The sequence below is a fragment of the Gopherus evgoodei genome, chromosome 1 (assembly GCF_007399415.2).
Source record: "Gopherus evgoodei ecotype Sinaloan lineage chromosome 1, rGopEvg1_v1.p, whole genome shotgun sequence".
In the NCBI taxonomy this organism is placed as follows: domain Eukaryota; kingdom Metazoa; phylum Chordata; order Testudines; family Testudinidae; genus Gopherus; species Gopherus evgoodei.
Window position 1 is genome coordinate 281,037,827 of NC_044322.1, and position 137,530 is coordinate 281,175,356.

The 137,530-nt window shown below is 43.6% G+C and overlaps 3 protein-coding genes and 1 non-coding gene across 4 annotated transcripts; 2 read left to right on the forward strand and 2 right to left on the reverse strand.

Moving 5' to 3' along the window:
- Nucleotides 1–29,093: 29,093 nt before the first annotated feature.
- Nucleotides 29,094–29,165, reverse strand: TRNAD-GUC. The gene has a single exon. It is a non-coding gene; the product is annotated as a tRNA-Asp (tRNA).
- Nucleotides 29,166–29,399: 234 nt separating this feature from the next.
- Nucleotides 29,400–67,356, forward strand: LTA4H (leukotriene A4 hydrolase). Its single transcript, XM_030548511.1, has 19 exons — nucleotides 29,400–29,592; nucleotides 35,046–35,176; nucleotides 41,822–41,942; nucleotides 43,544–43,612; nucleotides 46,471–46,575; nucleotides 48,964–49,016; nucleotides 49,913–49,985; nucleotides 50,312–50,452; nucleotides 50,678–50,701; nucleotides 52,794–52,864; nucleotides 52,978–53,089; nucleotides 54,983–55,127; nucleotides 55,216–55,319; nucleotides 55,737–55,807; nucleotides 57,004–57,058; nucleotides 57,994–58,089; nucleotides 58,879–58,961; nucleotides 66,171–66,275; nucleotides 66,686–67,356. The coding sequence occupies exons 1-19, from the start codon at nucleotides 29,440–29,442 to the stop codon at nucleotides 66,816–66,818; spliced, it is 1,845 nt and encodes a 614-aa protein (XP_030404371.1). The 5' UTR covers nucleotides 29,400–29,439; the 3' UTR covers nucleotides 66,819–67,356.
- A 5,012-nt stretch (nucleotides 67,357–72,368) lies between these two features.
- Nucleotides 72,369–104,766, forward strand: HAL (histidine ammonia-lyase). The gene is made up of 20 exons (XM_030548512.1): nucleotides 72,369–72,744; nucleotides 73,145–73,205; nucleotides 73,377–73,404; nucleotides 73,951–74,025; nucleotides 74,126–74,198; nucleotides 74,294–74,360; nucleotides 74,538–74,575; nucleotides 74,661–74,786; nucleotides 89,397–89,536; nucleotides 91,225–91,272; nucleotides 94,308–94,455; nucleotides 94,544–94,639; nucleotides 94,755–94,813; nucleotides 95,495–95,575; nucleotides 96,420–96,485; nucleotides 96,570–96,735; nucleotides 101,044–101,178; nucleotides 102,421–102,529; nucleotides 102,632–102,701; nucleotides 103,971–104,766. The coding sequence occupies exons 1-20, from the start codon at nucleotides 72,498–72,500 to the stop codon at nucleotides 104,118–104,120; spliced, it is 1,983 nt and encodes a 660-aa protein (XP_030404372.1). The 5' UTR covers nucleotides 72,369–72,497; the 3' UTR covers nucleotides 104,121–104,766.
- A 6,834-nt stretch (nucleotides 104,767–111,600) lies between these two features.
- AMDHD1 (amidohydrolase domain containing 1) lies at nucleotides 111,601–132,422 on the reverse strand. The gene is made up of 9 exons (XM_030553909.1): nucleotides 132,286–132,422; nucleotides 124,672–124,778; nucleotides 122,814–122,878; nucleotides 120,133–120,410; nucleotides 115,587–115,812; nucleotides 114,482–114,606; nucleotides 112,728–112,821; nucleotides 112,146–112,306; nucleotides 111,601–111,715 (listed from the first exon to the last, which is right to left on the reverse strand). Exons 1-9 carry the CDS (start codon nucleotides 132,420–132,422, stop codon nucleotides 111,610–111,612), a joined length of 1,299 nt encoding a protein of 432 aa, XP_030409769.1. The 3' UTR covers nucleotides 111,601–111,609.
- Between the last annotated feature and the right edge of the window lie 5,108 nt (nucleotides 132,423–137,530).

The window sequence follows — 137,530 nt, forward strand, 5'->3', positions numbered from 1 at the left end:
CTGCTCCCAACCCAGGGCCCCCACACTCTCCCCATCCCCTCTGACACTCCCTCTTACCTGTCTTTCTTAGCTGCTTCTAGAAGTTTTGTAGCTTCAGTGGGAGCAGCTGAATTTTTGTGTTCGTTGATTTTTTTCAAAGTGATGTGAGCTGTGTTTTTCTGTTTTTCCCAAAAGATGAAATCTGATATTCAGCCCATTGAGAAGCGATATTCACGCATCAAGCTGAGAAAAGCTTTAAACTGGAAATGTGCCTACATGTTCTACACCCCAGCTTTCCACTGGACACAACCAACCAATCATTTTTCCTTTGGAATTCATCAAATTGAGCCCTCGACTACACAGTTGGGTATTGCTTTTCATCAGTAGGGTTATCCCACGAATTATGCTGTAGATTTCGCCTGTCTGTGGCTTTGTGCGGTGTTGGTGACTCATTTGTCATTTTTTTTAGAGGCCATACCTTCTCCATATCCATCCTCTGCTTTATGCTTGAACATTTTTATTAACGTTTGTTGCACTGACATTGTGATCAACTCATACTAACCCAACAACTACTTAATAAAAACCTAACTAGGTAGCTAAATTTGGTTTCTCAATTTGACTGTCGTCACTTTCACTATCTGCACAATTTTTTTATTTTTGTGCCGTGCAACAGCAGCATATGACTGAAGTTTAGTTTCGTAGGTTTAGAGTGATATTTGTTGCAGAGCTACCTAGTGGAAATGCAGTGGCTTTATCTTTCTGGAGGCAGGCTGAGAGTTCAAGTCCTGGAATTTTGAATTCAGTTCTTGGATCAGGTTTGTAGCAGTGATGGAATAAACGGCTGGCTTAACTCAAGTCTTTGGTTGCTTCCAAATCATTAGAAAATACTCAGTCCCTTGGTTAGAATGCTCCCATTAGGGTATGTTCTTAGTCCAGAGGCAGGAGCAGGAAAGAGGCAAAATGGAGATGTTTCCAGGCCAGGGCCTTTTAGCTTCTGCCAAGTGAAGGGAAATCTGTTGTCACTGTGAAAGATGGTGTTTGGAGTCACATGGGAAAGTTACAAGTCCATCACCTCCACTCATCTTCTGGTTAGAATGTTTATAGGAAAAATCCATTAAGTGTAGACAGGCATTTTCCAGGGTCCATTCCGAGCTAAGTGTTCCTTAATAGGCCATTCAACTTGACCCTTCATGTGCTGGCTAAATACCTTGTGGGCATTACCACAGGAGCAAACATGAAGTAAGCACAGCTAATATTCCTAGCTTCCGATACCAAGATGAATATGCATAGAAATAGCATAATCATAAGTACCAACTACTTCAACTACATGACTATTCCCAAAAGAGATTCTGAAAAATCATACTACATACCTGAGACCCTATGTGCCAGCACCATGTACCACTGGAGTTTTGTTATCTGTTATGTAACAACAGAGATGGAGCCAGTGACATGACTCTGTTTAACCTAAAAGGGCAAGGTTAATTTTTAATTGTTCAGGTGTGTAGTGGGGCGTGACTCACTGCCACGGCACCTCCTGCTGGTTTTTCAGGGAATTAGCTTTTCCAGCCTCCAGAGCACCCTCTACAGGCTGATGCCCTGCTTGCTGCTGGCCCCCATGTCCCTCCCAAACCCCAGTACCCCTTACTCTGGGGTTCTACCCCCAGGTAGTACCCCCACACACTGGGTCTCCCCTCCATGAGGCACCCCCAACCCTCTATCCCCATCTTGCCTCATGCTAGGTCTACATTGAGGGGGGTGTTGACCTAAGATATGCACCTTCAGCTATGCATAGCTTAGGTCAGTTTACCTGGCCGTGAGTTCCCTGGGGCAGACTGCAGTGTAAAAGCCACTCATCATTGGCAAGGGGGAGTGGGGGAGGGTTGAACCTGCTGCCTTTGCCTAAACCCTGGAGTGCACCTCTGCAGCCCCAGTGCCTTCTTTAGGCCCTAGTCAAGGCCTGGAGCCTGGGAAGTTGCCAGGCTGGAGCTCCCCAGCCCCTCTTGCCTTTCCCCAACTCTGCTCTGTGTCCTGCACCCTTAGTTCCCAGGCAGCTAGGTCCTTCTCCCTCTTAAGCTGGAGAGTGACTTTGACCCAGCTCCTCCCTGAGCCCTGATAACAGGGCCAGGTGCGGTCTGATTGGGGCATAGCCCAGCTGTGGCTGCTTCCCCAATCAGCCTATTCTTATTGGCTCTCAGCCCCAGCCCTTCGAAAGGGCTGGGTTTTAAACCCTTTCATGACAGGAGCAGGTGACCACCCCCTACCCAGGTGTAACTTGCACCTTTAGTCAGTGAGGCCATATGGCTGGCACACATTCAGAGTTAATGGGCTTCAGTGTTTCTTTGCAGTTACTAGGTTTATGAACATTATAAAATATGTGCTGAGGTGGTTAAAACATAACACAGGTTTTTTAGATTTGCAAACCTGTGAACCTCTGCTTCTTTGAGATTTTATATTTTACTTATTGCTGGTTATAATGTGGAAGGGTATCCTCTCCATGCTCTGCTCATGACATTATGTACGTGTCTTGTAGCACTCTTCTGAATACCAGTTGGAAGGATTTTTTTTTTCAGTAAGTTTGGACGGATTATTTTCTCTTAGAAGGCCTGTAATTTTTCAGGTACACACGATTACACAGAAAACATTGGGGCTGTTAAACTTTCTTCAAATTCTATAGAAAGTTAAGTTCAACTATATTTTCTAGTACAGTGATGAAATGGGTGTTTGTATAACAAACGTGAACATGCTTAACTACTCACTTTCCCCCCAAATATTTAGTATTTCAGTCTGTTTATATGGGAGTTGGGTGAGGAGCCATTTCAACATATATATTTAAAAGACAACTTTTAAGTAGAGCTGTATCTTAAATTGCATTATGGTATTGTACCCAAACTTTGCATTTCATTGAACTTCCTTTATAGGAGTAGACTCCTGAAACACTTACCACAAAACTGGTCCATAGTCATGCAAATAGTCCCATTGTCTTCAACGGGATCAATCAAATGATTAAGGGGATTAGATTCCAAGTTTGTAAATTGTTCTGGATGAAATTGACAATGCCTGAGTTGTCAGATCAGAAGGAAGCTTCATTCTAATAAAGATGGGCAGACAACGTGATAAGTCTTAGCTCAGTTGCAAAGATGAGGAACATATTTTTCAAGCAAAGTTCTTAGCAGGTTCCAATTCTGAGGCAGTTTGGTTTAAGGCTGTTAATGTCCAGCATTATAATCTTCACTTATATTCTCTCACCAACAAAGCTGGAAAAACGAGGCATTTTGTATTCTTTGTTTTATTGCTCAGTTCCAGTAAACAAAATGGATGTTAGACTAGTTGGGCTCCAGAAATATTTTTACACTGGGGACAACAACACTGATTTCTGTCAGGCTGCTCAACTGGGCTGACATCAGAATCCAAACATCCTCTGGTCAGTGCAAGCAGAGGCATTCCTCCAATGATTTGGACTTGATGTGATGCAGTATGAATGTCATGGATAATTCAGACCAATGGGGAGAAACTGAATCAAAAATATTGTTTTAAAATACCTTCCATCCCACCCTCTCCTGCCACTTCTCCCCTCTTGAGGACTCCAGTCCTAACCAAAGTAAAACAGCACAATACATATAACAAACTTAAGCAAAGCCTTTGTTTAAGTTTGTTAGCATATGTACTGTGTTGTTAAAGCCATATAAAGAATGAATGCCCTCCCTAGCCACGTTCTGCTCCTTTAAGGAGCAGAGCGCAGCTCCACCGCCAACGGGGGGCGGGGGGCCTTAGCCTCACATCTTTCCAGTACCCCATATTGGCTAGACATATCTTGCCGGTACTGCGTACTGGGGGGTATGGCCCTACTTTCACTCCTGATCCTACCCCCACTTGGATGCCTATGGACTTGGTTTCTCTAGCCATTATGGCAGTATTTAACATAATTATCTGCTGTTGGCTTATGTTGTCACTTACCATCATGTAGCTAGCAAATGTTCCCCAGGGGAAATGGCAAGTGGCCAGAAAAAGCTGCTGATGAAGAAAAGACTGTTCCAATGGTCCATTTAGTCTGAGGGGGTGGGAGTGGGGGAATGATCTAAGAGGCACAATGCAAAACTCAAGCCATGTGGGAGAAGTGGCTAAAGTGGCTTTAAGCCATTTTGGCACCTTCCTGATTCTGGGCTGCTGTTGGAGCTGGTGTGGCCTCTGGAGTAATCGAGGAAGCCTGTCCCAGCAGCACTCCTGGCATGCCTACTGTGCCAGTGCTCGCAGTCCAGGGCTCACAAGGAAGTGTAAGGTACTTTGTGCAAACCCTGCACTAGGGGAATACTCCCCTGGTCAGCTGTGGGACTCTAAGGGCAGCTACACAGAGAGTTTGGTGGAGAAGAATATCCCTCCCTGGAATCTATTTTCAATTTACTTCATGTAGGCCAAAATTCTGTTCTTAAGACTCAGAATTTGGATTAAAAATCATGATTTCTGAGGACTTAACACATGATTTTTTAAATGTTTGGGGCTGCCAATAGTATTTAAATATGTGCTCAACTTTAAATGTTCCACTGCCTTCAGCAGAACTAAAGTTGAAACATATTTAAGCATGTGTTTAAGTGTATAAGTCAAAGCTTTGGAGGCAAAACGCTTGTAGGAATCTCTCCAGTCAAATCCCTCAGAAGTTTTGATCCTGCACCATGCAGAGTGTGAATAAACACAAAGTAAAATGGGATGAGGAGGACAGAAAATGCAGGTGAGGCCAATCTGGCATTAACAGCAGTACACACTAATGTCGCCACATTACTCTCCTGAATGGTCAATTTCCTTTGCATGATAAGTAAACTTGGAAGGATGTTTGTTCCATCATACGAACACAGACAGACAAAAGCATATTTCTATCAATAAAAAAGTACAGATAGGCAAAGTAAGAAAAATGCTGCTTGAGAACTTAAATCAAACTAAGGACATTTATTCCTTATATTTTGATATGTGATCTTGACTATTTGTTTTTTAATTATCACAAAGGTTTAACTTTTTGAATTCAACATCTACTATCATTAAATAATTAAACATTTAAAAAGTGAAGCTATACTTTTGTAACTGCATGAGGGAGTAAGATAAAGACCAGCCCTTCTCACCCTTGTTATCTGAAGAAACGCATCCCATTTTATTATTTTTTATTTAACCGCCCCCCCCCCCAGCATTGGTCATTGATGTGTGAGATGAAAAACACAGTAACATAAAAAGACCTGTCTTTACAGTCTAGTAGATGTTTTGTAGAGCTTCAGTGAAACAAAAATGTTTAAGATGCACTACCCTATCCTTTCAAAAATAGCGTTAGCTTATTTTGAAAGTAATGACTACAGAAATTCTTAACCTAACACAAACTGTTCTTCTTATGCACTGTAAAGAAAGCTTTACATGCCAGCGTATACTATAAAAATCCTCAGCTGAGGGGGCTTCCAAAAATTTTTACTTAACACAGTGGAAAATGTTCACTATAGATAACCCATATGTAAATGTGGTTTCAATTAAAAAACATAAAGCTTAAAAAGACAAAAGCCATATATCAACATGAATGATTGTGTAAACTACTAAGGAGAGAAATGAGCATGTGGCATATTTCAATCAGCATGTTTTCCCCATCTCTTTTGCTTTTTAAATACTGCTAACTTTTCCAGTGAAAGAATTTTCAACCGCGATTAAACTGAAATAAAATGAATATTGAATTAAAGTGGAAAAAAGCTATATTGTCAAATTTTAAATATGAAAGCATGCTTAGACATCTGAAAGAAATTCCAAGAGGCAGGAAAAGATAAACTCACTTAAGTTCCATAATAAATATCTAAGTTGGGTCACAGTGATGATAATTAAGATTTTTTTAGTAATTTTTTTTTGTCAAAATGATTTGTATCGTAAGAAAAAAATGCTGTAAAAATAGTTTGCAAGAATGTAAATTGTGAAGAAATAGTTCCTGGAGAAAAAGCAATATTATACAAAATCCTCACGTAAACCAGGGTGTTAGGTAATAAAGCAAGTCCTCACTCACCTCTCCAACACCCGAGGTTGTGCGGAGTTGGAATATGGGCCCACAATTCTGTCAGAGACCAGACACAAATGCGTTGATCAACGGGCACACACTACCCCAAAAGCTTTAGAATAAGTGTGGCCCCTTTATTAGGGGTGGGCATCAATATTTATACACAGAAGTAAACAAAGTGATTAACAAAAGATAATGGTCATGCATAATCAATCAAGATTTTACAGGAAGAGCAAGTTTAAGAAGTAAATGCATAGAGATAAAAGGCTAATGGCTACTTGAGGAAGGGGGTGTCATGAGTAGTTTGCAGGTCAGTGCTTTGTTCAAAAAAGGTTCAGAAAGGATTATGCAGAGACGGCCAGTCTGGGTGTTTTTTGGCTCCAAAGTTCACCAAAAGTTTAGACCCAACATTCCTCCATTTGTAGCTTTGAGATAACTATTAATCAAAAAGCTACACCCTATTTCAAGATCTCAAGGGCCGCTTGGCAATTTCAGCCTGGGCCAATTCGAAGAGAGTAAGGCTTTTAGCTGAAGTGGGAAAAGAATAAACTGACTTACATGAGTTTATGAGGGAGGGGACACACTGAATACAGCAACACAGTATTATAAGGACTACCATGGCCCCAACAACACCCACCAAGAGGTTTTTAACCCACCCAAATCCGGGCAGCCAATTCCATAAGGCTCCCCACCAATCATAAGGTGGCTGGCCAGAGGAGTAGTTTTTAGCCATTTCCCTTAGGTGTTTGGTACGTTGAAAAGTGTCAGAGTAGGTGTCATTTACAAAAACACAGCATTCTTCATTTATGAGGGCGCAAGTTCCTCCCTGGGCTGCTAACATCATATCTAAAGCCATTCTGTTTTGCAAAGCCAACTGGCGCAGCTGGGACATTTCCCCGGCCTGGTTCTCAAATAGGGTTGCAGTTTCATTGGTCAAAGATTCTAATAGTCCCTGTAGACGGATGATAGCACCCTTCAAGCTAGTGTGACCAGCCCACCGCTGCCAGGACAAACCATCACGGAGATTAATATCTCTGTCAGTTTCACGGATGTTACGAACGTGGGGAAAATGAGGGGGGGTGAGGGAGATCCGAGAAGGCGGTGCTAGCCATGCCAAATAACATGACCCTGCCCAATCAGGGGAGAGGAAATAATAAGCCTTGGGCCCGCACACCCAGTATGTTCCATATAATGCGTTTTGGGTATTCCATTTCTCAAAGTAGGAGGTAACCCACCGCCCGTTGTACCACTGTTCCCCTGGTAACGCAGAGGGGTCGTTGTGTGAACTGCAGAGGCACAATTTGGTAGTGTTGTCCTCAAAGGGCAGTGTAGTACTGCTTGAGCAGTTGTAGAAGGCAATTGTGTATCCTTTAACAATTAGTTGGACACCCTCGAGCTCTGAGCAGGGCTTTTTAAAAACTGACTCTGAAAACCTGCCCCTCCATGAAAAAGTTGAAAAGGTTGGATCGGGGTGAGGGATCCACATATGGGATAAGTGGGATGCGCAAGGCTTGAAGCCAAGATTTTTACTAAAGGCGGTGCCATTAAAATATATGTTGCATTTACTTGTTCCCACAAAAGTTGACCCTTTTTCTTTAACAAAACACAGTGATCCTGTTTGATTGGTTACCCTGAGATATTTGTTAATTGGCACTTCTGTTTTGTCCCATGTAAGATTGGGTTGGACTGGATCTTTTATTCTAGTCGGTGGCATCCAAGTCATATTAGCAGTGGTTAGGGGAATGGGTGTGAAGGGGAGTCCCTGTGCTGCATTTACTGGAAATTGAGTACATACCCAGCAATCACTTCTATTTCCTAAAATACGAGTTTTAACCTCATGGGAATATCTAATAAAAGCATTATCTTCATAAGCAGAAAATAAACTGAAAAAGCATAAAAAACATACAGTTGTCAGAATAAAGGGTCCTCTCATTTTTTCCGAGTTAATTTAAGTCTAATGTCTGAGAGAGGTAAGCTGGTCCACTGGTCGAAGGCAGTGTCCTCAGTGGTGACAAGAGCTGCTGGTCCGTCACTGTGGTCCACTACGGCTGGCTTGACGTGGGAGTGGTGGATCCAAGATTTGCGTCCTTCCAGGAACACTGCAGTCTGGTTTGTCAAAAGAACCTGGTGGGGTCCAGTAAACCTTGGCTGGAGGGTGTCGTCACGAACGAACTTTTTGGCCCAGACGAAGTCCCCTGGTTGGAACGGGTGGATTTGTTCCTCCAGCGGCACGGTCTGGGAAAACTGCGAGGCTTTCCAAAGGGTACGGAGGCGAGCCTGTAGGGAGAGAAACTGACACGCAGTCATATGATCCCCTCCCAATAGTGAAACATCAGCACGTGGTAGCGCCCCGCCTTTGAAAGGGGGGTGTCCATAGAGCAGTTCAAAGGGGGATAATCCCAATGCGCGGGTTGGGCGAGTACGAAGGTGAAACAGGACCAAGGGAAGTACCTGAGGCCACTTTAATCCTGTTTCCTGACAGTATTTAGCCAATGTAAACTTAAGTTCCCTATTCATACGCTCAACTTTCCCGCTAGACTGGGGGTGGTAGGGTGTATGAAAGGAGTGTGAAATGCCCAGTCCTTGTTCTAAATGGCCAAGGACATGACCAGTAAAGTGAGGTCCGCGATCTGAGTCGAGCACAAGAGGGATGCCAAAACGGGGTACAATATCTCTAAGGAGAATCTTCGCCACTGTGGCAGCAGTACAATTAGCAGTAGGAAAAGCTTCGACCCAGGAAGTCAGAGGGCAAACCAAAACAAGGAGGTGCTTTTTTCCAAAAGCCTTTGGCATATCTGCAAAATCAATTTGAAGATGTTGAAATGGAGCAGCAGGCGGAGGTCTTCCACCCTTAATTTTGTTAAGAGGTGGAGCAGGTCCATTACGCTGACATGTGCTGCATGCTTTCACTATTGATAGGCAATAGGGTTGAATGCCTGGAGCATACCAAAAGCGAGCGATAGTGTCCACGAGGGCGTGCGTGCCGTAGTGACCCCCTTTATCATGGTGCCAGCGAACTGCCACAGGGTATGTGGAGCGAGGGAGGCAGGCTCGGCCATCTGGCATAAGCCAGGTCCCTTTGACCAGAGTGGCCCCGAGGCTTTCCCATGATTTTAGTTCAGCAGCGGGTACTGGTACGGGGTGCGGTGGAGTAAAGGAGGAGGTTGCAATAGCCAATGTGGGCATGGCTAAAGGTAAGGTGGCAGCCTTCTTGGCGGAGGCGTCAGCCAGGGCATTCCCACGGGTAACGGGGCTGCTATCTTTAGTATGGGCCCGGCAGTGAACTACAGCCAGGACGGAGGGTTTTTGGAGGGCGTCCAAAAGCTTGTGGATGAGGGGGAGGTGCTGAATGGGTTTACCGGCAGCTGTCTGGAAACCTCGAAACTTCCAGAGGTGGATATGACAATGCACAACTCCAAAAGCATATTTGCTATCAGTAAAAATGGTAACGGTCTTACCAGCGGCCAACTGGCAAGCTCGGGCCAGGGCATAGAGTTCAGCGGCTTGGGCTCCCCAGTTGCCTGGCAGTGAGGCGGCCTCTTGAATGTCCCATTCAGAGGTGACAGCATAACCAGTGAAACGCTTGCCATCAACATAGAAGGAGCTTCCGTCCGAGAAGAGGATGCAATCGGGGTTGTCCAGTGGCACGTCAAACAGGTTGTCTCTTATCTGTAAGATGCTGGAAACTACTTCCACACAGTCGTGCTGGTCCTGGGGGACTGGCAGGTCAGGAAGCAAGGTAGCTGGATTAAGGGGTCCACACCTTTCAAAAATTAGGTTAGTGTCTTCTAAGAGTTCGGCCTCTAGCTGTTGCTGACGATGGGCCGAAAAGACTTGGGTTGTGCCCCTACGCAGAAGGGCTGACAAGGCATGAGAGGTCCAAACCGTGGTAAAATGACCCAGGGTTAGGCTCTTTGCCTTTGTGATCAGCAGGGCAGCTGCTGCCAGAGTCCGGGTGCAGGATGGGGTTCCCTGAGCGACAGGGTCGATTTGCTGAGAGTAAAAAGCAAGCGGGAAATGGTGGGGCCCGCTCAGCTGGGTAAGGACACCACTAGCAATTCCGCCCCTCTCGTGGACAAAAAGGTGAAAGGGTTTGCTGTAATTGGGGGGGCGGAGAGACATGGAGGAGGCCACACTGTCCTTGAGTAACTGAAAGGCTTGAATAGTGTCCGGGGACCACTGCAAAGGGTCAGGAGCAAGGTTAGCAGTGAGTCGGTGGAGCGGTTTGCTTAACTCCCCGCAGGACGGCAACCAGGGGCGACAGAAGCCAATTAATCCTAAGAAACCTCGAAGTTGTTTCTTGGTGTTCGGTAGAGGGCAGTTTTGAATAGTCTTTATGCGGGCTGGGTCCATCTGTCTTCCTTCTGGGGTTAACAGGAAGCCCAGATATCGGACCTTCTGTGAGACCCACTGAATCTTTTTAGGGTCTACCTTGTGGCCTCTGGTGTGTAGGTATAATAAAAGTGCCTTACCATCGATGCGGAGGGCAGCTTCTTCGCGATTACCTAATAGGATGTCATCTACGTATAGGACCAATGTGGATCCCTGCGGACTGGTGAAACCTTCCAAGTCGTGGCGGAGGCACTGGCTGAAAATCGTGGGGCTGTCTCTGTAGCCTTGAGGAAGTCGTTGCCAGACATAACTTTGTCCCTCCCAGGTGAAACCAAAGAGATACTGAGAGTCTGGGTGCACAGGAATGCTGAAAAAAGCTGATTTTAAGTCAATAACAGTGAACCATTCAGCATCCCAGGGGATTTGGCTGATGATAGTAGCTGGGTCAGGAACTACTGCATGAAGAGGGACCACATACTGATTAACAACTCGTAGATCCTGTACAAAGCGCCAACGAACAGGGTCTCCGTCCTTTTTAGGAGGCTTTTTGACAGGCAGTATAGGGGTGTTACAGGGAGTGCGCTGAGGGCGGACTAGCTTTTGTGCAATGAATCCCTCAATAATGGGGCGGATGCCCTCCCGGGCTTCCAGCGACAGGGGGTATTGAGGGACTGACGGGGGGGTTAAGGAAGGCTTTACCTGAATCCTTACAGGCTCTGCCGAAAGGAGCAGGCCAACATCAGTGTCAGAAATTCCCCAGAGGGTTGAAGGCAAGTCAGTGAGGTCAGGGGAGAGAGAGGGGGGTGTTTCCCAATTACCCTGAGTAGGGGCCGAATCTCCTAACACTGTCATCAATAATCCTACCCCTTCAGGAGTGCAGGTTAAAGTAGCCTCAAGCTTACAGAGTAAATCCCGGCCCATCAAAGGGATCGGACAAGCTGGGGAAAAAAGAAAACGGTGAGAAAAACATTTATCAGCATAAATAACATTCAAAGGCAAAGTGAGTCCCAGAGACTGTGGGTTGCCCTCCACCCCAGTCGCAGTTTTAACCTCAGAGGATAGCCAGGGAGAGGGGGCATGATTTAAAAGAGAGAAAGTAGCCCCAGTATCAATGAGGAAAGAGACAGGCAGTCCCTGGACTGAAAGGGTTAAACGAGGCTCTTCGCTGGGAGGAGAGAAAGTGAGAAAGGAGCCGGCTAAAGACATTAAGGAAATAAGACCATCACATTGTTTGCCTTCGCCCCCGGGGTACCGTCATTGAGGAGGCTGAGTTTGCTGCGGCTGCTGCTGTTTTCCATAGTTGATCCAGGCCTGGGGGATGGGCTGAGCTGGTGGTGCAGGGGTGTATTCCTCACTTGTGTAAGCATCTGCGGATGCAGCCAGACCTTCTGGGCGTCCCCAGGGGCATTCACGTTTAAAGTGACCAGGCTGTCCGCACTGAAAACAATTTCCTGATGGCTGGGGTCGCCAGGACCCTCTTCCCCGGGCACCCTGGAATCCCCTGCCACGGCCACGGCCTTTGCCTCGAACACCACCGTGAAAAGCTAAAGCCATCAGCTTATATTCTTCCTTTTTCTCTTTCTTTTTACTACTTTCCCTTTCTTTCTCCCAGGCAAAATCAGCTACTTCCAACACTGAAGTGACTGACTCACCTCCCCAACCAGGGCGAAACTTTAAGAAGTAATCCCTTACAGGGGGCACCGACTGATTCACAAAAAATGAAATAAGAGTAGGGTGGTCTGCTTCTCTCTCAGGATCCATCTGAGTGAACATTCGGGCCCCCTCCAATAGCCTCGACCAGAACTTTCTGGGCGGCTCATCAGATTCCTGCCGAATCTGCATGAACTTAGCCTGATTAGGTGAGCGGCGAGCCATTTCCTTGAGTCTCTCTAACAATCGCTCTCTATCTGTTCGCAGCTGAGTCAGCTTTAGCTGAGTCCAGTCTAGGGGATTCCAGCCAGCGGCCAGATCCCGCCTATCCATCCAAGTAACATTAGCTGCATTGCTATCTCCCCATGTCCTTTCTGCCATCCACAATCTACTACGTTCTTCTCCAGTCAAAACTCTACTTAACAACTGATCCACATCCGTATAAGTAGGATTATAACTTAAAAACAATCTTTCTAGAAGTTCTATGATCTTTCGGGGATTTTCCCCAAAAGACCCTGACAACTGTCCCCACTCTTTCAAATCCCATTCTAGCCATCCTTTATATTCCACAATACTAGCATGTTGCAATTGTCCATCATTGCTCATATAAGGTTGATCGTGCACCTGTAAAGGCATCTCTATAACCATACTTTTATTATTCGCAAGAGATTTGACAGAGACATCCTCTAGGCTATCCTCAGGGGGGGGGCATGCACCCTGCTGTACCTGCTTGGACCTAAGCCTAGTAACTACTCCTCCCGAGGTTGGCCCCTCCAATTCCTCCTCATCCTTCTGCACAAATTCCAATCTGGGATCCTGCAGATTCCCCTCTGCTACAAGGAGAGAGTTCCCCTGCGGAGGAGGAATAGGGGCAGGTGCAGAGGGGACCAGCTGACGAGTCAAAACACGCCGTGGTCTACACCCTTCATCGAAATAACCTGGAGGGGGTTCACTCTCGGGAGAGTACCTGACTGCCATAATTTTTAAAGATTTCCACAGCTCTGCTGCTGTGTCCCAACAAAACCAGTAACATAACTGTCCCGGATGGTCTTTTTCGATCTGGCTCTTTACTCCTCTTAAGGCAGCCTGCTCGAAAGAGCCATACGAAGGCCACCTCATCTCCGAGTCGGCCAATACCGCGGTATACCCAGTCCAATTCCTTACACATAGTGTGTACAACTTCTTCCTAGACATTCCTGTCTGTACTGGGAGTTTCCCTTCATTCCATAACTTATTTACAATCCCCAACGGACTCTCAAGAGGCACGCTAGTCCCTTGACCCATGGTGTCTGACAGGAGCCCTCCAACTGGCGTTTACCCTGCTGTCCAATACACGACCCCTCAATATTGAATTGGCTAGGAGAAATCTCCTGTGGCGCCTTGCCAATTCATATATGAGTGGTCTGACCACTGGACAGAGGTACCGCACCAGAAGGAATCCCGGACGAGCCCCCAAATTGTTAGGTAATAAAGCAAGTCCTCACTCACCTCTCCAACACCCGAGGTTGTGCGGAGTTGGAATATGGGCCCACAATTCTGTCAGAGACCAGACACAAATGCGTTGATCAACGGGCACACACTACCCCAAAAGCTTTAGAATAAGTGTGGCCCCTTTATTAGGGGTGGGCATCAATATTTATACACAGAAGTAAACAAAGTGATTAACAAAAGATAATGGTCATGCATAATCAATCAAGATTTTACAGGAAGAGCAAGTTTAAGAAGTAAATGCATAGAGATAAAAGGCTAATGGCTACTTGAGGAAGGGGGTGTCATGAGTAGTTTGCAGGTCAGTGCTTTGTTCAAAAAAGGTTCAGAAAGGATTATGCAGAGACGGCCAGTCTGGGTGTTTTTTGGCTCCAAAGTTCACCAAAAGTTTAGACCCAACAAGGGTTTTACAATTAAAGATAAAAGTAAAAAGACATGTCATAGCTTTCTAAATGTTTAAAGGGTAGCACTAGTTTGCTTTTTAGAGTTTTGCCTAAGTGAACTGACCAGAACACAAGAAAAGCTAATCAAACAAAAACTGCTCTAAAGACTAATCATTTGTAAAGAAAGCTTTAAAAATTAGGGTACAGTATAATATACACCTCACAGAACTGGAAGGGATCCCAGAAGGTCATCGAGTCCAGCCCCCTGCCTTCACTAGCAGGACCAAGTACTGATTTTTGCCCCAGATCCCTAAGTGGCCCCCTCAAGGATTCAACTCACAACACTGGGTTTAGCAGTCCAATGCTCAAACCACTGAACCAGTTTTTACAATAAAAAAAAATTAAAAGACAAAAGCCATAGCTTTGTGATCACACAAAATTCAGAGCTAAGGCTATACAGCCTATGACTCTGTTATCTGAAGTAACCGCCCCACCATACCTACCCACTCTCTGCTTCTCCTTTTTATAATTTAAAACTGTCATCTGTTCATGTTCTTTTGCTAAACGTAGAGTTTATAATCATATCAAAGTTTTAAAAGAAACTTTACAAAGGCTTAACATGTAAAACAGGATGGGGAGGATGAGTGTGCTGTCCAGGATTTTAGGGGAATATTGATAACTGTCTGAAGTGTAGGTAGCCATTCTTTGTCTGTTATCATGCTTTAGCATGGGCAAGTGGTTGTCATACAGAAGCACTTCCTCACTTTGTAAGGCTTTATTTCCTCCATTCAATGGACTATCAGAAATAAATAAGACTGGGAGAAACACTGGGGGATTACTTTTTGTGCGGCTCCTAGGGCAACACTGTCATAAACAGATAGCTAAGGGTTAATGTCTCTTTCACCTGAAACACCTGACCAGAGAACCAATCAGGAAACCGGATTTTTTCAACTTTGGGTGGAGGGAATTGTGTGTCTGAGTCTTTTGTCTGTCTGCCTGCTGTCTCTGAGCTTTGGAGAAGTAGTTCTATTTTCTAATCTTCTGTTTCTAAGTGTAAGGACAAAGAGATCAGATAGTAAGTTATATGGTTTCTTTTCTTTGGTATTTGCATAAATATAAGTGCTGGAGTGCTTTAATTTGTATTCTTTTTGAATAAGGCTGTTTATTCAATATTCTTTTAAGAAATTGCCCTGTATTGTGTCATCTGTATACAGAGAGACTATTTGTATTTTTTCTTTCTTTTTATATAAAGCTTTCTTTTAAGACCTGTTGGAGTTTTTCTTTACTTCAGGAAAATTGAGTCTGTACTCACCAGGGAATTGGTGGGAGGAAGAAATCAAGGGAGATCTGTGTGTTGGATTGCTAGCCTGACTTGGCATTCCCTCTGGGGGAATAGGAAAGTCCTTTTTGTTCCAGGACCGGGAACGGAGAGGGGGAGTCACTCTGTTTGGATTCACAGAGCTTGTGTCTGTGTATCTCTCCAGGAGCACCTGGAGGGGGGAAGGGAAAAAGGATTATTTCCCTTTGTTGTGAGACTCAAGGGATTTGGGTCTTGGGGTCCCCAGGGAAGGTTTTTCAGCGGGACCAGAGTGCCCCAAAACACTCTAATTTTTTGGGTGGTGGCAGCAGGTACCAGGTCCAAGCTGGTAACTAAGCTTGGAGGTTTTCATGCTAACCCCCATTTTTTGGACGCTAAGGTCCAAATCTGGGACTAAGGTTATGATATGGTGTAGCAGTGGTGGGATCTAGACAGAATCCAGAAGCCAGTGGGAATATTATATTTTTCTTTTCTCTGCTAAGGGCTTTTTAGCAGAGAGAAACAGTTTGGTTTTAAAAGGGAACCAGAGAGAATTTTTTTTTTCTGCTCTCTCTGGCAGTGTGTGCCTTGCATGTTAAGCAAGAAGTCGTTAAGGGCTATCACCAGTCTTTTGTCATGCAATAGCCCTCCCATTAGGAGGCAAGTACCAGCACTTATATGCATGCAAATAAAGTGGTTTTTCTGGTTTCCCTTCATTGAACATTAGCTAGAGAGAGAAAGGGAAAAAGCACTGTTGCTAGGCAGACTCCAGGAGGGAACAGAGCCTGCAGTTCAAAAGAGAAACACCGGAGGGCACCCCAACACAAGAAAACAGGAACCATGTCTACCAGGACAAAAATGGAGGCCGAAGACCAATTCAAAGAAGCTGAACACACGCGAGAGATGGAAAAACACAAACAGGAACTAGAAATAAAACAAAAAGAGATGGAGATAAAAGAAAAGGAAGAAAACCTCAAACTGGCAGCCTTCCAAAGAGAACAGGCAGCCCAAGAGGCAGCACACAAAAGAAAACTAGAAGAAGAAGAGGTGGCCCACCGCCGAGAAATGGAAAAACAACAAAAAGAGAATGAAGAGAAGGAAAAACAGAGAAAACATGAACTGGAGTTGGCAAAAGCTGGACTGCATGTGCCAGCCACCCCTAACAACCCGGCGCCAATTATTGCTCCACAGCACAGGAAATTTCCCACCTACAAGGCAGGTGATGACACCGAGGCCTTCTTGGAAAATTTTGAAAGAGCCTGTCTTGGGTACAGCATCCCCGAAGACCAGTACATGGTAGAATTAAGGCCACACCTCAGTGGACCTTTAGCAGAGGTGGCAGCTGAAATGCCTAAGCTGCAAATGAATGACTATAAACTTTTTCAAACCAAGGCCAGATACAGGATGGGGATAACCCCAGATCATGCCCGTCGGCGTTTCAGAACCCAAAAGTGGAAACCAGAGGTGTCATTTCCCAAACACGCCTACTACATTGCAAAAAACTATGAGGCCTGGTTAACAGGAAACAACATTCAAACCTTGGAAGAACTGAACCTCCTCATACAAATGGAGCAGTTCTTGGATGGTGTTCCTGAAGACATCACACGGTACATACAAGATAGAAATCCCAAAGATATCGCTGAGGCGGGGGAAATTGGAGCCAAATGGATGGAACTGGCAGAAAGCAAGAAAGCTACTGTCAAGGGGAACGATTACCCCAGGGGGCACACAGACCATAAACCCTACAACCGAGGACAGCCAAAGACCCCACATACCACTCAAGTAAAGCCACCGATACCCTACTCTTCAACCTCACCAGTCTCCAGTAACTCACCTCGGCCCAGTGACCCATCAGATGGAAGATGCTTTAAGTGTAATGAACTGGGACATATCAAGGCCAACTGTCCAAAGAACACCATGCGAGTGCAATTCATTACACCACCATCACACCAAAGATCCCCAGGCCCGGATGCCTCTCAAATACCCGTGGAGCGAAGGGAAAATTTGAGAGTGGGCGGAAAGAAGGTTACTGCGTGGAGAGACACGGGGGCACAAGTGTCAGCTATCCACCAATCCTTCGTTGACCCCAGATTCATCAACCCAAAGGCCAAAGTTACAATTTACCCCTTCATGTCACAAGCTGTAGACTTGCCTACAGCTCAACTGCCTGTCCAGTACAAAGGCTGGTCAGGAATGTGGACTTTTGCAGTCTATGACAATTATCCTATCCCCATGCTACTGGGGGAAGACTTGGCCAACCAGGTGAGGCGGGCCAAGAGAGTGGGAATGGTTACCCGTAGCCAAACCAGGCAAGCTTCCAGACCCATTCCTGTTCCTGAGCCGTCCACAGAGGCCCCGTCTGTGTTACCAGAGACCCAGACAGAGGTAGTGGACCCGGATTCCATGCCTACCACTGAAACAGCCACAGCATCTCCAGTCCCAGGCCCGGAACTGGAATAGCAACCAGCACCAGCAAGTGCAACCACATCTTCAACCTCAACGCCAGAGGGCGCCAGCGAGCCAGAACTGGCAGAAGCAAAACACAGCCATACCCAAAAGGCTCAGCCAGAGCCTGAAATACCCTCAGGTGCACCAGCGGAGAGCGGTTCACCAGCAACGGAAACAACCCCATCACCTACATCGCTTCCAGAGGGACCAAGCCCAAGTCCACAGTCTGAGGAAGAACTGGTGACCCCAGCCTCAAGGGAACAGTTCCAGGCTGAGCAGGAAGCAGATGACAGCCTTCAGAAAGCGTGGGCGGCGGCACGGAGCACCCCACCGCCTCTCAGCTCTTCTAATCGATCCCGGTTTGTTATAGACCAAGGACTTTTATACAAGGAAATTCTTTCTGGTGGACACCGGGAAGAATGGCAGCCGCAAAAACAGTTGGTGGTTCCAACTAAGTACCGGGGGAAGCTCTTAAGCTTAGCCCATGATCATCCCAGTGGCCATGCTGGGGTGAACAGAACCAAGGACCGGTTGGGGAAGTCCTTCCACTGGGAGGGGATGGGCAAGGATGTTGCCAAGTATGTCCGGTCTTGTGAGGTATGCCAAGAGTGGGTAAGCCTCAAGACCAGGTCAAGGCCCCTCTCCAGCCACTCCCCATAATTGAGGTCCCATTTCAGCGAGTAGCTGTGGATATTCTGGGCCCTTTCTCAAAAAAGACGCCCAGAGGAAAGCAGTACGTACTGACTTTAGTGGACTTTGCTACCCGATGGCCAGAAGCAGTAGCTCTAGGCAACACCAGGGCTAACACTGTGTGCCTGGCCCTAACAGACATCTTTGCCAGGGTAGGTTGGCCCTCTGACATCCTTACAGATTCAGGGTCTAATTTCCTGGCAGGGACCATGGAAAAACTGTGGGAAACTCATGGGGTGAACCACTTGGTTGCCACCCCGTACCACCATCAAACCAATGGCCTGGTGGAAAGGTTCAATGGAACTTTGGGGGCCATGATACGAAAATTCATCAACGAATTCTCCAATAATTGGGACCTAGTGTTGCAGCAGTTGCTGTTTGCCTACAGGGCTGTACCACATCCCAGTTTAGGGTTTTCACCATTTGAACTTGTGTATGGTCACGAGGTTAAGGGGCCATTACAGTTGGTGAAGCAGCAATGGGAAGAGTTTACGCCTTCTCCAGGAACTAACATTCTGGACTTTGTAAGCAACCTACAAAGCACCCTCCAACACTCTTTAGCCCTTGCTAAAGAGAACCTAAAGGATGCTCAAGAAGAGCAAAAGGCCTGGTATGACAGACATGCCAGAGAACGTTCCTTCAAGGTAGGAGACCAGGTTATGGTCTTGAAGGCGCAACAGGCCCATAAGATGGAAGCATCATGGGAAGGGCCATTCACGGTCCAAGAGCGCCTGGGAGCTGTAAACTACCTCATAGCATTTCCCAATTCCTCACTAAAGACCTAAAGTGTACCATGTTAATTCTCTCAAGCCTTTCTATTCCAGAGATTTACAGGTTTGTCAGTTTACAGTCCAGGAGAGAGGCTGAGTGGCCTGACGGTTGTACATACGACGGGAAAAAGACGGTGGCGTGGAAGAGGTGAACCTCTCAACCACCCTGGAACGTCTGCCGCGGCAACAAATCAAGGAGCTGTGCATAGCTTCGCCGCCATTGTTACTCAGCCACCCCAGGACGGACCTGAACGGGCATAACACTCCATTGATACAGGTAATGCTCACCCAATCAGAACCCCACCCTACGGGTGTCTCCTCATGCCCAAGCTGGTATAGAACGGGAGATCCAGAACATGCTACAGATGGGTATAATCCGCTCATCTACCAGTGCATGGCATCTCCAGTGTTCTGGTACCCAAACCAGATGGGGAAATACGCTTTTGCGTGGACTACCGTAAGCTAAATGCGGTAACTCGTCCGGACAACTATCCAATGCCACGCACTGATGAGCTATTGGAGAAGTTGGGACGTGCCCAGTTCATCTCTACGATAGACTTAACCAAGGGGTACTGGCAAGTACCGCTAGATGAACCTGCCAAGGAGAGGTCAGCATTCGTCACCCATGCGGGGGTGTATAAATTCAATGTCCTTCCTTTCGGCCTTCGAAATGCACCCGCCACCTTCCAGAGGCTGGTAGATGGTCTACTAGCTGGACTGGGAGAATTTGCAGTTGCCTACCTCGATGATGTGGCCAATTTTCCGATTCCTGGCCCGAACACCTACTCCACCTGGAAAAGGTCTTTGAGCGCATCAGGCCGGCAGGACTAACTGTTAAGGCCAAAAAGTGTCAAATAGGCCAAAACAGAGTGACTTACCTGGGGCACCAGGTGGGTCGAGGAACCATAAACCCCCTACAGGCCAAGGTGGATGCTATCCAAAAGTGGCCTGTCCCACGGTCCAAAAAGCAAGTCCAATCCTTCTTAGGCTTGGCGGATACTACAGGCGATTTGTACCACACTACAGCCAAATCACTGCCCCATTGACCGACCTGACCAAAAAGACCCAGCCAAATGCAGTTAAGTGGACTGATGAGTGTCAAAAGGCCTTTACCCAACTTAAGGCAACACTCATGTCTGACCCTGTACTCAGGGCCCCGGATTTTGACAAGCCATTCCTAGTAACCACAGATGCATCTGAGCGTGGTATAGGAGCAGTGCTCATGCAGGAAGCAACAGATCACAACTTCAATCCTGTCGTGTTCCTCAGCAAGAAACTGTCTGAGAGGGAAAGTCACTGGTCAGTCAGTGAAAAGGAATGCTATGCCATTGTGTACGCCCTGGAAAAGCTACGCCCATATGTTTGGGGACGGCGGGTTCCAACTACAAACTGACCATGCTGCACTAAAGTGGCTTCATACTGCCAAGGGGAACAACAAGAAACTTCTTCGTTGGAGTTTAGCTCTCCAAGATTTTGATTTTGAAATTCAACACATCACAGGAGCTTCTAACAAAGTTGCTGATGCACTCTCCCGTGAGAGTTTCCCAGAATCCAGTAGTTAAAAGTGTTCTTAAAATGTAAAAGTCTGTTAGTTATATACTTAGTGGTATATGTAAAGGTGCATGTGTTGTATTACCCTGGTTATTTTCAAGTTCTAGAAGGAAATTGCCGCCAGTGAGCTTCCCCACTGTCTGCAATTTGGGGGGCGTGTCATAAAGAGATAGCTAAGGGTTAATGTCTCTTTCACCTGAAACACCTGACCAGAGAAACCAATCAGGAAACCGGATTTTTCAACTTTGGGTGGATGGGAATTGTGTGTCTGAGTCTTTTGTCTGTCTGCCTGCTGTCTCTGAGCTTTGGAGAAGTAGTTCTATTTTCTAATCTTCTGTTTCTAAGTGTAAGGACAAAGAGATCAGATAGTAAGTTATATGGTTTCTTTTCTTTGGTATTTGCATAAATATAAGTGCTGGAGTGCTTTAATTTGTATTCTTTTTGAATAAGGCTGTTTATTCAATATTCTTTTAAGAAATTGCCCTGTATTGTGTCATCTGTATACAGAGAGACTATTTGTATTTTTTCTTTCTTTTTATATAAAGCTTTCTTTTAAGACCTGTTGGAGTTTTTCTTTACTTCAGGAAATTGAGTCTGTACTCACCAGGGAATTGGTGGGAGGAAGAAATCAAGGGAGATCTGTGTGTTGGATTGCTAGCCTGACTTGCATTCCCTCTGGGGAATAGGAAAGTCCTTTTTGTTCCAGGACCGGGGAACAGAGAGGGGGAGTCACTCTGTTGGATTCACAGAGCTGTGTCTGTGTATCTCTCCAGGAGCACCTGGAGGGGGGAAGGGAAAAAGGATTATTTCCCTTTGTTGTGAGACTCAAGGGATTTGGGTCTTGGGGTCCCCAGGGAAGGTTTTTCAGCGGGACCAGAGTGCCCCAAAACACTCTAATTTTTTGGGTGGTGGCAGCAGGTACCAGGTCCAAGCTGGTAACTAAGCTTGGAGGTTTTCATGCTAACCCCCATTTTTTGGACGCTAAGGTCCAAATCTGGGACTAAGGTTATGATAAACACACATCCCACCTTCCCTCATAAACTAAGTGGTGTAGGACAGGCTTAAAGCTTTATTTCCAGACATAAGAATGTTTCCTTGGTAAACTACTGCAGTTGCCAGATCACAAATTGGTAGACTGCCACTGGAAAAAAAAAAAAAGTACATATGGTTGTGAAATCTGTTATTTTCCCATAGGGTGCTCAATAGCATCCAGTTCTCAAACACGACATATCAGAAATCCAACACTTGTTAAGTCTATGCAACCAGTTGGCTCAAAGTGGGGAAGTGTTTCTGTATGGCAAACACTTGCCCATGCTAAAGCATGACAACTAACACAGAATGGCTACCAACAAAACTGTTTCATTAAAAAAGATTTCAGTCAGATATCAATATTCTCCTTACATCTGAGGCTGACTCTCCTGCATTTACTTACAACAGAGATAGAAATCAGAAAAAAATGCTTTAAATAGTGATAGCCATCAAAATTACTTTTAAATTAATAAAAATCAAATTCTGCCAAATCTAATAAGGATCACACTTAAGTCAGTGTTTCCTCATACACGCCTTCTGTGCCCTCACTCTTGCATAAGAGCATGTGTGTAAGAGGCATCAGACTAGGGGATAGGTCAGTGGTTTGAGCATTGGCCCCCCTAACCCAGGGTTGTGAGCCCAATCCTTGAAGGGGATATTTAGGAATCTGGGGCAACAATCTGTCTGGGGATTGGCCCTGCTTGAGCAGGGGGTTTGTAAACGTTTTTTCCCCACTTTGAACTTTAGTGTCCAAAACTGGGGACCTGCCTGATCACTTTTAAGCTTAATTACTAGCTTAAATTGATACACTGCCACCAGCCAAAATATAGTGTTTGGCACCACTTCCTGTTCCCCCAAAACCTTCCCTTGGGTCTTAAAACAAGGAGAAATAACCATTCCCCCTTCCCCCCCGCCCAAGACTTTCCCCTCCCTGGGTTGCCTTGGGAAGCTATACAGATCCAAACTCCTTGGATCTTAAAACAAAGAGGAATAACCATTCCCTTCCTTTTCCCCCACCCAATCCCTGGTGAGGTTAGACTCAATCCCTTGGATTCCAAAACAAGGAAAAATCAATCAGGTTCTTAAAAAGCTTTTAGTTAAAGAAAGAAAAAGTAAACATTATCTCTGTAAAATCAGGATGGTAAATGCTTACAGGGTATTCAGATTCATATAGACTAGAGGGACTCCCCCACCCCCAGCCTGAGATTCAAAGTTACAGCAAACAGAGGTAAAAATCCTTCCAGCAAAATACACATTTACAAGTTAAGAAAACAAACATAAGACTAATCCGCCTTTCCTGGCTAGTACTTATTATTTTGAAACATGAGAGACTGATTCAGAAAGATTGGAGAAAACCTGGGTGAACGTCTGGTCCCTCTTAGCCTCAAGAGCGAACAACGAACAAAAAAAAAACCAAAACAGCACAGACAAAGACTTCCCTCCACCAAGATTTGAAAGTATCTTGTCCCCACATTGGTCCTCTAGTCAGGTGTCAGCCAGGTTCACTGAGCTTCTTAACCCTTTACAGGTAAAAGAGACATTAACCCTTAACCATCTGTTTATGACAGGGTTGGACTAGATGGCCTTCCAACCCTGATACTCTATGATTCTACTGTTTAGTGCAGAGGACTATGTCCAGTGTTTAACCTCTCCTGGAACCCTGTGTAGTTTCCACTTTCATTTACACTCTAGTATGTGGAAAGCCCAGTTAGTGCTGTGCCAGCTCTGTACCACCTCTAAGATGAACCAAGTAGCTCTCAAATAGGGGTGAATTCAGCTTAAAAAAACTTAGCCCTAGGGTACCACTGATTTGGACTACTGCCTTGCGCTTAGCTAAAACATAAGCTAAACATAACTAATGAGAAGCAGCCTCCTCAGATGTGAAGCCTCTATGGAGATGGATGTATTTCTACATATCCACTATTGTACAGGTCTTGTAGGACCAAAAGGCCTCCACATACTATTCCTTCGACAGCATGAAGTACTTATACAGCTCCTAGGATGTAGTGCACATACTAGGAAATGTGATGGGTACAATGGTGATTAAAGGGCTTAATTCCGCGAAGTGATGAGCAATTTGATCTCAGTCCAGCACAGCACTTACGCACCTGCTTAATTTTAAGCACCTAAGTAGTCCCACTCACTTTAGTGGGGCTTTTCATATGTTTATAGCTAAGCATGTGCTCGAGTGCTCACTACCTTGCAGGATCCAGTCCCATACTGAGAACCAAGAGACCTACATGTTCAGAGATCTCCCAAGTACCCCTCTTTGCAGGAGAGAGGCACTGAAGAACCTTTCAGTGAATAGCCTTCTAGAAATGTGTTCTTAAAACATATTTTAGCTGGATTTAAGACTATGAAGCCAATAAATCCTGTGTAGACAAAGAACATTTTTTTAACCACAGTTCATTTCTTCCAAATGAAGTTTCAACCAGCTGGGGTTAATTTTAAGATGCCTGTCAATCTCTTTACTTTTCTACAAGCTTCAGGCTGAAGAAATTAGCTCACTGGGTAGGTTTCTGCCATACACTGTCCACAGATGTAAACAGTGGGCTGAGAAAAGAGGAACTAGATATGTGCTCATCTGAAAGATTCAGGATCGTGGTTTAAACTGAAAAAATTGAGGCAAGCATAATGCTGAGTAGGCTAATTGTTGTCTGTCTGCACAGCACTTGCTTAATGAGGCTCTAGCCCTTATCAGCAGGCACTATTGTAATAATAATCAAATGTGTTAACAAAAAAAAAGCTGATGGGAAAGCTGAATAATGTAATGGAGTGGAGGTGGAATTATATGGCTGAAACTAGAGGCTTTAAAAGTAGTAAGTTATATACAGTGTACCCATAGGTTATGGGTCTGCTTTTTTTCAGAAGTGGCTAGTGATTTGGGGAACTTAAATTTGTAGGTGACCAGCTTGAGACAACTTAAAATGCTGAGCACCTGCTCTCTGAAAGTAGGCCTCCATAAGTTGTCTGAAGTTAGGGCACCTAAAAACAGAGGCATGTAAAATCACTGGTCACTCTTGAAAATTCAGGTCGTGTGTACCACTAGGAAACTATGGAGCCAAAAGTTTGATTACATATGGAAAAAAAAATAAAGGATCAGCTATAAGAAGGGACTGGAAAAAGCTTCAAAATAGAACTTAAGAAATAAAACTCACCCTAAAATTAAGGTAGAGAATGAAAGGTGACACTTTTAATAAGCTGTTACATTTGTAAATATCCTAAATACTGAAACAATAGATTTGTCTCCAGAACAAATGCAGAGGGTAATTCTGAAAGACAAGCTGTGCTGGAGCAGCTCAGAGAAAAAGGATATTATGATCAAATATTCTAGAGTTGCCCAAGAACAAATACATTATTGATATATTAATAAAAATCATATATTTCAACCCTATCTAGAAAAATCAATTACTAGACAGTTCACAGAGGCTAAACTGTCTTTGGCTGCAAAAGATTGTATTTAAACATGCTAAGTAGTGTATATGCCAGGGCCATCAGGGAAAGAGCAGACATCAGATCTACTCTAATCATGAGCTATTACAGAGACACAGCAGTATGGTTTGAAGAGGTAATTGCCCCTATAAAACACTAATATAAGCTGTTGCTGGAATGTTTAATGCTCGCTTTCACATGTGTGGTTGTTTCATTACAATGTGGGACAGATCTCTGGCTGATAAAAAGTGGTATAGTTCCAGAGATTGCAGTGGAGTTACAACTTACACCAGCTCAAGATCTAGTCCTAGTGTATAAATGTGTTGGAAAAAAATTTAAATGCTTGGGATCAGATTCTTCTCTCAGATAAGTATGTGACACTTCTTAAAGTTAACGGAACATTTGAAATGTATTTCATACCAAATTTAAAATGCAGAAGAACTGTGTGGCTTTTTTCTGCTGACAGCTATCTTCAGTGCAGTGGTATTGTGAAAGCATTAGCTGCCAAAGGAAGGAAGCAGTGGTCAGATGTTAATTATGATAGGTTGACATTTTTTCAAATGGAGATGAAATTCTTCAGTGCTTTCTTCCTTCTCACCTTAGGGAAAACCAGAATCTAGACTGCAGTGGGTAAGGATTAATCAGTCTATGGCAGCGACCAACCTTCATTTTTCTCAAAATACATGTTGGGAAGGCAGACAGAGTTCCTACCTGCATCTTAGCTACTGACCTTGATGTCCACCAAGCATATAAGAAATCATCATGACTCCATGTAGCAAAATCAAGAGACAGTGGATTAGATAGCTTGTTTCCTAGCTGCCAGTTCATCATTCTTATGCAGCAGTTTTCTGGGGGTGTTAAGAAAGCTAGTGAATGCCTTGCTAGTGTCATTCTGACAAATACCAGTGTTAAAGAACCTGAGGCAAAATATAAGGCCTATCATTATCTTTGGTCTTACTACAATAATCTTTACAACTAGTTTGTTACCCATACATTCACTTGGTTATTCAATACTATCAAACAAAAATTAGCTGTATGGACAATAATCAATCTCAGAATGGCTGCCTATAGTTATCAGCCCCAGAAACTTGGGGACAAGAAGCCATTCAAAAGAGCTACAAACTTAAGTTGAGAGAAAAATGACCCAAGTTGCCAGAAAGTGAAGGTACAAGTGGAGTATAAGGAATGCAGAGAGCTCATAGTTATCCTCACCTTAAATTTTTCATGTGAACACATTTCAGGAAAAATGGTTTCAGGAGAACCAAAATGGAATTTGTCAGATTCCTATCTGCCTGCCTGGAAGACTCTTGTTAAGTTTCATTTTCTGCCTCTCTGTCCCATTTCAGGATGAAAGCTTTTTCAAAAATGCAAACTTTCTCAGGAGGGGACTTCCATTTTTTCAGCCAGCTCCAGTCACATTGTTTATTCACCCAAACTGCACGAGCAGTGAAACTCATAAGTGTTCCTACTACTGTAGACACAATAAGAGGCTTGCTGCAGGGACTACCTTTCCTATGTGCCTTGGATGGAATTTACTCCTGGGCAGAGGGCCAGCACAAGATATAGGCACCTCTTAAGCAGGGGCGGCTTCAGGCACCAGCACGCCAAGTGCGTTCTTGGGGCGGCAAGCCACAGGGGCACTCTGCCGGTTGCCGTGAGGGTGCAAGTAGGCTACCTTTGGTAGCATGCCTGCAGAGGGTCCGCTGGTCCCGCGGCTTCGGTGGACCTCCCGCAGGCGTGCCGCCAAATCCGCAGGACTGGGGACCTCCCGCAAGCAAGCCGCTGAAGGCAGCCTGCCTACCATGCTTGGGGTGGCAAAATGCCTAGAGCCGCCCCTGCACATAAGTTCCATTTTGAGAACTGAAGCATCGTGTGTATATCTTGTACTAGGGCTCTGGAATAAATTTAATCCTTAAGGCATTTTGCAGCTAGGGAATGGAGATACATACCACAATAAAGATTGCATGTCCTAACTTGAATGCTGAACTGTGCAACCATGGTAGCATCTTAATGTCACTTTTGGTATAGAATAATTTGTTTAGAACTCCTAAGGTGGGCTAACTTACTCTGTGGGGAGAGCCAAATTACATTTTCAGTGATGATCTGTAGGCTGAGTCTATAAAATTAAGGCAATATATTAGCCTACTTCACAGATCTCCTTCTAGAAAGGTTACTTACAACTTATGGGGAAATCTTTTTAATATTCTCATGCTCAAAATAGTTGAACCAGTTTTGCTCAAATTTATACAAATAATTCATCTTCAGATAGAAGCAAATCATGGAAAATTTCAGCTCAAAGAGTTTCAGAAAACAAGTGAATGAAAATTGGGCTTGTCACTTATGAACTCCCCCCAAATCCACCCAACTCTTGGTCTCATGTATGTCTTTGATCACAAGAAATGACTGGGAAACTGTCTTCTCATCCCTCTAATATGTGAGAGTTTAATCTCCCTATCTGAATGGGACCAAAAAAAAAATCAATCTTGAAAATATTCATGAACTAAACAAAACAAAATTTTGTTTGGGATCAATGGAAACATTTTGTTTCAATTTTTATTTCAACTTTTTTCAGTCTATTTAGCTGAATTTCTAAACAAACAATCATTTTGATCCAGAGAACTGAAATCTTTTATTTTGAAAATACCAAAACATTTCAACAATTTAAACTTTTTTCTCAACACTTTTTTATTTGGGAAATTTGTCTAGCTGACCCAGTTTTATGAACAGTTTTGATGTGTGACTTAACAATGAATTTTTCAATGAAAAATTACTTGTTTAAAAAATCTGGACCAACTCTACTGGTCACCTACCTTTCAAAGATGTCATATATACTACAGACTTGTCCCTGGAGAAGTCTGTTGCAAGGGTGCTGAATGCAAATTTAGCATGGCACATCAAGACTCACTCCAAGTCTATACTGAGCCTAACTTGCACCTCCTTCTTAGATACATCCTCCCAAGGGCCTAATTCAGGTTCAGTTTTATATTATGAATAGAAAGTGGCCTGTTAATCATAAATAGGTAGTGTGGACAACCTGGCCTAGAAGACAGTTAGAATCCTGGTTAGTTGTCGCACAAGTTCCTTTGGAATTCAGTCAGTATGCTTGTATTACTATGACTTTGGGGAACAGTCTTTATAATTTAAGTTCTATCTTAAATAATTAAGGTTGAGTTCCAGGTTAAGGCTCCTTTTCTCAGTCACTCATACTTGCCTCAAAGATTCCTTTTGGGCTGAAATTTTCCAAGCTTGGTTTCAGGCAAAAGGTGAATGTTTTTGGAAAGTTTAACTAACACTTATTCAGCTGTCTGTTATTCAGATATGAAAATACTTTCCCCTCTATATTCCTCCAGTTCAGCAGGTAAATTCCTGCAGCTGCAAAATGAGCTACCTGTGCACATCTCCCCACTCTCTCTTTTCAAGTACGCAGCTAAGTTTTAACCTTTTCTTCTGTGCACACTTAACCCTGCATTTTCAAACCTTTGTTATATGTATATTTTTAAAAAATCTGTATTCAGACATTTCCTGCTAGTGATCTATCACGTTACAGGTTTCCAAGTTCAGCCTGTCTGAGGTATCCCCCCCTGGGGGAAAGAGGCAGGAACTCTTTGAAGCAGAAAAAACTGAACTCTAAAATCCCTCTTTGAACAGACAGCACAGAACGCGGAATTTCAGCCTAAAGGGGCACGTGAAACTGCGTGTGAAGCAGGGGCTTGGGCTTGAAACTGAACAGGTACAGCGCCAAGCACCCGGTCCGCGCCCAACCAGTAATTAGAGGCCAGGTTAGCGGGCTGAGCGCTGTGCTTGGCATGAACGATCATCAGCCGCGGCTAAGTGCCTGCATCCGATCCCGCTGGTTTCGCCTCACGCTGCCTCTGGTTTCATGGGCGAGGGCGCTGCCAGAGCGCGGCAACAGCATCCCGCCAGCAGTGGGGCAGCTTTGCAGGACATGGCCCCTGCACTGGGGATCGGGGCCTTACCAGCTAATGGGCCACGGGCTTTCAGAACAAGGGGTGGGGAAAAAAAATGATTGTTATCTCCCCGTCGGGGAATCGAACCCCGGTCTCCCGCGTGACAGGCGGGGATACTTACCACTATACTAACGAGGAGGTACACACTATTCGTATCCTGTCCAACCCCTAAGTCCTTCGCTACTCTCCCCTGTCGGGCAGAGTCTCAATTTTCTCCACAGGGCTTGGACGAGGCTTCCTGCAATGCATCATGGGCATCGTCGCCCTCCTTGCCCTTCCCCAGCCCCTTGTCCACCAGTGCGGAACTACCCTTCCCAGGGCCCCCCGCGCGGCCCCCTCCCCAGCCACTGCCCCGCCCCGTCCTCTATCAGCCGGCGCTGCCTCGGCGCCAAGGCGAGTTCGAGCCTGAGCCATGGCGGAGTCGGACCCGAGCTCCTTCGCCTCCGCCGCCGACCACCTCACGCAGCACCTCTACCTGCGCTGCCGCGTGGACTTCGGCAGCCACGCGCTGCGGGGCACCGCGGCCCTCACCGTGCGGGCCGAGCGGGACGGACTGCGTTGCTTGGTAACGGCCCGGCCCGGGGTCCTGCTGCGGGGCCGCCCGGGAATTGGGGGGGGAGAATCTCTCGCATGGGAGAGGGCAGGGTCTGGGGGGCTGCGGCACGTCGACCCTCACGGCCACTGACTCAGGGGCATCCTGCAGCGGGAGGCTGGGACGGCCGGGTCCGGACTCACCCCCCTCTCCCCATGGCCTTGGGAGCCGGAGGTGTCAGCAACACCCCCCCCCCGCCCCTTCCCCCATTGACACCCCGGGGGTGGGAGTCCAGCCCCCGCCCCGCTGGGCTTTGAGCGGGGGCTTGTGAGTCAAGGCAGCGCTCCCCGACCTGTGTAGCCAGCTCCCCCTCCCCCCCCACGGCGGGGCCCGCTGCAGGCGGCGCTTCGCCCCCCGTGCCCCGGTCTCCTGTCAGCGCTGGGCTGCCCCGAAGTGCCGGGCGGGGCGGGGCCGCGTTCCCTGCCTGGTGCGCTCGCTCCTGCCTTGTCAGCGCCGCGCCTGGCGCCGCAGGGACCGCTGGACTCTGGACGCTTGGGGCTGATGAGGCTCTCTCGGCCTGAGAGATCCCCACTAGGTGGGCAGGATTCTGGGTGCGGAGGTGAGACTGAGTGAATGTGCCGTGAGAACCATTGCTAGCAGGGTGGCTAAACATCAGTGATTTAAAAAGACATTAAGGTTTTTTTTTAATTTAAATTGGATTTTTTAAAACATTTTTTAGGAAAGCCTTTTATCTAAAAAGATAGTTTTAATTAAGATACATTATAGCACCAAGCAATCTCATCATGGAATAGGGATTATAAATTCTGATTCTATAGGATGAGAGACTATATTCATGTAATGCTTAAGAAAAGTTTTGTAAATGAGTGCCAATAAGTCTTGTAAATGAGTTCTGTAAAAGAGACCCAGTTTGGGAATGGTACCATAGAGTAATGGTGTGTATATATATATATATTTTTTTTTTGCTCAAACATGAGAAGTCAAGAATAGTCCAGAAGGAAGACAGGCAGTCCTTAAAGTATGAAATAAAAAAAGTTTACCAACCTGAAGATCCTGCATATTCAGAAATGTTCCTTTTATGATTTTCAACACAGCTTCCACCTGAGAAGGAACACTTCTTGTGATGTTTCATTGTGGCAACCAGGCTTTGCATTTCTTTGTTGCACTGTTTGCATTTTGCACGAATGCCTGTTGTACCCACTGTTGTCACAGATGTTGTTGTTAGAAGCACTACCGGTGTGGTGCTCTGCTCTGCTCTCTCCTTGTTGGTATCACTCGGCTGCATGCGTGTGTTCCCTCTGTGTGCTGCCCCAGCTCTGCGCAGATAGCTGACACAGCAGACCCGAAGAGAACCCCCAATGACCACAAAGACTAGTAAAGTACGAAGGCACGTCGGCCAAGTTTATTGCGCTCGGACACAATTGCAGTTCCCTCTAGACTGTTACTCTACAGAGCATACTACGAGAAAGTGCATCTTGGCAATGGACTTGGCTCAGTTAGTGGCGGGACTTTCCACTGTCCCCTAGGCCAGACAAAGACATCGCCCCAGGGATACATTTTTATACACAGGTACAAACAAGTTACACATCACTCCTGATGTATTGAGGTCCAGCCCCTCTACGCAGCAAGGTACAACCCCTCTACATAGTAAGGTGCCGCCTCTCACCTTGTACATGTTGGCTTGATCAAAACAACTCTATCCATCATATTACCCTTTTGCCCCTGTCATTGGGATGGGTCAGTCTGTTCCTTGTTATCTGTGTGGAATGTGCAAGTATGTGAATGTTCTGATCTCTACTGTTCAGTACCTTTTAGGTACGTATCTTCTTGCAGCATCAGCCCTTTCCTTGCCAGCTTCTGCGAGCAGGGCCTGCCTCTGGCTCACAGCTTCACATTGCTTTATGTTAGCAAAGTCTTGACCATTACTTTAGTTCAGGCCTCAGGCCTCATACTGGGCCTTTATCAGGGCCTTCACTTACTACACGCACAGGTAGAGGAACTTCATTAAATATTCCCAAACTGGGTCTCTATGGCCTGCTGCCATTATAGGTTTTCCCTTCTAGTGAGTGAATGGTATGATACATCTCAAATCAATGAAGGCTACGCTCAGAAAGACCTCAAGACTCCTGGAATATACTGCTGGAACAGTTTCACTTTGTTTCCACTACCTGTCCCTCCCTTCTCACATTTTTCCTCCAGATTTCTTCTCCTTGTTGACATCTATTCTGCCCCCAACAATCTTCTATTCATTGAACTTTTTGAAACTTTGCACTTCTAGAGAGTTAAGGGATTGACCCTGTGTACACAAATTTGCAAAGGGACAATAGGGTTGAAGTCTGTTATTTCTCACCTCAATATATTAGTTTAAAAACATTTTTGCTGCTAACCGGCATGATCTCTGGAGACACAAATCCACAGTTTGAGAAGTGCAAAACTAAGCATCTCTGATTGTATCTTCTAGACTGAGTCACATTGGATAGATAGAAAGATTAACCTAAATCTGTACAGAAGCCCCTGGAACGCCATAAGATTGGGTCCCTAATCCATGAACTATTGGAACTCATTTACAAAACTTTACATGAATATATTGTCTCATAGTATAGGTTTAGAAGTTATAATCCCTATTCCATGATGAGATATTTGAGCTATCGTATATCTTAATTAAAACCATCTTTAGATAGGAAAAAGCCTTTTATTAAAAAGCCTGATTTTAAATAATTGATTTTTAAAAACCATTGATTTTTATCCACCCTGATTAAATCAAGGCTTCCTGATTAGTGATTTAAATCAAATCCACCCTGATTGTTGGTGCACATTTTATGCAGTATAAGCCATACACTCATAGGTTAGCATCCCTTAACTAGCATATGATAGCAACCATTATTTCAGGCATTGTCTTTGAGTGCCTTAAAAACAAGATAAAGGAAAATGTAGGTCCTAGCATGGGAGGTGAGCTGATGACCTCAATATATGGCTGAGGTGTTTAATGCCTATTTTCTTTGTCTTCCCTAAAGAGGTTAGTGACCAGATACTCAACATGATATTAACAAGGCAGGAGGGAAAGAAATGCAAGCCAAAATAAAGAACAAGTTATAGACTATTTGGATAAGCTAGATTTAGAGCTGTCCCTAGGGTATGGAGAATCAGGGTTCCCCGAACAAACCTCCACTCCACCCACCCACCCGCACACAGTGTGCCCCCTGCCAGTCAATGTCTCCCTGTTCCTCTCAATGCTTAACATTTTGCTGTGTCTGGAGGCTTTGGGGAGGAGGAGGAGCAGCGATGCAGTGGGCTCAGGGGAGGGGCAGAACTGGGCAGGGAAGAACCAGGATGGGGGCCTTGGGGCAAGGGGTGGAGTAGGGGTAGGGCCTGAGCAGAGCCAGAGGAATCAGCCCCCTGGCAGATAGAAACTCAGCACCTGTGCCCCAAGCCCTGTACCCTCCTAAGGCCAGCCCTGGTTAGATGTACTGAAGTCAAAAGGGCATGATGAAACTAATCCTATGTTACTTACAGACTAGCTGAAGCCATTTAAGAACCATTAGCAATGATATTTGAGAACTTCTAGAGGGCTGGTGAAGTTCCAGCAACCTGAAGAAGAGCAAATATAGAACCTGGATTTAAAAAGGTGAACAGAGGACCCAGGGAATTATAGGTCAGTCACCTAACTTTGATACCTGGAAAGATACTGGAACAAGCTATTAAATCATGAATTTGTAAGTACCTAGAGGATACTAGGGATATTAGAAATAGCCAGCGTAGATTTGTCAAAAATTTATGACAAATCAACCTAACTTTCTTTCTTGATAGGGTTACTGGCCTAGTGGGGGAAGCAATAGATGAGCTATGTCTTGATTTTAGTAAGGCTTTTGACACAGACCCACATGATATTCTCATAAGAAAGCTAGCAAAATGTGGCCTAGTTAAAACTACTATAAAGGTGGGTGCACAACTGGTTGAAAGACCATAGTTAGAGAGTAGTTAACAGTGGATTACTGTCAAAGTGGGAGGGTGTATCCAGTGGGGTTCCATAGGAGTCAGTCCTGAGTCTCATGCTAGTCAATATTTTCATTACTGATTTGGATAGAGGAGTGGATAGTATGCTTATAAAATTTGCCAATGACACCAAGGTGGGAAGGGTTTCAAGCACTTTGAATGCCAGGATTAAAATTCAAAATTATCTTAAACAATTAGAGAACTGATCAGATATCAGCCAGATGAAATTCAGTAGAGATAAGGGCAAAGTATTGCTCTTAAGGAGAAAAAAAATCAAATGCACAACTGTAAAATGGGAAATAACTGGCTGGGTGGTAGTACTGCTGGAAAGGATCTGGGAGGTTATAGTGGATCACACGTTAAACAGGCATCAATGTGATGCAGTGGAGGAAAAGCCTAATATTCAGAGGTGTATTAAGAGGAGGGTTGTATGTAAGATATGAGACTTAAGTCTGCTCTGCACTGATGGGTCCTCTGCTGGTTGTGTCTACACTGCAGTGTCTAGTGTGACAAAGTTCCCCCTCTACCTTGGTGAGTCCTGTGCTTATTGGCAGATTTGCTCACCTCACACATTCACACTGTGGGTCAGGAAACAGCCCAGAGACCTTGCCCTCTGGTAGAAACCACAGTCCAGGTCAATTCTTCCTGTGTCTGATCAGGAGTTAGGAGGTTTGGGGGGAACCCAGGCCTACCATCTACTCTGAGTTCTAGCCTAGGGCCCTGTGGACTACAGCTGTCCAGAGTGCCTCCTTCTAGAGCTGCACAACAGCTACAACTCCCTGGGCTACTTCCCCATGGCCTCCTCCTAACACCTTTTTTATCCTCACCACAGGATTTTTCTCCTGGTGCCTGATAATGCTTGTACACCTCAATCTTCCAGTGTTATGCCTTCTCACTCTCAGTTCCTCTTGCACCTGGCTCCTCACATGCATGCCACAAACTGCAGTGAGGTCCTTTTTAAACTCAGGTGCCCTGATTAGCTAGCCTGTCCTAATTGATTCTAGCAATTTCTTAATTGGCTCCAGGTGTCTTAATTATCCTGCCTGTCATAATTGGTTCTAGCAGGTTCCTGCTTACTCTAGTGCAGCCCCTGCCCTGGTCACTCAGGGAACAGAAAACTACTCATCTAGTGACCAGTATATTTGCCCTCTGCCAGACTCCTGTACCCCACTGGTCTGGGTCTATCACACTAGCCAAACACACAGTCTCTCAGTCACAGATGGAGTGAAATTAAATTAATGAATTGAAAAAAACCAGGAACAGTGTTAAATGTAGACCTGAGAAGCAATGCTGTTGACCTCAACAATTCCTTTTGTACTCTAGATGTAACATAGTTACTAGATGTTTGACCTAATTCACTAAGCAAAGATATTTTCCAGGGCAGCTCTGAGTTCTTGAAAGATACATTTCATATATATGTTTAAAGTGTTACTTAGGTATTTTGCAGTCAGAAGGTAACATTTGTTTGTTTACAGGTTTTGGATACAAAGGACCTTCAAATACATAAAGTGGTTATTAATGGACAGGAGGCAAAATTTGCTCTTGGACAAAGACATAGTTTCAAAGGGACACCATTGGAAATCACTCTTCCTTTTGAACTGAGAAGGTATGTGTACCTGTTTGCATCCTCCTCTCTTTGTACAGACCTGCTAGGGATAGTCTACAAAAGTGGCATGCTGAAGTATTTACTTAAAAAGTGTCAAATATTTCACAAATATTCTAGCACTTCTCGTAAGTGATCACATTTGTACTCCTGCTGGTTTGTGCAAGTTTGCTTTTGCTCAGAATTGTGCTGATGGGTTTCTTTTATAGTTAACTCTAACCCTGAGGGCTAGGAGAAAGAGGAGGCTCCCGCCCACCCACAGCTGCCTAGCTCATTAAGCTGAGCCCTGCTTGGCACATGCCGCCCAGACGGGGTGGGCTCTGCTGGGAGGGGAAGGGGCTGCTGCGCAGGGGGCGGAGAGAGTGATCCCCTAGACTCCGCTGCTGGCCCCCAACCACCGCCTCTTCCCCGGGGGCTCCCGGGACCAGCCCAGGTAGCAACCGGGCAATCAGAACTGCCTCGCTTCCCTGCCCGTCTGGGTCAGGCTCGTCCCACGCAGAGCTAGTTCCCGCCTGTGCCGCTTGCTGCTGCATCTGTCCTGGCTCGGGGCTGCAGCCCCATGGGCTCGTTAGTTTGTATTTTTAATTGAACGAGGGATTTGTTTGATCCTTTTCCCACTCGGGAGGTGTGTCTGGGAAGCTTGGGGCAGGTACAGCTGATGCTTAGCAGTGATTCAAATTTTTACCAGATACTCTTCGTGCTGCCCTGTGCTGAGACATCAGAGCACCCTACTGCGCTGAACATTCTCCTCTGATTGAGTTTTTAGTTGGAATTGTTCATGTGCCCCACAAAGAGTGAGATGATAACCCTGGTCATGAATGGCAGCTCAGCGTGCTGGCAGTACCGTGCATCGCACCCCTGGCTGGGTTAGTTCCTGGGAACAAGATTTATCTTCGTGGCTTCTTAAGCTTGTTACTTCGGGGCGTTACACAAATCATTGCATATAGCCATGTGTGGGAAGAAAGACTAATTCATACTTAACCATATGCCTTATACCACTCCCTTGCAGCAGAAGGTGTTCGCAAAAATGTCCATAGTGGCGGTGGTTTTTGTTTTTTTCAATTTATTTAAATGTGAAGTGCATTGCAAATGGGGAATGGGCTGGAATCTCTGTGACATACTTAAATTTCAAAAGTACAGCTCTTCTCCTTTGTACCTTAGTGATTCCAATCAATTTAAACCAGTACCACAAATAAATTAAAATCTCAGTAAATGCGTGAGTGGCAGTGCAGAGACCACATAATTCATTAGGTGAGTTATGTCATTAAGATTCTGCCCTTGACTGACTCAGACTGGTTTTAACTGATACTTTCTATTTCATGGTTCTTGGTCAATGTTTCACATTTCACCATTAAACATTGCTTTTTTAAAAAATGAGCACAATCTTTTTCCAAAATTGTTTTAAAATTCATCAAGTGAGAATAGTCTATTAGAGTTAGGGACAATCTAACTTTGTTCCTTATAGTGAACTTGTGGAAAAAATTCAGGAGGAAATTTGAGAAAGGAAACAGACTTCTTAACAAAGCTACTGTCTCCTCCCGCTGTTGTCTCTACATGCATATGACATGGTAGAAATCATTTTCATTACTGAAGGATTTAAAAATTATATATGAGAAGCATAAACATGGGTTTCCGTTCTTGGGGGAAAAAAAAATCTTGCTTCCCACCCTTACCCCTGCTGTCAATGTGAATTGATCAAATTCTTTGGCCAGGTTGAAAAAATGCAGAGTATTGATATGTCACATTGAGTAGACACTGTCACGTCACTGCAGCTGTCTGACTATGCAGGCTGGCATATAGAAGCTGCTCCATGCTAATAACGTCTCCATAGCATAAAACTTATGGTGCCACTGCTCGTGTTTTATCATATTTGACAGCTGCTCCCATTCCTCTCTGGGTTCTTCTGGTAGCAGGAGAAAAATGGCTATATACAGTATGAAGGTGGCTCCTGGAGAGCCAGTTTGCAACAGTAGGAGGGCCCAGATGGGAATAGTACCTCAAGGAGACACAGTTTCAGCAACATTTTTTCCTCACATTGTGTTGAACTTAATTCTGGGGTTAGAGTTCCACCCGGGATGAGTTTGCTTTAGTCTCTACATAAACTTATAGTACCCCATTGGCTTCACAAACAGCCTAACTGCACCAGGGCAACATTGGGAGTGAATATCCATTTTCCTAGCATTTTTAAAGGAGCTACTTTCTATAAAGAGGAATCCTATTAAGCTGCAAAATCATTACAGTATATGACGGTAACCTCCAAGAACTTCCTTCCTTCCATTTTGACTTCACTAAGTAGGGAGTTATACACCAAATTGCATGCAAAATTCTAATCAGACCTGTTGACTTGCATGCAGCCTGCAGATGAGTTAGGTATGTGGGGAACACACAGACTGACCTAAAGCTCCCAGTCAGGAGTTGATTTTCAAGGCTCCACTACAAGAATAACCAATTAACTCTTCTCCAGCATAGTACTGAAGTGGGCATGAGTGAGGGCTGACTGGTTGAAGCTCAATCAAAATAAGACATTACATTGGTAGGTAGGTGAATCAACTGGAAGCAATGGCAGTGATTACATCATCCCCCTTGATTAAAGGTATGCATTTGCTATTCGATAATTAAGTTTCCAATTTTGCAGTCTGTGATCTGCACTGGTTAATTACTGGCTTCAAGGTGAAGTTTAAGGTGTCTCTGCCTACCGGGAAGACCCTTGTTTCCTCCTGCAATACTACTACAGCTATGATCAGCTGCCCGCTGCAGTGCTTTTATTTTATTCACTCGGTGGCGCTCCAGGTCTTCGGTGGCACTTTGGAGGTGGGACCTTCACTCGCTCCCTGGGTCTTCGACAGCATTTTGGCAACAGGTCCTTCAGTGCCACCGAATACACCCGGAGCGAGTGAAGGACCCGCTGCCGAAGTGCTGCTGAAGACCCAGAGCGCCGCCGGGGGAGTTAAAGCGCCGCAGCGGGTGGTGCCTTTTTTTTTTTTTTTTTTTTTTGATTGCTCCCCCTGTTCCCTCCACCTGGCTATGCCACTGCTCTAGCCAGGGAGTCAGAGCAGTCTACGTGCCTTGCCAATGTGGACGGGGAGCTCTCTGGGAGGCTTTATTGCAGTATAAAGTGCCAGTGTAGCCAAGCCCTAAGTGTTTTCACTAGTTAAGGCCTGAATTCTAGCCCTGAGTTCTGTGCATTTCTGCTGCAAGCTTCCTAAGCAAGGGGATTGCTCAAGATCTTCTGCCAACATCACTAATGCCTAAAGTAGTGTATAGAGTTGCAATCTTTGTATTCTTTGCTCTTTATAGGGCCTCTTGCTGTATTCCTGGCAAACCTCAAATTACCATTGTAGTCAGTTGGGAATATGAGTGTACAAAGAATGCAAGTTCAGCTCACCAGTTACAGCTCTGCAAATGTAAAACCCTAAGAGTCTGAACTCAGGTTTTGGCAGCTCAGCTGAGAATGAATTAATTTTCAGCAAGCTTCTTTAAAAAGTCAAAAAGCCACTGCTAAACAACTACTGCAATGTCTTTAACAATTGAGACCCTGCCATATTTGCTGTGTGAGGCACCCAAGCTGAAAGCTGTTTATTGTATATTGGATTTGCCTTGTTTGAATTAGACTGGTGACTGAAGTTGTCTGTTTTACATCCTCAAAACTGGCCACTATTTCTGGAAACACAAGTTTGGGTCATGGTAATCACTAAGGTTATTGATTAATCAAAGTTAACTCACGCGATTAACTCAAAAAATTAATCACAATTTAAAAAAATTAATCGCGATTAATTGCACTGTTAAGCAATAGAATACCAGTTTAAATTTATTAAATATTTTTGGATGTTTTTTGTCTTCTTCAAATATATTGAGTTCAGTTACAACACAGAATATGAAGTGTACAGTGCTCACTTTATATTAATTTTGGTTACAAATATTTGCTTTGTAAAAATGATAAAAGAAATATATTTCAGTTCACTTCACGCAAGTACTGTAATGCAATTTCTTTATCATGAAAGTGCAACTTACAAGTGTAGGGTTTTTTTGTTACATAACTGCACTCAAACAAAACAATGTAAAACCTTAGAGTCTACAAGTCCACTCAGTCCTACTTCTTGTTCAGCCAATCGCTAAGAGAAACAAGTTTTTTTTTTTACATTTACGAGAGATAATGCTGCCCACTTCTTATTTACAGTGTCTCCTGAAAGTGAGAACAGGCATTTGCATGGCTCTGTTTTAGGTGGTGTCACAAGATATTTATGTGCCAGATGCGCTAAAGATTCATATGCCTCTTCATGCTTTGGCTATAGTTCCAGGGAGCATGCTTCCATACTGATGGCGCTCGTTTAAAAAGAAAAGTGTGTTAATTAAATTACTGTCTGAACTCCTTAGGGGAGAATTGTCTATCTGCTGCTCTGTGTTACCCTTATTCTGCCATATATTTCATGTTATAGCAGTCTCGAATAATGACCCAGCACATGTTGTTCGTTTTAAGAACGCTTTCACTGCAAATTTGACAAAATGCAAAGAAGATACCAATGTGAAATTTCTCAAGGTAGCTACAGCACTCGACCCAAAATTTTAGAATCTGGAGTGTCTTCCAAAATCTGAGAGGGATGAGGCGTGGAGCATACTTTCAGAAGTCTTAAAAGAGCAACACTGATGTGGAAATTACAGAACCCAAACCACCAAAAAAGAAAATCAACCTTCTGTTGGTGGCATCTGACTCAGATGATGAAAATGAACATGTGTCGATCTGCACTGCTTTGGATCATTACTGAGCCGAAGCCGTCATCACCATGGATGCATATGCTCTGGAATAGTGGTTGAAGCATGAAGGGAAATATGAATCTTTAGCACATCTGGCATGTAAATATCTTGCAATGCTGGCTACAACAGTGCCATGCAAGCACCTGTTCTCACTTTCAAGTAACATTGTAAACAAGAAGCAGGCAGCATTATTTTCTGCAAATGTAAACAAATTTGTTTGTCTGAGTGACTGACTGAACAAGGACTTGTAGGCTCTAAAGTCCTTTAGTACTCATAGTAGGTGAATTAAATACTATTTCTTTTGCTATTTTTGTTTTCTTTTTTTTTACAGTGCACATATTTGTAATAACAATTATAAAGTGAACACTGTACACTTTGTATTCTGTGTTGTAATTTAAATCAAAATATTGGAAAATGTAGAAAACATCCAAAATATTTAAATGGTATTCTATTATTGTTTAACAGTGCGATTAATCATGTAATTTTTTTAAATGGCGCAGTTAATTTTTTTGACAGCCTTAGTAATCACCTCTCACTCCCTGAGCCAGTGGGTACTGAGCAGATTGTGGAAGTAATGGTCTCATTTCTATTTGTATTGATAAAACGGGAGAGAAAGGAGAGTTGCACAGCGGTGACTCCTCTGGCTAAACATAAACATTACCAGTGAGCTTTGAAGAAAGTCTCCTCTGGCTCTTACTACTTGGAAAGCTGGTAGCTGTGACTTCGGGCTAGGCTTTTTTATAAGAGAAACAAGCGACTGTTCCACCCCTGCTATGCACTTTACAGCACCTACAGAGAGAAATTGGTTTTGGATGCAATCCAGTGTGCATGTGTGGAAGATGAAGTGTAACAAAACAGTGATATGGAGGAATGAGCTATAACTATAAGCACAAGCACTTAGTTGTAAGCATATGTACAATGTAATGATTCAAATGAATTTTTAGGTTACTAAATAATAGTCATCTATGTGTTTTAGTAATACTGAAAACTGCTTGGCTGATCTATCTAAAATGTTTGATTAGTTACTTCAACTTCTCCTAGTTTGACTACCATTAATTTTAACTTATGTTTAGGATTGATTCCAAAGAGAGATTCACATTTGTGAATCTAGGAACTTTCATAAAAGGAGGTAAAGATCAAATACTTCAATATAACCACTAACAGCAGTGATTTTTTTAAACTGTCATGTAGAAATTATCCTTTGTATCTTAGATCTCTTGTTAATGGATGAGGCAAATGCTGATTTACTGCTCTTTGCCTTATGAACTGTTGAATCATGAGTTCTGATTAAAATTGGGGTGTGTCATATAGTCTTTTTAATGGCAATAAATAGGATTGTTCATGTGCCAGTCTTGTTTCCTCAACCATTCTTTTGCTTATATTCAGTAAGTAGGATGTCCAATCTAATTCCAGTGGGGCATACAATATTTTTTATTCCAAAGTACACAAAGCCCACGTTTTTAAGACGAGTACTACCTGAATGTGTGTCTATACATAAAAGGTTTAATTAACTTCTGCCTGGCTCACTATTGTGTTTCCATACTGAAATGTTAAGTAGCTTTTGATGGTATGCCATTGAACAGTTGTGGGGCTTCTTCAAGGAAAACCCAATTTCTAGCTCCTTTTTGGTTGGGGAGAGGAGAAATTTCTCATTAGAGGATGAAAGAGAACTTCTCCTGGGAGGGTATTAACATTTGAAACATAATGGGTAGTTGTTTGGTACATTTGTACTCTAGTCACAGGCAAAAAGTGGCTTGCGTACACAACTTGTTGATATCTTCACTTCAGCTGAGAAACTCTCAGTATTATTGTATCTCCTGAAAGTCTTTGCCTTACAATTCACCTCTCTGACACGCAGGGCATGTCCGAAAATGCTTACCTGTTTAATTTGTGCAGGGGACAAGATGTGATTGTGGAAACTTCTTTTGAAACCTCTCCAAAATCTTCAGCTCTCCAGTGGCTTACTCCAGAACAGACTTCAGGGAAGAAACATCCATTTCTCTTCAGCCAATGTCAGGTTAGGAGGACTTTCTGAAATTAGATGTTATCTATATACCTTAATAATCCTTCATACTTTAAAAAAGAGCAACAGAGGGGAAAGCAGAAATTGTAGGTTTATTTAGTATAGGCTCTAACTAATTGTATAGCTCTGTCATGTTTGTTCCTAGATGACATTTGTTATCTAAAGGGTAGTAAGTGAAAGTACAGCAGTCCACAATTTTTACCCTTGGCCTTTGGCAATAATTAAAACACTATAAAAATGAAGGCATTATTAGTGCTGGAGCTATAAAACTTAATAATGGCAAACTTACTTTAATATCTCCAAACTGCTTTCATAATTCAGTTCTTGCAATCGGTACATCATGACAGTTAACTTTTTTCTATAGCGTTATGTCTTCTAGGAAGTTTTTAGCTATGAAAACTAGCTTAGACCATCAAAAAGTAGGAAGTATGGATTCCTATTACAGTTAAACAAGCTACCCCCTAAAGAATGTAAACAGTGGAAGAAGTGTGCTTTAAAATATTAGGGTGGGGAGGAGTCAAACCCTCTTGTACAGGGAGCTATAGTCCAGAGGAACAGTTTTAACTGAAAACTAGAATGGTAGAACACACACAATATACAGCAGGATGATAATATCAAGATATACATCTGAGAACCATCCTGCAGAACTTGGCAGAATTTGGCCATTGGATAATAAAACTAAAATAGCACAAAACAGTTCACCCCAAAACAGTTTACAACATTTGTATTGTTTTGGCTTTTAACCATGTTTTAATTTTTTAAAACATCTCAAACTAGCTCTGAGGTGGCACTGAGCATTCTCTCTCTGTCTCTCTCTTGCGTGCTTGGGTGAATAGTTCTTATTCACGTGGTCAGGGTCTAACTGATTGTCATATGTGTTGTTGGGAAGAAGTTTTCCCTTGCATCAGATTGGCAATGACCTTGGAATTTTTTCACCTTCCTCTGCAGCATGTGGGTGTGGTCACTTATCAGGATTATCTTTATAGATCTCACTTAATCATTTCCCTTGTCATTGCGGGGGCATTGGTGCACCTCAATTACTTATATACTCTGCCTGTCGCATGAAATCATCTAGTCTCCTGTGTGCTGTAATACTTTGGTTTAATTTCGGTTGTTGGGTTCACTGTGCGGGTTGTGGTAGTGTTACAGGTCAGATTAGATGATCTGATGGTCCCTTCTGGCCTTAAATTATAAGACTGAGAAATTATGCTTCCTTTCTTTCTCACTGAGAGTTTTTCTGTAATGCTGAAGATGCATTGATAGCACATGTGTAGTTCAAACCATACTAATTTCCCAGTATATCCTCCCATATCACTTGATGCTTCTGCAGCTGCAGTGAAAGTTGCCTTATACCTAGAAACACTTGCTAGACAGATTTCCTTTTCTGTATGGGAAAAGAGCAGAACTGGCCTGTTAGGAAGAAACTATGCTGTCAGGACTTTGACAGCAGGCTGACATGCAACGTTACAATTTTGCTAGTAATACTACATTGCCCTTCTGTTTGCCTCCTACTCTTTGTCACTGTACGCCATGTGTTTGTGTAATGTATTGCAAAAGCTGCATATAAGAAATATTCATAATTTGTCTTTTTCCAGGCTATCCACTGCAGAGCCATCCTTCCTTGCCAGGACACACCTTCTGTGAAACTAACCTATTATGCAGAGGTAAATGAACACAAATCATGCATATCTGAATGAAGAGCACAACTAGAATGGGGAAGCCTCTTGTAGCTGGCAGACTTTTCTGTTAACAAGACTGCTTGCAAGGAATTTATTGGAGCATTCAGATTTCACTGCCGGATAGCAACTTGCTAATGTAAATTTTCACTCTACCCTGCAATTAAAAAAGCCAGTCAATTAAAAGCTTTACCTGATGGGCAGCCTCTAGTAAGGGATGTGGAAATAGTGTGAGAATTCAACCTGTAGGTATATTGGCAGGCAGAGATTTCTTTGAGGGATTTCATATACAAACTGCAGAATATGGTCCATTATGAAACCACCGAATGGGGTTTTACCTTACTATAACTCAGAACTGCCTGTCTCCCTGGTTGCATTTCTCTAACTTGTAAGGGAAAGGGATGTCCCTCCTGAGGCACAAGCAGCACTGTGCTGAATCCCCCTCATATGAAAAGTAAACCATGCTGTTCAGATCAGTGGGGTTCCTAATTAATGTGCAGAGTAATCTGTTGAGGCTGAAGCGGGAGGACGGGTTTTCAAAGACCACAGATCAGCAGTCATTTTGCCTGAAGTTGGGTTGGGAAGGAGGAAGAGGATGATGCTACAGCCACAGAAATTTCATTTTATGTGAGATGTTGAAAATGAGCTCTTTGCTCTCAGACCATCTGGGGAACTCTGAATATGGAGATCAAGCTACATATTTTGTTTATACACAGAAACCTGCCATAAGCCTGCCTACTCCCTAGGACAAAGGTTTTCAAACTTTCTTTCTGGCAACCCAGTTGAAGAAAATTGTTGATGTCTGCCACTCAGCAGAGCTGGGGATAAGGGGTTTGGAGTGTGGGAGGGGCTCAGGGCTGGGGCAGAGGGTTGGGGTGAGGGCTGCAGGGTGTGGGAGGGGTGCAGGGTGTGGGAGAGGTTCTGGGCTGGGGCAGGGGGTTGGGGAACAGGAGGGGGTCAGGGCTCTGGGATGAGGCCGGGGATGATGATGAGTTTGGGGTACAGGAGGGGGCTCTCGGTGGAGGGGGCTCAGGGCTGGGGCAGGGGATTGGGGCACGGGCTTATCTCCCAGTCAGCAGTGTAGCCTGGGTGCAGAGGCAGGCTTCCTGCCTCTCCTCGGACCGTGCTGCACCATTGAAGCGGCCAGCAGCAGGTCTGGCTCCTGCGCAGAGGTGCGCAAGCGGCTTTGCTTGGCTCTCGCCTGGAGGCACTGCTCCCCCCCAGCTCCAATTGGCTGGGAACCAGCCAATGGGAGTGCAGAGCTGGTGCTGGGGGTGGGGGCAGCGCGTGGAGCCCCATGGCTCCCCTGCCTCGGAGCTGGACCTGCGGGTGGCTGCTTCTGGGGCACAGCGCGGTGTCAAAACAGGTAAGGACTAGCCTGCTTTAGCCAGGCAGCACCGCCAACTGGACTTTTAACAGCCTAGTCAGTGGTGCTGACCAGAGTCGCCATGACCCAGTGGCTACCATTCCATGACCCAGTTCTGGGTTGTGACACATGATTTGAAAACCACTGCCATAGGAGACTGAGAAATTAATAGAGCTGGCCTACTGATAAAGATGGAGCAGAATTGTACTCTAGGAGAGACATTGGGGGAGATTCTGAAATTTTACTGAATAAAGGTGGTCATGCAGGCTTCCTGATGATCTTTTTCTAAGCAGTAGTTTAACCTGCTTAGTCTGGCACTTGTACACAAAGCATTCCATTTTGAATCTGAGTTTACTCTCTAGATAAACTTCTCTGTGGTTTTCCATAAGAGTCTCTTGATTTTGGTAGACAGCTGAACGACATGGGAAGTATTTAATCAGTATAAACTTCCTCAATGACTTGTCAGACTCTCAAAAAGAAATAAAGAGGAAGTAAGGGCTTTTTGAAATAAACACAATTATGAAGTCTTCATAGCCTAACAAATCCTGTGCAATAAGGAAGATTTGTTCAGGTTTGGTCTATGGTACAGAGTGATTGTTGAGTAATAATTCTAAATTAAAAAGATGGGAGTGTTTCAAAATATGGGAATGTTTAAAACTATAGAGTCAACTTAAAGTCACATTGTGAAAAATCTGTTTACAAGTAATGCCTAAGATTATCGTACCTGAAATGTTGAAATAATATTTTCATCTGTTGATTTCAACTTGTTTATTTGTGCGTTTATTTGTGCGTTTGACAGCACTCTGTGTACAGTTTTGCAATCTTTCCCTATATATTCAGTCACTTCCTTCTGTTCCTGCTATTTTTTTTTTTTTTAATTTTCACATAGGAACAGGAGGGAGACTATTGAAATCAGGAAAATCTGATTTTAATGCCACAAAAATTGGCATGGAGAAGATATTTGAAACTACTCTTAACTTGTTTTACGGAGGGATTAAATTTTTAGTTAACTATCTCCTGAATAATTCATTAATCCTTTCTAAAAAAAAAAAAAAAAGCCAACATTAGAACAAATGATCTTGGTGTGCTGGTAGTGTTGTCCCTGCCCCTCCTTTCTGAGGTAGTAAAAGCTAGGAGTGCATTGAGACTGTGAGTTGGGAATCTAAAAAGGGATAAGAAACACACATCATCTAAAGCAATCCTTCTGGCTGATGAAGCATTGCCTGTTTTAGAGGGAGGGCATACTGTCTATTTCTACTTGACCTGAGATTCTAGTTGTGGCAGATATGAGGTGGGGGAGAGGTTAAATGTAAAATATTAGCATAACCTAAATATAGTGGGGTCTACTTGCTGTAGTAGCTCCCAGCACGTGGTATAATGTTTGAGGGCGGCTAATGCTTTCCAAAGATGACTGATATGATCTCAGTTGTGCTGACTTAGACTCCCTCAAAATTGGATATTTCCTCTCTCATTATTTTAGGTATCTGTTCCTAAAGAACTGGTGGCTCTCATGAGTGCCAGTCGTGATGGAGAGATGCCTGACCCAGAAGACTGCAATAGAAAGATATATCGTTTCAGTCAAAAGGTAATACCCATGGTCTTTTAAACAAAAACTAGGAAACTATGAAGCCAGGCACAGATTTATATTAATTTAAAGTATTGTGGGCATGAAACCTACTCAAGCACAGACCTGTGTACGTACTGTAATTTGTAATATTTAGGTTCATGGAAGCTTTACTGCACATGTGAACAAGATGAGATTTGTTTTATTTTTTAAAAAAGCAACAAATTCCATAAAACAAATCGTAGTCTGGTGTATCTTTGTCATTGGCCCTAACCAGTAGGCTTGCCAAACTTATCAGAATTTTTTCCATAGCACTCACTTGTCCTTGGCCATGAGGGTAAGAGGTGCAATGAGGAACAGCCTTTCTAAAAAAAGGTTCATATTCTGTTATCCACTGAGATCTGAAACTTTAAACCATTGGTGACTTACCAACCTGTAGTTTGAAGACCTGTTAGAACACAAATAAATGGATTTGAGCATCTGTTCTTGAATCTTTTGCAGTGAACATGTAAAATACATCCCCCAAAATCATGTGGTGATGTGATCCTTTCAATGCGATCACAAATTGATTTTATTTAATAACAATTATAATTAGTTTGATAATAAATGAAGGACATTATCACACCATGGGAGTTTTTCCACAAGAAGAGGAACAAGAATTACAGCAGTTCATTTTGATCTCAAATACGGAAATTTAAATTTGTTTCTGTGTTTATCTTCTATATCAGTGGTCCCCAACCTTTTTTGTCTGGCGGGCGCCAAACAATGAGCCATGGGGGACCATGGTGGCGGACGAGCATCCGCCGAAATTCCACTGACAAGCGGCAACATCAATAGGCATCCCCACCAAAATGCTGCCGACAAGTAGCGTCATCCAGAGCCGTTGCCGCCAAAATACTGCTGAAAATTGGCAGCATTTCGGCTGTGACACCTCTGGATGATGCAGCTTGTCAGCAGCATTTTGACGGATGCTCATCCGCTGGCCAGTACATGGGCGCACTTAGACGCTCCGGTGGGCACCATGGCGCCCGCGGGCACCACGTTGGGAACCCCTGTTATATATTCTTAAATCCCTTTCCTGCCTATGTATTGTTTTATAAAGCCAGTGGGTAGACTAATCTCTCTAGTGTTGCTCAATGTACAAGATACCGTACACGGAACAAAATACATCTCTGAGGCTCCCTGGTGTTTCTAGTATATAACTTTAAACTGCTATGTTGCCATGAAACAGTGGCACTTAAAAATGAATTGTTAGAGCAGTGAAGTATCCTAGCATGTGACTAACATGAATTAATGCAAATTTGCAACCAGACTTTGCACGAAATTATAGATTTTGTATTTGTCAATATTGAATAGTGTATATTCAGTTTCAGAGACAGTGCTCTTAGGTACGAATGTGGAAGAGACAGGGGATTTAGGCTTGAAAAACTGAGTGAAGGTGTTTGCATCTTTTTGGAGTGGTTAGTTTGGGAAGGAGGAGTGTCTGGGGAAGACCTACAGGAAGAGAGAGGAGGCTGGAAGGATTGTTTCATGTTGGAAACTGGAAGGAGACTGTTGACCCTTCCTATGAGGATAAGAGCCCCATGGTATGGTTGGGGATTTGTGCCGGCATCTTTTGCAGTCCTTTTTTTTGGTACTCTGTTTCAGCAACTATCCCATCTTCTCAGCTACTGCAGTGTAGTTTTCAAAGTGACAACACTGCCATACCCTGGACTGTGAAAGCCTGAGCTTTTATACTCCTGGGGGAATTCTGTGCCAAAAAAAAATAAAAATCCTGCACATAATATTTTAAAATTCTGTATATTTTGTCAAATTGACGTAATATAATCATTCCAGTTTCAGTTTTGGTTATTTCAAAGTACTTGCCAGCAAATTTATCTGTAACAATACAGATAACAAAATAGATTCGGGAAATGCTGACCCCTAGCCTCTCCCATTCAGTCAGGCACATCTATCCCTGTCCCCATGTGTCCCTTCACCCTCCGTCCACCATGCATACCTGAACCCTCCCTCAGCCACCCCACACCCCATCCCTATGTGTCCTTGCACCCCCACGTGGCAGCGGCAAAGAGTTCTGTGGCATCTTATGGACTAACAAACGTATTGGAGCATGAACTTTCTTGGGTGAATACCCACTTCGTCGGATGCATGTAGTGGAAATTTCCATTATAGACTAACAAATGTATTGGAGCAAATGAGGACTGCTTCTTACTACCACTGTCTGATAAATCTGTTCCCCCATGTCAGGCAGAAGAAAAACAAGGTCGAGGGCTAATGCAGGGCAGAAGGTTGTGAAGAAAATGAATGTACAGTACAACTATGCTTATATAACTTTGAGTAACTTGATGAGTGATAGTTCTGATATTACAACTAGGATTTTAAATAGATGATTTTAATGTCTTCCATTAGGTTCCAATACCTTGCTACTTGATTGCGTTTGTGGTTGGGGCTTTGGAAAGCAGGTAAGTGTGTATGGTACACATTGGCTAAATTTTACCAATTACGGAAAGTTTGAGAGTCTTTACATGACTTGGACTCCTGATCCTAATTTGAAAAAACCTCTTGGTCAGTGGAAGGATGTTAGGATGCTCCTGCATATAGCATTCAAGAATGTACTCCCCCAGCCCAGAACACTGCTGAGCATATTAGCTATTCTTTAAGTCTTCATTTATTATTCTCACCTCTAGGAGCATCTAGCCACAGCACAAGCGAGAAGGCTACTGAGCCCATTTTCTCACTGTAAGAGAAAGAAATGGAACAGAATCCAGCCACTGAGTCTTTGTTCCTCTCTTCTCAGCCTTTTAGTCCTAAGAATAACTAGAAACTGTTCACTCACTAGATGAGCCTTTGTCCCCTTCGTAAATCATAATATACTAGCTTCAACCCGATCACTCATTTGCACAACGGTATGTTTTAATCTGGCCCAGAATATTGGTGGTGGTGGTGCTGTATTAACACCATACAATAATTTAAAAAGCATGAACTTCAGTTTATCCCCCATCTAGATAGTCAATGCAAAAAAACATAATTTCCTGTGATTTGATTTTATTTGATTTATCTTTTTTTAACTGCACTTGCATCTCTTTCCTACTTGTCCTTCTGTGGAGGACTAGAACATTAAGTCTATAAGCAAAGAAGTGTGTCTAAAATTAAATTAAATTAGTCATTCTTTCTCTCTCCAATCCCCATTCCAACACATACAATAGCAGTGAAATGAGGGTGGCGGGGGTTTCTCCAGAGCCTCTCCTCAGTAATATGGGCTACTGTGAGTATACCAAACCCATCCTCCACTATGCGTTGGCTTCCCATATAACATCAATTCAAGTTCAATGTCTAACTGAAATCTGTACTTCTACAGACAGATTGGCCCCAGGACGCTGGTGTGGGCTGAGAAGGAGCTGGTGGATAAATCTGCATATGAATTTGCAGAGGTTAGTTACAAAGAGTTTGCTCACTATTCACTCACTTTACATAGTATTAAGAATAAACAGCCAACACTACAATTGTTCTTATTTTAATTTTTTCCCCTCTCTTGACTTCCACCAAAGAAAGTGTTTTATTCTTCTAAAGGACCATCAAATAACTGCTGATCTTGCTACGCAAGTGACAAGGCACAATCTTGCCATTGGTCTGCATGTGGAACTTCTCAAACTGTCTGAGAAACTTGTGTGTGGAGCATTAGGATCATACTTACAGCCTGTATTTACTAATTGTAATTACAAATCTCATTAAAAATCAATGTGAACTTTTGTTTCAGACTGAAGCCATGTTGAAAACAGCAGAAGATCTGGCGGGGCCTTATGTGTGGGGACAGTATGACTTGCTAGTCTTGCCTCCCTCTTTTCCTTATGGTGGTATGGAGAACCCCTGCCTTACTTTTGTGACTCCTACTTTATTGGTAAGTGTGAAATTTATGCACTTTAGTCTTCTGCTTTCCATCAGAACCTATTCCAAAATCTATCCAGATGTGCATAGAACTCTGGTTTTATGTTCCTTAAAGAACAATAAAATGATCCTTAGACTACCAAAGCCATAGAACTTCCATGAAATAGATGTTCGTAGTGCATGAATTTTGAGCTTAACTTGTACCAATGAGGTAATTTGATTTGTTTGTCTATTCTAGGCAGGTGACAGATCGCTGTCAAATGTAAGTATAAACTTTATTCAGGTCTTCAAACCAAATACTGTGTAATTTTAAGTTACATCTTAAAACATTCCTGGCAGAGAAGATATGAAATATATTTCTAAATCTTAAGTCTTCATTTAGACATCCTATATATTTTCTGTTAATTAGTTACAAAATGGAAAAATACGTAGCAGGTCAGTTTAATACCAAGCTGTATTGCAAAAATTTCAGGTGCAGGGAAATCTTGTCCCTATCATTTTTGCAGAACAATATCATCTTTATAGGAGGAATCTCCTGCTTCCCATTTAACTATATTGACAAATGAAATGACCCTGTAAAACAATGTTTCTCAAATGCGGCCACCAGCGGCTTTTCTTGTGCCGATAGCGTCCTGAGGGCTATATGTGTGTGTCCAAACTAGTAGCTCCTCCCCTTTTCTGTTGCTCCTGGATGCACTGCCTTGTTGGTTGCTGGGGCTGCCAGCAGAGATTGGGCCCTGCTCCCTTCTGGAGACACCTGCTGGAGGAACAGGTAGCTGATGAGTTTCCTACTTTCCTAGGGCTGGTGGGGCTCAGGCTTTGGCTTTCAGACCTAGAGTGGTGGGAGTGGCAGGCTCTGGCCATGGAGTTTCAGGCTCTATCCCGAACCCCCCTCCCACTGTCTCCCCCAGCCTCCCATCCAGGGCTTAATTTGTCCCCAAGGCTTGGCAGAGCTGAGCAAGTCTGCTGTGAAACGTGATACTTGTATGTTTGTTAATATCACATTTCACAACAGATTTAATAGCTAGGAATAAATAAATTACAATGATGTGGATGTGCATATGTACATATTTATTTGTTTTTCCTAAAACTAATTTAAGTATTTTCAGAAAAAGTGTGAGAGCTGCCACCAGCAAGAGTTGGTGGCTGCACTGTGAGGCCACCAAAAAATATGTCTTGAGAATCCCTGAATAAAATCTACAGCTCAGCCATTTAAAGCCTTTGAAAGTTCACAGCCACAATAACACTACGTCTTCTGAGAAATCTACATTACTACTATACTGAACTCCCAGCCACTGTTCTCAGTTGGTCTTCCTTCTGGGCCACGCTAACATGTATGCCTCTATTGATACACTTTAGTCAGATATGAGGCAGAAAAGTTGAAAGCTTCTGTCTCTGACCCAATTTAAGAATTGTGGGCTACAAATAATTAATCACAAGAATGTTAAAGGGGAGCAGTTTTAGTTCTAAATAAATCCCACATCCCACAATAGCCAACCTAGTGGTAAAGCTATGTTAAAAAGTGTAGCTATATTGATTCTGGAGGAAAAGGTGGGATTCTTCAGGGTCCTATGCTAACGGTATTTATTGGTGACCTGTTTCTCTGGTATCTAGCCACTAAAACTGGTTGCAATAAGTTGTTCATAATTTTTTAATTGGAAATTGTACTTCAGTGCGTGTCCTAGTTATATTTTAATGTTTGTCTGGAGAGAGGAGTTTGGTTGGCATTTCATCTAATTATTAAATCTTTCCAGTAGAGGAATATAGTCCCTTAAATGAACATAATATTGTAATGCCTTCCAACAGCAGTTCTAAAATTTTCGAAGTGGACCACATTTTTAGTATATCGTGTGCTTCCCCATTCTATTCATGATCTCATGAATCATATCTCCTCCCATTTGTAATGAAATAACATCCCTGCACTAAAGCATTTGCTTACCTGGAAAAGTATTATCAGGAAAGCACTAAACACCTTAAATAATCTTTCTTTTAATGTGATTTAGCAGTTGAAAACAAGAAGAGCTGGCACTGTGTGACCAACCAGATCAGCGAGGCCAACCAGGGAAGGCTCTTTTGTCCACAGATCACAATTTGCAAACTACTTTTTCACAGGATGTGTGGTGTGGGATATTGTAACACCAGAGTGAATATGATATCCAGAGGCTAATTTACAATAAATGGCAATCCGCTTTGAATATATAATAGTTAACACATTGTGATTCCTGCTGCTGCCCCTCTTACCTTCCGCTCCCTCTCCACCCCTTGGGATTTGACAGTATATTCTTTGGGGTAATCTAATTAAATCTACTTCTGACATGGGATGGGTTTTTTGTTTGTTTGTTTGTTTGTTTTAGGTTATTGCCCATGAAATCTCTCATAGCTGGACAGGAAACTTGGTGACAAACAAAACCTGGGAGCATTTTTGGTAGGTGTAATACTGAGTGCATTACAAAAAATTGGCTCTTATCTACCATATAGAAGTTCTGAGGAAATGGTTTTGCCATCTCACATGAATTAATATTCTTGATAATTCTCTAGGCTAAATGAGGGACACACAGTTTACTTGGAACGTAGAATTGGTGGACGGCTGTTTGGTGAACAGTTCAGGCACTTCCAAGCTTTGGGAGGTTGGAGAGAATTGCAAAATACGGTAAACTAGTTTTGGCAGAAGTTTATTGTATGTTTATGTTTAAACATGACTCATAAAAATTAAGTTGTCGTAATGTTTCCCTGAAATATGCAGCAGAAAACGATAATAGTAATGCTCCTGAAAATCTTTGCATTGGTAGTTGAGTACCAGTGTTCTCTCAGGTTTGTTTATGAACCGACAAGTTATATTGTTCAATATAAACATGACTCTGCTAGATTACAGATGATGGTAACATTTTCAAAAAGACCTTAAGTCTCAGGGATCTTTTAAAGATTGCAAGATCTTCTGAAAGGCTGAATTTCATCCTGAACTACTCCTGAATATTGCAACAGCTAGTGAATAACAGTGAACCCTTAATGTACAGGACATACTGCAAGAGTGTATGCTTTTTAAAACCCTTTAAAACAATTAGCGTACCACTGAGCAGCTAAAAGTTGCCTTTTTATGATAGCCATAGCCAAGACCACCCTTCTCAAACTTCAGATGTTCCAAAGTGTGATATAAGCAACTGGAATATCTGAGAACTGAAATATACAACAACGCCTAGGTGTTCCACACTGTACCAAACTGAGTGTTGAAGATCAAGAATCCTGATACTTGGTTTCTGTCTCTAGGAGGAGAATTTAAATGGTCATGGTAGTTGCATTTTCAAAGACTTTTTAAGAAATTAAGCCAGAGACAAATTGTCTATTTTTCACCTTCCTCCAGAGTCTCCCAAAAGAAATCTCTCACCCCTTTAGGATTAATAGTTTTGTTGTTCATCCTGTCAGTGGTAACTTCTGTTTTTTTGAAGCACTAAATAAACTGTATGATTTCAGTATGGGGAAAGAGGCTGTTGCCATGTGAACAAACAAAACATGGGAGCACGATCAAAAGGCCAGCATAGCTATGTCAGTTAAGAATGTTACTATCCTACCCCCAACTAACACAGCTATGCAGACAGTTTAGCATATGATGTTCAGGGAGGTGGGTTAGCTGTACTGGCAAAAGGACTCTTTTTTTAACTGGTATAAGCTGAGTTTTCACTAGTGGACTTTGCCAGTATAGCTATACTGACAAAGCCTTTGTAGTATAGACCAGCCCTAAGATGAAAAGGTGGGCTGGTAGTCTGTACTAATTCGGGAACTTCAGCAAGTGGGATGAGCTAAAGCAGGGGTGGGCAAACTACATCCTGCAGGCTTTGGATCTGGGCCCTCGGGGCTTTGGATCCAGCCCGCGGTATTCCCCCCTGTGGCGCCGCAGGCCCTGCGCCACTTTCAGCAGCGGCTGGCCCAACGTCCCTGCGGCCCCCAGGCCCTTGCCTCCAGCCACCACCCCCTGCAGTTCCTATTGGCCAGGAACGGGCAACCACGGCCAATGGGAGCTTCGGGGGAGGTACTTGGAGGTGCAGCAAGGGCAGCGCATGCGGAGTCCTTGCCACTCACCTCCCCCAAGGGCTGCAGTGCTTCCTGGAGCGGCGCAGGGTCGGGGACAGGGCAGGCATGCAGGGAGCCTGTACCCTGCCTTCCAACTCCCTTTCCTAAGCCCCCTGCCTGCACCGTGCACCCCTCCTGCACCCCAACTCCCTACCCTGAGCCCTCTTTTACACCCTGCACCCCAACCCCCTGCCCTGAGCTCCCTTCTGTACTTTGCACCCCTCCTTTGCCCCAATCCTTTGCCCTGAACCCCTTCCTGTACACTGCATCCCAACCCCCTGCCCTGGCCCTGCATACAATTTCCCCACCCAGATGTGGCCCTCAGCCCAAAAAGTTTGCCCACCCCTGAGCTAGAGTCTTGTGCACCAAAGCATGGTAATCTTGGTCTTGGATGGAAGATAACTGCATAAGATGGCTGCAAATCAGTGTGAATTATGGAGCCTTTCTGCGTGACTATTTGTGTATAATATTGTTACAGATAAATACACTTGGAGACACAAGCCCTTTCACTAACCTGATTCCTAAGCTGAATGAAGTAGACCCTGATGTTGCATATTCTACTGTTCCGTATGAGAAAGGCTTTGCTTTGCTTTTCCACCTCGAACAGCTTCTTGGAGGACCAGGTGAGCATTAATAGTTCTATTTTAAATAGGATTTTTATTTTGCTTTCAAACTTTGGCTTTGTTAATTGATATACTTTTTTTAACTTAGATGTCTTCATTGGCTTCTTGAAGGCTTATATTCAGCAGTTTGCCTATAAGAGTGCTGTGACTGAAGATTGGAAGAAGTTCTTGTATTCCTACTTCAAGGATAAGGTTGGATGGTGCTTCAGGCTAATTGAGATCCTACAATTGTGTGAAACTTTCAGAATGTATTCTACTTGTGGCATAGCTCAGGAAGCTGAAGATACTCCATATGGTCAGAGTAAAATAGGCTGATAAATAAAGTATTACTGAGTTTTTAAAAGAAAGGTCTTATATGCCTCTTCACCCTCATTCCTTTATAGAGAATACGTAAAGATGTAGCATAAAATCTTACAAACATGGGTTTGAGTTACAGTGCATGTGTTCAAAATACAGTTATTCAAAAGCAAACTACACAGGAATCAGCACTTTAGATAAAGCTGTTCTTACAAACCAAAACAAAAGATTTGAACTAACTTTCAAATTTCAAACTCTTTAGAGAGAAAACACATAGATGGTAAACTGAATAAAGATCTGTGTTGTTTGTAGGTGGATGTTCTCAACAAAGTTGACTGGAATGCATGGATGCACACCCCCGGCATGCCACCAGTAAAACCAACGTAATTGTGCTTTCTTCTCTTGTCTTTCTTGCCTAAAATTTGTGTGTTATTCCCAAACATCAATTAACTATTTGAAAAACTTGTACTAGAGCTGGTCAGAAAACTTCTACAAAACTTTATTTTCTGAAAATGTTTGGAAGTCAGGAGGTATAGGAGGAGGCATATGAATTCTGATAATTTTCCAAACTGAGAAATGTTGGAGGAAGACATGCCTTTTTTGTTTGGAAAATTGCCACAGAAAATGGAAAAAATTCAAAGTGTAATTTCCCCAGTGGAAATCTCTGCAAGAAACAACCCTTCCTCTCCTACCCCCGCCCCCACACCCCACTATCAACCAGCTGGAGAGTGTATGACTTCTGAATGTGTTTTCATTCTGAGGTTGACTACAAGATATTACTCCATCTGCAGTTAGTACTGTATGGGGCTATCAATGAGCAATAGCAATATTCACAACACAAGTCACATACCATGACAAGTGGAGTTACTGTGAAAAAGGAGAGCATGGAAATGCATTTCTGTGTCGACTCTCATTGTAGCAGATTTTCCACATATTGCATTGCACACCTATGTTATAAATAGGCTTTGCAGAATTTTAATTTTATTTTTTATAACTTCAACAGATAATATTGATGGTTTTGTTTTTAGATTTTTATTGATTTTTAAATTTTCACAGTTGTGGAAAGTTGAGTTTTAAGCATTTTTTTCCAATTTTTTTGGTTTATATTTTCACAGTTGTGGGAAATTATGGGAGGAATCAGACAATTATTTAGTGACACTTAGAGATTCTCAAAGTTAAAGCCTTATAAACTGTTATATGGAAATTATCAACATCACATGTCAAAATAAAATATTCCTAAATCTACAAATCATACCATACTACTCATTTGCTAGTCCATTTGTAACAAGCCTCATTCAAAAATCTGAATCACCAGTTTTAACTCTAATAAGTTCTCAAATGCCATTTTGCTTACTTGGCCTATCTGTAAGTTTCAGTTGTTATTGATGGAAATTTCCATTGGTTTGTTCGTGTATGGTGAAATCTGTTTACCAACACTTACCGATTAAAAATCTAATCCTTCCAAGCCCAATTATAGATTATTTTGCCACTTTACACAGCCTGTGCTACAGTGCCCATCAAATGCACTTGAGTTATTCACATTTCAAAAATGTAATCTTTTGTTTTTCATCTTTATTAGATACGATATGACACTATCAAATGCTTGTGTTGACTTGAGCCAAAGATGGATCAAAGTGAGTTGTTAAAGAATTCTGCAGACATCCTACAGATTTTTTTTTAACTATGACAAACAAGTTGTTTGTTCTATATAATAAGGGAAGGGCTCACATCATCCTCACTGGCCAAAAACAGTAGTGTCTGGTGAGGGAAATGCTGCCATGAATTTTTGCATTATTTCATAGGCTAAACTTTCCAAAAGAGTCTGTAGAGGTGTTGCAACTTCTTGAAATATGAGACTGCATTGTACATGTAAACTAAGTACTTACACAGCTAACTATCTAGTGCATGTAGATAATGTGCAAATGGGGACTCCCATTGTGCATTTTTACCCTATGCTTTAGGACTGCAATTTCAGAATTTGTTTTGATAAGGCACAGATGTGGAAGTAAGTCTCCTTTACAGATTATATGTTCATACTAAAACTGCCCCTCCTTTATAAAGCAGGCAGTATGTACTCCTTGGTAAAATTAAGCAACGCCAATTACAACAAATCATTGATCATTCGTAGTAACTTCATTTTAGTTTTGCCAGGGACTGTAGCATCCTTATTTTTGCCAACTTTGTGTGTTTGGCCCTACTGCGCACTTGCTTCAACCTAATTCTCCTCATGCCAAAGATTCTTTTTATGAAAAAGTACACTTTGCAATTGTTGTACTCAACTTTTAAATTTTTTTAATAAGAACCTCTTAAACTTATTTTTCACTTTATTTCATCATCTTTAATAGGAAATTGCGTAAACAAATAAAACCACTCAACAACCCCCATAGCTTTCCCATTTTTGGATTCTTTTTTGTATTCTGTAACCTCATAACTTAAACCCTAAAAGCAGCATTTTTACATGAAGTAGCTTGAAATTAAATGTAGGTGTCCATAAACAAAAGCAGACAGATGATGTCTTTGCTGAAAAAGCCAATTATAAAGTGTTTGTTGTGTTTATTTGCTTGTTTAGGCCAAAGAAGGTGATTTGTGCTCATTCAGCTCAGCAGATCTAAAGGATTTGTCATCCCATCAGTTGATTGAGTTCCTGGCACTGTTGCTGCTGGAGGTATGTGCAGGCTAGGAGTCGTTTGACCTAAGAATGCAAGCAAAGGCACAAATCTATTTTATAAAACCAGGGAGCTCATATGTTGCCCAACACTTCTGAAGATCCTTATTCATCCTACTTGAATCATTTTGCTTTCTTTGGGAAAGCCAGTAAGAGGTCTCCAAAACCCATTCTTCCTTGATTATTCACTTGATGAGTAACATCAGGAGACTTTCAGTCAAGGAGGCATAAACAAAATTTGAGAAGTGATTGTGTTTGTTTGAATTCTATGTATTGTGTGATACAGCTTTGAATAAAATTGTAACCAGTTTGGAGTGTTTCAGTGATACTGAGTCTGTACTGAAGTTTCACAGACTTAGGCTGTGTCTATCCTACAGACCTTGGTCTCCTGTGTAGCCGCTCTGTATTTTAAACCACCCCCCACCGAGCAGTAAGAGTGTTTCTCACCAACAAAGCACTGTCCAGACCAGCACTTTTGTCAGTGAAACTTAGGTTGGTCAGGGGAGTGGTTATTTTTCACCCCACCTGACTGACAAAAGTTTAGCCAACAAAAGTGCTAGTGTAGACAGAGCCTTAATAATTACCATATTATCCCTTGCCCCTCCCTTAGTTAGGTGGAGTGGAGCAAAGGGAAAGAATATGCAAGCACTTACCAGTAGCCATTGTTTTTTTGGTTAAACATTTTCTCCCTTGTAGTGAAAGTCTTCTTTCTAGGTCTTGCCTCCTCTCAGAAAACATTAGTTGAAATATACCTCTTACTCATTCTTCTAATTTTGCAACTCTTTTTAGGCACCACTTCCAGTGTCACATGTAAAGCGAATGCAGGAAGTTTATAACTTCAATGCTGTAAACAATTCTGAAATAAGATTCAGGTTAGTAATAGTATGGAAATTGCTTCATGAAAAGTGTTTGATAAGGGAAAATCCTACCTTATACACAATCTGAGAAGTTCTGTTTTACAAAAACGTAATAGGACACACATAAATAGTAATGACTTCTAGTAAATGTAATTTTTACATGTGCAGTGTTCCTACGTACTAATTAATGATGAAATGGGAAAATGTATTCCAGTCTGAGCATCCACAATTAACGATAACACCTAGATCATCTAGTCTATTCCCCTGTCAGTGTTCCCTGTAGTAAAAGTCCTAATGCTTTGTCCACTTAACTTTAGATGTGCCTTTCCTCACAGGGTTCATGCTCTCTTTAAAGTAAAGAATTATTAAAACTTATATGGAAATTTAAGAAAAATATCAGAGGAAAATATTCCTTTCCTCCCATTAATTCTAGTTTACGCCTATCACCGTAAATTCATTTCTATGTTGTATTTATACACCTTTAAAAGATGTCTGTACCCCAAATTATGTTGTTGGAACTCTAAAAGCATATTTATTATAACTTATAAAAACTTGCAAAATTGCCTAGTTGGCCATTGTAATAAACTTGCCACAAAGTGCTATAATGGTTCTTCTTTGAGTGATTGCTCATATCCATTCCAGTCAGGTGTGCGCGCGCCACGTGCGCGTTCGTCGGAAGACTTTTTACCCTAGCAACACTCGGCGGGTCGGCTGGGCGCCCCCTGGAGTGGCGCCGCTATGGCACCGGATATATACCCCAGCCGACCCGGCCACCCTTCAGTTCCTTCTTACCGCCCGTGTTGGTCTTTGGAACAGTGGAGTGTGGCTTAGCTGACCTCCACCTTCCCTAGCTACTCGTAGTTTCTCGTTGTTATCGTATACATAGTTATTATTCTTGTAGATAAACAGATTTAGTTGTAAGTTCTTACATTAATTATATAGTTAGTTTAGTACTACTTAGCGGGGTTCGGGGAGTAGTCCCTTCCCCACACCCAGTGCCGGAGCTCATGCCTGGCTCACCGGGTTTCAAACCGTGCTCGGCCTGTCACAGGCCGATGACAACAGGAGACCCACACGACTCCTGTTTGAAGTGCCTCTGGGAATTGCACTTAACAGCTAAGTGCCCTATTTGCAAGGCTTTCAAGCCGCAAACTAAAAAGCGGGACATCAGACTGAAGCAGCTCCTCATGGAGGCGGCCTTGACACCGCCACTTTCGGCACCAAGCTCTGGTCAGTCAGTGAGCAGAGGCACCCCTAGGGCACCGGATCGCACCGGTACGCCTAAAGACTCTCGGCACCGGCCGCCACCGGCATCGAAGTCAACTCCACATCGCTCCCTCTCCCCGAGGTTGAAGAAGGCCAAGACTCCTGCTGCTTTGGCACCGCCCAAGCCGCAGCCAGAGGGTGTGCCCAGATCAGATTGCCCGGCGCCGATACCTGCCGTGGCACCGACTAAATCGGCACCGTTGATTCCGGTCCCACAAGGATCGTCTAGTCCGGCACATGCCGCGGTAGAGCTCACCATACCATCCACGCCAGAGGCGTTTTCGGCGGGGAGAGACTTAATCACCTTAACGGACTCGGCACTGCCTCTACCCCCCGCACTGCTGGTGCGGGTAATCCAATCTCGGGGCAAGCCGACTCTGACTAGACCACCGTCTGTCAGCACAGCGGACCGGCACCGCTCAAGATCATGGTCCCGCAGACGCTCCAGGTCGAGATGACGCTCTCGCTCTCGACGCCGCTCGCAGTCCCGGTACGGTTCTCCTACATGGCACCGGTCAGACTCGCGGCACCGGTCGGACTCCCGCTCTCCACCTCACTATCTGTGGCACCACTCCAATTCTCGGCGCCGATCCAGGCACCGTACCTCTTGGAGCCGTTCACACTGCAGGGACTCGAGATCTCGGTCGCCCTCCCGGCACCGGTCCCGATCTCGATCCTGGTACCGCTACGAATACTGGCACCAGTCCCCGTTAAAGAAGGGAGCAAGGTCCGTCGGAACCTCAGCTCAAGGTTTCTCTGCTCCTCCATAGCCATCCAGGCAGACGTCGGTGTCCTCTCACGCGGACAGTTATTACGACCAGGAGCGAGATACGGAGGTGCCTACTGGGATTTTCCAGGAGGTCCGGTCTCAGGACCTGGGACCTCACCAATGGTCCTTTTGGACACTCTGGTCGTACCATCAGGCCCAAGGTGCTCCATTGCCCAGACCCGCTCCACTTCCTCAGAGCATCGAGCTCCAGAGGCCACCATTAGCCGTCCCCCTCCAGCTGGGACAGAGGAGCAGATAACCCATCCACCAGGTTCCCCGGTACCACTGGAGCAGGAACCAACCCATGAGCAAGAGGCCATTCAGGACCCCCTCATCCCCGGCGTATCATCCTCTTCCTCCCCAGACGAGGCGGGGCAGGGACCTCATCATCAGGGCCCTCGCCGATAGACTTCAGAGCCCATCAGGACCTCCTTAGGAGGGTAGCGCTCAACATCAGTCTTCCCGTAGAGGAAGTCCCGGAAGTCAAGGACCCAGTTGTCAGCAGCCTGTCGGCAGATACCCCCACTAGGGTGGCTTTGCCTTTCATCAAGACCATCCAGGCCACTGCTGACACCTTATGACAGTCCCCAGCCTCCATTCCCCCTACGGCAAAGGGAGTTGAGAGGAAATACATGGTACCCTCTCGGGGGTACGAATACCTGTATGTCCATTCTCCTCTCTCCTCATTAGTTGTCCAATCGGTCAACGAGAGGGAATGCCACAGCCAACAGGCGCCAGCCACCAGATCAAAGGAGGCTAGGCGGATGGACCTACTGGGCCGCAAGGTATATTCGGCAGGTGCCCTTCAGCTCTGGGTGTCCAACCAGCAGGCTCTCCTGAGCCGTTATAACTACAACACCTGGGCGGAGGTGGGTAGATTCACAGAACTTCTACCCCCGGACTCTCACGAGGAATTTGCCGCATTCCTTGAAGAAGGGAAGAAGGTGGCTAGAACCTCCCTCCAGGCTTCTCTCGATGCGGCCGACTCGGCAGCCAGAACTCTGGCCTCCGGTATCACCATGAGGCATATCTCAGGGCTACAGGTCTCCAACCTGCCACCCAAGCTCCAATACACCATCCAGGACTTACCCTTTGATGGCAAGGGTCTGTTCTCTGAAAAGACTGACCCCAGGTTGCAGAGTTTAAAGGACAACAGGGTCATCATGCACTCGTTGGGCATGCATACGCCTGTGACCCTACGCAGACCCTTCTGGCCCCAACCCCACTGGCCATACTTTGTGCCCCGGCACAGACAAGACTTCAACAGAAGGCATGGGCGGGGTGCTGTAGACGCCAGTCCAGACCCCAAGGGGGTCAAAACCATGGCCCCCTGAAAGCACCTCCGGGGCCTAAGTCTACCTTTGAAGGTACGCACGAGGACGGCATACCAGTTTCAGGACAGGATCCTTCTCCAACCACCTCTCCTACTTCCTCCCGGCATGGTACCAATTGACCTCAGACATCTGGGTCCTACGGATGGTGAAACAAGGATACCACCTCCAATTTGTTTCAACCCCGCCTTCCCACCCCCCAATCCAGTCCCTCTTCAGGGACCCCTCTCACGAGCAAGTCCTTTTACAAGAGGTGCAGTGTCTCCTCACCACAGGAGCAATAGAGGAGGTACCACCAGACGAGAAGGGAAAAGGGTTTTACTCCCACTACTTTCTGATCCCCAAGTCCAAGGGAGGCCTCAGGCCCATCCTAGACCTGCGAGGCCTCAACAAGTTTATGGTCAAGTTGAAGTTCCGCATGGTCTCCCTGGGGACTACTATCCCGTCATTGGATCCTGGAGACTGGTATGCCGCCCTCGATATGAAGGACACGTACTTCCATATCGCCATCTTCCCTCCACACAGAAGGTATTTTTGCCTTGTAGCCAATCACCGGCACTTCCAATTCACGGTCCTCCCCTTTGGCCTCTCTACGGCCCCAACGGTGTTTACAAAGTGTATGGCCGTTGTCGCCGCCCACCTCCGCCGGCAGCAGATACATGTATTCCCGTATCTGGACGACTGGCTCATCAAGGGAACCTCCCAGACTCAGGTCAGACAGCACGTGGACATAATCACGGACCTATTCTCCCAGTTGGAGCTGCTCCTCAATGCAGAAAAGTCCACACTGGTTCCCACACAAAGGCTGGACTTCATAGGGGCAGCCCTGGACTCCACTCGAGCCAGGGCCTACCTACCTCAGCCACGTTTCCAGACGATCACGGCGATCATTCGAGGTCTGCAGAACTCCCTGACCACCTCGGCTCACACGTGTCTCGGCCTATGAGGCCACGTATGTGACCAAATATGTCAGGCTGTGCCTCCGTCCCCTTCAAACGTGGCTCAACTCGGTCTACCACCCAGGCAGGGACCCAATAGACATTCTGGTGACCGTTCCCCGAACACCTTACGCTCCCTCGACTGGTGGCTGACTCTCTCCTTGCTGTGTGCAGGGCTACCGTTCCATCCACCACAGCCCTCACTGTCCCTAACGACAGATGCGTCATCTCTCGGTTGGGGGGCTCACCCCAGTCACCTTCGTACCCATGGCCTTTGGGCATCACAGGAGCTGACGCTCCACATAAACGACCAGGAGCTGAGAGCCGTCCGCCTCGTGTGCCAGGCGTTCCAGCAACATCTTCACGGCCGTTGTGTCTCAGTGTTTACAGACAACACAACGGTGATGTATTATATCAACAAACAGGGAGGGACTCGCTCTTCTCCCCTCTGTCAAGAGGCCATTCGACTCTGGGACTTCTGCATAGCCCACTCGATAGACCTGGTAGCGTCCTTTCTCCCAGGGGTTTGGAACACTCTGGCGGATCAGCTGAGCAGATCCTTCCTCTGTCACGAATGGTCGATAAGACCAGACGTTATTCATTCGATCTTCCGGAGGAGAGGTTTTCCCCTCATAGACCTGTTCGCCTCTTGCACAAACAGGAAATGCCAAGCATTCTTCTCCTTCCAGGGTCTTTCACCGGGATCAATCACGGACACATTCCTCATGTCGTGGGGGCACCACCTGCTCTATGCCTTCCCACCGTTCCCTCTGGTTCACAAGGTCCTAACAAAACTCGCAGGGACAGAGCGCATCTAATCCTGATCGCGCCAGCGTGGCCCAGACAGCACCGGTACACCACACTGCTCAACCTGTCTGTGGCCAGCCCAGTTACTCTACCACTCCTTCCAGACCTCATAACGCAGGACCTCGGCAGTCTTCGCCACCCAGACCTGCAGACCCTTCACCTCACGGCATGGCTCCTGCATGGCTGAACGGATCGGAGTTACACTGTTCCGCTCCGGTACAGCATGTTCTTCTAAGTAGCAGAAAGCCTTCCACTCGGTCAACGTACCTGGCCAAGTGGAAACATTTCTCCTGCTGGTGTACAGCGCAGAATGTTACTCCTTCTGAGGTCTCGATCTCCGCTGTTTTGGACTACCTCTGGTCTCTTAAACAACAGGGCCTGGCGATATCTTCTCTGAGGGTGCACTTGGCTATCTCCACATTCCATTCCGGAGAAAGTGGCCACTCTGTGTTTTCCCACCCCTTAGTTACTGGATTTCTTGAGGGCCTGGAGCGCCTCTACCCCCGCTACGCCACCCGGCCCCCACCTGGGACCTCAACTTAGTCCTAAGCAGACTTATGCATCCACCTTTTGAGCCATTGGCGACCTGCTCACTCCTGTACCTGTCATGGAAGACAGTCTTCCTGGTGGCCATTACATCAGCCAGAAGGGTCTCCGAACTTCGAGTGCTTACAGTTGACCCACTGTATACTGTCTTCCACAAGGACAAGGTACAGTTGCGACCTCATCCGGCGTTCCTCCCTAAGGTAGTGTCGGCTTTCCATACCAACCAGGACATCTTTCTCCCAGTCTTCTTTCCGAAGTCTCACTCTTCTCGATGGGAGCAGCAGTTGCACTCCTTAGATGTCCATAGGGCGCTCGCTTTTTATATCGAGCGGACAAAGCCCTTCCGGAAATCCCCCCAGCTGTTCATGGCAGTCGCTGAACGGATGAAAGGTCTACCAATCTCCTCCCAGAGGATCTCCTCTTGGGTAACAGCATGCATACGCACGTGCTATGACCTGGCTCATGTCCCTTCGGGCCATCTCACGGCGCATTCTACCAGAGTTCAGGCTTCATCAGCCACCTTCCTGGCCCACGTGCCTATCCAGGAGATATGTCGCCCAGCGATCTGGTCATCGGTCCCCACCTTTGCTTCGCACTGTGCTTTGGTCCAACAGTCTAGAGATGATGCAGCCTTTGGCTCCGCGGTTCTGCACGCTGCCACATCTCACTCCGACTCCTCCGCCTAGGTAAGGCTTGGGAATCACCTGACTGGAATGGATATGAGCAATCACTCGAAGAAGAAAAGACGGTTCCTCACCTTTGTAACTGTTGTTCTTCGAGATGTGTTGCTCATATCCATTCCAAACCCACCCTCCTTCCCCACTGTCGGAGTAGCCGGCAAGAAGGAACTGAAGGGTGGCCGGGTCGGCTACGGTATATATCCGGTGCCATAGCGGCGCCACTCCAGGGGGCGCCCAGCCGACCTGCCGAGTGTTGCTAGGGTAAAAAGTCTTCCGACGAACACGCACGCAGCGCGCACACCTGACTGGAATGAATATGAGCAACACATCTCGAAGAACAACAGTTACAAAGGTGAGTAACCGTCTTTTAGTGAGTTTGTCTTGTCTCAGTGTACAGTAATCCTTTGCTATTTACCACTGACAAAACCTATATTGTTTAAGTTGCTATTGTAGTTCTCAGTTCACATAATGATATGGAGTTCTATTTCTTTTGCTTTATTTTTACATTTATAACAAAATAGATGAGCTTGTGCAAATAGACACTTACTACTATGTAATGACTTCCCCTAAACATACAGCACCCTAATCAACGGGGCCCTTTGGGCATTATCATAGTACTCATCTATACATAGTTATAAGAGAAATAATTGCAAAAGTCAGTGTGGGGAAACCCAGAGACCCAGTTCAGCTTCATTATGAACTTGAAGTACTTAGTATCTGAATGTCATGTTGCATGTGTGGTAGCATGACCTCTTCATTCTTAGGATGGAGGTAGGGAACACCATATTGGATATTAGTAGTGGAAGATCACAAATTTTGAAAACTGCTACAAACAAAAATTGGCAGCCAACTTGGACGTGAAATTCATCTTTAACTACATTTTTCAGATGGTTACGCCTCTGCATCCAAGCCAAGTGGGAAGAAGCCATTCCTCTGGCTCTAAAAATGGCTACAGAACAAGGCAGGATGAAGTTTACTCGTCCCTTGTTTAGGTAAGTCTCACCTGCAGACCTTACAAATGAACTTTTTTAAAAAAAAAAAAAATGTGGACACTCCTGTATAACACAGGCTGTAGGACTCCTTTGAATTAATTCCTCTTTGAACTAGAGCAGACTTCTTAGAAAAATAATCAAATCTGCATCCTTCTGAAGGAAGTGACTAACTATAGAACTTCCAGAGCACTTTGAACATGAATATTTCTGTATTTGCAGGATAAATTGAAGTTCTTATTGTATCAGTTTTTTAACATAAAAACCTAGCAAACATAGATTGCAGAGTGGAAAGCCATTATATAAAGGATAATCTTAATATAAAATCTTCAGTGTAAGAATAAAACTTTCAGGTGAAAATCCATATTTAGACTAGTTTCTTATTTCTATTTATATTGTGAAATTTTTTGCAGGGATCTCTACAACTTTGAGAAATCTCGTGATCAAGCTGTCAGCTCATTCATGCAGCACAGAGTGTGCATGCACCCAGTGGCTGCAATGCTGGTGGCCAAAGACTTGAAAGTGGGTCAAGGACAGACTGTTTAATTTCTTTTAAAAATTATGGCAAACTACTAAAACAGAACTGTAACTCTGCACAATGTGCTAACATGCATGCTTGATTATCTACCTGACTTTGTTTTCTGCTAGTGTGGCAATAATTTGGCTTAAATGGATCTTCAAGATGAAGTTTAAAAACTTCAGTCTTGTACATCAAATGAAATTTTGGAAAACTGATAAATCTTTGGGAGATGAATGAATGGCTCTAGTACAAACAAATTATAAAGTACTTAAAGGAAAAGATGACTTTTCTGAGATGCATTTGTGTTTGTCAGTCGTGTGGGCTTTTTTACAAATTTTGGATGAATTTTTTTTTTTTCATACAAGCTTTCATGCAGCAACACACAGTTGAAGTCCTGAGTCTTTAAATATTTGGGAAAAAAAACCTTTTTAATAAAACAGCCAACTTGTCAGGTCTTGTACAATCAACAAGTCTAGAAAGTAACAATAAAAATGTCATAATAGCTTTTCCTTGCTGACTTCAAATATTCTGATTTCTAGAATAAATCATGTTGTATAAACCTATGATTTTACTTGTGTGGCCTACATTACTTTAGTAGCCGAACAATTTTGTTTCTCATTCCACTCCTGATTTTTGGATGGTTTTGTTAACATGAGTTAAAGTATGACATGAGTTACAGTACATACATTACAACAGTTACATACAGTAACAGCTGGAGCTGCTTCTCAAAATTCAGTTTTTTGACAAAAAAGTCACAATATTTCAAGCTGAAATTTCAGAACTCAATTTTTCGGCATTGTGGCCAGCTTCATAGCTGGTTTAAAAAATTTTTTTTGAAACACGTCAAAATGCTGAAAACAATTTAAATTAAAAAAAAAATTGTCCTGTGTTCTGTTGGTTCACTGTATTTTATGTAAACAGTCCTGATATGGGTCCTTAATCAGTTAGGGATTTAAGCACATGAGTATCCCCATTGACTTTACCTGGCTGGCTCAGGGGGTGTTTGATAGCAGCCTTCAACTACGTGAAGAAGGGTTCCAAAGAGGATGGAGCTCAGCTGTTTTCAGTGGTGGCAGATGACAGAACAAGGAGTAATGGTTTCAAGTTGCAGTAGATGAAGTCTAGGGGCATTCTGCTTGATAACGGCTTCCAACTAGTCATCGAACCATTGATCACTACCTGATGAACCCAAAAATCTAGCCAGCTTTCTATCCACCTTATAGTCCATTCGTCCAGCCCATACTACTTCTTTAACTTGCTAGCAAGAATACTGTGGGAGACTGTATCAAAAGCTTTGCTAAAGTCAAGGTATATCACGTCCACTGCTTTCTCCATGTCCGCAGAGCCAGTTATCTCATCATAGAAGGCAATCAGATTGGCCAGGCATGACTTGCCCTTGGTGAATACATGTTTACTGTTCCTCATCATCTGTTCAAGTCCTAGTCAGAAACTTTTGAATTAACTTGATAGAAGGCACTCAAACTGAAAGCGCTTCCTTTGGAGGGAGCTGCACTAAATCATTATAGTTTTCTGTGGATAAAGCCTTAATGAGCCACTCTTTTCCATCTTACTACTCAGCGTAGAGTATTAATATCTGGTTGAGACCATGCCATTTGGAAAAGGATTCTTCCTTTTCCATTGTATACTCTAACCTATTAGGGGAAATGTCACCCTCACCCCCATCTCTCACCCACACACATGCACACGCACAAAATATGAGTATTCTATGATGAAGGGGAGGAATTTGCTACTATTTTTTGAGCCCTATGTCTGCCTTGGTTTCCCTATGCACTTGGTACTGCTGTGCACTGAGTGTTTGAAACATGTAGCTGTCTGGTTGAATACTAGACACATTCACATATATGTGTATGTCCTGTTCCATTTGTTAATGGATGATCAGGAAGAGACAATGGAAGCCCCAAGAACTGGGAAGCAGAGAGACACTGAACATGTGAACACCACATGGATGCAGCTGGGAAACAGTCAGGTGTGAACAGACTGCTCTTAGGGCTGTTGCTGTGAACGGAGGACAGATGGGGAGAGAGTGTCAAAATGGATTTCAGCGAATCGGCATGGCAAAGGTATTGCTTCCACCAATGTGGAGTCTTTCTTTAGGGTAACACTGGAAAGGTAAGTTTAAGACTTGTAGATGCTATATTCCAGGTGACTAATAAATGCTATCTTGGTTTGAGAAGTCTGCCTTACCTCACTGCAGATACCTGCTGTTTGCATTGCTGTCTAAAATGTAAAAGCCTCTCTCTCTCTGGAATGATCTCAGTTGTTTAGGGAATCACCACTGGCTTTGGGAAGTTTGCCCAAACTGTTGTTCCAACTAGTAAACTCAAGTATGTTGTATCTGCATGCTTCTTTAACTTAGAAAATGGGTATAGAAAGTAGATCCATATGATTTCTACAATGTACATTTTTAGTCCATTTTTCTTCCTAAACTGCGAGGGATATATTCTCAGATTTGTGAAAAACGTTTTCTATTTTTTAACACAATTTTGAAATTGTTTGGCTTGTAACTGACTTTCCTTGTAGGAAACGTCAAGAGAATTTAATTTAGTCACATTCCACAGATAATGGGAAATTGACTTCAAATTTTTCTCTTCCACAAATTCCTACAAGTCTGTACTAATTAAATGTGATTTGTAATAGTTTCCTAATGGCTTGAGAATATCTGCCTTTCCTCGTGGTAGCACTGATACAATAGGTAATGTGTAGAGTAAATGTGTTGGTATATCTTACACAAGGCAGGTGAGGTAATTTTTGTTGGAGCAGCTTGTGTTGGTGAAAGAAGCATTTGAGCTACATAGTTCTTTGGGTCTGGAATAGTAATCACTGTCATGGTTACATACAAAGTGAAACGTTTAGCATAAGTGGTAAATGTTACCCAGAATTGGGTCAGCTATTAAGCTTAGGGAAGACTAATGACCCACCAGAGTTTGGCAGAAAGCAGCAAGTTTATTATACTGATAGCTAAGCTCAAAAGTGCAGGGAGGGGGTTCACATTCACACTCGCATACTCATGCTCCCAGGACAGGCATGAAACTGGAGATGTCGGGATCCTTCAAAGTAAGTGTCCCACAGCACAGCGATGGGCAGCGCGATGAAGATAAGTCTTCCCGAGGCACGATGGAATGCAATGCAGTAAGCCACTGGCCAAGTGGTCCCTGCAAAGTATAAGCTTGTGAGTGCACTCCTGAGCACATGGCCCCTTTCCCTTTTAAGGACCTGCTCCTCATGGCCTGCAACTAGAGATGACTTGGCCACATCTGGTTGATCACACTCCACTTCCGCTAGTGTCCATGCATTGGGTGTTTGAGTGCTGCCTAAGTAGAGTCCCAGACTCCTTGTCTATCTAGGAGCTCTTCTGATCTTCCAGCTGTTTAAGCATTCCGGGGGGCGGAGCCACTTCACAGGTATTCAAAGGTGGGGGTGGGGAGTGTAACAGACCTTTTGAGCATACAGGTTATACATAGCATACAGATCACTGCTACTCCTACAACAGTAAACGTTGCAAGAGACCATTTAAGATGAAGAGGGTATGTCTTCCTCCTTAAAGGTGATGCTATCCAAGATGAAATAGACATTATACCTAGTATATGTTTTACTTGGTGCTCTTCAAGCTGGCATTTTTCTACACCATATTTTAATCCCTTCCTGCTTCCTGAGTCTACAAAGAAAGCTCAGTGCTAGCGACCAATGTCCTGATAAAATTGGGACTGTGCAGATATGTAACACTTTGTCCCGCATCCAATCAATGTACGACCGGGACACCATTTGTCCCAATATTTGGGTAAGGAGGCGATTGGGAGGGAGGCGCTGACCCCATGGGTGCTTTGGCGCTGGGGCACTGACAGGGAAAAATTGCAGTCAAGCTCCCTCTTTCTTGGCCCCTCCCCTCAGCATGCCACATCCCCACTCCTCTCCCCCTCCAGCACTTCCCACCACCTAACAGCTGTTTGGTGATGCTTAGCGCTTTCCAGGAGGGAGGGGAAGGAATGGGGCCAAGGCGCGCTCAGGGGAGGAAGTGAAGAGGCAGGGCAGTGGCGGGAACTTAGGGGAAGAGGCAGGGGGTGGGCAAGCACCCAGCTGGCAGAGGGGAAGTCGGCCCCGTAGGGGTGAGTGGTGCGGGGGGTGAAGAGGCGAACAGCAGGTGCGCGAGGAGGCAAGAAGTGGGTGGGGGACTGAGGAGGGACGCAGCAAGCCAGCAGCAGGCTGGGGGATGAGGAAGGGCACGGTGGGGGAGGCCAAGTGGGGAGGGGGTGGGATCTGGGGCAGAGTGGGGGCGGAGCCTAAGAGAAGCAGAGGTGGACTGTGGGCAGGGCTGATGGCACCCCAGTGTGTCCCAATATTTTAGTGTGGTGATCTGGTCACCCTACTCAGTACAGCAGTGTTCTCAGTGGTTTATGGGTATTCCTAGCATGCCCTCCTGTCCATAGTCACCCTGGTTACAGGGGATCCCTTCAGTGATTAATATGGACACCACGAAGGGAGTAAAGTCTCTCTCCCAGCTGATAGGATGGTGATATCTACCTTCCCCTAAACAATTTGTGCTGACTTGGAGGGTACTCATGTGTACAGAGGAGCTGGGAACAAGTACCAGCCATGCATGGGCAATGATATTAAAATCCTAAGGTTTAGCTCCTTATTTAGGCAAAATCTCATTGACGTTTGGACCCTGTGTAAGAAGGGTCACTTATACAATTCCAGAGCCAAGGGCTGCCCTGGCTGGGATCCAGCCCCCAAGTGCTCAGTGCTGTTCAGCTTTTCAACTTGCAGAGTTGGGCATGCAAGCAAATTTGGTGTCTAAAGAGGTGGCAGAGAAGCTGGTTTCACCATTTTTACATTAAAATGTAACTCATTCTTATGGGATATGCCAGTGTTAGTTTGTGTAGTTTGTATGCTGCGAGTCTGCAGTAAATATTACTTATAAAAAAGTGGTTGTAGTGCTTGTAGCCAACATTGAGAACCAAAGTTCTTTTGTAGGATACAATTTTATATATTCTCAAAACAGCGCCAGCATAGAGATCAGTAATACAAGTTTCCTCTTGCTGTCCTGCCAATTGGCCTTATCCTGCTCTAGAGAGACTGCATCTTTAGAGGTGAGTTCATAGTTCAGTGTCTATTCAGTCCTACCAAGAGGGCCATTTAGTGTCAGTCCATAGTGGTGTGTGTTATGATGTCCTGCACGGGTTTTTCATAAGAGGGTGGAGTTGCCATTTAGAAAGAACTTGTCTAAAACACTGGAAGTTTTTAAAATGCACAACCAAAGCCCCATAAAAACATCCGCCAGAATCCTTTAGAAATATCTGTTTGGAAATTCTTGTTCTACAAACTAGAGCTAGATTTAGACTCTACAGCCCAGACCCTCGAAGGTATAGAAGCGCCTAAATACCTTTAAGGAGTTGGTGCTACACCTTGGCACAATCTCAAAAGATAACTGTGTCAGCAGTTTCACATCCCCTGTCTAGGAAAAGGTTTGCTGCTAGGGTTGGCGCTTAGTAGATAAAGTTTGTTAAATACACTAACTTATTTGTGAAGGCAGGGTTCTGGGGTGGAGAGAGGATTTTTGTCCTTTCCTGATTGGGACATTGGAATCCAGTCAGGTGCTGTTCTTTAGGCTATAGTGTGGTAAACACAAGGCTGATGCACACCACAGCCTTCTTCAGTGGAGGGATAACCGTAGGCAGAGGAGAAGTATGCCAAGGTACACAGTGCATGTCCGAGGGGAATGGCTAGCAGTGCCTTGCCTAACTGGCACTAACACAGTGAGATGGCTGGGGAAGGAAGCTGTGAGACGTTACATGAAAAACAAGCCTGATAATGGGGGCTTTGCCTCAGTGGAAGAAGTGAAATTCTGTGTTCGAAGGTGCAAAAGCTTTGGCTTGCTGGATCTTGATGATACTTTGGAGGACACACTAGAGGACAATGAGTTTGTTGAAGTTGGTAAGCAAACCTGCAATGACAAATTATATGGTGACTGCACTTGCTTAGGAGACCCAAAGTGTGTATTTTCTGTTTATCTTGAAACGTTAGATTTCTGTGATATACAAATCTAAAATTTAAGAAAAAATATTAAATTGCAAACTCAGTTTTGAGAAGGCTTTTTAGGTCTTCTGTTGTGTCATACAGTTGAGTGGGATATGATACAGTTTGGCTGTAGGTTTTGGATTTTTGTGTGTGGTAACTACATTTTTACTGCATGTTAAGACATTTAAATACATTTGGCTGCAAATTAGAATTCTTGTCACTGATGTTTTTTCTAGTTAATGAAGAATACTCTGTAGCAACAAACTATGGGCAATAAGTTTTTTTTACTGTTTGTTTTTTCCTTTCTTCATTGTAGTTATAGAAGGAGATGTAATGTCTTCAGATTTCATTGCATGTAAGCTAGAAGGAGTTGATTTGTATCCTTTATTGAGCATTGTTTTGGTTAATTTTTACAATTCTTAGATTTGCAAAGTTGAAAATGCTTAGCACTTTTTCCCCCTTCAAAGGGCTTCCTTCAAAAACTCTAATTAAATGACAGCTATTTGTGTGGGTTTTTAATGTCCTTTTTTTCCTTTACATGGCTTCAGATATAGCAAATATCAAGAACCAGAAAAGGTATGGCTCAGTAATGATCTTAATACGATGTGCCCCAATTCCAATAGTTTTTTACATTAGAGGGTGAAGTAGGGTGAAATCCTCTTATCACGGTGGGAGAAATGGCAGTATTCAAAGAGAACCTATTTTCTTTACTTGCCCATGACACAGAGGGGAGCCCTACAGAACATTTCAAATGGAATTGCTATTTGTGACATATACTATTTGTTTTCAGTAGGATTCAGTAAGTTCTTGCAAACATTTACTACCAAGTGTAGTGCTTTCTATTACTGTGGGTAACTTCACCAACGCTACCGCAGAAGCACTTTGCTCTGCACTGTTTGCAGGATCATCCACGATGACTGCTTAACTTGTTACCTCTCGTAAAATAAGCTGTTCTTTGCTAATGCTTCTCTGAGAGAGTTCTTACTGTGTGAATGAGAACAGGACTGAACGCTGTTGTAACCCAGTTCACTATTAAGCTTTCACTGTATTTATTTAGTTATGATTGCTTAGAAATTGATTACATATACATGACACTCACTAAAATGCAGTTCTTTGGCACAGTATATTTATTTAGATGGGAACAGTTTAACACCAGAGGATCTGGTCAATTTAGGAAAGGGGCTCTACAAGATCAAGGTAAAGATTTTGAAAGACTCTAATTCTCCAAATACTTTTTATTTAGTTAGTTTTTCAAGTAGTAATAGAGGAATGAATATTGACACTGGTGTTTTTCTAGCTCAGACCTGAAGCTGAAGCTAAAGTCAGACAATCAAGAGAAGTGATTGAAAGAATTGTAAAAGAACAGACTGGTATTTTTTTTTTCTTTTCTAACTTCATTTTGTTGTCAGGTTTAGCTGACTTTAGTTAGATTATCTTCTTTATCTGAAATATCTGTTTCTTTCAGTTGTTTATGGAATCACCACTGGCTTTGGGAAGTTTGCTCGAACAGTTATTCCAACTAGTAAACTCAAGTATGTTGTATCTATTTCCTTCTTTAATTTAGAAAATGGATATAGAAAGTGGATCATATTATTTCTATAGTGTACGTTTTTAGTCCATTTTTCTTCCTAAAAGGAGAGGGATATTTTTGCTCAGTTTTGTGAAAAAATTTTCCTATGTTTGAACACTGGACTTTTCTTTCTTTGTAGGGAACTTCAAGTGAATTTAGTTCGATCACATTCCGCAGGTAGTGGGAAATTGATTTCAAATTTGTTTCTTTTCCACAACTGTTAGAATTGGGGTTTGTAACCTTGAGAATGTTGTCATTGCAGGTGTCGGGAAGCCTTTGATCCCAGAGAGATCTCGCATGCTTTTAGCTCTCAGGATCAATGTCTTGGCAAAAGGATACAGTGGAATTTCACTGGAAACTCTCCAGCAAGTTATTGAAGCATTTAATGGTAAAAAAGATATTTAGAAATGAATACAGCTGTTTTATCCTTTGTATTACAATGGTGCCTAGAGACTGCAGCCTAGTTCACAGGCCTATTGTGCTAGGCACTGCACAAGTAGATTGCCTGTCTCAAACAGTCTAAGCAGACAAGATGGGACAAAGGTATACAGCATGCAGAAGATTGGGAACTGAGGCACAGAAAGTGTAGTTCACTTGCCAACATTATCCAGGGAGGTTGTGGCAGAACCAGGAATTGAACCCAGATCTCCCAAATCCCAGTCCAGTGTCAAACCACAACCCCTACCTTCTTTATTGATTTTGTTTTTATTAAGTGTTCATAGTTTTATTAATTTTGAGCCAGAAATTGTGGTGGAAGAACAGTGGTATAGTTTGGGAGAGGAGAAAAAGGCAGCACTTCAGATTACCTTTTGCAGTTGTATTACTTTTGTCCCTTTGGGTCTTTATATTATGGTAACACTTTGGCATGAAAATAAACTCCATTGTGTGCATTTAACACACAGTGAAAGCAGAATTAAGAATGCTTGCGCAGGGTTGATTACCTGAGAAGACACTAGGTTGCTAGTTCAAAAGCAGCTGAAGGCTAATAGTCAGTGCAAGCTGTTACTTTATCAGTTATTTGAAAAGCGGCCTATGTGAAATATTACTCTTTCTAGGCATTTATACCTCATCTATCACCATAATGACTGTCTTTCGCTAAGGGCTTGATTCTCGAACTGCGAGGCTTTCTATTAGGGGTTCAGTTCAGCAACAGTTGCTCATTGATCTAGCTAACACTCATGTGAGTATCTTTGAGGTCAGTGGCACTACTTCCTGGAAAAAACATTATCACATAGATGTTTGCAGGACTAGGACCACTGAGACATGTTTACTGATGTGAGTAGTTCCATTGAAATGAGTTGGAGGGCTCATAGGAATAATTCACTGTGAGTAAGACTTGCAGAAGTGGGCCCTAACTGAGTAGCTGGCCTGAGGCTGGTTGCTAGCAGGCAGTTAATCATGTTAACAAAACCATCGAAACAGTTAATGCCACTTATATCATTGCTGGTAGGCTCAACAGGGAAGTTCAGGGTGGCCTTGGAAACTTGCTACCTTTCATTCCTAGAAATAGTCCCGCCAATGAGAGAGCCACTGCAAACTTCCTCTCACTGTCTGTCTGTCTGCTATTATACTCATTCTGTGTCTGTGAATAAACTTCAGTTTAGATGGTTTTCTTTCAATCCATCATCCTTCCTGAGCACAAGATTCACTGTTTTTTTAAAATCTGTTTATATGAATATAAGGTTTTTGCATTTGTCATGGTATAAACCCCCACTCTGAACCTTAGCGTCCAAAAGATGGGGTACCAGCATGAATTCCTCTAAGCTCAATTACCAGCTTAGTACTTGTAGCGCTGCTACCAACCAGGAATTCCAGTGCCTGGTACACTCTGGTCCCCCCAAAACCTTGCCCGGGGACCCCCAAGACCCAGTCCCTCTGGATCTTAACACAAGGAAAGTAAACCCTTTCCCTCACCGTTGCCTCTCCAGGCTTCCCCTCCCTGGGTTACTCTGGAAGATCACTGTGATTCAAACTCCTTGAATCTTAAAACAGAGAGGAAACTTTACCTTCCCCCCTCCTTCTCTCTCCCCCTCCCAGATTCTCCCTGAGAGAGAAAGTAATCCTAACACAGAGAGAAATTAACTTTCTCTCCCCCTTCCCTCCTTTCTCCCCACCAATTCCCTGGTGGATCCAGACCCAGTCCCCTGGGGTCTCACCAGAATAAAAAAAAAAACAACAATCAGGTTCTTAAACAAGAAAAGCTTTTAATTAAAGAGAGAAAAACAGTAAAAATTATCTTTGTAAATTTAAAAAATGGAATAGGTACAGGGTCTTTCAGCTATAGTCACTGGGAATACCCTCCCAGCCTAAGTATACAAGTACAAATTAAAATCTTTTCAGCAAAATACCAATTTGAACTCCTTTCATCCAAATACACATTTGAACTCCTTCCAACCAAATACACATTTGCAAATAAAGAAAACAACCATAAGCCTAACTCGCTTTATCTACCTAGTACTTTACTATTTTAAACTTATAAGAGACTGTATCGGAGAGATCGGAGAGAAACCTGGTTGCACGTCTGATCCCTCTGAGCCCCCAGAATGAACAACAACCTAACACTAACAGCACACAAAAACTTTCCTCCCTCAAGATTTTGAAAGTATCCTGTCCTCTGATTGGTCCTCTGGTCAGGTGACAACCAGGCTCACTGTTCTTGTTAACCCTTTCCAGGCAAAAGAGATATGAAGTACTTCTGTTCTATTAACTCTTATCTGTTTATGCAGCATTGTTCTGGGGACATAAAGCTAATAGAGGCGCTACAGTTACACACATCAGGGTGAATTCAGGAAGGTGAACCCTGTGCTGCCTTCCATGATGTGACATGGGAAGTAAAGGAACATGAATTTAGTCACAGAGTTTTCTAAGTCCACAGAGGGAAAGGAAGAGAATCTACACTGCCAGTTGCCCTCCTTGGGTGACCAGATGTCCCGATATTATTTGGACCATCCTGATATTAGAGACTTTGTCTTATATACGCAACTATGCCCTCCCCCCCAAAAATGTCCTAATTTTTCACACTTACTATATGGTCACCTTATGCCCTTCTCTCCATCTTTCCTCAGTTCCACAGACTCCTCATTGCCTCTTCCACACATTCAGGGATTGATGGGGCTTGAGGGAGATCCCGGAAGCACCAGGAGCTAGGAAATTCTCAAAGGTGTTTAATGCTGCTAAAAGTCACTGGGTGGCTTTGACTTTAGAGGAGATAGGACATTCAGTCAGAAGTGAACAAATAGCTGCTTTTTCAGTTTGGTGGCCAAGACAAAAAGTCTGTCATGGGAGGCTGGGTGGGGATGAGGGGACTAGTTTGTTTCAAAATTCCAGATCGCAGGCCCTGGTTCTCATGGGAGACTTTAATCACCCTGATATCTGCTGGGAGAGCAATACAGCGATGCACAGACAATCCAGGAAGTTTTTGGAAAGTGTAGGGGACAATTTCCTGGTCCAAGTGCTGGAGGAACCAACTAGGGGCAGAGCTCTTCTTGACCTGCTGCTCACAAACAGAGAAGAGTTAGTAGGGGAAGCAAAAGTGGATGGGAACCTGGGAGGCAGTGACCATGAGATGGTTGAGTTCAGGATTCTGACACAAGGAAGAAAGGAGAGCAGCAGAATATAGACCCTGGACTTCAGAAAAGCAGACTTTGACTCCCTCAGGGAGCTGATGGGCAGGATCCCTTGGAAAAATAAGATGAGGGGGAAAGGAGTCCAGGAGAGCTTGCTGTATTTTAAAGAATCCTTATCGAGGTTGCAGGAAAAAACCATCCCGATGTGTAGGAAGAATAGAAAATATGGCAGACGACCAGCTTGGCTTAGCAGTGTAATCCTTGCTGATCTTAAACACAAAAAAGAAGCTTACAAGAAGTGGAAGCCTGGGCAAATGACCAGGAAGGAGTATAAAAATATTTCTCAGGCATGCAGAACTGAAATCAGGAAGGCCAAATCACACTTGGAGTTGCAGCTAGCAAGAGATGGTAAGAGTAATAAGAAGAGTTTCTTCAGATATGTTAGCAACAAAAAGAAAGTCAAGAAAAGTGTGGGCCCCTTACTGAATGAGTGACAGAGGATATGGAAAAAGCTAATGTACTCAATGCTTTTTTTGCCTTTGTCTTCACAAACAAGGTCAGCTCCCAGACTGCTGCACTGGGCAGCACAGTATGGGGAGAAGGTGACCAGCCCTCTGTGGAGAAAGAAGTGGTTCGGGACTATTTAGAAAAACTAGATGAGCACAAATCCATGGGGCCGGATGCGCTGCATCCGAGGGTGCTAAAGGAGTTGGTGGATGTGATTGCAGAGCCATTGGCCATTATCTTTGAAAACTCATGGCGAATGAGGGAGGTCCCGAATGACTGGAAAAAGGCTAATGTAGTGCCCATCTTTAAAAAAGGGAAGAAGAAGGATTCGGAGAACTACAGGCCAGTCAGCCTCACCTCAGTCTCTGGAAAAATCATGGAGCAGGTCCTCAAGGAATCAATTCTGAAGCACTTAGAGGAGAGGAAAGTGATCAGGAACAGTCAACATGGATTCAGCAAGGACAAGTCATGCTTGACTAACCTAATTGCCTTCTATGAGGAGATAACTGGCTCTGTGGATGAGGGGAAAGCAGTGGATGTGTTATTCCTTGGCTTTAGCAAAGCTTTTGATACAGTCTCCCATAGTATTCTTGCCAACAAGTTAAAGAAGTATGGGCTGGATGATTGGACTATAAGGTGGATAGAAAGCTGGCTAGATCGTCGGGCTCAACAGGTAGTGATCAATGGCTCCATGTCTAGTTGGCAGCCGGTTTCAAGTGGAGTGCCCCAAGGATCGGTCCTGGGGCCGGTTTGTTCAATATCTTCATTAATGAGCTGGAGGATGGTGTGGACTGCACTCTCAGCAAGTTTGCAGATGACACTAAACTTGGAAGAGTGGTAGATACGCTGGAGGGTAGGGATAGGATACAGAGGGACCTAGACAAATTAGAGGACTGGGCCAAAAGAAACCTGATGAGGTTCAACAAGGACAAGTGCAGAGTCCTGCACTTAGGACAGAAGAATCCCATTCACTGTTACAGACTAGGGACCGAATAGCTAGGAAGCAGTTCTGCAGAAAAGACCTATGGGTTACAGTGGATGAGAAGCTGGATATGAGTCAACAGTGTGCCCTTGTTGCCAAGAAGGCTAATGGCATTATGGGCTGTATAAGTAGAGGCATTGCCAGCAGATCGAGGGATATGATCATTCCCCTCTATTCGACATTGGTGAGGCCTCATCTGGAGTACTGTGTCCAGTTTTGGGCCCCATGCTACAAGAAGGATATGGAAAAATTGGAAAGAGTCCAGGGGAGGGCAACAAAAATGATTAGGGGGCTAGTATCAGAAGGGTAGCCGTGTTAGTCTGGATCTGTAAAAGCAGCAAAGAATCCTGTGGCACCTTATAGACTAACAGACGTTTTGGAGCATGAACTTTCGTGGGTGAATACTCACTTCCTCAGATGCATGTAGTGGAAATTTCCAGGGGCAGGTATATATATGCAAGCAAGCTAGAGATAACGAGGTTAATTCAATCAGGGAGGATGAGGCCCTGTTCTAGCAGTTGAGGTGTGAAAACCAAGGGAGGAGAAACTGGTTTTGTAGTTGGCAAGCCATTCTTTGTTTAATCCTGAGCTGATGGTGTCAAATTTGCAGATGAACTGAAGCTCAGCAGTTTCTCTTTGAAGTCTAGTCCTGAAGTTTTTTCGCTGCAGGATGGCCACCTTAAGATCTGCTATAGTGTGGCCAGGGAGGTTGAAGTGTTCTCCTACAGGTTTTTGTATATTGCCATTCCTAATATCTGATTTGTGTCCATTTATCCTTTTCCGTAGAGACTGTCCAGTTTGGCCAATGTACATAGCAGAGGGGCATTGCTGGCATATGATGGTGTATATTACATTGGTGGACGTGCAGGTGAATGAACCGGTGATGGTGTGGCTGATCTGGTTGGGTCCTGTGATGGTGTCGCTGGTGTAGATATGTGGGCACAGTTGGCATCGAGGTTTGTTGCATGGATTGGTTCCTGAGCTAGAGTTACTGTGGTGCGATGTGCAGTTACTGGTGAGAATGTTTCAGGTTGGCAGGTTGCCTGTGGGCGAGGACTGGCCTGCCACCCAAGGCCTGTGAAAGTGTGGGATCATTGTCCAGGATGGGTTGTAGATCCCTGATGATGCGTTGGAGGGGTTTTAGCTGGGGACTGTATGTGATGGCCAGTGGAGTCCTGTTGGTTTCTTTCTTGGGTTTGTCTTGCAGTAGGAGGCTTCTGGGTACATATCTGGCTCTGTTGATCTGTTTCCTTATTTTCTCATGCGGGTATTGTAGTTTTGAGAATGCTTGGTGGAGATTTTGTAGGTGTTGGTCTATGTCTGAGGGATTAAAGCAGATGCGGTTGTACCTCAGTGCTTGGCTGCAGACAATGGATCGTCTGATGTGCCCGGGATGGAAGCTGGAGGCATGAAGGTAGGCATAGCGGTCAGTAGATTTTCGGTATAGGGTGGTGTTAATGTGACCATCAATTATTTGCATCGTGGTGTCTAGGAAGTGGACCTCCCGTGTAGATTGGTCCAGGCTGAGGCTGATGGTGGGGTGTAAGCTGTTGAAATCGTGGTGGAATTTTTCCAGAGTCTCCTTCCCATGGGTCCAGATGATGATGATGATGATGTCATCAACATAGCATAAGTAGAGAAGGGGCATGAGTGGATGAGATCTGAGGAAGCGTTGTTCCAGGTCAGCCATAAAAATATTGGCATATTGTGAGGCCATGCGGGTGCCCACAGCGGTGCCACTGATTTGGAGATATATATTGTCATCAAATTTGAAATAGTTGTGTGTGAGGATAAGGGCACAGAGCTCAGCAGCCAGTTGTGCTGTGGCATCATCAGGGATACTGTTCCTGACAGCTTGTATTCCATCTGTGTGTGGGATGTTTGTGTAGAGAGCCTCTACATCCATGGTGGCTAGGATGGTGTTTTCTGGAAGGTCACCAATGCATTGTAGTTTCCTCAGGAAATCAGTGGTGTCACAGAAACAGCTGAGAGTGCTGGTGGCATAGGGTCTGAGTAGAGAGTCCACATATCCAGACAGTCCTTCAGTGAGAGTGCCAATGCCCGAGATGATGGGGTCTCCAGGATTTCCAGGTTTGTGGATCTTGGGTAGTAGATAGAATAACCCTGGTTGGGGCTCTAAGGGTATGTTGATTTGTTCCAGTGTAAGTGTAGGTAGTGTTCTGAGTAGATGGTGCAGTTTCTTAGTGTATTCCTCAGTGGGATCTGAGGGAAATGACCTGTAGAATTTGGTATTGGAGAGTTGTCTGGCAGCCTCCTTTTGGTAGTCAGACCTGTTCATGATGACAACAGCACCTCCTGATTAGGGGGCTGGAGCACATGACTTATGAGGAGAGGCTGAGGTAACTGGAATTGTTTAGTCTGCAGAAGAGAAGGATGAGGGGGGATTTGATAGCTTCTTTCAACTACCTGAAAGGGGGTTCCAAAGAGAATGGATCTAGACTGTTCTCAGTGGTACCCGATGACAGAACAAGGAGTAATGGTCTCAAGTTGCAGTGTGGGAGGTTTAGGTTGGATATTAGGAAAAACTTTTTCACTCAGAGTGGTGAAGCACTGGAATGGGTTACCTAGGAAGATGGTGGAATCTCCTTCCTTAGAGGTTTTTAAGGTCAGGCTTGACAAAGCCCTGGCTGGGATGATTTAGTTGGGAATTGGTCCTGCTTTGAGCAGGGGGTTGGACTAGATGACCTCCTGAGGTCCCTTCCAACCCTGATATTCTATGATTCTATGAAATCCAAACTTTTTTTAATTTTGTCTCACGAAAATGAAAATCCCCCAAAATATCACTTGGGATGAAACATTTCTCATGTTGAATTGAAATGACATTTGAATTTTTTTATTTTGCTTTGACCAGGATTTCTCAAACAGGGGTTGCCGCTTGTGTAGGGAAGGCCCCTGGTGGGCCGGGCTGGTGTGTTTACCTGCTCCGTCCACAGGTCTGGCCAATCGCGGCTTCTGCTGGCCGCGGATCGCTGCTCCGGGCCAATGGGAGCTGCCAAAAGGGGTGGCCAGTGGCACGGGCCGAGGGACTTACTGGCTGCTGCTTCCAGCAGCTCCCATTGGCCCAGAGCAGCAAACTGTGGCCAGCAGGAGCCACGATTGGCCGGAGCTGCGGACGGGGCAGGTAAACACACTGGCCCGGCCCGCCAGAGGCTTTCCCTACACAAGCAGCGACCCCTGTTTGAAAAACCCTGGCTTTGACATTTCATTTTGAAAATGTCATTTTGATTCGATAGTTTCAAAATGGCTGATTTCAATTTTTTCCTCAATAAACTGATTTGACATTTCCAAAATTTTCATTTTCAGGTTTTTTTCAGCTGAAACTAACTGCCAAATTTGCCCTGAATTTGCACATCATTTTGGTGCCCTGAAAAATGCATTTTTTGGTAAATTTACTCTTTACCAAAAAAATTTTTCAACCAACTCTACATCCAATGGCAGCTTGTCACATAAGGGAGCCATGCTGCCATGGAGAAGGGGGTCTGCAAAGCAGGAAAAACCAGTAAGGTCTTCAGGGTGGCTTTGGCTTCCTCATAGACTCATAGACTTTAGGGTCAGAAGAGACCAATATGATCATCTAGTCTGACCTCCTGCACAAAGCAGGCCACAAAACCCTACCCATCCACTTCTATAACAAACTCCTAACCTATGTCCGAGTTATTTAAGTCTTCAAATTGTGGTTTGAAGACCTCAAGCTGCAGAGAATCCACCAGCAAGTGACCCATGCCCCACGCTGCAGAGGAAGACGAAAAACCTCCAGGGCCTCTGCCAATCTGCCCCAGAGGAAAATTCCTTCCCGACCCCAAATATGGCAATCAGCTAAACCCTGAGCATGTGGGCAAGACTCACCAGCCAGCACTCAGGAAAGAATTCTCTGCAGTAACTCAAATCCCATCCCATCTAACATCCCATCACAGACCACTGGGCATACTTATCTGCTGATAATCAAAGATCAATTGCCAAAGTTAAGCTATCCCATCGTACCATCCCTTCTATAAACTTATCAAGCTTAGTCTTAAAGCCAGATATGTCTTTTGCTCCCACTCCTCCCCTTGGAAGACTGTTCCAGAACTTCACTCCTCTAATGGTTAGAAACCTTCATCTAATTTCAAGTCTAAACTTCCTAGTGTCTAGTTTATACCCATTTGTTCTTGTGTCTACATTGGTACTAAGCTTAAATAATTCCTCTCCCTCCCTAATAGTAATCCCTCTGATATATTTATAAAGAGCAAGCATATCCCCCCTCAGCCTTCTTTTGGCTAGGCTAAACAAGCCAAGCTCTTTGAGTCTCCTTTCATAAGGCAGGTTTTCCATTCCTTGAATCATCCTAGTAGCCCGTCTCTGAACCTGTTACAGTTTGAATTCATCCTTCTTAAACATGGGAGACCAGACCTGCACACAGTATTCCAGATGAGGTCTCACCAGTGCCTTCTATAATGGTACTAACACCTCCTTATCTTCCTGTTGGATTCTAAGGCTTTGCAGTGGTTACTCTTCCTCCCAAAATAGGAGAATAGTTCCAGGTATCCATGGCTTCAAAATGGTGGTTCTTCTAACTTAGTTTTCACCTATTTTTTTTACTAGAGCAGTGGAACCTTTTTTTCAGACTGAAAAGTTCAAATCTATTGTAAACATTGGAGAAGAAGCCAGGAGTGTAGTGTAAACCATGTACCACTGGTAATATAGTATTCCAGTGTTAGTGGCCAGTGTAAAAGTAAAATAAATTATATTGTAAAAATAAAAATGAATTAAAGAAATGTTGTATGTACCTTTAAGCAGAAATAAGAAATGTTAAAATACAGGTGCCAGGAAAAGAAACATTAGGCATAAACATGGGTGCTAACGGCGAAACATTAACAGAAGATCAGTAATAGTTAGTAAGGAAATAAGATATGCATTCCTAGCTCAGGGTGTTATTAGCAGAGCACTGTGCTAATAAAACAGAGTGGTCTGACAAACTGTGAGTCCTGAGTCTAACTTTGACAATTTGGAGGTTCCATCAAGATGGCAACCGTCTTCACTGGGGCTGTGTGATTCCTGACCATTTTTGTAGGATGACTGTGGTAGCCGGCACCTGGGCATTTGGCCCAAGCGGTCCTCCACCAGAACGGAAAGGCACACAACCACAGTGATGTCTACGCCATTGAATCTGTTGGTTCCCACTCTGTTCTGGTAGGGATCCCAGGATCTGACATCAGGAATCTGGTCAGGTAATTATTTCTGTGTTTTGTCCAAACTGAGGACTGTCCTGTCTCTATGTCTATCCGTCCTCTTGTGAAGTGTTTGAGTCTGGGTGTCGTCTCCGTCCAGGGATCAGCCAACCAAGGGGTTCCTGTCCTCGTGGTCTGAGTGAGTGGAATCTGCACAATTGCAGCCACACCGCACTTTGGGTAAAACCACTGGTGTGAAAGCAAGGGCGATTGAGGCAGTAGCCTGTGGGCTCCTTTTGTGTGTTGCACCGGGCATCGCTCTGACAAACCCGAATTTCCTTCTTGTGTGATTGGTATGTGAAGTCCTCCTGTATGGGTAACCAGACGTCTAAGTCGGGACAGTTCCCTAAATGAATGCCGGCTCATTTTATGTATTTAGAATGGGTCCAGACTCCTGTAAAAAGGGTTCAGACTCCTGTAAATTTCTGGAAAAATGGTTCAGGCTAACTCAGGGGGATCCCAAAACTCAGTGGCCACTGTTAAAATCTTGGAACAAAGACCGAGTGAACATCTTAAAGGACAAACTTGGCCAACCTAAAACTAAATTGGCTAAAGGAGAGGTTAATTGTTTCATGCAGTGGTGGGAAAAGGCAAATCGTAGGTGGACAGAATCAAAACTTGCCTCTCTCAAATATTTCAAAATTGTGAAGTGACCACAACAGCACTCACAAACAGTTCATTGGAAAAAAGCAGGATCAGGCCCAGACAAGCAGGCAAGCAACAGATAAAAAAAACTGAAAAACAGGTTGGAAGCCCTAAGGGCATAGTGTCAGGAGTAAGAAAAGCAGTAAGTGCAGGCATAAACCCCTGGAACAATACTTAAAATAGTTAAATTTGAGTTCATAAAGGTGTCATTTTGGGAAATAAACAAGTGATTTAAAAAAAGAAAGTAAAAAGTTAACTCTACAAAGGCTGGAAAAAATTAAGCAGTTAAACTTTGTAAAAATGTTAAAAAGGACCATGTCAAAGAGAGAGAATTCTTGGTTTCTTTGCAGCCATGCTGAAGGAAAAATGGGCCCTTTTCCAAAAAAATGCATGTAAATAATCCAAATATATGTGCAGCTATGTACAAACAAAACAGTGTAAAGGAATGTAAAGAAAAAAATGTGTATGTATCTATTTGTCTGTAAAAATATGTAAAGTTCTAAGAATCTAAACCAGCACACCTGGTTTGTAACAATAGCAGATAAGAGCTGTAGTAAAAAATAACAAATTAACAGTGACCCTCTGAAGCAACAGCAGAGGTCAGGTGCACAAAACAAGAAATGTTAAAATACAGGTGCCAGAAAAAGAGAGATTAGGCATAAACAAGGGTGCTAATGGCGAAACATTAACAGAAGATCGGTAGTAGTTAGTAAGGAAATAAGATATGCATGTCTAGCTCAGGTAAACTTATCAGATTCTGCTTCCTTTGTTATCTTGTTAAGTGCTCGCCCTTTTATCTGTATAAATAAGACAGTTTGTGTCTTGCATGGTGCTCACATTATCTGGGTGTTATTAGCAGAGCGCTGTGCTAATAAAACGGAGTGTCTAACAAACTGTGAGTCCTGAGTCTAACTTTGACAACAGTAAGATTTTACATGACCAGTTTTTGACTCCTTAAAGAGGCTGAGTGTGGGAGTGGGTTTTTTTTTTGTTTTGGTTTGGTTTTGGGTTTTTTCTTCCAGAAACTGTAGTAAAAATCAGATCTCTTCAATTTGTCTTGGACATCCAAAAGTGAGGTACTGAAAATCACTAATCACTTCTGGAAATTGTGGCCAATGTAATTATAGTGGCTGTGGATCCAGTTGTTATTGTATTAACAGGCCTGTGTACCTTTGCATTATAAACCCTTATGCTGAGGAATTATGGAGTCCTACTGTAGACAACAGCTTAGGGCTAAAATTTGACATACAAAGTTCGGTCAAGTTTTTATCAGCCATTTTTTAAAAATATAATTGTTGGATTTCAGGATGATTTTTAATTGAAACTTCTATGCCAGACTGAAGTGACTTAACTGAGAAATGTACGGTAGAACCTCAGAGTTATGAACACCATACACCTCATTTGGAACTGGAAGAACACAGTCAGGCAGCAGCAGAGACAAAAAAGCAGCAGCAGCAAATATAGTACAGTACTGTGTTCATAGAATCATAGAATATTAGGGTTGGAAGAAATCTCAGGAGGTCATCTAGTCCAATCCCCTGCTCAAAGCAGGACCAATCCCCAACTAAATCAGCCAGGGCTTTGTCAAACCGGGCCTTAAAAACCTCTAAGGATGGAAATGCCACCACCTCCCTAGGTAACCCATTCCAGTGTTAAACATAAACTACTTTAAAAAAAAAAAAAAAAAAAAGCAAGGGAAAGCAACATTTTTCTTCTGCATAGTAAAGTTTCAAAACTGTATTAAGTCAATGTTCAGTTGTAAACTTTGGAAAGAACCACCATAATGTTTTGTTCCATTATGAAAATTTCAGAGTTACGAACAACCTCCATTCCCAAGGTGTTTGCAACTCTGAGGTTCTACTGTACTTTCTAGAACACAGAGTGCCATTGATTTTCTTTCTTTAAATGAAAATGCCCAATCATTCCTAGCATATATGTATATATGGGCTGAAGGAGCCAACATTTCAGTCTTGGTGCATAAGTAGCCACTAAATAAGCATTTCCTGAAGTGTGGGGTGCACCCTCCAGAACTGGTGGGGAGATGGAGGGCACAGATGATCTATACATGAGTTTGGGTAGGACTTTTTACAAAACGTGGAAGTGTTGACAGTGGGGTGTGTGTGTGATTGCTTTCATTTTCATGAATGGGGTTCAGTGTTCAAAGGTCTGGGAAATGATGCTTTAATGTAATCTGAGAAACTTGAGTCTCTAAATATTCAGTAACATCAACAAATCCAGGGCTGGCCTTAGGGAAAATATCTCCCTGGTTGAACTTGTATTTTGGCATCTCTGGCCCATTGCCTCCCCAGGCTCCCCATCCACCCCCTCATTGCCCTGGCCCCTGCTGCCTCTCTGGGCTCCCCACAACAGGTCAGCAGCCCAAGGGGAGGAGCAATGACAGGAGGGCATCAAAGGGCTGTGGTGGCAGGGGAGCATGGTGACCTGAGAGACCCAGAAGGAGGGGAGGGAACCAGAGTAGTACAGACTCTCATTTTTGTGGGCCTGCAGGGGGACAGTGACATGGGGGCTTCAGAAGGGCAGATCTCTCCCCACACCCCACTACTGAGCATCCTCAATATTCAAATGCCTCTTCCCGCTCCCAAGGAAGGTGGGTTATGGGTGGGGGAGGTTAAAATGCAAATGCTCCAGCGCACTGGATTTAGCTAGGGTGGGTGGTGATGGTGGAAAGTTCACTCCTGAAATATCCCAAACGCCCTGCACTGACACCTTGCTTTGGAATGAGCTAAAAAAAGGGGGAGCCCCTGAGAGCTGGGAGGCTGGGGCCTGGAGGCACAGTGAGGGGCCCTTGGGGAGCTGGGTGGCCATGGGGGGGTGTTGGAAAATGGGGGCACAGGAGGGGCCCACTGGGAGCTGGGAGGCTGGGACCTGAGAGCAGAGGAAGGGGCCTCCTCAGAGCTGGGACATGGGGTCAGGACCCCCAGACTGACTTGTCTCTTTCCCTGCAGTTTCCCCTCCCTTCTCCTCCCAACCCTGAAGAGGCTGGCATCTTACAGCTTCCATTTCCATTGGGCAGCATCACTCTCATTCAGGCTGCCCTTGGAAGGAGTAATGGCTGGGCTGGGACAGTCCCAGAGACTGCGGGGGTGGGAGGAGCCTGCCGGCTCACCGAGTATGGAGGCAGGATTAGGAGCTGGGCTGGGAAACCAGGTGGGGTGGGGAGCAGGGGCCCTCTGCTCAGGAGCAGTGAGGCAGGCGCTCTTGTCACTCCAGGCTGCACCCTGCAGGCACAGAGGGGAAGCCTGAGCCTCTTGCCTCTTCACCACAATGTTCCCCTGACTACGATGCCCTGGGTTGTCAGCCACGTCACCCACCTCTAAGGCCAGCCCTGGCTAAATCTTACTCTACTTTGGGATGAGCAAAGATGCTGTCTGCTGCATCCTCTTCCATAAGCTTGGTGTCCCTCAAAGGCTGAAACTCAGCCCAGTTTTACTGAGGCACTGCAATTTCTGCAAATGTATGATACCAAAGTGATGGCTTGTAGTTTAACTTAGATTTCCAGTCAGCTGCTCAAAGGCAGCCAACAGTTCAGTGGGTTCCTTACTTTTAAAGGGTCCTCTTAGGACTGAGCCCTTTAGATTTTCTTGGTCTTGCCTCAGTGTAGGACTTGGTGACTTCTTGAGGTCCCTTCCAGCCCTATATTTCTATGATTCTATTCTATGCTATGATGAGCTGAGTGGGAGCCTTTCTTGTGACCCCCACCAATGGTTGTCAGATGTAGTGACACATCTGAGTTGGAATTTCAACCTTAACTTTTAGTTTCTTGGCCTTTGTGGGACTAAGCTACACCAGAACTTTAATCCCATATCAGGTTTGTTTTGTTTTGATTGTCAGCCAAAAACAATTGTTTTTTTTTTAAACTACAGGAGCTAATTTAGGAAAAATTAACAAATGCCAGTTTGCAGGGGGGGTGATGCTTCTCCATTTCACTGGTTGCCATTCCAGTATGTCACTTCAAGACAACCAGGGCAGATTCATCTGCCTGTGTCTCTGTTTCAAGGAGAGAATGGATGGAGGGTCTAACCAAAGTCTGATTTCTGCTTTCTTCTTAGCATCGTGCCTGCCCTATATTCCCGAGAAAGGGACGGTTGGAGCCAGTGGAGACTTGGCCCCTCTTTCTCATCTTGCTTTGGGGTTCATAGGAGAAGGGAAGATGTGGTCCCCAAAGAGTGGCTGGGCTGATGCTAAATATGTAAGATCAGTGTGTCTGACTACTAGGACTTCTTGTCTGTCTCCTTCAATTGGCTGTGAGTAGACTATGTGTATTATGAGAACAAAGGAAAAAATTTTCATCAGAACTATGCGATGGATTCATAACATTTTATATCATTTGGATTTTGTGTGTCACTTTCTGGTGATTGAAGTATTTGTTTCTGCACTGCTTTAACACTTTGTCTTATAGGACAGATACTATGGTGAAAAATGAGGCATGAGAATAGAACAAAACATACACACACCAGGCACCATGATATTGGGGTTTAGATACCACCATGTCTGGCATATCAATAATGCCTAGATAGACATGATGACCTTGCAGTAAAGCAACATGATACAAGATCCAACATTGATGAGTGCCCAAATCTGGATGGATGGACAAGATGTCATGTTGTACCAGCTCCAAAGATTTGTTAGTGCACCTTCTGTCCTGCAAACATCAGAATTGGCCTGATCAGAACTGGCCCACCAAACCTGAGATGATCCCACAAAACCGAGGATTAATGATGTGGTTTCAAATGCTAAAAGTAAATGGAGACTTTTAGGGTTTTTTCTTTCTTGAGGAGAGAGGACTTACTAAGATTTCTGTTATGTATTATAACGGCAAGAAGCAGATGTATAAATTTCAGTAACCCTGAAAACACGACTTAAACATATAACATTTTCAATAGATTAATTTGGGTTGAAAGGGTTCTTTGTGGCATCATTTAGTCTACGCAGTTACACCATGGCAGAATTGATTTATTTTTTAAAATTTATCCATCTCCATTAATTCAGTGTTTTGATCCAGCCATGGATCTCTCGAATGATGGTGATTCCATAATCCCCCTCAGTATCAGCCTAGGTACTGACATGGCTCCCTTCAACATAGTATCTGAGCACCTCCCCAGTATGTAGCCTCTCAGCATCCCTGTAAGATAGGGCAGTGCAATTATCTCCATTTTACAGAAGGGCACTGAGGCACAAAGAGATTAAGGATTTTAATCTCATTTAATGATACACTCATTAAAGTCAAGCAGTCTGTAGCAGAGTTGGAAATTGAACCCACCCTACTGATTCCCAGTTACTTGCCCTAACCAAAAGCCATCCTTCCTCCATTCACTAACTGCATTTGCTGTTGGTGGAAAAGTCTTCTGCAGCTCCTGTGGGGGCTTAAGCATCTCTTTCCTGCCATTGTTCTTCCTGATTCTCCCCGTCATCACTTCCTCAGCAGGTCTCTCTTTTCTGTTTACAATCTGTCCAGCTGAGGAGGACTGAGTAGGATTCTCATCAGAATCAAAGCAATGCTTCTTCATTTGCCATAACAGTCTTTGCTTCATGGTGTGGAATAATGCCACCACTCCTTAATGGGCTGTGACTGCACCACCTCTCAAGCACTCCTAGTCCCAGGCTGTGCTGGCCCTGGGGAATGACAGCATTGGACTTGAAGGCCAGGTGTGTCATGTGACAGGACAGAGCATGCATTAGTTCAGGCAGCCAGGTCAAAACAGGGTTCTAAATGTTAGTGCATAAAAAGCTTCCCCCACCTCCCTTTACTGTGGAATATTCCAAAATGTTCATTAGCATAAGACAAAAAAGATGGTTGTATGCAATCAGCAAAGTCGTCCAATCAGTGTATTGAAAGGCATTTTTCACTAACGCCCTGTTCAATAAACTGCTTTACAGGTGCTGCAAGCCCATGGCCTGAAACCGATAATCTTGAAACCAAAGGAGGTAATGAAAACCAAGGCTAGCCAATTGGTAGTTACTTTATGCATATGTTGCCCATATTTTAAAAGTGAGATGAATTAATTATCAGAGGGGTAGCCGTGTTAGTCTGGATCTGTAAAAGCAGCAAAGAATCCTGTGGCACCTTATAGACTAACAGACGTTTTGGAGCATGAGCTTTCGTGGGTGAATACACATGTCCTCAGATGCATGTAGTGGAAATTTCCAGGGGCAGGTATATATATGCTAGCAAGCAAGCTAGAGATAACGAGGTCAGTTCAATCAGGGAGGATGAGGCCCTGTTCTAGCAGTTGAGGTGTGAAAACCAAGAGAGGAGAAACTGGTTCTGTAGTTGGCAAGCCATTCACAGTCTTTGTTCAGTCCTGAGCTGATGGTGTCAAATTTGCAGATGAACAGAAGCTCAGCAGTTTCTCTTTGAAGTCTGGTCCTGAAGTTTTTTTGCTGCAGGATGGCCACCTTAAGGTCTGCTATAGTGTGGCCAGGGAGGTTGAAGTGCTGTCCTACAGGTTTTTGTATATTGCCATTCCTAATGTCTGATTTGTGTCCATTTATCCTTTTCGGAAAATGGATAAATGGACACAAATCAGACATTAGGAATGGCAATATACAAAAACCTGTAGGACAGCACTTCAACCTCCCTGGCCACACTATAGCAGACCTTAAGGTGGCCATCCTGCAGCAAAAAAACTTCAGGACCAGACTTCAAAGAGAAACTGCTGAGCTTCTGTTCATCTGCAAATTTGACACCATCAGCTCAGGATTGAACAAAGACTGTGAATGGCTTGCCAACTACAGAACCAGTTTCTCCTCTCTTGGTTTTCACACCTCAACTGCTAGAACAGGGCCTCATCCTCCCTGATTGAACTGACCTCGTTATCTCTAGCTTGCTTGCTAGCATATATATACCTGCCCCTGGAAATTTCCACTACATGCATCTGAGGAAGTGGGTATTCACCCACGAAAGCTCATGCTCCAAAACATCTGTTAGTCTATAAGGTGCCACAGGATTCTTTGCTGCTTTTACATGAATTAATTATTATTTTAAATCCAGTTCCAGAAGGTAATTAGACATCTGTTACAGGGAACCCATTAGAGGCTCTACAGTAAAGGGTACGTCAGCATTTCCATTTCACCTCCCACTTACATATGATTTAGTTCAACCGCAATCATTTATAGAAGCTTTGTGTACAAAGTTTCAGTCCAGGGTAAAACTTAGGTCCTGTCTATAAAAGTTCCACTGGGAACTGCCATTCATCCACACACACACTTTTTACCATTAGTGATTTCCTGGACATCCATCAATGGAAATTACCCCAATTCCTATCTAAAGTAAGTCTGCATCAGTGGAAATTAAATTGGTGTAGTGCCAGTGTAGACGCATCCCACTTCCATGGCAACTAAACCAGTGCAAATAATCTTCTTCCTGCTGTTGCACGCTTCACTAATTACTGCAGAACTGACCTGTCAGCTCTCTGTTCTACATTTCAGTGCTCAGGGCTCATCTCAGCTGGCTGTCACCAGAAGTATTGTGTTCAGACAAGCCCTTATTTTATGAGATGGGTTTTGTTTAAGTAAAACCTTCAGTAATTCAGACGGGTTTTATCCTGCATTGTGGGGACCAGGCTTTTTGTGTTGGTAGTTTAGAGAAAGAAACACATTTTATAACTTAAACACATTTTGTGATATTTAATAAGCAATAACTAGCATTAGCATGGTATAAATATTTATTTGTGTAAGCATATTAATCTATTTATTAAACAAAAACCCAGGCTGATGAAATCTTACCCACATAAACTGACATGTAGGTTCTTAGTATGTAAGATATTCCAGTGCTCTTGATGGTGGACCATAGTAATTGTCATAACTACAGTACATGCAGCAAGATACCTGATCAAAAGCCTACTGAAGCCAATGGGAAGATTTCCCTGGCTTCAGTGAGCTTTAGAATAGGCCCAAAGTGAGTTAAAACAGAATCTCCATCTTAAGTCTAATGGCAAGTCTTCCGCTGACATAGCATCGGTGTGGACAGTGGGAAACTTGCACTGCTTGGGCGGGGCGGGGGGAGAGTTTAATGGGTCTTTTTCACACTTCTGAGCAACATACGTTAGATCAGCTTAAGTGGCAGTATAAACCTGCCCTAAGTTTCCTTGCTTTGGTGGGTTTTTTTTCATACCTCATCTTCTTCATGTCTAGAACTGAATTTAATAATTTTGTCAAAAATCAGTAGAAGGGTTACTCTTGCAAAGAAAATGAAAAAGAAAGCTATCCTGTACCCTTAAACGAAGTTTGAAGTCATGTGAAATAAACCTCATGTAACATGGCAGAATTTCTAAGGTACATATAGAGACTAACAATTAAAAGTAAACGTTTGCTTTAGAGTAATGATGTCACATCACCATACTGTTTTATTGTAGGAAAATTACCTTCACTTTTACTGCAATAATGTAAATGTTTAGTATTCGCCATTGCATAATATAATTGTCCTGGGACCCATAGAGGGGACAAATGGAAGTGTTTGTCGTGCCCTTTGAGATCTTGAAGTGGATTGTTGCCTGTGATTTCTCCTGTAGTCCTAGTACACACACTACTCCCATTGACTTTAGACAGTCATCTGCATGTTGGGATGACAGAAAGAGTCCTTAGGGCCTTAGCTGTATATCTGGCTTGCTAGGTTTCATCAAACCTATACCAGAAACCCCCTGAGCTGATCAGCAGTCATAGCCAGATGGCTATAACTGGCTTGCTAGTGAAACTATCTATTGGAAAACAACTCCCAGTTCGGAGACATGGGGATGTAACAACTTCAAAGTAACTGGTGGCTTGTCTGTATCAAAAAATAACCAAATAGCTGAGACCATAGCATCTCTAGCCCTTTTTATGATTCATTTAATGACGATCCAGGAATCTTAGAAAAGGTCTTTCTTTAACTGACACATGTAATTATGAAAATTACAATGGCTGCGGCATGTGTAAGGCTGCAACAGATTCACTTAAAATAAACACCTGCTATCTCTCTGAAGGGTCTGGCTCTTATCAATGGAACCCAAATGATCTCCTCTCTGGGATGTGAAGCAGTGGAACGAGCCAGCGCTATTGCTAGGCAAGCGGACATAGTTGCTGCACTAACACTTGAAGTCCTGAAGGGTACAACTAGAGCCTTTGACACTGGTTGGTATTGAACTTTCTGTGTTCACTTTCTCTTAGCTTTTGGAGAGGGGAAAGCAAAAGTGTAATGCTCTTTCATTTGTTTTAACAGATATCCATGCAGTGCGTGCCCATCGGGGGCAGATTGAAGTGGCATTCCGATTTAGGTCACTTTTAGACTCTGACCATCATCCATCAGAAATAGCAGGTGAAACATCTTTGCTTCCTGCCATGCAAGTCACCTATTTGATTTCCAGGACAGACAGGAAATTGAAACAGTGACGTGTGGTCTTTTCTATAAGAACCTTCCTTTTGTTTTGCAGAGAGTCACAGATTTTGTGACAGAGTTCAGGATGCATATACACTGCGCTGTTGCCCTCAGGTAAAATGAGTTTCCCACTCCCTCAGATAGGGATAGACTAGTGGCTGTGGAATCCCAGTCCCAGTGTAATGTCAGTCAAATGTTGGTTGTCTCCTTTAAAATAATGCTATTACATTATTTCCCAAAATAGGGCTTAAGTGAGACATAAGTAGTTTCTGGATCTTGTACACAGGAGGGATTTTTAACTTTCAGTGAACTCAATCCATATTAACATAAGCAAAACTATTGAAATTGGTGGGAGCTTTGCCGTGTAAAATCTAAAGAACTGGGGTTTCCTAAGTTTAATTATAATTCTTTAATAATACCTAATGTACATTGACCAATTAGCTAAACTTTGAGTACTTTCTTGACCAGATAGAGGTTGTACATGTGGCTGAGGATCAAGGGGACGTCAACCCAAACACACAAAGGATTATACATTTATGTTGTCATTATCATATTATAATGTCATAATAATAGTAAGTCAAATCTTTAATGAATACAATATATCTAGCATTCCACAATAGCAATTTCTCTGGTTATCACATCAAATCAAAGTCTGTATCCCTGTGTGAGTGCCAACTCTGGGAGTGAGGTCAAGGCAGAAGTGTGCTCTCAGAAAGTAGAATTGGATGGATCTGTGTCTTGAGGATGAACTATAAATAGACATGACCTGTGGCTAATTGCTATTGTTTCTTTTAGGTCCACGGTGTGGTGAATGACACGATAGCTTTTGTAAAGGACATAATCACGATCGAAATTAACAGTGCAACGGACAATCCTGTATCTTTTTGATTATTCAGTTTCTTAGTAAAATTTTGTTTGGTCACTTTTTCCCTTCTAAATAATTATTAGCTAATGAAGCAGAAATTATGGCCCTGATCCATCAAATCACTTCCATATGTGCTTAGTCAGTGGACTGCTCTTGCTTAAAGTTAAGCACACATTTAAGTGCTTTGTTGGATCAAGGCCTACATGGTTATAAGGGTAACTGGGAACTTTGGCAGCCAATTGGACTTGAAGGTCAACAGTGACTTGTCAGTTGACACAAGGTTGGCAAAACTTGCATTCTAGAATGCACTTTGAGTTCTACAAAGGGTAACTACAAGAGCTATGCACCACTTTTAAGAGCTGTGTGAGTCATTTTGGGAAGCTCTGTGCATACGCCTTGTATTGGTGCTCTGAACAACGGTGAATTCCACTATTTAAGAATAAAGGTATGTACAAAAGATGCTCCTTTCTGTTAGCTGATAGCAATGATGAGTGCCCGTCTTGTTCACTATATATAAAATTTCACCTCCATTGGCAAGAGCACCACTGGCAATTGAAAATTACACTAGAAACTGTGCTCAAGTGTGGCTTTGCATTCCTTATAGCCTTCACCTGCTGACCATCCAGCCTATTTAATAAAATACACTGTTCATCTGTATCTGTATGGTGGGAGAACTGGGCATTGTTTTACATTTTTCTGACAACTGAACATGCAGAAGTGCAAGCTATGCTATATATGCATATGCATTTGCACATCAATTCTTCCTCCTTTCAGATAGGATATTCTGGTTATCCAGAGATGTATGGTACGTCAGCAGTTCTTCATTCATGTTCACACCTTAACTTGTCTTTAAAGATGGTTTTTGCTGAAAGGGGAGAGACCATTTCTGGAGGAAATTTTCATGGTGAATACCCTGCAAAGGTAATTAAGCATTTGGAGAAATATTAGTTTATTTTCTGAAAATTAAAAAAAGTCAGTTGATTCCATCAAGAGCTTCTCTTGCAGGCTCTGGACTACTTGGCAATTGGTGTCCATGAACTTGCTGCAATTAGTGAAAGAAGGATTGAAAGACTATGCAACCCATCTCTCAGTGAGCTGCCTGCATTTCTGGTCACCGAAGGGGGTCTGAATTCTGGTTTCATGATTGCTCACTGCACGGCAGCGGCCCTGGGTGAGTACATGAAGACCTAAGCAAGACTGGCAAGAGAACAAAATTAGAAATATCAACCTATGTTAACACTGTGGTAGTTTGATAGTACTGATAAAGGAACCCCCAGAAAAAACAGCTCTCAGCTCCAGCGGTAAATTCTCCTTTTCTCCCATGTCCAGCTGAGCTATCTGATATAGTTTGCAGCCCTATCTCACCTTCAGAGGCCCTGAACTTGCAAAGATTTATGTATTTGTTTAGCTCTAAGCCTGTGAGCAGTCCAGCTAGGGTAGCCAACCGTCCCTTATTATAAGGGATGACCCTTATTTTTTCATCTCTGTACAATAAGATCAGGCATTGCTGAGTGCTGCAAAAAGGAGCAAGAAATGTCCCATGTGAATTTAGGTGAGTAATGTTCATTTATTTGATTGATTTTATTAACGATAATAATGATGATAATATTGGGGAGTGGGGTGAATCGAGGGTGCTAAGAAAACAATCCCTTATTTCTGAAATACAATATTGGCAACAGTAGCATTACTCAAGTGCTTAAATCTTTGTAGGACTGGAGTCTGAGTTTCGGAATGGTTAAGCGCCACAGTCCCACTTGAAATCAGTAGGAGCAAGAGGTACCCAGCACCTCTGAAAATCAGACCCTACAAGCACAACAAAGCTAAAAAGTAAATTATCTATGTACAAACAATTCTGTTTTTGATTCTACACAAAATGTATTATTTCTATCTGTAGCCCTCCCCTTCTGGGACACCCCAATCCCCAAGGGTGGTGTGGAGCCCCTTAATCTTTCCTTCTCAGGGACACAGCAATAGGCCCTGGGTGCTTAGCGCATAGTGTCTCCAGCTAGTGGTTGGGTGCATAAACCATTAACAAGCCCTATGAGCCCCAGGCTGTTACAATTCACAGGTACAGTAAGTCAAACCCAGCACACAGTCATATTATTCACAGAAGGGATGGGGGTAAATTAAAAGAGGGGAAGAGAACAGGCAAAGGAATCAAGGACGTTAAACAAATGCAGCCTCAACCAATCCCACAACAACGATCCTGGTGCAGGGGAGGCCTACGGGCTCAGCTGGCTTTCATTTCTCAGGGGTGCAGCAGAATCTCAGGACTCATCTTAGTTGTGGAGCTGGGGGCTCCGGAGGGGGCTCAGTCCTTCTCATGGGGAGAAACAAAATGGCTGCCTGTCTCCCCTTTTACTGCACAGAGCAAATCTGAGGCTGTTTCTCCTCCAGCCTGACTCCCTGCAGCCAGCTCTCCCCCTGGTCACAGGTCCCTGCCAAGCTCCACTCACATGACCCAGCCCATGTGCAAGCTTTCCCAGGGTCTGATCTTGGTATCTCAGGCATGTCAGTCAGACTCTGGCCCATCCTCCACAGGCTGTCTCTCCCCTTCTCCCACCCAGGACAGGCAGTCTCCACTGAAGTTCCAGTCTCTGAGTCTGTGCTATGGGATGTGGGAGCTGCTGGGAGCTGTTTCTCTGAAGTCCCCAGCCTAGCAAGGGCGCTACACTCTTCCCTGTCTACAGACTTTGATGGCCTCATCAAGTTTAAAACAAACCATATGCAAATGTACAAAATACAGAAAATACTCTTCTGGGCTATGTAATCTCAGACCGTTATAACCCCTGATTCATACAGAGGTGCATACATGATACTGTGCTTCTGGGACATACCAAATGTTACACGCCGTATGCCCTGTCCCAGAGGTCATAACAACAAAGGCTTCTTGGGCTACTATCCATTTACGTACCACATCCGTAGGGACTCTCAGTGAATCACAGGATAACTTTATGGTTAACTATCTAGGCTCAGGTAGGGTGTGACCATCATGTCATGTTCTCCACCTTCAAAGCCAGAGTCATTGATTTCTTCTTGACCATGAATGGCCTGGACATTCTTTTCTCCACTGTAGGGTGACCTGATGAGTAGATAAGGCATGGCATCATGAACTGGTGATGCATACCATGGTTCTGGGATATTAACCTGATTGTTTGCACTCCAGTGTGAACCAATTTGTTCAGAGAGCTTGGGCTCAGGCACTTGAAAAGTAAATTGCTGGTGTTGATACCCAATGTTGTCCTCTCCCTCAAAATCAGAAAGAGCTACCATGTAAGGTAATTGTCATCTTCTGACCTCTCGGGAATAGCTGAAGGCTTGTAAAGGAGTGATACTTTGAGGCCATTTGCTGACTGCTTGTCTGTCAAATAGTGTATGCTGATGGTGAGGTGGTTCTGACAGGCCTCACCACTTGTCCTGTTGGAAGGATATGATTCCTGTGCAGGGCTGTGGAGGGGCCCACTCCTTTCACTTGAGTCAATAGACTGGCAGGCCTGGCGCTCTGTGTGGGGCTCAGCCTTCCACCCATCTTCAATATTGTGTCCCCCAAGAATGCCCAGGGTCCTGACTTCTGTGTACAGTTCCTGGTCTCTGACCATTTGGTCATAGCATTCTTTGTTACTCTGATTGTTCTGTGTAGCAGTAGTGGGCTGGTGCTGGGCAGTTTAGAATAGTTTTCTCAGATGGGTAGTATAATGAAGGTACATTTCAGGTAGGATTCTATCTGCAGAAATGCTGAAACAAACATCCGCAGGCAAGCAAATTTCTCGACCAGACATGAGAAAATAAAATGAATATCCAGTGTTACAACTGGAGGCATGTATCGGACAAGAGACTCCTGATTCCAGCTCTGTTTCTGTTGAGACTCTAGCATGCCTAACAGTGCGGGAGAGGAGGCCTTAACAGACTCATCTGGCTTTCAGTCTTCATTGGTGCAGTCTCATCTTGGACCTCAGACTTTCTGATTTGAAGCTAGGGATAGTGGGTCGATCCAGGACCTTCTGATTGGGAGAGGCAAAATGATTGTCGCCCCTTCTACTGCACAGAGTAACTCTGAGACTGCTTCTCTTCCAAGTCCTCCATCCTGATTCCCAGGCTCAGCTCACATGCCCCAGCCATGTGAAGGTGCTCTGGAGTCTGCCATTGGTGTCCCATCCCAGACATGCCAATCATTGTATGACCAATTCTCCATGAGCTGTGTGCATCCCTCCAGCACAGGCAAGGGAAACGGCTCCTTTTTCAGTCTGATTCTGGGTTGTTTTATATGGGAGCTGCTTCTCTGTGGCAAGGGGGCTACAAGTGAATTTTATTTAGTCAGATTCACAGTGAAAGATCTAGGTCCGATGAAGCTAGAATACTGTGAATAAGTGCTTCATTACCCCCCTGCTAAAGTGAGATTGCATTGTACAGACAGCCTTCCAGACAACTTCCTGCAATCCTTACTCTGGCAAAGCTGCCATTACTTTCAAGGGGAGTTGTGCAAGATCTGCAGATGTTGACTGCTTCATCAGTTCATGGTCTCTCAGCCTCTCCTCGTAATGCTACGTTTTGGACTGTATTTATCATTAAAAGAAAATTGGGCAAGCCAATCCCTTTTGAGATGTAAAGTACCAATGGCCTAAAATAAAGCAATGGCAAGACTATTTCCCAGCCTTGTACTTTCACAAGGAAGCTCACTTTCTAGCTCTTCAGGGCCTTTTTCTTTCTCTGCTTTTATTGCTGTTGGAAGCTCTGTTAGAGCTAGAAGCACCCAAACCATACACGGCAGAAAAGCATTTAAGGTCAGGGGAAGAAGTTGTCCTTGAGTGCCACTGTAGAATACAGGACTGGAAAGGTCAAAACTGGGAAACGACATTCTTTTGAGTATTAAAACATAGATATATACAGTCCACATTTGAACCAGATATTTAGTATATTGAACCTGCCGGGCTCGATGCTGGGGAAGGGGAAAGCAAGTTTTAGGCTCCCCAGATCCTGGGGCCAGCTGGGGGCTGGTCTGACATAAGTTAAGGCATCCTAGGGGGCTGCTTTAAGACGCCATTCAAACAGCTCTGGATTTCAGGGGTGTTGGAATTGCCTAGCCATATCTTCTTTCTCTTGGGAATGTTCTACACTGAGGATGTCAAGAGCAGAGGAGGAATAATGGGGAGGTTTTGCAGCTAGTTTGCACCACCAGAGCTGGGCTGAACAGCTGACCTGTGGTCTATTTTAAACAAGATCTTTTCTCTGGATGTAATATTTACCTTTATGTATTTGGGTTAATATCAGCATCGGATGATCAATGTACAATATTACTGTCTTCAGGGGCAAAATGGCTTGAATGTTAGATATTGCAGATGGCTCAGTCAAGCCACACCATGGGCATGCAGTTACCATTGCTGGATGTGGATCCTTCACTGCAGTGTTTTAGACTCAGTCATTGTTTCTAGCTCCTGTTTGTCCATACAGTACACCATTTATTCACACTGGACTTTTGCAGTTTCTGAGAATAAAGCCTTGTGCCACCCCTCGTCTGTGGATTCTCTCTCAACCAGTGCTGCTACAGAGGACCATGTGTCCATGGGCGGATGGGCTGCACGAAAAGCATTGAAAGTTATTGAACATGTTGAACAAGGTAAAATTAAGACACTGATTTTTAGAAAGATCTACTGTTTTGTAACTAGGTTAGAACTAAATGCCTTTCTTCTACATGGCATCCTTTTTTTTTTAAATGGACCCTTCAGTCATTTTAAAGAAGTCTTTTAAGATATTGTTTTAAGTTATTACTTTAATTTCTTTCTAGCAGAAATATTATTGAGAATGTAAATTAGTGTGTTCCATTGAAACAAATAGGCTTATCAAAAAGACACTAAGCCAAAATTTTTCCATTCATCTTTGTCTTGAATGATTAAAGTTGTAACTTTTTTAAAATACAAATTTCAGCTGTTGCTGGAAAACACAACAATACATACCACGAAAACCAATATGTACAATTTGCTCTAGGGTGACCAGAGAGCAAGTGTGAAAAATAGGGATGGGGTGGGGGGTAATAGGAGCCTATATAAGAAAAAGACCCAAAAATTGGGACTGTCCCTATAAAATCGGGACATCTGGTCACCCTAATTTGCTTGTACATGGGTTTATACAGTGGAATGTTTTGAAGTTGTAGAGATCTCTAAAAATACTAAATATTATCATTTTGTACATTCAGCAAAGTGAATGTGTAACTAGAGAAAACAATGTGTCTTAGGTAACATTTTCCTTAGGAGAATTTGGCCGTTGTGTAAGTGAGGGACAAATGCCACTGTTTAGACAGGGAGATACTGTGCAAGTTTTTCCAATATATATGTATCAAGATCTTTTAGTTCTACCAGAGTTCTCATACTAATGAGAAGTGGGTCTGAACTGAACTCTATCTCTGGCCATCCCAGCACACCTGGGAGTTTCAAAACTGGATCTGAATTATACAGCTCAGACCTATCGCTACATCTAATTTAGTTCTGGGGAAGGGCTCTCATTTAGGATGTCTCTGTTTTGAGGTGTACTTGGAGTACACCATGAGTGCTGAGCAGCCAGTGCCAGTTGAAGACAATGGGCGCTCTGAACACTTAGAATCTTGAAAAGTCGGGCTCAGCACGTCTGGACATCCAAAATCAGAGACTGTTTTTAAGTATTCGCCAGAACCGTCATCTGTTTCCCCATCTGTTAAATGGGTCTTCTGTTTATCTTCCTCAATTAAACTTTGCATAGCACTTTGATGTTGTGAGGTACTAAGTAACTGTAACAAGCTCCTTTTAGAGGTTCTCCATATGTAAATGTTCAATGGGTTGTACATCTTGAAACTCACTATCCTGCCTTACTTTGTTTGGCTTCCTAGTGTTGGCCATTGAACTTCTTGCAGCCTGCCAGGGCATTGAGTTCCTACGCCCCCTGAAAACAACCACCCCATTGGAGAAAGTCTATGACCTTGTGCGCTCTGTTGTAAGGTAAAATCAAATAACGTTTTCCCAAAGGTTACAGCTTTGAAGACCTGCTAACTACGGTGTTGGTTAATGTTTGGCTAATGTTCTCAATTTGTCACCTTTCAGGCCTTGGCTAAAGGATCGCTTCATGGCCCCAGACATTGAGGCGGCTCACAGGCTGCTTGTGGAGCAGAAGGCAGGTGTTGATACTGGCATTTGTGCAGTAGCTCATTCCTTATGAAGAGATCTGTAGTTCTTTTTTTAAAATGGTCCTTGATGCATCAGGGGTTAACCAGCTCTTCTCCTCACATGCATGATTTAATTACCGTCTCTGAAGGAATATGTTTGGAGATTTTAGTTTGTCATAGTCTTATAAAGTGATGCTTTTAGTTTAAAAATAATATATTTTAAAATGAGTCCCCTCCGTTGTGTTGTTGATAAATGACTTAGGTTATTGAAACTGACAGTTCTTTACAAATATCGGCCCAGTCCTGCAATGAGCCCCATTAAAGTCAGTGGGACTCTGGACACTTGCAGAGTACTACGCATGGGGAGCTCATTGCAGGACAGGAGCGGGGGGAAGGAGGATAGTCCATATCCCAAAGAACTTGTTACCCAGTTCAAGACCAGATACAAGAGAGGGCCTGGCAAACTATAGGAGTGCAAGGATGAGAGAACAGCAGCAAGGATGTGCATTAACACAGCCCTACTTTGTGCTCGGCTAGAGGGTTCGGAACCCATTTCGTTTTTTTACAGTTGTAAAGTCTAACTAACAGAAGAATGAGAGAGAGGAGTTCTCTACTGACCTATCAAACTATTTGCAGCCATATAGATCCTAGTAGCCCACCTGTCTTACAGCCCTGCTAGGGAGAATGATAAAGGAGAAAAAGGGAAACTTTCCAACCTTTAGGTTCCTTAGTAAATCCGAGCCCCAAAGTCTGCTCAGATCTGCCATTCCTTGCCAGTGCTGCCCGTCACTGACCTTTCTTGGCCGTGCCAGTCTTCCATTCATGCTACCGTGGCTCCTGCATGACAAGATGTTTTCTATAAGACACAAGGGACACATCCCCACCAGCTCCTATCCCTCCCTATGACATCATCTGGGTAGTAGGAGATGCAATGTCTCCTCCCACCTGAGAAAACTCACCTTGCACCAGTCAGGACAGAAGCTATATACCATTCCCTTGCAACTGCACCCAGATCCCCCTTTACTCAGCAAAAATGTAATGTCCCTACAGATTCCTGCGCTCAGTAGCAGTCTTGCTCTTCAGCCACCATCTCTGACCCTATGTCTATTTCAGATGGCCACATGCAATTTATTTCTGTATACCTATTACAGTCAATTATGCCCTGCTAGTGTCTGCACAGGATGCTCTAATCTTGTACATTGACGTGTGTCTCAGTTTGAGCATAAAATCTTTCAGCCTTCACATCTGACTCTGCTGTTGCTCTTTCTGTCTTGTAGGTTTGGGAAGTAGCTGAACCTTACATTGAAAAATATAGACGGGAGCATATTCCTGAATCAAGGCCTGTTTCACCCACAGCCTTTTCTCTGGATTCATTGAGAATGAATAAATGTGTTGGGACTGATCACAGTGATCAGAATGAACTTTAATGTGCTATGAAGTCTGGTACCTAGAAAATCCTTTCCGGTGCTTTCTTTGATGGAGATTGTTTTATTATGATACAACATGGTTTCTTCCTGGGATATAAAGGAAGCGTGTATAGGTAGTTATCTCACCTGTAAAAAGATGGTGTCAGATTGTAGAGTGGATTAGATTGAATTTACTGATGGTCTAATTTAAACAATGGTCTAGATACATCATTGGTACAACTCCATTGACTTCAGTGGACTTGCGCCTGCTAATGCTGGCCCTGAATTTGGCCAAATGAGATCAAACATGAAGTAATCAGTTTAATTAGAAATGCATCAAATTTTAGTCCTTAATTAGGCAAAACTTCCACTGAAGCCAATGGGAGTTTAGCGTAAGAACTGCTTGATTTGGCCTAATATCCTTATTTACAAAAAAAATATGTGGAATGGACACGTTACATAGTACGGAGCTGGCTAACTGCAATGGCAGAATATTACTGGGGTTACCTTTTCCTTATTGATTTTAAAAAGTAAACAAACTATGATATTCCTATAAAAAGTAAATTCTTCATGTGAATAATCCTGGCTATTTATGAATATGTAATCCACCCACTCTAGAGCTGGTAAGATAATTTTGTATTAATGTCAGTTGGAGGGAGCTGTGTTGCTAAATTCCACCTCTTTGAAAAATAAAGAGGGTACTTAAAGCTATTCATTGGATTGTATTTTTGATTCTGTTTCTATGAAAACATTGTTTTCACGTTGTGCCATCCTTTGGGTACGGATATGGCTGTTTATTTATATCTAGCTTTGTCAATGTTAGTATAACTGAGGACTGGAGGACATCGAGCTAGATTTCATGCTCCTGTCTCTCTTGAGTTAGACCTTTTTGACATGCTGCATTCCAACCTGAGCAAAACTGTCTGATACTTTTATCCCTATCGGTTTGTTTTACATGCACCTCAAACATGGTGCAGATGAAGTGTGAGTTAAACAGTCCTGCGTAATGAGAGAGCATTTTATAGCAGCGTCTTCACAAATCAGAAAAGCTGTATGGGCACTAATATAGCAGGGGTGCTGGTACTAGGGGTGCAGTAGCACCCCCTGGCTTGAAGTACTAACAACAATCAAATACACAGTTTCTGCTTGCAGCACCCCTTCCCCATAAAAATTGTTCCAACACCCCTACAAAACAGCACATGGATTGTTGCTTCAGAGCACACCTGCTGTGTTATTACCAATGGAATATACCTAACTCAGTTAGTTTTCCAGAGAATATGGAATCACACCTAAAATATATATAGGCAAGCCCAGAGCCAATTTCCATGCACATCTATATCTGTGGGATTTTATTTCACATGCTATAATGAAAATTTGAGGCAAAATATTAGCTCGAGGGGGGGAAGAAGGAGGGACGTGAGAGAGAATGCAAGGGCCAAGAAACGTCGCAAATTGCCCATCACAACGGGAAGTGGTGCGGGTAAGGGACTTGGGCCATCAATGGATTTTAGAAGGCCACAATCTGAAATTCTATGGTTCATCAGACATCTGCATGGAGACTTAGGCCCTGATCCACAAAAGTACTTAGGCCAGTGGCTCTCAACTTTTCCAGACAACTGTACCACCTTCAGGAGTCTGATTTGTCTTGAGTACTCCCCCAAGTTTCACCTCACTTAAAAACGACTTGCTAACAAAATCAGACATGAAAATACAAAAGTTTCACAGCACATTGTTACTGAAAAAATTGCTTACTTTCTCATATTTACTTGGAATATAAATATTGTACTTAGGTTTCAGTGTATAAGATATAGAGTAATACAAACAAGTCATTGTATAAAATTTTAGTTTGTACTTTTTCTGTAGCCTGTTGTAAAATGAGGCAAATATCTAGATAAGTTGCTGTACCCCATGGAAGATGTCTGTGTACTGTCAGGGGTATACGTATACTCCTGGTTGAGAACCACTGTCTTAGGCACATAAGTCCTAAACTGTCTGATTATATCACTCTGTATAAATAGTTAGTCACTGGACCAGAGAGAGAGAGAGCATGATTGTAGCTTGGTGGTTAGGGCATCCACTGGGAGGTGGGAGATCCAGGGTCCAGTCCCTCTGCTCCAATGACTCTTTAATTATTTAGTCACTGTGGAACAACTTCAACAAGAGAGACTGGGGGAGCCTAGGATGACCAGATAGCAAGTGTGAAAAATCGGAACAGGAGGTAGGGGGCAATAGACCCCTACATAAGACAAAACCCCAAATATCAGGACTGTCCCTATAAAATTGGGACATCTGGTCACCCTAAGGGAGCGCCATATCAGAATATTCCACAGCTCAGTTGTTAGATCACTCTTTGGAGAGAGAGGATTTGAACGGGTCAGGGAGTCACCCTTCTCCCCCTCAGCCAGAGAGGATGGAATTGAACCTGGATCTGCCACATCCCAGGCAAGTTGTTCCACCCACTAAGCTAAAATGTATAAGGCGGGGGCAGCGGTGGCTCCTCCTCCTCCTTCTCTGGCTGTTTTGTGTGGCATGAGGCAGGCACTTAATTCATTCCTGCAAGAAACAACTTAGGAGGTGGGTTCACATTTGTGGATTGCTAAACAGAGATAGGTGCTTCCCTGCAGCTGGAACTTGGGAGCCTGTTTCCATGAGGAGGTGAAGCTTAGGGCACTCCCTCTGGTCAGGATCTCCCATTGGCTAATGTAGGTGTCTCCCTGCCTAGCTTGCTGGCTTTTGTGGATTGCATTCTTAAACCTGGTCTACACTACGCGTTTAAACCAATTTTAGCAGCGTTAAACCGATTTAACGCTGTACCCATCCACACTACAAGGCCCTTTATATCGATATAAAGGGCTCTTTAAATCGGTTTCTGTACTCCTCCCCAATGAGAGAAGTAGCGCTAAAATTGGTATTACCATATTGGATTAGGGTTAGTGTGGCTGCAAATCGACGGTATTGGCCTCCGGGTGGTATCCCACAGTGCACCACTGTGACCGCTCTGGACAGCAATCTGAACTCGGATGCAGTGGCCAGGTAAACAGGAAAAGCCCTGCAAACTTTTGAGTTTCATTTCCTGTTTGCCCAGTGTGGAGCTCTGATCAGCACGGGTGGCGATGCAGTCCCAAATCCAAAAAGAGCTCCAGCATGGACCGTACGGGAGATACTGGATCTGATCGCTGTATGGGGAGACAAATCTGTTCTATCAGAGCTCTGTTACAGAAGACGAAATGCCATAGCGTTTGAAAAAAATCTCCAGGCTACACAGTGCTGCGTGACAAGCATAACGGAAAGCCAAAGAATCAAATGGACTCTCATGGAAGGAGGGAGGGGGTACTGAGGACTCCAGCTATCCCACAGTCCACAGCAGTCTCTGAAAAATATTTACATTCTTGGCTGAGCTCCCAACACCCGTAGGTTCAAACACATTGTCCGGCGTGGTTCAGAATATAGCTTGAGAATTTACTCCCTCCCCCCCGCGTGAAAGAAAAGGGAAAAATCGTTTCTTGACTTCTTTCAATGTCACCCTATGTCTACTGAATGCTGCTGGTAGAAGCTATGCTGCGGCAGTGAAAAGCAGTATCGGCTCCTCTCCCCTTCCCAGTGGCAGATGGTGCGGTAGGACTGCTAGCCATCCTTGTCATCAGCCTGAGTGCTCCTGGCTGGCCTCAGGTGAGGCTGGCCGGGGGCGCCTGGGTAAAAATAGGAATGATTCCAAGTCATTCCCAGTAGATGGTACAGAATGGCTGGTAACCGTCTTCATCATAGCAACTGTGGGCTGAGCTCCATCAGCAACCTCCCTTTCCTGTGTAAAGAACAGATTCTGTACTGCCTGGACTATCATAGCAGTGGGATGCTGGGCTCCTCTCCCCCACACTGCTTAATGTTCTGCCTGAACTGTCATAGCAGCGGGAGGCTGCCTCCCCCTCATTTTATGTCACTAACAAGTCACTGTTTCTTATTCCTGCATTCTTTATAACTTCATGACACAAATGGGGGGACACTGCCACGGTAGCCCAGGAAGGTTGGGGAAGGAGGAAAGCAACAGGTGAGGTTGTTGCAGGGGCACTCCCCGTGAATGGCATGCAGCTCATCATTTCTGTGGGATCTGACACGGAGCAGCTGTGCTCTCTGATACACTGCTTCTCTAGTACACTTGCCTCATATTTTAGGCAGGACTGACTCTATTTTTAGAAACCATAAAGGATGGATTGACTCAAGGAGTCATTCCCAGTTTTGCCTTTGCGCCCTCGGCCGATCTCAGCGAGGGGCATCCATGACAGCAGCAGACAGTACAGAACGACAGATAACCATCATCTTACTACCAATTTACAATGGCAGCAGACGGTACAGAACAACTGATAAACGTCTCTGCTATCATGCAAAAGCAAACAAATGCTGCTGTGTAGCGCTGCAGTAACGCCTCTGTTAGCGGCATCCAGTACACATATGGTGACAGTAAAAAAAATGCTCCATGGTTGCCGTGCTATGGCGTCTGCCAGGGCAATCCAGGGAAAAAGGGCACGAAATGATTGTCTGCTGTTGTTTTCCCAGAGGAAGGAATGAGTGATGACATTTACCCAGAACCACCCGCGACAATGATTTTTGCCCCATCAGGCACTGGGATCTCAACCCAGAATTCCAAGGGGCGGGGGAGACTGCGGGAACTATGGGATAGCTACAGAATAGCTACCCACAGTGCAACGTTCCGGAAATTGACACTAGCCTCGGACCATGGACGCACACCACCGAATTAATGTGCTTAGTGTGGCCGCGTGCACTCGACTTTATACAATCTGTTTAATAAAACCGGTTTACGTAAAATCGGAATAATCCCGTAGTGTAGACGTACCTTTAGATGCCTGTCTCTCCCTATTCATTGTATATGGGGCCGAGGTGCCTAATTCGAGCTTTGTGCATTGCAAGTGGGGATCTAGTAATATTGACCCAGGCCTCAGTGCCAATACACAATTCAGTCCTCACTCCTGCCTGTGGCCAAGACAACCCTCCTATGAGGGAAGCAGCATTAATGTGACAGGGTGAGCATTAGCTTATACTGTAATATTCCTCTTATGCCACCCCCAAGGGGCTGATGCTTCTGCAGAGCAGACATCCCTGTTCACTCATCTCTGCTCCTAACACACAGAGAGCCAGCTCCACAGCATACCTGAGCCTGATTCAAATATATTTGGCAAGCTGACTGTATTGACTTCAACACAATGCTAATTCTGCCAAAGTACTGTGTAAAATTGTCACTCGTCTGTTCACCAGATCTGCCCCCAGTTTGTATTCAGTGACACCTGCTTACAGGTATAGGGTTTCTTTTAAACTGGGCTTCTCTTCAGCTGAATTTTGTTCTTCCTTGTGCACTTTCAGAAGAATCTTTTTACTAAGTTCTAATCAGTTACATCTTTGCAGCCCCAGTGAAGGTAACAGTGTTACACAAATGTCACTGAGGGCATAGCTTGGCTTCTAGGACCCTTATTGGAGGTGATGACACGTGAGAAGGAAAGAGACCAGCTTGACTCACTGATCGTAATTTGACTTGTAGGGCTGGTAGCTAGAAAAACATTTTTATTTATAAATAGAGCACACTTGAGCTGAAAATCATTCAGAGCAATAAGCACAGGATGTCACTGTGCCACTTTTGTAGCATTACCGTTCAGAGCAGAACTGCATTTTAAAAATATTTGAACTAATGTCTGAGACATTCACCAATTGCCTGTATAAATGCTATTTATCAAAGCTATGAGAGTGATGTTTAAGGAAAAACTGACTGTGGGAGAGCACAGGTGTTACACTGAGGTTCACACCCACAACTGGTATAACATCTGCTTGCAGTGAAGAATGTCTAGTGATAGGCATGTCATTAAATTATTACACAAATTTATTTAGTTGGCAATTCTGGCTTCAAATTAGGACAAAGAAATATGACACACTTCACTGGGGCTTAAGTATTTTTTGAAGTAAATAGAAAACTCAAGGCTCTGACAGATCAGAGGTTCATAATAAGGGTTAACTATTCATGTCTGTGGTAGGTTTCAAATATTTACACGCTGCTCAAAATGTGATTGGCCTCATTAATGATAAAGAGCTAGTCTCTGAAAGGCTGTCCTTGTAATTGCCTTTTATAAATAACATTACAGCTACGTAGACTTGTAAACTATTCATTTACTTTCATACGTTATCTTATTAACAAAACGGAGACCTTTTCACTCTGCAGATACTGAATATTTGATTATTCAAATTAGTGGCAGAGCCCTAGTGATACCAAGTATTGGACGGAAGAAAACCACATGCTATGCATATGATGGCTTAGACCAGGGGTCAGCAATCTTTCAGAAGTGATGTGCCGAGTCTTCATTTATTCACTCTATTTTAAGGTTTCACGTGCCAGTAATACATTTTAACGTTTTTAGAAGGTCTCTTTCTATAAGTATATAATATATAACTAAACTATTGTATGTAAAGTAAATAAGGATTTTTAAATGTTTAAGAAGCTTCATTTAAAATTAAATTAAAATGCAGAGCCCCTTGGACCAGTGGCCAGGACCCAGGCAGTGTGAGTGCCACTGAAAATCAGCTCGCGTGCCACCTTTGACACAAGTGCCATAGGTTGCCTACCCCTAGCTTAGACTGCTGGCTGTATTGCTCTCTCCTCTACATACTGTAGTCTATGTGAGGGGCGAACCTGGAGCATGTATGTGCATATTTTTTATATGAAGAAGCCACACAAAGGTCTTGAAGTTGCGGATGGAGGTATGATAGGATATAATAGTCTGTAAATGTCGCCAAATGAGTATGCAAGCCTCCGAAACCTACAAAGAGGAAGGGAAAGATGCCCCCACAAAGGAAACCCAAACCTTCAAACCACTTAAAATTAGCCTGAGTTGGAGGATCATTATATTCATGATCAACCCACTATCACAAAAGGCTTATAAACTCAGGTCAGCATTCACAAACATGTATTTCAGTTCAGATTCAGCCTAAAGTACATCAGAACAGCTGTTTTGGGAAAGTCTGTCTCCAGATTGTGGAAATCTTTTTCTGACTTTCAACATGACAAATATTCAGACATCAGCTGAGCTCACAAGACTCCTGCATTTGTGGTTTACTGCCTATGAGAACTGCTTGCAAGATTTTGGCAGCATTGATTCCAAACTTTATCCTGGATTAATCCTTTGACCTCCACTCTAGCCTATAAATTTGAACTGAATCTGAACACTAGCTCATTGCCTTTGTAGGGTTTTTTTGTTCTCTTTGTTCCATGTCTCTGTTTCAAGAATGTCTTATGTTAAAGGTATAAATAATAGGTTTGCATTTGCTATGAACAAGGGTTGAGTGGAAATGTTTAATAAAGTTTATTTCAATGTAGAGCAAGTAAGCTGAGCATACAAATAATGTACCAGTAAAATATAAATCCAAGTTGTCTGTTGCTCTTGGGTAACTGAAACCCTTCAGTATCATTTTCAGTTAATATCCTTCTAAATTATCACCATCTTTCAGTAAGTACTTAGTAGCCCATAACACTTTCATTTTTGTAGATAACTTTTCCTTTAACAATAACATACTCAATCAATTCTTGATGTCCCCCAAACTGGTAAATCAAGTGCTCCCATCTAAAAAGACAGTAAAACATTTATGTAATATCAATATTTTCACAAAAGCAGATCACATACAGAGCATACATTGAACAAATTGGCCAGCCTGAATCACGAGAAGCAAGTAGTATGTTTTGATCCTTTGTCTCAGTATTATAGTAAGACAGTAAGCTACAGATGCACAAATCAGTACAGAATTCCTTGCACTGCTTCCATGTAATAAGTGCTTTCAAAATAGTTGTGGTATTAGGGTTTATGAGTATCTAATCTTAAAAATCCTGGTCCATATTCTCCACTGGAGTTTATACCTACTGAAAATGAGTGCAAAGCCAGTGTAAAATGCTACTAAAGTACAGCTGTAAGTGACTCCACAAGGTGCAATGCAGTGGCAAATCAGGCCCCTTATGTTAAATTAGGTTTTAAACAACAATTTAAATACTGTACGTACCTTGATGAATTAATGATAATGAGATCTCCCTGTTTGCCCTTCTCTATGGAGCCATGCATATCGGATCTTCCAAGAGCATAAGCTGCGTTAATGGTGGCAGCTGCTAAAGCCTCATTCATTGACATTTTCATGTTTACACAGGCCAAGTGCATTACTATGGGCTAATACAAAAATAAAGGGGAAAACAGGAATTACCAATAATGCAACTAGGTCTCTGCCTATTGTGTAATGCTGGGGAGGCCCAGAGCCCCCAAGCAGGCTGACACAGGTAACTGGTCTCCTGCATCTTGTCCATTCCAAAACAAGAACTGGGAACACAGGATACTCCTTCCTCCTCCATAACTGGCCAAGCCTCCCAAAGCAGATGTGAAAAAAGTGAGCCTCTTGACCTGAGAGGCATGTCTGGAGAAAATACTCTGAGTCAGATCCTCGGCAGGTGTAATTCATCTAAGCTGAGGATCTGATCTTCTGTCTTGTTTTTAAGAAGACTCCCTTTAACAGAGCAAGAACTGCTCGTGTGTTGTGACAGTAGAAGACTGTTAACCATTTTGTGTGCAGTAATATGCATTAAGCATGGCTTACCATTGAATAACAGTACGCATTAGGGTTAAAATCACTGCCAAGAGCAACTATAACCCCTTCTTTTAACATTCTCCTTGCTTGAGGTTGCTTCAGTCTAGGAAAAAAATAGATTTGTCAGTACAGTACATTTAGCTGTTACGCTTTGAATTACACCAGGAAAAATTCCATGTATTATTGGGTTTGTATACAGGGTGTAACCAGATTCACTAATCACTTTGGAAACCAGAAGCCAAATTCTGCTATCAGCTACCCACTCCATTGATTTTATAGCTGGAATTGGTACCTTGTGATTTTGAAGCTGCTATAATTTTGGTTGCAGCCACTCTCAAATTAGTGCAGTGATATAAAAGACCTGACTCGTCATTTAGGTGCTGGTGGTTTCATTATTCACTTCCCCTTCCATATTTCTTGGATGCACAGATCTGAGGGAGCAAAGAGCTGCTAACAAAGGTCAAACTCTAAGTTTGTTGTCCTACAATTTAGCTACACAGCTTGGAATCTTCGAACCAAACCTGTGAAGTACCGAACAACTACAATTCTCAGTGCAGCCAGTGAGAGCTTTGGGTGCCTGATCCTGTGAGGTGCTACGTACTCCCGACTACTCTGCCAATGAAGACAAAAGGAGGTGAAGATGTTGAGCACATTACTGGAGGTACTCCCCACTTCTCAGTATCAGACCCTTTTTCTGGTGCAGAGTGCCTCTGAGGGTCTGGCCCTATATTAGCTAGTCAAATGACTTCCTCAATCCTGAATCTGGCTTCTTGGCAGAATCACAGAGAGTTTTTGTATGAGAATGGAAAGGTGATACACAACAATCCAATTCAAATGCTTCTCTGACACAACAAAGGAGCTATTGTTTGATTTTGATTTTCAGTTCCTTGTTGGTTAATCTAGGATTTGTCCACATTGCAATTTGGAGGTTCAGCTGCGCATGTTCAGGCAAAGATGAACTACCTTTGATCTAGCCAGCTCAAATAACAAGAGTAGGGAAGCTGTGGCAGCCTGAGCTTGTTGCTCAAGTACATCCTCAGGGTCTCAGGTGACTAGCCCATGCCACCACCCATGCTGCTGCAGCTTCACTCAATCAAAAGCTAGCTTGGGCTCGCCTATCACACTGCAATCACACTTCCTCAGAGCAGTCACACCTCCCGATTGCAGTGTAGACATACACTTGTGGACACAAAGAAGTTGCCCATTTAATTGGTGTTTATGGATCTGTATGTTAAATATCTGTCAAAAGCAAACAGAGCTTTTGAGAAAATATCTGATGTTGCCTGGGTAAAAATTAAACAAAATTGCTAAAATTTTACGTGCACCTCTTTCAGCTTGTTAGGCAATAAGTGGTCCATTTCTTCAAGTCAGATATAGAAGAAACTTTCACAAATGAGCAAATGTACATACTGCAAATAAAATTTGGATTACCGAAAAATCCAGTTTGCAAGGTGACATCTTCAGTTAATGCCTAGCTGCTTTAGTTAATGCATCAGATAGGTTAAGACCAATTGTTGATAGGTTGCTGGGGACTCATCTGAGTGCATCTCAGAAATAGGGCATTGACTAGATTTTATGGGACCTCATAGTAAATAAGATGTGTGGAGGCCCATCTAGCCTCCTTCACAGGTGTGGCCATTTTCCGTGGTCCCTGACTGAGTTAAGGAAGATAAGAACCTTCTGAAATATGAGACTCTTGAGCCCAAAGAATGCTCCTGCTGTTAGTTTTGGCTGTCATTTCCAATCTGTCAAAATGGCATTACCTCAGCATGTAGGCAGTGGTTGGTAAAAGGACAGCCGCACACTTTGCACTTGCCATTGCAGCGATGCCTTCATCACTAATTTCTTCCAGGTGACTTATAGCCTGGGCTCCTAGTTCACCTCCGAGCTAAGCAGATTATCACAAAAGATTTAACGGAAAAATTACTAACAGATACCAAGGAATCACTGAAGCTATGTTCTTACTATCAATCTGCTTGGACAGAAAATTCATTAGGATGCTACCTAAGGCCTATTTACAAAACACTAGTTAAAAAAATTCAAAGAGTGATCTCTAAAGAATAAATAATTTTAAGACAAATTTTACTGCAGTAAAGCTTTCATGAAGTTATTAAAGTTATTAACCCCTTTTTAACTGTAATCAAAAGAATCTGGTCAGGCTGATGCCTTGAACAGAATTTTAACTGACTCAATGAATATAAACAATTGTATAATTATAGATAAAATTATAAAGAGTTTTTGTGCAGAAGAGAGTTGATAGAAACTGATATTCTTATGCAAATGAAGAAACTGTCCTATGCAATTCTAGAGCTACCCACTGTATAGAATTCTATATTGGTCCAGACTGATCTTCTCCAAATACAACAAAATTAAGCTTTGGCAGACTAATGAGGGAGGATTAAAAGGAGGCACTACTCAAATGATGACGAAATATGGACTCTGACACCCCTTTACAGAATTGCTGTTATTTGCTGCTGCCAATGGGAATGTCTGTACTGTTGGGAAGATATGAACTGCATGACTGAGGAAAAAATAAATATTTTTAAAGTAGTGTATCAAAACTATACTTTGTACCAGTAATGAACAGGGTCACAGATATCCATCTTTCCTATTGACCTCACTACCAGAGGATAAGCTAAGTCAATATTTGAAAAGCCAGTAGACAAGTTATCAGTAAAGATCAAGGGTTTCACATCTTTAACTCATCAACTTTGCACATTGGTGGTACTTTGATTTATTTCACAAACTATCATACTTTTCTAGAACAACATATTGATTTGGAATATTGTAAATCTCTCAAAGCATCAGTTCTCCCAAAGGCAAGTCAAAAGCAAAAATGGCTTAAATGCATACAGAATGAAGAAGTACCTCTGCAGATTTCATTGGATGGAGTTCATCACCATGGAAGTTAATCTGTAACCCTATCTCTTTTCCAGCCTGAAGAATTCTTCTGGTACAATTCAGATCAAAGACACCTTTCTCACAAAACACATCTATGTTATTAACATGTATTTCACCACTTAGGTTCAGCTCCTTTAGTTTAGGGAGATGGTTATTGATAATGTCATCTGTGGCTTCAGTAGCATTTTTCCCTCTAATGAAAAGAAAATGTTACAAAGACACAGAATGATTTAGTCTTTGAACCTTCTATGTAATTAATGTATGTAATAATTATATTAGTTTTAAAAGGCATACATATGAAAAAATCCTCAGACATTTAGCATATGACAAAAATACAGCTGACCATATATTTTTATCTTTGTTGATGTTTCTGAACATTTCTACGCCACTGAATTTTACTTCAATTGCTGCCTTGTTTTTAAGCTTAGTTATTATTTAAATTTTAAAAACAACAATGCAAGAGGAAAAATATTGTAATTCATATAACACAAACATGACTTAATTCTAATATCCTTTTTAAAGGATTATGCTATATCCTCTTATTTGTAAGCCAGATTTCTTTAGATGCCAACCAATTTTTTTTGCCCTGAAAAAAATAATCTTCTACTTCTCTATTTATACATTCTGAACTGCTTAAATTTTATCCTTAAAAGCAACTTAACAGACACTTTTTTAAAAAAATCATTAACTCGAGTGGTAGAGACCTGAAATATCAAAGCCAACAGGGGCATTCAGCAAAAAACTGACTTTAAATTTACTTCTCTCTCTCTTTTTTTTTTTTTTAGGTCCTTCACAGTCACAGAGAGCTGGTTTTGTCTTATCGAGGCATTCCAGCAAGGGACTATGCTGCTGTGACTGTCACAACCACTTTAGAATGTCATTGATATGTGATGATTGCCTATGGGAGGTCAGTAATGGCCTTTTAAAGAAAGCTATATAGGGCTTTTTATTTCTTTGTACCTTTGAGAGAGATAAATAATAATGATAGCTACTGAGGCTAAAGACCTACAGTGACATCTCTTCCCTTAATTCAGCCACTGTAAAACAAACAAAAACAACAGTGCACCAGTCCTGTACACATGCTATATATGTTTGATGTTTGGAGTTGTCTGTCGGAGTTTTACAATGGCAGTAATGTGAAGGGGTCAAATTCTGCTCACATTTACAGATGAGGTTGCATGGCTGTGAACCAGAACAGAATCTAGCCCAGGTGTAGGCAACCTATGGCACGCGTGCCAAAGGCAGCACACAAGCTGATTTTCAGTGGCACTCACACTGCCTGGGTCCTGGCCACCAGCCTGAGGGGCTCTGCATTTTAATTTAATTTTAAGTGAAGCTTCTTAAACATTTTAAAAACCTTATTTACTTTACAGACAACAATAGTTTAATTATATATTATAGAGTTATAGAAAGAGACCTTCTGAAAACATTAAAATGTATTACTGGCAAGCAAAACCTTAAATTAGAGTGAATAAATGAAGACTCGGCACACCACTTCTGAAAGGTTGCCGACCCCTGATCTAACCTATTGCCTCTTTTCTTCACTTGTTGAAACAGTTGTTGGGGTTGATTTGGCTTTTGCCTTGTCCAGCCTTCTCTCTTTTCCTCCTTTGGCTCAGCAGTTTGTGGAGGAAAGTGGATTAAAGATTAACTCTAGAGCCTTTAGAAAAGGGAGGGAAGACAAGTATGATTCCACTCTTTTTGTTCTACTTGCTGTAATGCCTCCAAAAGATACACTGAAATACTGCCATCGTTCTAATAAACAGCACTGGAATTCACTTTCAAAGTGTCTACCCAGTCTGGAAAATATTGCTGACCTTAAATGTTCAAAAATCATGAGCCAGGCATCCCAAAAATCATGAGATTGACTTAAAAATCACGATTAAAATAAGATGGTAGATTTTTATTTTCCTTCTGGGTTTTGAGCCTTTACATTTCCCAACTTTTCTTTGTAAGCATGAAGGCTGGAAACTCAATAAAAAGAAAAAGGCTGAGAATCTCATGATTCCGGGACCTGGAAAATATCAAATATTGCAAGACTTGCTATAAAAACACAACAGTTGGTTATACCGTTGGTGCAAAGAACCTCTGATGATGTTTCTGCCATTAGGGGTCATAATTTGTGATGTGATACTACAGTAACACAAATGTAGAAACTGGCATGAACATGACTTTTAACTGGATGTTACACAGTTGCATTGTAACAGCTACTGTGACAGCTCTAGAAGGTTTTAATGAGCATTTCTCACTGTCACTAGGTGGTATTATGCCAGTTTTGCTCTGGACTAAGGAAAATGATTTTGAAATGGTTTAAGGTCATAAGATTTATGATAAGATTTTGATTTGGTTATATTAACCTAAGGAGTGTTGTAGGAGTGGTCTATTCTACATCTGTATAATTAAGAATGATCAAGGAGAGCAACGGATAAGTTCTGTTTTATAACAGACGTGTATAAAAGTGCAAGGATTTAAATAAAGACCGTGGTTTTGAGATTAGTTCTTTATCTCTGTTTAAAAGTTTCTATAATTTATACATAACTGCACCTTTTTTTGTGGAATATAAGGGCGAAAGAAACATGGCATGAACTGAGATAGATGTCTTGGAAGACAACAGTTTTAACAGCCACTAAAAATCACTTACAGAGTATCCTTTTATGTGTATACAGAGGGTCTAAAGCATTTGAGGTCTGGACCTGAGAAAATCTGCAGAATTTGGGAACTGGAAATTTCTAGAGGCACTGAATTGTAAACAAAACTGAAGGAATGCTTAAGAAGCCAAAACTGTAGGGTGACCAGATGTCCCATTTTTAAAGGGACAGTCTCATTTTTTGAGACTTTTTCTTATATAGGAGTCTATTACCCCTCATCCCCTGTCCCGTTTTTTCACAGTTGCTATCTGGTCACCCTACAAAACTGGGTCACCATAGACTGTGCCATGTACTGATTTGGCTTCAGACAATAAAAATTGATGATTTTCTCATTTCTGAAACTCAGGGCTTGATTGATTCTCTTCTGGTTTACAGCAGTGTATCTTCTTTGAAATTAGACCTGATTTACATCATCAGAGGGCAGAATCAGACCCTGAGGCTGAACCTATGCACATGTTGACAATGAGAGTTCATATCTGCATAACACCTGGTGTATTCTGAGGTAAACTATTGCTGATTAATTTGTAGAGCTGCTTGAAATGATTTTGTTAAAAAAAATGTCTTTGACAAAAAATGGCACTTTGACCATTTTGGTCAAAATTCTCCAGGTTTAAAAACAAACACCAGAAAACCCACCGAAGAGAAATGAAAAAAATTGGTTTAAAAATTCTGATTAAAAAAATAAAATTCCCACCCCCCCCGGTCCATCCTTAAAAACTTCTTATGAGAAATTTAAGAACATACTAAACCTAGGAGAAATAGGGTATTGATTGATTAAAGCAGGAGAAACTGACATGAATGTAATGGGAGATGGGTAGGTGCTGTTGTGCAGTGAGTTCTGGGAGGTGCATCATTTTAGGACACTGTTGTGCATGATTTCTACAGTTTTATGTATTCTTCTGTTACATGTCTGTTTTTCACCAGGCCCACTTCTCAGTTTGTCAAAATGTGCTACTTTTATTTGTCCAAGACCATTTGTCCAGGACATCTGCTGACATTCTTTATGACATTAACTCCATAATACAGTGAAGTCTCATAAACCCAAGTAGCTATCTTTTTCACTGGAAATAAAAATAAATTTAAAAAAAACTACTAAAGGAGAAATAGTGGGTTGTTTTGTTAATATACTACAGTTGGACCTCTCTTGACCTACCAGAATGCGTGCTAATAATCCGATTTAGATAACCAGAGTGCTCTTCCTGTTGGCAGTAACACCTAAATGTTGGGCTCACACTCACTCACAGGATACAGTGCTTAACTGGTTGAATGGAAGCACATTTGTTGTTATACTAAAATTTCTGATGATTAAGTATTATAATATTGTTTTCTCTTGGTTGGTTAAAATGAAAACCAGACAGCTTAAGGCCTGATGGCAGTGGCAAATTCAACAGAAAGACTTTCTGAAAAGGAGTTCCTGAAAACTTCCATACAGCTTGGAGTGGGTAACCGCAAAGGATGGCTACATACCCATTGGCTGAATCCAGTTGATTTCTGTTTAAACCTTACAGTCTGGCTTTTTTCATAACTGACCATCACCACATCAGGACGCTCCCTCACTTACTTCTACATTCAGTTTAGGAAAGCATTATTTTGTTGAATGCTGTTATTTCTAATACTGTACACTTTGTTGCCATTTTGGGGAGAACAAAAAATGAACCCTCAAAACTGCCAAACAAACTGTGTGAGGAAGCCAAATTCTGCTGCAGCTTCCTTCACCCCCAACCTGGCACTGTTGCTCCTCATTTATTTCTGTATAATCTGCCACCAATTCGTAGTTTATTCACTCAGGAGCTGCACTCATGTTTTATGAAATAATATGAGAGTAATATTGTTTAGAAGAACAAGAACAAAATAAATCACATTACTTAGGCACAGAATGAGCTCCACAGTACGTAGAGGAAATGTTGCTATCCAGTAACCGTCTAGCCTGTTCAATCACCCTAAGCATTTTAAGCTCGGTTTCTAGGTTTAAACCATATCCACTCTTGCATTCGGCCAAAGTGGTTCCTGCTCTGAGCATACGCAGCAGTCGGTGTCTGAAAGTATTGAACAACTCCTCTTCTGAGGCTTTCTGGGTGTGTTCCACAGTAAAATGTATTCCCCCTCCAGCTTGATGAATATCCATGTAGGAAGCACCTGCCAGCTAAGAACAAAATTCTCTTTTAAACATGAGTATTCTATTCACCTTCTTCAAGGGATTCTGCAAGGTGCATCTGGCCTAATCCACAGTGGAGAGGGGATAGAAAAAAAACCATCCCAGTGATGGAACTATGAGGGGGAAACTTCAGAAAGGGATCTTCCTGAAGATTTCCTTCCCCTGAGTCCGGAAGTGGTTATCAGCCCTAGTCTGGCCTGCCATCACAAATTCATTTTCATGGGGAAAAAAGGAACTGAAGTGGAGATGAAGTTGATGAGAAAAGGTAATAGGGAAATTCACCCCTGGGCCGTGGTCCCTTTGTGCCAGCCAAAGCAATGCATAAGAATACCTCCATGGCAGGAGACTGTCTACCTGAGAGACAGCACTATGGACAACTGCACCAACTGGAGCAGCTGGTGTTTTGGGGTGGGCTAATGACATAGAAATTCTGTCTCACTGCCATTGCACAAGGCACAAGCAAGGGCAGCACTCGTGGTTGCCTTAGATCATATAGAGGACTAAATAGGGAGACAAGTTCCCTGCATCAGTGCTGAATCTGCCCCCGAAAAGACTCTGGCAGTGATGTCATGCTGCAAAAAAAAAAAAAAAAAAAAAACCTATTTCAGTGCTGAAATAAGTATTTCCTCCCAGTTGTGCATTCAGTTGGATTAAACACAGCCTGTTCCAGTAAAAGCCACCAGCCAAAAAACTGAGACAAGAGTGTCCATTGTAGGAGGGCAGGACTGTGTCTGATGCTTAGGTTGCACAGAACCATCTCCAGAGATAGAAGAATTGCAGAAAGGAGTGATGTAATTTAGAATAGCGTTTCTCAACAACCAGTCTACAGAGACCGGTGCCAGTCCTTGAGATCTCCCTGATACAGTTTAGGAAGTGAGCAAGCTGGTCCCTGGTACCTAAAAGGTTGAGAAACTGCTTTAGAACATCAAATCCCCTTTCTTAAAGCAGATTTAAAGGCAAAACCTAGAATGCATATCTCATTGTAACTTGTGTGGTTTTTAAAAAGGGGACAAGGGGAACGGAGAAAGGAAGAAAGAAGACACAATGAACTGGACTTTGGCCCACCCAAAGTATTTATTGCTATCGGTTTTGTTGTCTATTTTACCATAGACATGGTTTTACCCAGCAGTTGTATTACCTGAACTTTATCATTTTTTAGCAGGACCAGCTTTAGGATTTTGGAGGGGACTCAGGATAAAGTCATAGGAGGCCCTTTCACCATGCTGTGATGCCAGCTTGTATCATGATTAAATTATCCCTCCCTGTCTTTCCCTCCCATGGAATCAGTTACATAGCAGCTCTCATCTCTCTTTTAACAGCATCACATGATACCCTTATTCACCTTGATCAATTGATCCATCAGCCCTCACAGAAAGAGTGCCCGATCACAACATGTCATTTATGTTCTAGCCAGTCACTCAGCCACCTGCTGGCCAGGCTGTCAGTGGCACCAGATGCCCAACTGGCATAGTGCACTGCAGCCCAGAACCCCTGAGCAATCCGCCAGCCTTAGTTTCCCAAGTAGTTGGGATTACAGGTGCGTAATACTGCACCCGGTGTGACACCCCGTTATTAAATATTAATCATGTTTATTACACTGTTTCCTGTTGGCCAACAGAGAATGGAGCTGCACTGTGCTAGACCCTGTACAAACAGAGTAAGGGACAGTTCCTGCCCCAAAGACCTTACAATCTCAGTAACATATAGATAAACAGCCATAAATTAACCCCCAACCCCACCCTCAATTTGAAATCATACACTGATGTTCCAAAAACATAACATGTCACAGAAACAACAAGCACTGCAGAGCTGGGAACATTTTATTCCAAAGCCATTCAGGTGCTTGCATTTCCTCCATCCTATACAGACTCAACCACGTCCACTTGGGATTTCCAGCCTCCCCATCCATAATGCAAACTTCTGGCAATCCACCCTAGGCCCTCATCTCTATCCCATACCCCCATTTGGGTTACATCAGAAACAAATTCTAGGTGTATGAGTAAATAAAATAATTTTCACCATTTATATTGTTTTCATTTCTTTAATCTCTTCATTTTTTTTCCATTTCCCAATTTCATTCTCATTTTCCTCACTTTCATTTTATCTCCCTTCTATATGTTTTGTTCTGTCTTACTTCTGTCTCCCCTATTTCATTTCCCCTCCGCCACTGGATTGCTCTCTCTTTCCTTCTTCCTCTTGCTCCTTGTTTCCCCATCTCTTTTCCTTTGGCTTCAACTCCCTCTCTTTCGTCTTGGTCTCCAAAAGCCATTGCTTCCTCTCCCATCCTAAATTACATATGATGTAACTGATCTAACTTTCCAGAGATGAGAAATAGAAGTGTAGAGAAAGCAGAGATGGTTATGTATGAACTCTGTAATTATGTGAAATTACCTTCATTGCAAATTCATGAACCCTGTCACCAGCCCACACTGGATGGGTATGTGCATCTACCAAACCTAAAAAAAACCCCAACAATAATAAAATAAATACACATTGCAAAATTTCATTGTTTGGGGAAAAGAAAAACTTGAGAAAGTGCAAGCAAATTAAAGCGACAGTATCAACTGAAGAAAAAACCCATACCATGCCATACTTCTGTTTGAAAAATGTTTTTACCTTATATTATTGCAAAAGACACCTCTGATTACTATAATGAAGATATGCAAGAAAAAAATATTTTTTCAGGGTGTTTTAGTCTGTCAGGCAGCACTTGGTGTAGAGTTAAACTGTTTCTCCTGTATAGTAAGTCTGTCAGTCATTCTCTCATTTTGTTTGTCTGGGTCTTTCACACAGTAACAGGAGAGAAACATTTCTTAAAAACAGAAAAATTGGCATGAGGACTTACAAGGAGGTGTATACACTGAAATAATTTCAACTCACTTCAAACCCACCAACTAGATTTCATGCTGATGTCCCTTTAAAAGGGCAAGATGCATATATTGGGCTTAATCCTGTGACACTTATCCTAGCAATAGACCACTGACTTGAGTGAGAGCTTTTCCTGTGTAAAGACTATGAAATTAGTCTGGGTGAGTGCCAGAGTCCGTGTCAGAGAACACGTCTAGCAGCTTAAATGCCAGTTCATAAATACAAGACATTTGATTTACTTTATACTGTGTAAAATTTTCAGAAGCACCTAAGTCCCATTGAGTTTGACTCAAATCACCAGGCTGTGTGCTGGGCGGGGACAGTAGGCTCCATGAGTAGACAGGGAGGGGAACAAAATGGGTGGGGAATTTGTGGAGCTTTGACTCTGCCCCTTCAGTATGTCAACCAACTCACCTGAGCGAGCATGGAGTAGGAAGTAACTTGTTGTTGGAATAGGAGAGTAGTGGATAATTAACCATTGGAACAATTTACCAAGAGTTGTGGTGGACTCTCCATCACTGGCAATTTTAAAATCCAGACTGGGTGTTTTTCTAAAAGATATGTTCTAGTTCAAACAGGAATTAATTCAGGGAAGTTCTATGGCCTGTATTATACAAGAGGTCAGACTGGATAATCATGATGGTCCCTTCTGCCCTTATAATCTGCGGATCCTCCTCAGATTCCTTTCCCCTAGAGCAAGAGGGAAGCCAGGAATAGCCTTGTGTGACCCTTTATAGTCACAATTACCTGCTTGGACTGTTCCAGGACAGGGTGAGGGGTGGAAATAGCTACATGCTGCCCCTTATTCAGGGCTCCAGTTGAAGGCCCAATCTAGGCCTTAAAGTATTACATAAAAGAGATATTCATAGTATTTTATATCTGGGCACTTTACAGAAGTTAAAATAACAGAGAAAACAAATAGGTGGCTGAGAGAGAGCCAGTCACTCTGCCAAACAAAAAATTGGCCAACAGAAGATTAAATAACCCAAGGAGAAAGAACAGCTGAAAATGAAAAAGTAAACAGGCCCAAATGAATAGACTTTTCAACAAGCATTTTAGCTAGCCAGAGAAGTAGTCTAAGGGGCCTCCTCAGAGTTGTAAAGAATTGGTCTCTGAACCAAGAAGGCACTGCCCTTCATCTGATTCAAGCTGAACCTCCAGAGGGGAGCAAAGGCACTGTAAATTGTCTCAACTGCCTGGGGATGACGTGAAGGAAGGGGTTAGTTGCTCAAATACCCAAGGGCATAACTTATGTATGGCTTGCACTGTACAAAGAAAAGAAGCTTGGGGAGTGTTTGAGTAACTGAGGAACCTGTACTTTGTCTATACACATGTTCACCCATTCTGATGTGCAGCATTAACAGGAAGAAAATACACCAACCTGGCAATATGCATTTCCCAGAACAGTCAATAATTTTTTCAAATGATGCTTCTGAAAATTGCTGGTGAATAGCATCTGCATGGCCTACAGCTTTTATACAGCCATCTCTGCAAAAACAAACAAGGTGCAAACAAGTCTGAGTGAGTTTGTTTAAAAAGCAAACTCAGCAAGTTGTACTTAGGAGCTCCTGAATCATCACTCTTTCAGAGATGTGATGGGGTCATTGTTTGCAGGACTCTGAAAATGGATAGGGAAGATTGTTTGCTAATCATGTGGATGCCTTGAGATCTATGAGGAAATCCAGTGGACCTCAAGGTGACTGTGAAGCCTGGCCCATTCCCATGCCCTGCCACCATTGTTCTCTTAGGATGATAAGTTGTGGGCCCTGTTTATGAAGTAATATCTGTGTGTATCCTGTAACTCAAAGACAAATGCCAATGTATTCATTAGCCCAGCGTACTCTTATTACCAAAGCAACAGTATCCTCAAGTTGTTCTTATGTTACTGAAATAAGAATGTAAGAAGAAAAAAATGGCCGTACCAGGTCAGACCAATGGACATCTAGCCCAGTATCCTGTCTTCCATATATATGTATATTATAACAGAGAGAGAGAAAATATATTTTAAACATGACCAAAACATTGATTTTCTTTTTGCCACAAGAGAAATCATTAACTGACACTTTTCGTTTGGCAACAAAATGGTATATTATGTGTAAGATTTAAGACCTTGGTCTGATGGCCTTTAGTACAATTGAATGTACATTGCAGTTCCCTTGTTCCAATCTCCATGAATGAATTTAGTGGTATTCTTGCCTTGAAAATGCTGTGACCATTACAGGAATCTTACCAAGTGTACCCAGACACGGTGCGCAGTCCCAAAAGTAGCTAGCTTTCCTCTCTGTATATTTGGTGCAGATGAGACAGCTCTGCTCAGGCAGCTTTAATTTGCTGAGCTGGCAGCTCGAAAGCACATTACCTGAGGTCTTATGCAATTTGGCCAATTACAAGGTTACATTTTTCACTTGGATGAGCTATTTTATATCAATACATTTTTCTTCCTCATCAGACATTCAGGTCCTTGTCATTTTCCACTCAACCTGTCAGACATACTAATTTTGACCATTGCAAGACCACCACCACCACCACCACCCCGCCAAATCTCACTCGATAACTGACCTTTCCATTTTTTTGACAAAATTTCATGGCCACAAGAATAGCAATACTGGGTCAGACTATTGGTCCCTTTAGTCTAATATCCTGTCTTCTGATAGTTTCTAGTGGCAGATTCTTCAGAATGAATGAACAGAACAATTTATCAGGTGACCCATGCACTGTCATCCAGTCCCAGCTTCTGGCAGTCAGAAGTTTAGGGCCACCCAGAGCATGGGGTTGCATCTCTGACCACCTTGGCTAATAGCCATGGACAGACCTATCCTCCATTAACTTATTTAATTCTTTTCTAAGCCCAGTTATAATTTTGACCTTCACAACATACACGGGCAATGAGTTCCACAGGTTGACTGTGCACTGTATGAAGAAATACTTTCTTATATTTGTTTTAAACCTGCTACCTGTTAATTTCATTGGGTGACTCCTGGTTCTTGTGTTATGTGAAGGGGTATAACACTTCCCTATTCACGTTCTCCACACCATTCATGATTTTATAGACCTCTGTCATATCCCCCCTTAGCTGTCTCTTTTCTTAGCTGAAAAATCCCAGTCTTTTTCATCTCTCCTCATATGGAAGCTGTTCCATACCCCTAGTGATTTTTGTTGCCCTTCTCTGTACCTTTTCCATTTCTAATGTATCTTTTTTGAGATGGGAAGACGAGAATTGCACAAAGTATTCAAGGTTTGAGCATACCAGGGATTTATATAGTGGCATTATGATACTTTTTTTGTCTTATTTTCTATCCCTTTCTTAATTATTCCCAACATTCTGTTTGCTTTTTTGACTGCCGCTGCACATCGAGTGGATGTTTCCAGAGAACTATCCAAGATGACTCCAAGATCTCTTTTTTGAGTGGTAACAGCTAATTTAGACCCCCATCATTTTGTATGTATAGTTGGGATTATGGTTTCCAATGTGCATTACTTTGCACTTATCAACTCTGAATTTCATCTGCCATTTTGTTGCCCAGTCACCCAGTTTTATGAGCTTTGAAACTCTTTGCAGTCAGCTTTGGACTTAACTATCTTGAGTTATTTTGTATTGTCTGCAGACTTTGTCACCTCACTGTTTAGTCCTTTTTCCAGATCACGTATGAATATGTTGAACAGTATTGTTCCCATGCAGACCCTTGGGGGAGCCTGCTATTTGCCTCTCTCCACTGTGAAAACTGTCCATTTATTCCTATCCTTTGTTTCCACTCGATTAATCAGTTATTGATACATGAGAGGACCTCCCCTCTTATCCCATGACTGCTTACTTTCCTTAAGATCCTTTGGTGAGGGACATTGTCAAAGGCTTTCTGAAAGTCCCAATACACTATAATAACTCGATTACTCATGTTCACATGCTTGTTGACCCTCCTCAGATAGTTCTAATAGATTTGTGAGGCATGATTTCCTTGACTCTTCTTCAACATACTGTGTTCATCTATGTGTCTGATAATTCTGTTCTTTACTATAGTTTCAACCAATTTGCCTAGAACTGAAGTTAGGTTTACCAGCCTATATTTGACAGGATCGCCTCTGGAGCTTTTTAAAAATTCAGCATGACATTAGCTATTTGCTAGTCATCTGGTGCAGAAGCTAATTTAAGCAACAGGTAACATACCACAGTTAGTAGTTCTGCAATTTCGTATTTGAGTTCCTTCAGAACTCTTGGGTGAATCCCATCTGGATCTTGTCACTTATTACTGTTTAATTTATCAATTTGTTCCAAAACATCCTCTACTGACACCTCAACCTGGGACAATTCCTCAGATCTCTCACCTAAAAAGAATGGCTCAGTTGTGGGAATTTCCCTCACATCCTCTGCAGGATGTGAACAGGGGCGGCTCCAGGCACCAGCACGCCAAACGTGTGCCTGGGGAGGCAAGCCACGCGGGGCGCTCTGCCAGTCGCCATGAGGGCGGCAGGCAGGTTGCCTTTGGCGGCATGCCTGCGGAGGTCCGCTGGTCCAGCGGCTTTGGCGGACCTCCCGCAAGCATGCCGCCGAATCCGGCCCTGGATGTGAAGACTGATGCAGGATGAAGACTGAGGCAAAGAATGAATTTAGCTTCTCTACAACAGCCTTATTTTCCTTGAGTGCTCCTTTAGCACCTTGATGATCCAGTGCCTCCACTCACTGTTTGGCAGGCTCCTGCTTTTGATGTACTTAAAAACACTTTACTGTTAGTGTTTGTGTCTCTTGCTAGTTGCTCCTCAAATTCTTTTTTGGCCTGGCTGATTACACTTTCACACTTAACTTGCCAGAGTTTATGCTCCTTTCTATTTTCCTCAGTAGAATTTGACTGGAACTCTCTTTCCTCTGACTGTTTCTTTTCAGTTACGATCTGTACTTTATCAACTTCTATCCTCCCCTCTTTACTAGGACATAGAATATCCCCTTCAATTAATCCTATCTTAAGGGATGTGTCTGTCCCAACAGTGTGCTCTTCTGCACCTGTCAGCTTTCCCCTAGCCCTCAGTTTAAAAACTCCTCTACAACCTTTTTAATTTTACATGCCAGCAATCTAATTTTGTTTTGGTTTATGTGGATCCCATCCTGCCTGTATTCACTCCTCCTTTTCCAAAACATTCCCCAGTTCCTAACAAACATAAATCCCTCCTCTGAACACTATTGTCTCATCCAGACATCAAAACCCTGAGTTCTGCCTAACTACCCCTGCCTGAGGAACTGAGAGAATTTCAGAGAAATTGAGGTCCTGAACTTTAATCTGTTTCCTAGCATCCTAAATTTGGCCGTCAGGACCTTTCTCCAACCTTTCCCTATGTCACCAGTGCCTACATGTACTGTGACCACCAACTTCTCCCCAGTACTGCCCATAAGTCTATCCACATGTCTCGAGAGGTTTGCACCCAGGTGTCAATATACCATGTGGTTTTGCCAGCCTCAGAAACCCAACTACTTATTTTTCTAATAATCAAATCCCCCAATATTCTTACCTGTCTCTTACTAATACAAGGGTTTCTCTCCCTTGGAGGGGTATCCTCAATATGAGCGGATACCATAACATCATCTGGAAGGAGAGTCCAACTATGGGATCATTTCCCTCCAGGGAATAATCATATTAATTATGCTTAATGACTAACAGTAGTTTTTATTTTCTTTCAGTTATCTAAAACTACTGCACTGGTGTGGGTTAGCAAACGTACAGCATCCCTGCAGTCAGTAACTGCAGAGCATTCTTGTCCTCCAGAAGAACCATGCTGCCATTGCCTCCCTGCCTACACCTGAAGGGTACACTTGCCCCTTTGGAGGATCTAGACAGCATGGAGTGGAATCTGCAAGAGTTGGGTGTATTTAAGGTTAGCTTTCACACTCACACGGATTTTCCTGTAGGTGTGCTTAGGGATGATACCAGGAAGAATAGACTTTCCTTGGCCAAACACTGGTCATTGAACTCCCTCCCCCCAGTCATGTGGTATTTTAGAGGAGAGGCTTCCATGGGCTTTGGAGGTGATGGGGCAATTCTACACAGGGTTGCCAGCTTTCAACTCACACAAAACCAAACATCCCTGTCCCACCCTTTGCCCCACCCCTCTTTTGAGGCCCTGCCCTTTCTCTGAGGCTCCGCTCCCTCCATCCCCCTTCCCTCTGGCGCTCACTCTACCCACCCTCACTCACTCATTTTCACTGGGCTGGGGCAGGGGGTTGGGTGTGGGAGGGGGTGAGGATTCTGGCTGCAGGTGTGGGCTCTGGGGTGGGGCCAGGTATGAAGGGTTAGGGGTGCAAGAGGGGACTCTGGGCTGGGGTTGAGGGGTTTGGAGTGCAGGGAGGGGTTCTGGGCTGGGGCAGGAGGTTTAGGGAGTTGGAGGATCTGAGGGCTCTAGCTGGGGGTGTGGGCTCTGGGGTGGGGCTTGGGATAAGGGTTTTGGGGTGCAGGAGGGTACTCCGGGCTGGGACCGAGGGGTTTGGAGGGTGGGAGGGTGATCAGTGCTGGGGCAGGGGGTTAGGGTGGGGCAGGGGGATCAGGGATGCAGGCTCCCGGCAATGCTTACCTCAAGCAGTTCCCGGAAGCAGTGGCATTTCCCCCCTCCTGATCCTATGTGGAGCCGTGGCCAGGTGCCTCTGCACGCTGCCTCGTTCACAGGTACTTCCCCCACTGCTCCCATTGGCTGTAGTTCCTGACCAATGGGAGCTGCAGAGCCAGCACTTGGGATGGGGGCAGCACATGAAGCCCCCTGGCTGCCCCTACGTGTAGGAGCTGGAAGGAGGATAACCTGCTGCTTCTGGCAGCCATGCGGCACGTGGAATGATGGCAGGCAGGGAGCCTGCCTTAGCCCCGCTGCACCACCGACCGGACTTTTAACGGCCCAGTCAGCGGTGCTGACTGAAGCCATCAGGGTCCCTTTTTGACCAGGGTTCTTGTCGAAAACTGGACACCTGGCATCCCTAAATCTATATTGTTTCCTCTCCCGCCAACAATATTAGAGCCACTGGAGTAAAAGACTTGAGACTCAGCACAGGCAGGTCATTGAAGACATCTGTGTAATACACAGTAGCAGTTTAAAAAGGAAAATAGGATGATTGGGAGCATTTTAAAAAGAGAAAGAAAATAATGTAATATTAAAAACAATGGTACATCCTGATTTAAATTACTTTATTGAGTTCAGGTTACTTCACTTAAAGTTAAAGCAGAGAATGAAAAGGTCCAGAGAGGGCAGAAAGTGTGGTCAGTGACATGACAGGACTTGCCTAGAAAGACTAGCCTGAAAAAGAGAATAGTTAGAGGGATGTTGACTGAGGTAGTCAAAATTATGAAAGATTAATTTAAAGCTAATCATAATCTCCTTTTCACCCTGTTGTATAGTCTGAGACAAAAATAAATCAACACAGAGGGGAAAATAAAATCAATACTGACAGTTAAAAAATTAGAAGAAAAAATATAATTGATTTCTACATTGTCAACAAACAAGCTGATGTGTTTTCTTTTAATAGTCTTAAGAGCCAGGTCCTTGATATTAAATAGTCTAAGCCCTGAATAAATAATAACAGAATCCAGTAATCTCTTCAAACATTTGTTGTATCCTAGTCACAACAAAACATCCCAAACAGAAGGCAACATAAGTTTTACAGCACACACAATAGCCAATTATTTTTATGTAAAAAGTATACACTCAGAGTCTAGACAGACTGGAGATAGACTTTTTATGAACTACACAGCAAATATTTTAAGCCATTTTAAAATGCTGTTCAGCTTTTATGCAACTTTGAATTGTTGCTCAGCTTCTATGGGGATGGGGGACACATTAGGAACCTAGACAGTGAGGTCACAGCAATTTGATGTGCAACAACATTTATAAAGATGTTTAATTACATTTTGGGATTTTCAAAGACAGGTTTTCATCTTGTCAGACTACCAGTGTGACCTGGTTTGTCAAAGAAAAGTTAGCAACACAACTGACTTACAAAGTTAAAATATACATTATATTTCTTTCACTACTATTAAGACTTTTTTTTAAGTCCAGACTTCTAAATTATCTTACAAGCTATGCTTTTTAAAATTTCTCTTTACAAAATTTCACAGAGCTTTCAGAATTTTTAAAAATATCATCTTGGTATTATATGGATCTAGTTACAAAATTTGGTTTAGTCCATACTGTCATGTAGATTTGTTCCTCTTATAACACTACTTTTTATGTTGGCTTTAAGGTCCTGACCCTGTAAAGTCTTACTTGCATACTTATTTTTACACTTATTTTGCATACTTATTTTTATTTGAGTAAAGACTGCAATGTGTCCACTCCTGCATAAAGTTAACTATGTGCTTACCTTTTTTTTAGGATAGAGGCTAAATCATTTTCTAAGTATCAAGAATATAATTATTCCAGAATTTACATTACTTTTCAGCATACTCTTTTAAAAAGAGTTTGTGTATCCTCTCACCTTCAGCACTCCAACACTTACGTTTTAGGCATAGCAACTTAAGTCACAAATGTGCTGGCACACTTAAGCCAATGCTTGTCTTTTAAAAACAGCAAAGTAACTTTTTGTTTCTAAACTGGAATCGCCTTGACTAAAAAGCTAAGATTCTGGATTCCAGTCTGCAGTTTTTCTTCTCGGCAGAATTAATCCACAACACGAAGAATAACATATTTTTCCCTTATTTTCAGCAACTAGCAATGAGTAAGGATTTTGGAATATTTTATTGTGGATTCAGATTTTTAAAAAACACCACCTTTTCAATTCTAACGCACTTGTGGCATCTGATCACTCCAAAATGCCAGGTCGCTGTCTGAATTGATGGCGAGCCTGCAGAACTGAAGAATCTGCCTTTTAAAAAGAGGTAAGGAATAACTTGATGCGGCACCAGACTTTATTTTCTGAACCTGAGGGCTCCCAGGAATGCAGAGAGCAGATCTGGCTGAATCACGCCAGGTGCCTGTTCAGCACCTTGCTTTGCCGGGGGCTCAGCGAACAAGCGCGCAGAGCAGAACTTACTTGCCGATCACCACGCTGGCATTGTCCAGCACGGCCAGGTTTTGCATGCCCGCCTGCAGCAGGTACTTCTCGCCTTTGGTGCAGATGAGCACCAGCTGTTGGGCGTTGTGCAGCAAGAGCCTGTGCTCGCCAGCCATGTCGGTGCAGCGACAGCCCCCCAGGCCCTGGATGTGCACAGCAGCCGCAGGCAGAGGCCAGGAGCAGCCCAGCGACTGGAGGGGGGTGAACCCCGCTCTCAGCTCAAAGTCTCCTGGGCAGCGGCCGAGCGCGGGCCGTGCTGGCAATGGAGTTTCTCGGCTGGCTTCTTGCCCCCCCGCAACGCTGCCACCCTGCGGGCCGAGGGGGCCGGGGCTGGAAGCTCCTTGACTGCGCGGGCCCGGGAAGGATCCAGCCCCTGGATCTGCCAAGCCCCTGGGCCGGGGTTGCTTTTGCAAGGGCTGCCGCTGGCTAGAGGGCGCGCGGGCTCCTCCTTGCCCCCGGGGCGTGGGACGAGCGCAGAGGGAAACTGAGGCACTGGGGGCGGCGAGTGGGGGCCGCTTCTCGTTCTGCGCCCAGCCTCGAGCGGGCCCGCGCGGCGCCGGCTCAACAGTCTCCAGGCAGGGCCCCGTCCCGGTCCGTGCGGCTGCCCCTGTGCTCGGCCGCGCCCCTCCTGGCCCCCTCGCCGGGTGAGGGAGCAGCGGTTGGGGGGTGAGGGGGGGGGAGCTGAGGTTTGCGGCGGGAGCTTCCCCCTTCTCCTCGGAGGGGCAAGGGGGCCAACCCGGCCGAGGCAGAAGCCTGGGGCCAGCTTGCTGCTTCCCCTCTCCCAGGCTCCCAGCCCAGCGTTAGCTACACATCCCTGTTCTCTCCGAGGCGCGTAACTGCAGAGGGGCGAGACTAAATTCACCCCTGTTGTCGTCAGCAAGCCTGGGGCGAGTCCTCAGGAGTGGCTGAGGTCTGCTGGGCCCAGATGAGGAAGGGGCTGGGGATGGGGTTGGCTTAGGTGGTTTGAGGATTGTTAATGGCACTGCACAGGATGTGCTTGACATGCCTCCCAGGAAGTGGGTATTTACCCACCAAAGCTCATGCTCTAGTACATTTGTTGGTGCCACAGAACTCTTTGCAGCTTTTACAGATCCAGACTAACAGGGCTACCCCTCTGATACTTGAGTGCCTGTGTGTCTCTGTGCTCTCTCAAGCCTGGAGTTGGGTAGGGGTTCCTCTGTTGCAATATAGGGATCCGCCAGAAGGACTCCTGCAAATAGTACTGGCTTGTAATATCCCCAGTGGGGCCGATCTGCCAGTTGGGGTTTGCTAGAGTGGAAGTGCAGTTCTGGCCACATGTCCTATACTGGCTCTGTGCCAGCTGGAGATTTCACCTCTGTTAAGCAAGTGACCTGTTAATCCTGCTTTGTGGTGGGAATGGAAATGCGGATATCATCTGCTTATTTTCATGTTACAGTTAGACTGAGGCACCTGGAATGTTTTGGTTCCTAATTTGGAATGTTCACCCTTAAAGTTCCTGACCTGCCCAGAGCCACAGGAATCCAGCCCCATGTGTGCCAGATGCCCCTTGCCAAACTTGGTTAGGGAATTGATCATTTATCTGATTTCCACCAAGATTAAAAATAAATGTTAGATTTTACTGCCTCTATAGAGCTAGAGACAGGAGAGTTTTAGTAGGAATTTTTACTCACAAAATGAACATTTTAGGTGTTCTCCCTTCAAAGAAAAGAGAACAATACAATGCTGTGGACAAAATTTTCTAACCTATGTGTCTAAAGTTAGGTTTCTAATTCCATATTTAGACCTAAATGAAAGTGGCCTGATTTCCAGAAGAACTGAGCACTTACAAATTCCGCTAAGGTCAATTAGAGCTCTGCAGGTGCTCAACACCCCTGGAAATTGGGCAATTTTTATTTCAGTGCCAAAATCTAATTTTAAGTACTGAAGTTTGAGATCTTTCCCCATGTTCTCCTTGTGCTATTGGTAGGTCAATATAAATGTACCTTCTTGCCAGCCAGGAATCTTCCAGGATTCTACAATAGTCTCAAACCTTAGAGGTGCACGAGACTTATTAGATCATCCATCCCATTTCCCTGATAATGCAGGATTGTTCCATACCACCCATAATGCTTTGTCCAGTCTACTTTTAGAAGCCCAGAGTAATTGGGCTTTCACAGCTTTCCCAGGGATACTGTTTCACAGCCTAACACATCTCACCGGCAGGAAGATTTTCTTGGTATTCTTCCTAAATTTTCCATTTCTTTGTTTCAACCTTTCACTTTTAGGCAGACTCCTATATATCACAGTACATCATTTCTTCCTTAATGTGTATGCCCATAAAATATTTGTAGACTACAGTTGCATTCTCCTGTTTAGTCATTGCTTCATTCTTTTAATTTCTTACATACAATGATCTCTCTACTTTTGTTGCTCTTTAGATTCCCTCCAGTTTGTCAATATTTTTCTTGTTACATGTAGATTAAAATATAATATCAACACATTTTTGTGTATATAAACAAAAAGGGGCAGTAAAAGCAGCAAAGAATCCTGTGGCACCTTATAGACTAACAGACGTTTTGGAGCATGAGCTTTCGTGGGTGAATACCCACTTCCTCAGATGCATGTAATGGAAATATCCAGGGGCAGGTATATATATGTGTGCTAGCAAGCAAGCTAGAGATAACGAGGTCAGTTCAATCAGGGAGGATGAGGCCCTGTTCTAGCAGTTGAGGTGTGAAAACCAAGAGAGGAGAAACTGGTTCTGTAATTGGCAAGCCATTCACAGTCTTTGTTCAATCCTGAGCTGATGGTGTCAAATTTGCAGATGAACTGAAGCTCAGCAGTTTCTCTTTGAAGTCTGGTCCTGAAGTTTTTTTGCTGCAGGATGGCCACCTTAAGGTCTGCTATAGTGTGGCCAGGGAGGTTGAAGTGCTCTCCTACAGGTTTTTGTATATTGCCATTCCTAATGTCTGATTTGTGTCCATTTATCCTTTTCCGTAGAGACTGTCCAGTTTGGCCGATGTACATAGCAGAGGGACATTGCTGGCATATGATGGCGTATATTACATTGGTGGATGTGCAGGTGAATGAACCAGTGATGGTGTGGCTGATCTGGTTAGGTCCTGTGATGGTGTCGCTGGTGTAGATATGTGGGCAGAGTTGGCATCGAGGTTTGTTGCATGGATTGGTTCCTGAGCTAGAGTTATTATGGTGCGGTGTGCAGTTACTGGTGAGAATATGTTTCAGGTTGGCAGGTTGTCTGTGGGCAAGGATTGGCCTGCCACCCAAAGGGGCAGGTGTGCTAGGCTTCATGGATGTGCCTTATTGAGCTAACCTCTTCTTCGGATGAGACTAACTGTGAGATAGGAACAAATATTTTGATGGTAGTTTAAATTCTTTAGTAATTGACAGTGTTTGGAAATCTTTAATGATGTGGCATCATGCTCCCCACTGGTGAGCCTGGGCAATGATGGAGAGGCAGGGCTTCTTTGTAAACATTTTCCCTCTCAAAGCAGATGCGGATTAGCTGCTGGGTTGGTTGAGGATTAAAGGAGTGTGGGCTAGATTCACAAAGGAGTTTGGGCATTATGATGCTCAGGGTCATAAGGCCTAACTTTTAGGTGCCTAGAAAATCACAGGAACAACATTGTGGTTCACAAAACCTGAGTTAGGCACCTAGGCTCCCTATACAATAAATGGACAGAGATAGGTGCTTTAGACTGTGATCCAGAAAGCCAGCATACTTAGTAGGAAGCTGTCTAAGCTAGCCAATGGGAGATGCCAACAACAGGGGTGTGTGCAAAGCCCCAGAGCCGTAACAAGGAATTTTTGCGCTCGAGGCAAGGGCTGGCTCCAGGCTCTTCGGCGGCAGGTCCCTGAGTCCCTGTTGGAGGGAAGGTTCTGCTGCCGAATTGCCACCACCATTTCATTCATTCTTTGGCAGCAATTCAGCAGCGGGTCCCTGAGTCCCTGTCGGAGAGAAGGACCTGCTGCCGAATTGTCGCCGAAGAATGAATGAAGTGGTGGTGGCAATTAGGCAGCAGGTCCTTCCTTCTGACAGGAACTCAGGGACCCGCCGCCGAATTGCCGCCGAAGAAGTGGCAGCGGTAGAGCTGCTACTGAAGCGCCACTGATTGCAGCAGAGCTGCGCCCCTCTGCTTTGCGCACCCAAGGCAAGTGCCTCACTGGCCTCGTCCTTGTTACGGCACTGCAAAGCCCTAACCCTCTTTCTCAGAGGTAGGCGCCTCCCTGCAGCTAGGGCTTGGGCACCTATCTTTGTTAGCAATTCATAAACAGGGAACCCCTCTTCTAGTGTCAGGTGGCTTTTTAAGGCATTTTCTTTTGAGAATGAGTTAGGCAGGTGCCTAACTACACACAAATGGCTAGACAAGGAGGTGCTGCTACTGCTGCCTGCTTTATAACTTTTAGCCAAGTGGTTAGAGCACTCTAACCCAGGTGACCCAGGTTCAATTTCCTTGTCTGTCTGATGAGGGGAAAGGATTGGAAAAGGGGTCTCCCACTTCTCAGGAGAGTGGTCAAACCATTGAGCTCTGGGATATTCTGATGGGGGCTCCCTAAATCTCTCCTGTAGAAGCTGTTCCACTGTAGATTAAATAATTAAAGAGTCATTGGACCAGAGAGAAACAGACTAACTCTGTAGCCTAGTGGTTAGAGCACCCACATGGGAGACCCAGGGTTCTGTCCTGCTGCTCCAGTGACTCTGTTTATCCACAGGGAAATTGCTTCAGCAGGAGAGATTGAGGGAGTTCCACTTTAGATTATCCAATAGCTCAGTGTTTAGAATAGTCTCTTGAGAGATGGGAGACCCTCCCACCCTGTTTAAACCTTTTCTTTCCCTCAGGCAGAGGGGAGAGTTGAATATGGGTCTCCCCCACCCTGGGTGAGTTCTCTAGCCACTGAGCCAAAATTTAGAAAGTGGGTGGTGGCAGCACCATCACCTTCTCCTCTGGCTGGATTTGGAATGTGACCTGAGCCGGTAGGCAGCATCTGAGCACGCCTACTAGCTTGGGCCCCTCACATAAGATAAATGGGCAAATGTGGTTAGTGAATCAATCTGGGGCTTAGGCGGGAGATAGGCACCTGGACACTTAGAGTGAGGCAGCAGTGCTCATGGTCAGAGGCAGAAACATAGGTGCCACAGGAGGTTAGGCCCCTACAGAGTAGGGATGGGAGTTTTGTGAATCTCAGTGGAGCCAAATCTGGGATTTAGGTGCTTAAGATTTAGGCACCTAAGTATGGGGTT

Coding starts and splice junctions, on each gene's coding strand:
- LTA4H (XM_030548511.1), top strand. CDS start 29,440: ATGGCGGAGTCGGACCCGAGCTCCTTCGCCTCCGCCGCCGACCACCTC. Junction 49,986..50,311: donor CTGCATATGAATTTGCAGAG/GTTAGTTACAAA, acceptor CTTTTGTTTCAG/ACTGAAGCCATGTTGAAAAC. Junction 52,865..52,977: donor AAAACCTGGGAGCATTTTTG/GTAGGTGTAATA, acceptor ATAATTCTCTAG/GCTAAATGAGGGACACACAG.
- HAL (XM_030548512.1), top strand. CDS start 72,498: ATGCCAAGGTACACAGTGCATGTCCGAGGGGAATGGCTAGCAGTGCCT. Junction 73,405..73,950: donor AATATCAAGAACCAGAAAAG/GTATGGCTCAGT, acceptor TCTTTGGCACAG/TATATTTATTTAGATGGGAA. Junction 74,199..74,293: donor AATTGTAAAAGAACAGACTG/GTATTTTTTTTT, acceptor TGTTTCTTTCAG/TTGTTTATGGAATCACCACT.
- AMDHD1 (XM_030553909.1), bottom strand. CDS start 132,422: ATGGCTGGCGAGCACAGGCTCTTGCTGCACAACGCCCAACAGCTGGTG. Junction 120,411..122,813: donor TTCATGAATTTGCAATGAAG/GTAATTTCACAT, acceptor TTTTGTTCTTAG/CTGGCAGGTGCTTCCTACAT. Junction 111,716..112,145: donor ATTATCATTAATTCATCAAG/GTACGTACAGTA, acceptor CTGTCTTTTTAG/ATGGGAGCACTTGATTTACC.